Raw genomic sequence first — 144,179 nt, 5'->3', positions numbered from 1 at the left:
GGTTGGTCGGGATCGTAAGACGATAGTCTCTAATTTCTTGCGTGATTCGATACTCACTGAGAATGAATCAGTTCATAGGCTCTTGTTGTTTAGGCAGCTACATTGCTCCGTCGGCGTCACTACGCTCGTTGTACAAAGCGCTCCTCTGGCTGTTCGGTGCAAGGTTTCCACAACTCCCTCGACGAGCCCTCAGTGACGATGTCGACGTCACCGGAGTCAGCCACTCACAGCGCGGCTTCGTAGAGCAGGGAAGTACGACTCTTGGTCTGCTTCAGGCCTCCGGGTCGCGGCAAGGCACGTGCCGATGAGCACGTTGGTCTTCTTGATGCGGCAACCGGTGTCAGGCCCGGATCAGCGCGGTACTCTCCAGCAAGGCAGAGAGCAGCCAGCCCACTTCACCGGCAGATGTTGAGAAGCTTGGTAGAACAGTCCACGATCCCTGCAGCACACAGCAGCGCAGGGGGGACACAGCAGAGTCTTGGGTTCGGGGCAACCTTTCTATCCCTGGGTTGCGAAACAGGAGGCCAGCTCTTCTCAGGCCCTTGGAGATTCGGTTTAAGACACAGCACACAGCAAAGTCTTGTTTGGTCAAGTGGGTAGAGTCAGCACACAGCAAGACCCCTTCTCCTACTCAGCTTCAGTTGAACAGCAGAACAGGTCAGCCCTTAGAGCACACAGCAAGGCAATCTTCCTTTAGTTCTTCAGCGGTCCGTCTTTCAGCAGAGGTTCCTCTTGATGGTAGAATCTAAAAATCTGTTGTCAGGGGTCTTGTACTTATACCCCTAAAAGTCTTTGAAGTCTTTGTGCAAGTGGGTACTGAGCCCGGTCTGATCCAGTTCTGGGTGTTGCTGGAGCACTTTGTTTTCCTGGCTTCTACTTTCTTTTCAGAGTGAGGGGCAACCTCTCCTAAAAGATGTGTTATTAAATGCTGAGCTCAGGGATATCAAACACTCATGTCTTATCTTGTTCCTATGAGAAGATAGGCGGATAGCCATTGGCACCAGCCTCCCCCATGTTAGCCTATGGAGCAAGATAACCTTGCAGCAGTGAACACACAAAATGGCTGTTGTTCACTACCAGAACATGTTACCTGCACTAGTACATGCTCTACCTTTTACATACACTGCACCCTGCCCAGGGGGGTACCTTGGGCCTTCCATAGGGATGACTGACGTGTATAAAAAGGGAAGGGTTAGGCCTGGTCAGTGTGGACACTGGCCAGGGGGACATGGCAGTCCGGGGACTGCAGGCAGGCCTGCGGTGGCAGGCCTGAGACACCATTCTAGGGCTACACCGGTGGGTGGCGCAATCAGCGCTGCAGACCCACTAGTAGCATCTGTCATCACCAGCCCTGGCACACACAGTGCACTTTACTAGGGACTTCATGGTGGTACAGATATGCCAATCAGGTATATCCAATCAATATGATTTTTTACACAGGGAGCACTTACACTCTGGCACTGGTTAGCAGTGGCAGAGTGTCCAAAGTATCTAAACCAGCGAAAACGAAATCCATCACAGCATCAAAAATCCAGGAAGCAGAGGCAAAAGATAGGGGAAAAACTCACGCCAAGGATGTCAGGTCTAACACGTGTCCCCTCCAGCTGAAAGTGGGGAGAACTACCCACCCTCTTGGGAGTTCTCATCACTAAGGCAGAAAAACCTGGACAGACCATCAGCATTGGCGTGCTCTGTACTGGGATGGTGTTCCACCGTAAAGTCCATTCCATGTAGGGAGATGGACCACCTCAACAGTTTTGGATTCTCACCCCTCATCTGCATTAACCATCTGAGGGGCCTGTGGTCGGTCTGAACACGGAAGTGAGTCCCAAACAGGTAGGGCCTCAGCTTCTTCAGGGCCCAGACCACAGCAAATGCTTCCCTTTCAATAGCGCTCCACCTCTGTTCCTTGGGGAGTAGCCTCCTACTAATGAAAGCTACAGGCTGGTCCCCGCCCTCGCCGTCCATCTGTGAGAGTACTGCTCCCACACCTTGCTCTGAAGCATCTGTTTGCACTACGAACTCACTCGAAAAGTCAGGCGCCTTAAGCACCGGTGCTGTGCACATTGCAGTTTTCAGGGCATCAAAAGCAGTTTGACAGGCCTCGGTCCAATTAACTTTCCTGGGCTGATTTCTAGAGGTTAGTTCTGTCAAGGGGGCAACAATGGTGCCGTATCCCTTGATGAACCGTCTGTAATACCCGGTGAGTCCTAGAAAGGCTCTCACCTCTGTCTGCGTCTTGGGGGGTTCCCAAGCCAGAATGGTATCAATCTTCGCCTGTAGGGGCGCCACCTGGCCGCTCCCTACCTGGTGTCCCAAATACACCACTGATCCCTGCCCTATCTGGCACTTACTGGCCTTGATAGTGAGGCCTGCCTTTTGCAGAGCCCTCAACACTTCACAGAGGTGTTGCAAGTGTTCCTCCCAAGTGGAGCAGAACACAGCAATGTCATCCAAGTATGCGGCGCTGAATTGCTCCAGCCCGGTCAGTACCCGGTTGACCAGTCTCTGGAAGGTGGCAGGGGCATTTTTCAATCCAAAGGGCATGACGCGAAACTGGAAGTGCCCCTCCGGTGTGGAAAATGCCGACCTCTCCTTTGCCCCTTCAGTTAAGGCAATCTGCCAGTACCCCGAAGACAAATCGAAGGTGCTGAGGTACCTGGCAGCTCCCAACCGATCCACAAGCTCATCAGCTCTGGGGATGGGGTGCGCGTCAGTCTTGGTGACCGCATTGAGCCCACGGTAGTCCACGCAAAACCGAAGTTCTGACGGGCCACCGGGTGTAGCAGATTTCTTGGGAACGAGGACCACTGGGCTAGCCCAGGGACTGCTAGAGGGCTCAATTACCCCTAACGCCAACATCTTGGAAACTTCTTCCTTGATGCTGGCCCTGACCTTGTCAGCTACTCTGTAAAACTTCTGTTTCACAGGTAGACTATCTCCAGTGTCCACATCATGGACGCACCAATTGGTGACACCTGGGGTCAGGGAGAACAGGGAGGCAAACTGACCCAACACCTGGCGACAGTCCCTCTGCTGTTCTGGGGTCAGGGTGGGCGAGAGGACCACACCATCCACTGACCCGTCTTGCTCCTTGGTTGCCAGGAGGTCAGGGAGAGGATCACTATCCTCCTCCGCACTGTCATCGGTAGCCATGAGCATCGTCACTTCAGACCTCTCGAACTGGGGTTTGAGGCGGTTCACATGCAAGACTCTAAGGGGCTGCCTAGGAGTCTTCATGTTGATCAGGTAGGTCACCTCACTCTTGCGCTCTACCACCTCGTATGGCCCGGTCCACTTGTCACGGAGCGCACAAGGCTCCACCGGCGCCATTACCCACACTTTCTGCCCAGGATGAAATTCAACCAGAGTGGTATTCTGGTCGTACCATCTTTTCATCTCCTCCTGGCTGGCTTCTAGGTTCTCCTGAGTGAGCTTCCTAAAGCGCTGCGTCTGGTTGCGGATGGCCAGCACATAGCTGAACACATCCTGGGGGGTTTTCCCACGGGACTTTTCCCACCCCTCCTTCACCAGTGTGAGAGGTCCTCTAACAGGGTGGCCATACAGCAGTTCAAAGGGGCTGAACCCTAAGGACTTCTGAGGCACCTCCCTGTAGGCAAACAACAGGCATGGTAACAAGACGTCCCACTTCCGTCTCATGGGCTCTGCTAGGCCCATAATCATACCTTTCAGGGTGCGGTTGAACCTTTCAACCAACCCATTTCCTTGTGGGTGGTAAGGAGTGGTGAACTTATAAGTTACCCCACACTCCTCCCACAGAGACTTCATATACCTAGAGATGAAGTTGGTACCCCGGTCGGAGACCACCTCTCTGGGGAACCCCACACGGGAAAAGATCCCCATCAATGCACGGCCCACCACGGGTGCTGTGATTGTCCTGAGAGGGACTGCTTCCGGGTACCGAGTGGCGTGATCCACCAAGACCAGGATAAACCTGTTGCCTAAGGCGGTCTTGGGATCCAGGGGCCCTACGATATCAATGCCCACCCGCTCGAAAGGGGTGCTCACTACAGGAAATGGCTGGAGGGGCGCCACGCACTTCCCTCCGCTCTTACCGCTGGCTTGACAGGTTTGGCAAGACTTACAAAAGGTACCGACGTGCTTCTTCATCTGGGGCCAGTAGAAGTGGGTGACAAGCCTGTGATAGGTATTGTCTTGCCCCAGATGTCCTGCGAGAGGCACGTCATGAGCCAGACCCAGTAAGAAGTTCCTGAAGCGCTCTGGTACGACCAGCACACGGGCTGCACCGGGCTCAGCAAACTTAGGCTCACTATAAAGTAAGTCATCCTCCCAGTAAATCAAATGTTCCTTGGACCCTAGGCCCGCTGCCTGGTCTGCAGCCTGCTGCCGCACACCAAGGAGAGAAGGGCACTCTTTCTGAGCCTGGCAGAATTCCTCCCTGGAGGGACCACCCTCTTGCTGCCAATGGGTCAGCTCAGGCAATTCCCCCAGTTCGGCCACCTGTTCCCCTGTAGGTTCCAGGGCATCCCCCTCAGGTTCTGCTTCCTCTGGGACCGTGGGAACAGTGGGGGCCGGTCTCCCGCGCCCTCTGCCCTTTCCTCTCCTGACAGGTTCCTGGGCCATTGTTCCAGGCTCCGGTTCTACTAATCCACCCTTACTGGCTGTCATGGCACGTGTGGATACACAGATCCACGCTGGCAGTCCTAACATCTCCAAGTGAGTTCTGTGCTCTACGTCCTTCCATGGAGAACTCTCCAGGTCGTTACCCAACAGACAATCTACTGGCAAGGCATCACTGACACAGACTTCCAAGGTACCAGAGACTCCCCCCATGTAAAGGGAACACGCGCCATCTTGCAGAGGCGCACTGAAGTGTCAGCTGCCACTACTGGGCGGAGCACATTGGGAATGACTTGCTCTTCAGACACCCACTGACACCTGACAGATGTCACACTAGCCCCGGTGTCTCTCAGAGCCTCTATCTCCCTCCCATTGATGGTCACCTTTTGCCCGTATTTCTTAGTGTTAGCGGGTATCAAGGTATCCTGGACCATCTCTTGGTCTCCTAAAGAGACAAGGGTCATCATAGCTAATCCCTCCTCCCCACTGGAAATCAAATCCCCTCCCAAAGCTACACTAGCTAACCCTGGGACGGGAGCAGCAGCTGGTGCTGGGGGTTTCTTGGGACAGTTAGGGGCTATGTGGCCCACTGCCCTACAAGCAGAGCAAGTAGGCGGTGGTCTGTTGCCCTTAGGGGGCCAAGACCTCTTAGGCTTGGGGACTTGGGACTCCTTCTCCTGGGAACTGTTTTGGGGCCCTTTAGAGAACTCCTTACTGTTACCCTTGTCCTCCCCACCTTTCTGCTGGGGACCCTGTCCACCCTTGGCTGGCATACTTACCACCCCTTTGTTGACCCTGGTGCTAGTCCAGCGGTCTGCCTCTTTAGCAAGCTCACTGGGATCAGTTAACTTGCTGTCTAAAAGATGCTGGCGCAGCTCTGGAACACATAGACTACTCAAGTGCTCCCAACTAATCAAGTGACACAACCCCACATAATCAGTTACTTTGCTGCCCTTTATCCAACCTTCCAGTGCATGCGTGTACATACTCACACACTCCACCCAAGTACTCGAATCAAGTTTCTTGAAGTTCCTGAACTTCTGGCGGTACTGTTCTGGTGTAAGCCCATACCTGAGGCATAAGGCCTCCTTCATCGTGGGGTAGGTTAAGGTCCCTGCTGCTTCTAAGGGTGCTAAGACATCCCTCCCAGAGGCCTCAAAATGCTTCCACAACCCTGCTCCCCAACTCTTCTCAGGCACTTCATTCATCTTCAAGGCAAGCTCATAGGATCTAAACCATGCATAGATATCCTCACCCCTCTGATAATTCTGTACCAAATCTTTCGGTATGTATACTTTACCCGCCTGTACTGGTTGTGCGCTGCCACCATTCGGGCTGGACTCCACTTGTTTGGCTTTAATGTCCAGCTCCCTCATGCTCAACTCATGAGCCAACTGGAGTTTTCTCTCTTCCAAAGCAAGAGCATTCCTCCTCTCCTCCGCCTCTTTCTCACTGTCAAGGCGCAGTTTCCTTTCTTCCGCTTGAGCTTTGAGCTTAAAAAGTTCAATCTCATGGGCCCTAATCCTCTGATTTTCCTCCAGCTCCTCTGGAGAAAGGCTCCTACTGGAATGGGTGCTGCCAGCCCTAGACGCTGGCCTATTCACTGGCAGATCATCGGATCCAAATCCGTGCTCTGGTGTGCCATCCCCTCCAGTAGTTTCCTCGGTTGCGCCATTCTTGGCCTCCCACCAGGCCCTTAGAGCTTTCTGTAGCTCCGTCTTGTTGGTGCCGCCCTTCACTGGGCATCCAAGCTGCTTGCAGAATTGCTTTAGTTGCTCCTTCTTATATTCGAGCAACTTTTTCACTTCGAATTGCAATTCCGACTCCTCACCTACTCCATTCAGCGACATGATGCTTCGTCGATCCTCCAAGAATAGTCTTCGCAAAAACTTCGTGCAATGCAACTGCTTACTAGATTAGTGATGTACGAAGAATTACTGCAGGTCAAGTGCAAATACTGGTTCTAATCCGCACCGCTGACCACCAATGTTAGATCTGGGGGTCTCTAGTTGGCAGAGGTATGCACCTTAGACCAAATAGGGACCCTTGCTTCTAGTCAGGGTACAGGGACACACACGGTAGATAACCCCTGCTCACCCTCTAGGTAGCTTGGCTCGAGCAGACAGGCTTATCCCCAAGGCAATGTGTAAGGTATTTGCACGTAGACACCACAATGATCCCCCCTCCGCACACCACAAACTTAAACCACACAGGTGAGTTATATCAAAAATAATATATCTTTATCTAGTTTCCGCAGTTGAAATCAAGCATCACAGGTTTACACCATATTCGCTTTCTTGGTTGGTCGGGATCGTAAGACGATAGTCTCTAATTTCTTGTGTGATTCGATACTCACTGAGAATGAATCAGTTCGTAGGCTCTTGTTGTTTAGGCAGCTACGTTGCTCCGTCGGCGTCACTGCGCTCGTTGTACAAAGCGCTCCTCTGGCTGTTCGGTGCAAGGTTTCCACAACTCCCTCGACGAGCCCTCGGTGACGATGTCGACGTCACCGGAGTCAGCCACTCACAGCGCGGCTTCGTAGAGCAGGAAAGTACGACTCTTGGTCTGCTTCAGGCCTCCGGGTCGCGGCAAGGCACGTTCCGATGAGCACGTCGGTCTTCTTGATGCGGCAACCGGTGTCAGGCCCGGATCAGCGCGGTACTCTCCAGCAAGGCAGAGAGCAGCCAGCCCACTTCACCGGCAGATGTTGAGAAGCTTGGTAGAACAGTCCACGGTCCCTGCAGCACACAGCAGCACAGGGGGGACACAGCAGAGTCTTGGGTTCGGGGCAACCTTTCTATCCCTGGGTTGCGAAACAGGAGGCCAGCTCTTCTCAGGCCCTTGGAGATTCGGTTTAAGACACAGCACACAGCAAAGTCTTGTTTGGTCAAGTGGGTAGAGTCAGCACACAGCAAGACCCCTTCTCCTCCTCAGCTTCAGTTGTACAGCAGAACAGGTCAGCCCTTAGAGCACACAGCAAGGCAATCTTCCTTTAATTCTTCAGCGGTCCGTCTTTCAGCAGAGGTTCCTCTTGATGGTAGAATCTAAAAATCTGTTGTCAGGGGTCTTGTACTTATACCCCTAAAAGTCTTTGAAGTCTTTGTGCAAGTGGGTCCTGAGCCCGGTCTGATCCAGTTCTGGGTGTTGCTGGAGCACTTTGTTTTCCTGGCTTCTACTTTCTTTTCAGAGTGAGGGGCAGAGTCATCAGCCGCCCAGCAGGAGGTGGAGCCAGCAGTGTGGCAGGCAGGCACAGCCCTATTCACCCCCAGGTGCTATCTCCTCCCTCCACTCTCCTTGCAAATGTCACCATTCAGCAGAGGGCTGACTCAGCCAACCTCCCAGGGGATCCCCAGCCCCTGTCACTCTCAAGCCAGACAGTCAATCCACAAGCATGCCCAGGCACACGGAAGGGTCAGACAAGAGAACAGCTACTCTCTAAAAAGTACTATTCTCCAACTCAGGATTGAAAAACAACCTCTCCTAAAAGATGTGTAATTAAAGGCTGAGCTCAGGGATATCAAACACTCATGTCTTATCTTGTTCCTATGAGAAGATAGGCGGATAGCCATTGGCACCAGCCTTCCCCATGTTAGCCTATGAAGCAAGATAACCTTGCAGCAGTGAACACACAAAATGGCCGTTGTTCACTACCAGAACATGTTACCTGCACTAGTACATGCTCTACCTTTTACATACACTGCACCCTGCCCAGGGGGGTACCTTGGGCCTTCCATAGGGATGACTGACGTGTATAAAAAGGGAAGGGTTCTGGTGGTCGGATGTAGGGTCCCCCTGCTGTAGTCTGACGCCCACTTCATGTCACTACGCCTCGCCTTTTGTTTTTAGTTGTTATTTATGGTAAACGTATGTATCCTGATTCCCTTAGGAGTATCCGGAGCTTCTGCAATGGGCTGGGGACCTTGGGTCGGTTGATGACTTTAACACTGTGTGATCCTTTTTGATTCTAGCGGCCGGCCCTGGTGGTTGTAGGCCCATGCTTGTATCCTTTTTTCTGTTCAATAAAAACCTTTTACAAAAAAAAAAAATAACAGCCAGTATCAGCCTCTCAAAAAAAAAAAAAAAAAAAAAAAAAAAAAAAAAAGGGAAGGGTTAGGCCTGGTCAGTGTGGACACTGGCCAGGGGGACATGGCAGTCCGGGGACTGCAGGCAGGCCTGCGGTGGCAGGCCTGAGACACCATTCTAGGGCTACACCGGTGGGTGGCGCAATCAGCGCTGCAGACCCACTAGTAGCATCTGTCATCACCAGCCCTGGCACACACAGTGCACTTTACTAGGGACTTCATGGTGGTACAGATATGCCAATCAGGTATATCCAATCAATATGATTTTTTACACAGGGAGCACTTACACTCTGGCACTGGTTAGCAGTGGCAGAGTGTCCAAAGCATCTAAACCAGCGAAAGCAAAATCCATCACAGCGTCAAAAATCCAGGTAGCAGAGGCAAAAGATAGGGGAAAAACTCACGCCAAGGATGTCAGGTCTAACAGTGTATATAAGTGAGTATATGTGAGAGTGAGAGATTGAAAGAGTTCCTGTATGAATAAGTATGTGTTTCTATAAGTGATTGTTTAAAAGACTAAGTATGTGTAAGTTTCCGTAGAAGTAAGTGTGGTGGTGTGTGTATAACTGTATATGCAAGTAAATGTATGTTTGATTCTTTATTAGCATGAGTGACTATGTGTGTGAGTAACTCTATGGATGAGTGGCATTGTGTAACAGGATGTATAGGTGTATGAGTACATATGATGAGTGAGTACATGTATGAGTGACTGTATAGGACTGTTGGTGAATGAGTGAATGTGTATGTGGATCTTAGAATTACTGAAGAGGTTGTTGTAACTCGTATTGGTATGTCCATTGTTTTGAAAATTTTAGTCTCTATTTTTGAATGTGTGTATCAAAGGTTATATTAGGGTGAGTGGAGGTCTGCCACTCTATCACAAGGATGATGTCATCAGTGATGTCATCAGTGATGTCATTTGAGATGTCATCATTGATGTCATGAGTGATGTCACTGACCATGTCATGAGTGATGTAATATGTGACGTCATCAGCAGTGCATTGCGGGCGCGCGAGTTATAGTTAGCTGAACTAACTATAACGGGGGAATTTCAATGGTTTTGTACAAGTGAAAAGTCCAGCTAACTATAACACCCCTGAAACCTAAGGTTTTTTCAGTGAATTTCTGAGGTTTTTTAAATGCAAATTCCTAACTATAACGTGCCTGAAACCTATGGTTTATTCTGTGAATTTCAAAGGTTTTTAAATGCTAATTTCTAACTATGCCTACAGAGATAGGACATGTGAAGAAAGAAGAAAAAATGCACAGAAAGAAAAAAAAGAAGTGCAGAAAGAAGCAACAGAAGTCCTCAAAGACGAAGAAAAGTGCAGGAAGAAGGATAACGTGCAGAAAGAACAAAAAGAAGAGCAGAAAGAATCCTTGTTGCAAAATCATCCTGTACCCTCAACTTTTTCAGACGGATACTGGTGGTAACTGAGTCTGACTAACCAGTCCTAGAGCCAGTGCTATGTTAAAAGACACTTATAATACAGTGAAAACACCTACATACACTAGGGAACATTATGCGTTGGGGTCCCCCTGTGATTAGCATGAACTCCTCTGTAAGCCCCTAGTATATAATAGGGCAGGGGGATTAAAATTACCTCTTAAAACAGGCCACAGGGCATTTTTGCACACGTTAACTCAGGCCCCATCCCCTCCCTTCACCACTCTGTAAACACGCCCTGTGTCCGTTTTTATTTGGGAGATTAAGTTCATTTGAATCCTGAGAGTCCCTAGGGTCCAACTAGCCCACTACCTCCAGTAAGTGCCACAGAGCTGCGTTGCAGAGAGGTGTAAAAAGTGGCACGGCCTGGACCACCTCTCTGCAATGCAGCTCAGTGGCGCTTACTGGAAGCACTTGGTGGGCTAGTTAGCACCCAGGGGCCCTCAGTATTGAAGGGAAATTATATCCCCAATTAAAAATGTGCCATAGTGCGTGTTTGCACACGTCACCTCAGGCCCCGTCCCCTCCCTTCACCACTGTGTAAACGCGCCCTGTGGCTGTTCTAAGTTGAGAGATTAAGTCCCCTTGAATCCTAAGGGTCCCTAGGGTCAACCTAGACCACTAGCTACCTCCAGTAAGCGCCACAGAGCTGCGTTGCAGAGAGGTGTAAAAAGGGGCTTGGCCTCAGAACACCTGTCTGCAGCACAGCTCCCTGGTGCATACTGGAGATGCCTGTTGGGCTAGTTGGCCCTCAGGGACCCTCAGTATTGAGGAGGAATTAATTCCCCAACTTACAACTCACCAGGGGGCGCGTTTGCAGAGTGCTGCAAGGAGGGGGTGTGGCCTCCGGCACGATGCCAGTCTTTTATTTATTTTAATTTTTTAAGAAGGGGGGCTGTGTGGTTCCCCTTCTTATTCTAATTAGATGGCCCTGATGACCCCATCCCCCAGGGCCTGTCTCCTAATTATATTTTTTTGACCCCAATCCCCAGGGCCGGCCACTGTTTTTTATTATTTTTAAAAAATATATATTTATAGACACACCTAGGACATGCTGGACAAACCGTACGTACCTATCCCCATGACGATTTGCGTGATATTCATTAAAAGGCAACTATGCATACAATGAATCCACGTGGAATGTATTTACACCACTAGTGAAGCTCTGACATGTCTGATGCCCTACCGTGCCTAATCCCGGTAGACACCCTTGTCGTTTATTTATACAAACATGGGTAGCTATTGACGGGCACATTTAATAAACATGCACACCAAGCCATTCAAAGGGGATTTGACAAAAATTCGACCAAAACTATGCAAGAAACCCCCCTCACGGTTAATAAAACACACATCCACTGCCGGATGTGTAATACTTTTTATTTTACTCTCTGGAAAGGGGACGAACATCACTTGATAGTCACAGCGCGCTCCTGGCAGAGCTCAATGCTGTGTTACACCCACCTTTGCGTGCCGAGTGCCACACACCTCTGTGTTGTATTCCACCAGCTAGTGCATATGCTATGACACTCTCTAGCCCATGAGCACTGTAACACCACCCCGTGAATATGTCATGCCACACTTGTCTTCGCACGGGTTATATTGCACCATCTAACGTGCCTTCCTCCATGCCTATGTTATAACGCACAGTGCTATGCCATACATATTACAATCTGGGATCCATATCTTTGTCACAGTGCATATGCAACGTTACACTCCCCAGCACATATTTTATATTACAACTTTAGAGACTAGTTAGGTTACACAACACTGCCCGGTGCATATTACACTCCAAGGCGCATATCGCATAGCACTCGCTAGTGCCTGTGCTATCTCGTGCTCTCCAATGAATCTGTCATTGCGCACAATGTATTGCATATTATATTTCACGCCCGCTTCATCTTATATCACACTTTTTGGTGCATAGTTTATACCATACACTATATCTAGTTTTCATTTTCAATCGTGCTCTCAGGACTATGTTCTATATAACACTGTGTTCACCTACCCTTTTCACGGGCATTACATTTTGCGATAGGGGGTGGAGGGTCAGGGGGTGTTTCTGCCAAGTGAGCCCGGAGTCACAGTCACAAACGTCCTCTTCTTCCTGAATAAAAGTGAGATTATGCTCCATACTTGTTCATATTTTAAGAAGTTTGCACAGACACACGTTTTAAAAACAATAAAGTTCCTAATACCCGCCTTCTCTGAACAGTTAGCTTGCTGCCCCATCCCCCTCCTCCCTATCCGCTGTTGTGTGAATCCAATGTCTAAGAGAATATAAATTGCTATATACACATCTGATCCTATTTCCTTATTGCAAATCTTTAGATTAAATCTTGTATGAAATACAATCATGGGACTCATATAGCTGTTCTTCACGTAATATAGCTGATACAGTGTTTTGGACATGTAATTAGCCTAAACACATGTGTAGGTCTTCTGTAATGTTAAGACCTGATGGGGACTTTGTATCAAGTTGTACAATATAACGTGTCTCAAGTCTACGTAAGCAAGACTCTCTGTCCCCACCCCTCCTGCTGGGCACAATGGTGTCAATGACATAATATCTAAGACCCTGATGTCACTTTTGTGGGCTTCTCTGAAGTGTCTGGCAACAGGGTAGGTGTTATCCTGATTGGAAATTGCACGTAAATGTTGCAGTATACGCTTGTGTGCAGCTAATTTCGTACTGCCTACATAACTGAGATTGCAGGGACAGGTGAGGACGTAGACAGCATATTCGGTTTTACACGTCAACAATTTAGTAATTTTGTGCTGTCTACTGCTAAAAGGATCAGTATATGTTTTAGTGTTGATCCCATGGGCACATGCCTTACAGGTCTTGCATTTGTAGAAGCCACTGTTAAGTTGCAACCAAGAAGTTTTTTCAATCAACTCTGGATTTGTATTGACCAAGGCATCTCTCATAGTGGGGGCCCTACTGTAAGTTATCAAGGCCCGCTGGGGGAGCATTGGACCGATGATGGGGTCACTACGTACAATAGGCCAATTCCTATTGATAATTCTACGTAGATCAGCCTGTTGTCGACTGTAGCCCATGATAATCCTAAAGGCATTGAGGGGATTTTTTACATTTTCCACTCTGTTGTCCTGTGTTGCTGCTATCCTAGATATATTGGTGGTAGGTTGTAGTAGTTGCTCTCGATTGAGGTTATTTGTTCTTGTAATGGCACTATCGATAATTTTAATAGAATAACCTCTTTCTCTGAACCTTTGTTTACTCGAGGTCTGTGCCATTTTTAGATCGATATCATTGCTACACACTCTTCCTAGACGCAGCATTTCACCATAGGGTATGCTTCTAATGAGATGGGGTGGATGAGCGCTGGTTGCATGCAGTGTAGAGTTACCAGCAGTCGGTTTGCGGTACAGTCTAGTCTCAATGTTACCTGCATGTATATAGACTTCTGTGTCTAAAAATGTGATATTAGTTTGGCTACATGATGCTGTAAAATGAAGATTAAGATTATTTACATTTAAAACATCAATAAAATTAGTTGCCTCTTCCAATGTGCCGTTCCATATCACAAATAAGTCGTCAATAAATCGTAACCAGACAATTACATTCTCTTTCAGATATTTGGCATGACCATTCTTAAATACCATCTCTTCCCAAAAACCCATATGGAGACAGGCGTAGCTAGGGGAAAAACTAGCTCCCATAGCTACGCCTCTCAACTGGCGATATAAAAGATTGTTGTACATAAAATTGTTATTGAGAAGGCAATATTCCAACATCTCAATTAGCATCTCGTTATGATCTTTGAACTGTACTGGTTTGAGTGAAAGATAATACTTTGTGGCCTGGATGCCTTCACCATGCCTAATACTAGTATATAATGACGTCACATCCAGTGCCAACATCCAGTAACCAGTTTCCCATTTGGTTTTGCTAATTTTGCGTAAAAAATCCCCAGTATCCTGTACATAAGAGTCTAGAGATTTAACAAAGTCCTGTAAAAAGAAGTCAATGTACTGTGAAGTTTTCTCATACATCCCATTACGGGCAGATATAATCGGTCTGCCTGGAGGCCTGTTGTAATCCTTATAAACCTTCGGGATAAAATATAAGGTGGGAAGGACCGGGTTGTCCATCTTCAAAAAATCATACTCGGCCTCAGAAATTAATTTTTGTCTCTTCCAACCAGCCAATTTGCAATAGAATTCATTATTAGATGCTTGGATAGCTGCTGCAGTAGTGTGAGCATAGCAGTCTCTATCATTTAATTGTGAATACGCTTCTTGATCATATTGTTCTTTTGTCAACAGTACAATGTTTCCACCCTTATCACTTTGGCGAATAATGATATATATATATATATATATATATATTACCTACTGGCGGTCGCCAGTAGGTAGTTATAGTTAGGACCCTGTTTCCAAAGGAAATCCGCAATATTCTATTTGGAATAACTTTGGCGCCGGTCGACGAATCCTCGCGAAATTTTCAAAATAGGTGGGGCGCTACGCTCCGCTCCTACCCTGAAAGTCTCGGGGGGATTCGTCAAGCGGGGGCTGAGAAAAAAGGGGGGTCCCAAAACGCGTTTTTCCCATGCATTTTTCCATAGGACCTTTAGACACAGCTACAGCCCGAACGGCTGAACAGAGTTACTTGAAATTTGGCAGAGAGGTAGTCTACAGGTCAAGGAAGTGCCTTTTGTAGGTTTGGTGTAAATCTGTTCAGTAGATCCTGAGAAAATAGCATTTAAATCAATATATATATCTGTGGCAGCTTACGGTGCGCTTACCGTGCGCTTACGGTAAGCTTACCGTACGCGTACGGTGCCGTGCGCGAGCGCGATTCTGATTGGCTGTTAGATCTTAGTAAACATTCGAATCGGTCGAAACCAGGAAGCGGCGGCCGCCATTTTCTCTCTCGCACTCTGAGGGGGGAGGAAAAACAAAGGCAAAAAACATGTAAAGGGGCTGTTTAGACAGTTCCTAACCACCTAGCCTTGATGAAGGTGTCCCCAAAGAACCCCCAAGGCCAAAAATTCTATTTTTTTTTTTTTTTTTAAATCGCCGATTACGCTTACCGTACGCGTACGGTAAAAATAATTTAAAAAAAAAAAATTATCCACACTCTCCGCACCCCGTGTGCAAATGGTGCCCGAAGGGCACCATTTTTTTGCATGGCATAATATATTTGCGAGAAATATAAAAGAAATTCCTTTCTGAACGAAGCGCATAATATGTCCTCCATGTGCGCACGGTGCGCGAAGCGCATCGTGCGTACATGGCCCATCCAGCGTAACGTGGGCACGCGGTGCACGTAGCGCACCGCGTGCCCACTGTGCGTGCACGGCACTAACTGCGTAAAGTGGGCGCGCGGTGCGCGAAGCGCACCGCGTGCTCACTGTGCACGCACGGTGCGCGAAGCGCACTGTGCGCGCACGGAACGAACTGCGTTAAGTGGGCGCGCACGCCACGAATGGCGTAAAGTAACTTAGCATTTAAAAAAACGTACAAATTCACTGAAAAAACCATAGGTTTCACACACGTTATAGTTAGGAATTAGCATTTAAAAAACCTTGCAAATTCACTGAAAAAACCATAGGTTTCACACATGTTATAGTTATCTGGACATTTTACTGATAAAAAACCAATGAAATTCCCCCGTTATAGTTAGTGCAGGCAACTATAACTCACGCGACCGCAATCCTCTGCTGATGACATATGTGTCTTTATGAAAAAAAAATATTTGTAATATATGTATAGCTAAAATTTAATGGAAGAAGACATGGGCAAATAAGTGTCTAAATACAGTATTAGCATCAGCAGAGGATTGCGGTCGCGTGAGTTATAGTTGCCTGCACTAAGTATAACGGGGGAAATTCATTGGTTTTTTTATCAGTAAAATGTCCAGCTAACTATAACATGTGTGAAACCTATGGTTTTTTCAGTGAATATATATATTATCTACTGGCGGTCGCCAGTAGATAGTTATAGTTAGGACCCTGTTTCCATAGGAAATCCGCAACATTCTATTTGGAATAACTTTGGCGCCGGTCGATGAATCCTCGCGAAATTTTCAAAATAGGTGGGGCGCTACGCTCCGCTCCTACCCTGAAAGTCTCGGGGGGATTCGTCAAGCGGGGGCTGAGAAAAAAGGGGGGTCCCAAAACGCGTTTTTCCCATGCATTTTTCCATAGGACCTTTAGACACAGCTACAGCCCGAACGGCTGAACAGAGTTACTTGAAATTTGGCAGAGAGGTAGTCCTCAGGTCAAGGAAGTGCCTTTTGTAGGTCTGGTGTAAATCTGTTCAGTAGTTCCTGAGAAAATAGCATTTAAATCAATATATATATGTGGGCGGAGCCTAACCACACATCTCATTCTGAGATCTGATTGGCTGTCAGCACTTCATCCAAGAAGTGTTGGCAGCCATCTTGGGACCAATATACATGATAGCACCTCATTAAAAAGCATTGCAGTTAATAGAAGATTTTAAGACTTTAGTTACATTATAAATCATTTGTTGATGGTACCATACTCATTTTAGGAATTGTGGTATGTTCTAAGGTGATTTCACCATGTGAAAAAGCCTTCTGCTGGGATATCATGATTGAGAGAAAAATATTTTCTCATGCTTTTACCACAGAGGTTTGGAAGGTGATCTATAAGCTAAACTGAGAGCTTATTTTCTGTAAATTCACATTATCTTTCTCAGTCATGTGAGAATGAAGTCTGACATTCTCAGTAAAACATGTACATCCAACAAGGGCAGAGACTGTCAGTTGATTCCTTTGTGTTCTACTGCAGCTTTCCAGAGTGTTCCAAAGAACTACTAGAGCGCTAACCGTCCTACTTATGATAAATGTATGGCACACCTGAAGCCATCTTGCTTGGATTAAAGTGGTAACTCTTAAAACATTTAATTTAAAAAGGAACAAAATGAGGTGGTTCATTTTTCCATAAAAAGTATGATTAGTGCTGCATAAAGAAAAATTAGGGCACATTTTGAGTGACTTCTCAAATCCTGGCATGCAGACTGAAACATGCACTTTCAATACCAGCAGCAGTTTTCCCTGGTGAGCAGTAGCTTTACTACAGTGATCTAATGAGCAAAAAGAGTGCTAACATTCTGATTTTATGGCAAATGTGTGACACATTTGAATGCCTTCTTGATGGAATCAAAGTAAAAAACTGAAAGTATTTCCTACTGAGGAGACTGCAGTAAATGAGGAAATTAGGAAACTTCATAACAAATAAGTCTCCCAAGATGGCCACCAGAGACAAAAGAGCCCAAATGTAGCCCAAATATCACCCAGATGTAGCCCAAGTATAGCCCAATGACAGAATGTCCAAGAATGTTCTTAAAAACAACTAGAGCACTTACTGTCTTCATTATGACAAAAGTATGGCACACCTGAAGCCATCTTGATTGGAATAAACTGGTAACACTTAAAACATTTAATTTAAAAAGGAACACAATGAGGGGGTTCATTTTGCCATAGAAATTATGATTAATGCTGAAGAAAGAAAATGAGGGCACATTTTGAGTGACTTCTCAAATCCTCTTCTATTTCATTAAAAAATTCTGACATGCAGACTGAAACATGCACTTTTAATACCAGGAGCAGACTTCCATGGTGAGCAGTAGTTTTACTACAGTGATCTAATGAGCAACTAGAGTGCTAACATTCAGAATTCATGGCAAATGTGTGACATATCTGAATACCTTCATGATGGAATCAAAGTAAAAAACTGAAAGCATTTCCGACTGAGGAGACTGCAGTACATGAGGAAATTAGGAAACTTCATAACAAATAAATCTCCCAAGATGGCCACCGGAGACAAAAGAGCCCAAATGTAGCCCAAAATCACCCAGATATAGCCCAAATATAGCCCAATGACAGAAGTGTGCAAAACACTTATTATTTTGTGTTTTTGCAGTGTTATATAGTGCAGACTTGTCAGGTATTGGAGTGCTTTACATGAGCATTGGTTACATCACACAAGAACAAATTCATTTTGGTTGTAGACATGGGGAGACTAAGTGATTTGACCAGAATCACAGAATGTCGAGCTGAAGCAGAAACTTCAACCTGGTTCCCCAGTTGCAAAGTCTGCAGTTCTGGAAGTAACACCACATCCTCTCCCCTAAGTGCAACATTTAATCAAGTTGTCAACTAGATAAAAAAACATAAAGATAACAAATAATTTAAAAGTGCTTTGTCGCTATTTGAAAACTCAGAAAATATGTCCTTATTTTAGTCTTTTAGAGCACTAACCATAATTTTGATGCCAATAAGACCCTCTCATATATGTAATTTCTAAAGGAATGCTCTAGGTATTACAGTTTTGATTACATCAAGATGATGTCAGGCGCTCCACACTTTTGTAATAAATATAGAATGTTAGCAATCTAGTTGTTCATTAGGATACTGTTGAGAGGCAGAGGCCAGGGGCACGGACTCTGAAAATTGAAGGCAGGTAGGAGGGTGCAAAGGCAACAATTTAACCACACTGAGCAGGCAGGAAGGGCCGTGGAAGCACAACAGACTATGGAGGGCAGTGGAAAGGGGGGCAGGGGCAACAAACCAACAATACAGGACTTGCAAGAGAGGCTGTTGGAGGGAAGATCTATTACGGGTCAAGGAAGCTAGGGGCGGTCCCCAGAGCCCCAGGAGCCACCACAGAACTGAGCAGGAGAGTGAGTCAGGGACAAAAGGGGCACCTTAATTTGAGCCGGGGTGCCTAGGAACGCTTGCTCCAAAAATGAAGAAAACAGACATATGAGACATGGAATTGGAGGCAGAATACAATGGCAGTTTAATGAGAAGATGCAACTTCAAAGAAACCGCAGAATAGAGACCTAAAGTACAAAATACAGAATCCAGATAATCATACAGCTGTCATGATATTCTCTGTATCTCAATTAATGGACTGACAGAGAGAGAGAGAAAACACATCTATAAATGCATCATGAGAAACAAGTTACACCAAGGAAAATGTTACCTAGGGACACTCACATTTACTCTTAGAGCAAGCATTCCTGCAATTACAATACAACATCTTTTAAATGCAAAAGTAAAGAGAACAATGGTTAAACATAACATGACATTTCATATAGGTAAAATAGAATAAGATACTTCAAGCAAAGCCGAGCAAGACATTTTAAGCAAAGGAAGACAAGAGCTCCCAGTTCTTGGGGAAAACCTGCACAGCCTGTTAACCTACATACAGACGGCGAGGTTGTCCGTCGATATCTGTGGGTGCTCCCTTTTTATATCATTTTGTGGGCTCCTTTGCACGCTACATCTACCTACGTATGCTACCCAAAAGCTTCGTCTGCAGATTTTACAAGACATTTCGTCATTTACCCACTTAATGCTGACAATGGACTGGGTGAAAAGGTCAGTCTCTCAGGCCAATCGCTTATCGTAAGTTCCATAGAGCAAGCAGAAAATAATGGGTATTGTACAGGAATTCAATATATTCATGTATAAAATCTCCTCAGTTCTCCTAACTTGACGCTCTGCGGTTGCCACTTCCTTAAAGGCGGGAAACCTGCCCAGGAAGCAAGTACCAGTCCAGGATGCAGCCTACTGTATGTCGACAGCTTCAGGGGGATGTTGAACTTTGATACCGAGCACGGAGCACTCGGGTAGGGTGGGGGCTACTAGTTTGGAGCAGAAGGCCTCGCAGACCTGCCTTCAGACTGCTATACACTAAAATTGCAGAGCTATGGTCAATTTAACAAAGAGGCCTACATATTGAACAGAAGGGCCTACACAGGGGTTTTATGCTGGCTGAGTGGTAAGGATGTCTCAGGATAATTATATAGCAACACAGGACCCGCTGGTCAATTTAATACGGCCTACAAATGCGGCTGGCAGGGCAAGGACAAGGGTCTCATACTTCAGGTGTGGACAGAACGGGCCAGGGGCCCCCTGTGATACAAAATCTACCCTCCTTCAAGGCTGTGGCAATGTAATAGACCATTGTGGGCAGAAGGAAGAGGCAATGGTAGTACAACCATACATGCCAACAGACCCGATTCAGCCAGGAAACGTCCAATGTTTTTAAGCTCAAATGGGCTTTATTTGATCTGTCTCCTGTCTACAATATCCTCTTTTTCAATGTAACTCAAAGGGGAAAATCAATACCCCAGTTTTTTTTCAAAATCTCCCTCTTACCAAGTTCAAAATGTTCGCAAGTATGGTACATTGGATCATGGAAGGAAATGGGATAGGGACATGGACTTGGATAACAGAGGACAGGAGAGACATGGAGAGGTGCACCAAACTGACCCTGCAGGGCAGGCATCAGGGTTTGCAGCAGCACAATACACCACACAGGGCATGCAGGACGGGAGTACAGCACAACAATCCATAGAAAGCAAGAGGGAGGGGACAGGACCATGCACATGGACAACAGAGAACAGAGGGGCAAGAGGCAATGGTAGCTAGCTGACCATAATGGACAGACAGGAGAGAAGGCTGCAGCATAACAGACCATAAAGGGCAGGAGGGACGGATCAGGGGCATTACAATGGAACAGACAAGCCAGGAGGGAGGGAGTAGGGGTCTGCACATGTAAACAGAGGGCTGGGGGCAAGGGGGCAGGGCAGGAGCAGCAAGATGGCCATGGAGGTCAGGCAGGATGGGCACTAGAAGCAAGACACAACATGAAGAGCAACAGTGAGACTGTGATGGCATACACACAGACCATGGAGGGAAGGTGGGAGGGGGTCAGGGGCAGCTAACTGACCACACAGGGAAGGTGGGAGGGGCCATGGCAGCACAGAAGACCATGCATGGCAAGTGGGAGGGTTAGTGGCAGCACAATGGCTATGATGGGCAAGAAGGAGGGTGCAGGGGCATGCACAAAGGACGATGGAGGATAGAAGGGAGGGTCAGGACCTGTGCACAGACAAGAAAGTTCAGGGGAAGGGGCCTCACAACAGACCACACGGGGCAGGCAGGAGGAGCAGTTGCAGCACAACAGACCAGGGAGGGCAGAAGGGTGTGGCAGTACAATGGACCATGTAGGACAGGAGGAAGAGGATAGAGGCATGGCATGTGGACCGGCAGGGTGGAGGTGGCAGGGACAGGTTACAGTCATCTGACAATGCTAGGCAGGTGGGAGGGGAGTGGCAGCTCAACAGAACACTTAGAGTAGATAGGAGTGGCAGGTCCATGGGACATGGTGGGCAAAAAGGATGGAGCAGGGGCATGCACAAAGACATCGGAGGGCAGGGGGAAGGAGAATAGGGGCAGCAAGCTAAGCACAGAGTTTAAGCAGGAGGTCAATGATGGGGCATAGAATTGGGCAATGGAGGGCAGGAGGAGTGGACTGGTACATCATACTAAATTGAGGGCAGTGGCAGCACATCAGACCATGCATGGCAGGAGGGAGGAGGCTTCACACAACAGAGGATAGGGAGGAGGGGGATGGGGCAGCAAGCTAACTGTTCAGAGAAGGCGGGTATTAGAAACTTTATTGTTTTTAAAACATTTTGTCTGTGCAAACTACTTAAAATATGAACAAGTATGCAGCATAATCTCACTTTTATTCAGGAAGAAGAAGACGTTAGTGACTGTGACTCCGGGCTCACTTGGCAAAAACACCCCCTGACCCTCCACCCCCTATCGCAAAATGTAATGCCCGTGAAAAGGGTAGGTGAACACAGTGTTATATAGAACATAGTCCTGAGAGCACGATTGAAAATGAAAACTAGATATAGTGTATGGTATAAACTATGCACCAAAAAGTGTGATATAAGATGAACCATGCGTGAAATATAATATGCAATACATTGTGCGCAATGACAGATTCATTGGAGAGCGCGAGATAGCACAGGCACTAGCGTGTGCTATGCGATATGCGCCTTGGAGTGTAATATGCACAGGGCAGTGTTGTGTAACCTAACTAGTCTCTAAAGGTGTAATATAAAATATGTGCTGGGGAGTGTAACGTTGCATATGCACTGTGACAAAGATATGGATCCCAAATTGTAATATGTATGGCATAGCACTGTGCGTTATAACATAGGCATCGAGGAAGGCACGTTAGATGGGGCAATATAACCCGTGCGAAGACAAGTGTGGCATGACATTTTCACGGGGTGGTGTTACAGTGCACATGGGCTAGAGAGTGTCATAGCATATGCACTAGCTAGTGGAATACAATACAGAGGTGTGTGGCACTCGGCAGGCAATGGTGGGTGTAACACAGCATTGGGCTCTGTCAGGAGCGCGCTGTGACTCGCAAGTGATGTTCGTCCCCTTTCCAGAGAGTAAAATAAAAAGTATTACACATCCGGCAGTGGATGTGTGTTTTATTAACTGTGAGGGGGGTTTCTTGCATAGTTTTGGTCGAATTTTTGTCGAATCCCCTTTGAATGGCTTGGTGTGCATGTGTATTAAATGTGCCCGTCAATAGCTACCCATGTTTGTATAAATAAACGACAAGGGTGTCTACCGGGATTAGGCACGGTAGAGCATCAGACATGTCAGAGCTTCACTAGTGGTGTAAATACATTCCACGTGGATTAATTGCATGCATAGTCGCCTTTTAATGAATATCACGCAAATCGTCATGGTGATAGGTACGTACGGTTTGTCCAGCATGTCCTAGGTGTGTCTATAAATATATATTTTTTAAAAATAATAAAAAACAGTGGCCGGCCCTGGGGATTGGGGTCAAAAAAATATAATTAGGAGACAGGCCCTGGGGGATGGGGTCATCAGGGCCAATAAATTAGAATAAGAAGGGGAACCACACAGCTTCTTTAAGAAGTCCCCCTTCTTAAAAAAATAAAATAAATAAAAGACTGGCATCGTGCCGGAGGCCATGCCCCCTCCATGCAGCACTCTGCAAACGCGCCCCCAACAGGCATCTCCAGTATGCGCCAGGGAGCTGCGCTGCAGACAGGTGTTCTGAGGCCAAGCCCCTTTTTACACCTCTCTGCAACGCAGCTCTGTGGCGCTTACTGGAGGTACCTAGTGGGCTAGTTGGACCCTAGGGACCCTCAGGACTCAAATGAACTTAATCTCCCAACTAAAAACGGACACAGGGCGTGTTTACACAATGGTGAAAGGAGGGGACGGGGCCTGAGTTAACGTGTGCAAAAACGCCCTGTGGCCTGTTTTAAGAGGTAGTTTTAATCCCCATGCCCTATTATATACTAGGGGCTTATAGAGGAGGTAAGGCTAATCACAGGGGGACCCCAACGCATAATGTTCCCTAGTGTATGTAGGTGTTTTCACTGTATTCTAAGTGTCTTTTAACATAGCACTGGCTCTAGGACTGGTTAGTCAGACTCAGTTACCACCAGTATCCGTCTGAAAAAGTTGAGGGTACAGGATGATTTTGCAACAAGGCTTCTTTCTGCTCTTCTTTTTGTTCTTTCTGCACGTTATCCTTCTTCCTGCACTTATCTTCGTATTTGAGGACTTCTGTTGCTTCTTTCTGCACTTCTTTTGTTTCTTTCTGTGCATTTTTTCTTCTTTCTTCACATGTCCTATCTCTGTAGGCATAGTTAGAAATTAGCATTTAAAAAACCTTTGAAATTAACAGAAAAAACCATAGGTTTCAGGCACGTTATAGTTAGGAATTAGCATTTAAAAAACCTCAGAAATTCACTGAAAAAACCATAGGTTTCAGGGGTGTTATAGTTAGCTGGACTTTTCACTTGTACAAAACCATTGAAATTCCCCCGTTATAGTTAGTTCAGCTAACTATAACTCGCGCGCCCGCAATGCACTGCTGATGACGTCACATATTACATCACTCATGACATGGTCAGTGACATCACTCATGACATCACTGATGACATCTCAAATGACATCACTGATGACATCACTGATGACATCATCCTTGTGATAGAGTGGCAGACCTCCTCTCACCCTAATATAACCTTTGATACACACATTCAAAAATAGAGACTAAAATTTTCAAAACAATGGACATACCAATACCAGTTACAACAACCTCTTCAGTAATTCTAAGATCCACATACACATCCACTCATTCACCAACAGTCCAATACAGTCACTCATACATGTACTCACTCATCATATGTACTCATACACCTATACATCCTGTTACACAATGCCACTCATCCATAGTTACTCACACACATAGTCACTCATGCTAATAAAGAATCAAACATACATTTACTTGCATATACAGTTATACACACACCACCACACTTACTTCTACGGAAACTTACACATACTTAGTCTTTTAAACAATCACTTATAGAAACACATACTTATTCATACAGGAACTCTTTCAATCTCTCACTCTCACATATACTCACATATATACACCAATAGTCACATATACTAGTTTAAAACATATGTAGTTACTCATAAAGACACTATTGAGACAGTCATTCACTCACTAACACACCCATACACACACTCATCCACCCATACAGTCCTGCACACATACTGTGTTCAACACATACAAACAGTGAGTCACTCATTCATGCACCTATGCACTACGTAATACCCCCACCGAACCATGCAGACACTCAGACTGATACTCAAAAAACCAACTAATAACCTATATAGACACCCATGTAGCTACTCACCAACCCATGCAGCCACTTATACACAAAGTGAGAGACTGATACAGATATTTACATATTTAAACATTACTCACTAAGCCATGTATTCACTATGATACACTTAATCAGTCAGTTACACAATCAATTTTTCAAAAACAAATCATCCATTTAGACACTTATATACCCATTTATTCTTCCATCGACCTTGAGATATACATATATAAAACATATTTAATTTTCAGAATAACACACATTCACTGGATGATGTCATCAGTGATGTCATCAGTGATGTCATTTGAGATGTCATCAGTGATGTCATGAGTGATGTCACTGACCATGTCATGAGTGATGTAATATGTGACGTCATCAGCAGTGCATTGCGGGCGCGCGAGTTATAGTTAGCTGAACTAACTATAACGGGGGAATTTCAATGGTTTTGTACAAGTGAAAAGTCCAGCTAACTATAACACCCCTGAAACCTATGGTTTTTTCAGTGAATATATATATACATACATACACATGCATAACCAGTAAAGGCATAAACAAATAGCAACAGATCAAGCATTTCTCACTATTAAAACTTAAGCATGATTAAGACATATTAAAAACATTCATGACAAACAGTAAAAGCATCTTTTTGGTAGAAACAGGTGGGCAACGGTGTGGTAGGTGGGACAGTGAGCAATCCACAGGCGGATACTGTAGCTACCAGAAAAAGCGTTATCGAAGATAAGTAACTTGCTCTTCTGATGGATACTTCTGCCTGTTGATTCCTCACCTTTTGATTAGAATCCTCAAGCCGTAAATCACCCGGAGGAGAGTGTCCACCTGACTAGACCACAAAAAATCTTGCAAAACAGGTCGAGCAAAATGGCCACCCTTCCTAACCTCAGCATCCAATAATAATCGAATAATCTTTAGTCAAAATTATATTGGAAATAATACTTTAAAAATACTTTTATTAATAAATCTAAACAAACACTTAAAGGAAAACTTTTATTTATAATTAATTTAAAGATATTTCATACTTTACAAATTACCCTGAAGCCGCGACCCCAGCGTGACTTTTCAAAATGGCTACTGGAATGCGCACAGCAATTGTGTAGAATGCGCGAAGAGTGCACAACTTTTGTCATGAGTATAGTTTTCCTAACTAAAAATATTCACATTTTCTTAAAACATATTTATGTGTATATATATATATAATATTTTTCAACAACTCGCAATGGAGGCTCCCTAAAAGGGAATCACGGGCGCAGACCTCTTTGAGTGCCAAACAGTTTATTCAGTAATTAACCCCAGAAAAGATGTCAGGACGCGTTTCGGCCGTCACAGCGGCCTTGATCACCTGACCACGCATTAGTGCAGGCCCACTATTTAAAGTGCAAGTGCAGACAAATTTACAATGGACATAGAAAACATATTGGGACATCAGGAAATTCTTTAAACAGACAATGCGTTAAAACAAAAAATCAATTTTTTGCAGTTTCATATATTCAATCACATTGTAACTGACAAATGCAAGCCTAAATGCCTATGACGTTATCAGTAGGAAATATTTCATATATATCTATTTCCCTGGCGTCAAGAAACCTGATGTCTTAAGCCCTATTGTTATTTATGTAGAGTGCTCACCGTGTTATAAAGTATAAACAAAAAACCCTTCATAGGGGAAAAATTAACAATAACCTTCACAATTGTCCAACAAAGATAATCATATATAGAAATGCATAAATGCTAATATAATTCGAGGACAAAAAGTGACTAGTGCTATTTGCTGCAGAGACAAAGCGATCATACTACTACAATAGTCCAACTCTATGTTTTGAATATAAAATCAAAATAAAGTGCAAAAATGCAACAGTACTTGATAACATAAAGTGACAAATGCTACTAGTGCTGGTCCAACTTTAGAACTCTATATTCAGAGTATAGTATCAGATAAAGTGCATAATGCAACAGTACTAGAAAACCTAAAGTGACAGATGCTGTTGGTACTAGTCCAACTCTAGAACTCTATATTCTAGATATAGTATCAGATAAAGTGCATAATGCAATAGTACTAGATAACCTAAGGTGACAAATGCTACTAGTGCAAGAAGACATGGACCATCAATTGATGGAGACTAAACATGAGAAGTATAAAACAATCCTGTTATATAAATGTATAAAAAGAGAAAAGATATTTGCATACGGCAAAACAGTAGGTTACAGTCATATTCGTCATAAGTGGCAGATAAAAATGGAGAATATATATTAGAAAAGAACCAGTGACATAATTAAAATGATCAATAAAAGGAACTGGGTATAAACAATTAAATAAAACGTATCCTTAAAACCAATCATTAAAATCAGCACAGAGAGTCCCAAAATATATATTACCTGTATTGCTAAGAGTAAAAGTTGAAAAAAGGGTAATATCAACAGTTGAGAGAATGGTTACCGATATTTATATGAAGTTTAGAGAAAGGTATAAAGATCCTCCGTGGCATTGAGGCCACCCGGCCATTTGGAATCGAACTCTAAGATATATTGGGTTTCCAAACGGCGAACTGTTGCCTCCCTATTGCCACCTCGTTTCCTCAAGGGTACTGATTCGATAGCAAAATATTTGAGGCATTTGGGGTCACTGTTGTGTACCTTTTCAAAATGCCTAGCCACGGGATAATTCTGATCCTTATTGATGATGGCTCTAATATGCTGCAAAATGCGTTTATGCATAATATATATATATATATATTATCTACTGGCGGTCGCCAGTAGATAGTTATAGTTAGGACCGAGTTCCCATAGGAAATCTGAAAATTCTATTTTGGATAACTTTGGCGCCGGTTGACTTATCTTCGTAAAATTTTCATAACGAATGGGGCGCTCCGCTCAGCTCCTACCCTGAAAGTCTCGGGGTGATTCGTCAAGCGGGGGCTGAGAAAAAAGGGTTGTCCCAAAACGCGTTTCCCCATGCATTTTCCCATTGGACCTTTAGTCGAAGGTACAGCCCGAACGGCTGAACAGAATTACTTGAACTTTGGCAACGAGGTAGTCCTCAGGTCAGGCATGTGCCTTTTGCTTAAATGGTGTAAATCCGTTCAGTAGTTCCTGAGAAAATCAAAAGTAAAATCACATATATATCTGGGTGGAGCCTAACCACACATCTCATCGTGAGATCTGATTGGCTGTCAGCACTTCATCCAAGAAGTGTTGGCAGCCATCTTGGGACCAATATACATGATAGCACATCATTAAAAAGCATTGCAGTTAATAGAAGGTTTTAAGACTTTAGTTACATTATAAATCATTTGTTGATGGTACCATACTCATTTTAGGAATTGTGGTATGTTCTAAGGGGATTTTACCATGTGAAAAAGCCTTCTGCTGTGATATCATGAATCATGTTTGAGAGAAAACTATTTTCTCATGCTTTTCCCACAGAGGTTTGGAAGGTGATCTATAAGCTAACTGAGAGCATATTTTCTGTAAATTCACATTATCTTTCACAGTCATGGGAGAATTACATGTCTGACATTCTCAGTAAAACATGTACATCCAACAAGGGCAGAGACTGTCAGTTGATTCCTTTGTGTACTACTGCAGCTTCCCAGAGTGTTCTAAAGAACAACTAGAGCACTAACAGTCCTACTTATGACAAACTTATGGCACACCTGAAGCCATCTTGGTTGGAATAAAGTGGTAATTCTTAAAACATTTAATTTAAAAAGGAACAAAATGAGGGGGTTCATTTTGCCATAGAAAGTATGATTAGTGCTGCAGAAAGAAAAATTAGGGCACATTTTGAGTGACTTCTCAAATCCTCTTCTATTTCATTAAAAAATTCTGACATGCAGACTGAAACATGCACTTTCAATACCAGCAGCAGACTTCCCTGGTGAGCAGTAGCTTTACTACAGTGATCTAATAAGCAACTAGAGTGCTAACATTCTGAATTTATGGCAAATTTGTGACACATCTGAATGCCTTCTTGATGAAATCAAAGAAAAAAACTGAAAGTATGTCCTACTGAGGAGACTGTAGTAAATGAGGAAATTAGGAAACATCATAACAAATAAGTATCCAAAAATGGCCACCAGAGACAAAAGAGCCCAAATATAGCCCAAATATCACCCAGATGTAGCCAAAGTATAGCCCAATGACAGAATGTCCCAGAGTGTTCTAACGAACAACTAGAGCGCTAACAGTCTTACTTATGACAAAAGTATGGCACACCTGAAGCCATCTTGATTGGAATAAAGTGGTAACACTTAAAACATTTAATTCACAAAGGAACAAAATGAGGGGGTTCATTTTGCCATAGAAATTATGATTAGTTCTGCAGAAAGAAAAATTAGGGCACATTTTGACTTCTCAAATCCTCTTCTATTTAATAAACAAATTCTGACATGCAGACTGAAACATGCACTTTGAATACCAGCAGCAGACTTCCCTGGTGAGCAGTAGTTTTACTACAGTGATCTAATGAGCAACTAGAGTGCTAACATTCAGAATTTATGGCAAATGTGTGACACATCTGAATGCCTTCTTGATGGAACCATAATAAAAAACTGAAAGTATTTCCACTGAGGAGACTGCAGTAAATGAGGAAATTAGGAAACATTATAACAAATAAATCTCCCAAGATGGCCACCAGAGACAAAAGAGCCCAAATGTAGCCCAAATATCACCCAGATGTAGCCCAAGTATAGCCTAATGACAGAATGTCCCAGAGTGTTCTTAAGAACAACTAGAGAGCTTACTGTCTTACTTATGACAAAAGTATGGCACACCTGAAGCCATCTTGATTGGAATAAACTGGTAACACTTAAAACATTTAATTTAAAAAGGAACACAATGAGGGGGTTCATTTTGCCATAGAAATTATGATTAGTGCTGAAGAAAGAAAGATTAGGGCACATTTGGAGTGACTTCTTAAATCCTCTTCTATTCCATTAAAAAATTCTGATATGCAGACTGAAACATGCACTTTTAATTCCAGCAGCAGACTTCCGTGGTGAGCAGTAGCTTTACTACAGTGATCTAATGAGCAACTAGAGTGCTAACATTCAGAATTTATGGCAAATGTGTGACATATTCTGAATACCTTCTTGATGGAATCAAAGTAAAAAACTGAAAGCATTTCCTACTGAGGAGACTGCAGTAAATGAGGAAATTAGGAAACTTCATAACAAACAAATCTCCCAAGATGGCCACCAGACACAAGAGAGCCTAAATGCAGCACAACTATCACCCAGATGTAGCCCACATGTAGCCCAATGACAGAAGTGTGCAAAACACTTATTTTTTGTGTATTTGCAGTTTTATATAGTGCAGACTTGTCAGGTATTGGAATGCTTTACATGAGCATTGGTTACATCACACAAGATCAAATTCATTTTGGTTGTAGACTTGGGGAGATTAAGTGATTTGACCACAATCACAGAATGTTGAGCTGAAGCAGAAACTCCAACCTGGTTCCCCAGTTGCAAAGCCTGAAGCTCTGGAATAACACCAGATCCTCTCGCCAAGGTGCAACATTTAATCAAGTGGTCAACTGGATAAAAAAACATAAAGATTACAAATAATTTAAAAGTTCTTTGTCGCTATTTGAAAACTCAGAAAATATGTCCTCATTTTAGTTTTTTAGAGCACTAACCATAATTTTGATGCAAATAAGACCCTCTCATATATGTAATTTCTAAAGGAAATAGTCTAGGTATTACAGTTTTGATTACATCAAGATGACATCAGGCGTTCCACACTTTTGTAATAAATATAGAATGTTAGCAATCTAGTTGTTCATTGGGATACTTTTGAGAGGCAGAGGCCAGGGGCACGGACTCTGAAAATTGAAGGCAGGTAGGAGAGTGCAGAGGCAACAATTTGACCACACTGGGCAGGCAGGAAGGGCAGTGGCAGCACAACAGACTATGGAGGGCGGTGGAAAGGGGGGCAGGGGCAACAAACCAACAATACAGGACTGGCAAGAGAGGCTGTGGCAATATAATAGACCATTGTGGGCAGAAGGAAGAGGCAGTGGAAGTACAACCATACATGCCAACAGACCCGTTTCAGCCAGGAAACGTCCAATGTTTTTAAGCTCAAATGGGCTTTATTTGATCTGTCTCCTGTCTACAATCTCCTCTTTTTCAATGTAACTCAAAGGGGAAAATCAATACCCCAGTTTCTTTTCAAAATCTCCCTCTTACCAAGTTCAAAATGTTCGCAAGTATGGTACATTGAATCATGGTAGGCAGGAGGAATTGGGGTAGGGACATGGACTCGGATAACAGAGGACAGGAGGGACATGGAGAGGTGCACCAAACTGACCCTACAGGGCAGGCATCAGGGTGTGCAGCAGCACAATACACCACACAGCGCATGCGGGACGGGAGTGCAGCACAACAATCCATAGAAAGCAATAGGGAGGGGACAGGACCATGCACATGGACAACAGAGAACAGATGGGAAAGAGGCAATGGTAGCTAGCTGACCATAATGGACAGACAGGAGAGAAAGCTGCAGCATAACAGACCATAAAGGGCAGGAGGGACGGATCAGGGGCATTACAATGGAACAGACAAGCCAGGAGGGAGGGAATAGGGGGTCTGCACATGGAAACAGAGGGCTGGGGGCAAGGTGGCAGGGCAGGAGCAGCAAGATGACCATGGAGGTCAGGCAGGATGGGCACTAAAACAAGACACACCATGGAGAGCAACAATGAGACTATGGTGGCATACACACAGACCATGGAGGGAAGGTGGGAGGGGGTCAGGGGCAGCTAGCTGACCACACAGAGAAGGTGGGAGGGACCATGGAAGCACAGAAGACCATGCATGGCAAGCGGGAGGGTTAGTGGCAGCACAATGGCTATGATGGGCAAGAAGGAGGGTGCAGGGGCATGCACAAAGGACCATGGAGCATAGAAGGGAGGGTCAGGACCTTGGCACAGACAAGAGAGTTCAGAGGAAGGGGCCTCACAACAGACCGCGCGGGCAGGCAGGAGGTCAGTTGCAGCACAACAGATCAGGGAGGGCAGAAGGGTGTGGCAGTAAAATGGACCATGGAGGACAGGAGGAATGGGATAGGGGCATGGCATGTGGACAGGCAGGGTGGAGGTGGCAGGGACAGGTTACAGTCATCTGACAATGCTAGGCAGGTGGGAGGGGAGTGGCAACTCAACAGAACACTCAGAGTAGATAGGAGTGGCAGGTCCATGGAACATAGTGGGCAAAAAGGATGGAGCAGGGCCATGCACAAAGACATCGGAGGGCAGGGGGAAGGAGAATAGGGGCAGCAAGCTAAGCACAGAGGCTAAGCAGGAGGTCAATGATGGGCCATAGAATTGGGCAATGGAGGGCAGAAGGAGTGGACTGGTACATCATGCTAAATGGAGGGCAGTGGCAGCACATCAGACCATGCATGGCAGGAGGGAGGAGGCTAGTCCATGAATTCAGACAACAGAGGATAGGGAGGAGGTGGATGGGGCAGCAAGCTAACTGTTCAGAGAAGGTGGGTATTAGGAAATGTATTGTTTTTAAAATGTGTGTCTGTGCGAACTACTTAAAATATGAACAAGTATGCAGCATAATCTCACTTTTATTCAGGAAGAAGAGGACGTTTGTGACTGTGAATCCGGGCTCACTTGGCAGAAACACCCCCTGACCCTCCACCCCCATCGCAAAATGTAATGCCCGTGAAAAGGGTAGGTGGACGCAGTGTTATATAGACCATAGTCCTGAGAGCACGATTGAAAATGAAAACTAGATGTAGTATGTGGTATAAACTATGCACCAAAAAGTGTGATATAAGATGAACCGGGGCGTGAAATATAATATGCAATACATTGTGCGTAATGACAGATTCATTGGAGAGCGCGAAATAGCACAGGCACTAGCGCGTGCTATGCGATATGCGCCTTGGAGTGTAATATGCACAGGGCAGTGTTGTGTAACATAACTAGTCTCTAAAGTGGTAATATAAAATATGTGCTGGGGAGTGTAACGTTGCATATGCACTGTGACAAAGATATGGATCCCAGATTGTAATATGTATGGCATAGCGCTGTGCGTTATAACATACACATCGAGGAAGGCACGTTAGATGGGGCAATATAACCCGTGCGAAGGCAAGTGTGGCATGACATATTCACGGGGTGGTGTTACAGTGCACATGGGCTAGAGAGTGTCATAGCATACGCACTAGCTGGTGGAATACAACACAGAGCTGTGAGGCAATCGGCGGGCACTGGTGGGTGTAACACAGCATTGGGCTCAGCCAGGAGCACGCTGTGACTCTCAAGTGAGGTTCGTCTCCTTTCCAGAGAGTAAAATAAAAAGTATTACACATCTGGCAGTGGATGTGTTTTTTATTAACCGTGAGGGGGGTTTCTTGCATAGTTTGGTCGAATTTTTGTCGAATCCCCTTTGAATGGCTTGGTGTGCATGTATATTAAATGTGCCCGTCAATAGCTACCCATGTTTGTATAAATATACGACAAGGGTGTCTACTTGGAGAGTACCCACCGGTGGGGGCGCCGGGATTAGGCACGGTAGTGCGTCAGACACATCAGAGCTTCACTAGCGGTGTAAAACAATTCCATGTGGATTCATTCTATGCATAGTCGCCTTTTAATGAATATCACGCAAATCGTCATGGTGATAGGTACATACGGTTTGTCCAGCATGTCCTAGGTGTTTCTATAAATATATATATTTTTAAAATAATAAAAAACAAAGGCCGGCCCCGGGGGATGGGGTCCCTGGCGCCATAAGTGGCCTGAGGAGCGGGGCAACGCAGCCCCCTCCTAAAGAATTTAAATTAAAAAAAAGGCCATGACCCGGGGGGTGGGGTCCCCGGGGCCGATTAAGGCCTTGGGAGGGCCAAATTAATTTTTTGCAACAAAAAAATTAGGGTGCAGGCCCTGGGCGATGGGGTCCCCAGGGCCAGTAAATTAGAAAAAGAAGGGGGGCCACACAGCCCTCCTTCTTAAAAAAATAAAATAAATAAAAGACCGGCATCGCGCTGGAGGCCATGCCCCCTCCTTGCAGCACTCTGCAAACGCGCCCCCTGGCCAGTTGTAAGTTGGGGAATTAATTCCCCTTCAATACTGGGGGTCCCTGAGGGCCAACTAGCCCAACAGGTATCTCCAGTGTGCGCCAGGGAGCTGCGTGGCAGACAGGTGTTCTGAGGCCATGCCCCTTTTTACACCTCTATGCAACGCAGCTCTGTGGCGCTTACTGGAGGTACCTAGTGGGCTAGTTTGACCCTAGGGATGCTTAGGATTCAAGGGGACTTAATCTCTCAACTTAGAACGGCCACAGGGCGCGTTTACACAGTGGTGAAGGGAGGGGATGGGGCCTGAGGTGACGTGTGCAAACACGCCCTGTGGCGCGTTTTAAGTTGGGGAAATAATTCCCTTTCAATCCCGAGGGACCCTGGGGGCCAACTAGCCCACCAGGTGCTTCCAGTAAGTGCCACTGCTCTGCGTTGCAGAGAGGTGGTGCAGGCCGTGCCCCTTTTTACACCTCTCTGCAATGGCGCTTACTGGACCTACCTAGTGGGCTATTTTGCCCCTAGGGATCCTCAGGATTCAAGGGGACTTAATCTCCCAACTTAAAAAACGGCCACAGGGCATGTTTACACAGCGGGGAAGGAAGGGGACGGGGCCTTAGGTGACGTGTGCAAACACTCCCTATGGCGCGTTTTAAGTTGGGGAAATAATTCCCCTTCAATCCTGAGGGCCCCTGGGGGCTAACTAGTAGGCCTGGGTGGTAAATTCCGTTCCGCTCGCGGTATTTGTGGAATTTGGGTAATTTTGCGTTCCGCGGAGAACGTGAAATTGCCGAAAAACCTGCTTTCCGCAACTTCGCGAAATTTTTTGCTTGTTCGCGTTCTCAGAAGGCGTGTTTGTGAGATATTTCTCCCCGAGCACGCAAAGAGCGATTGTGAACAGGAAAAAAGCATCGCCAACAAGCAATTCCGTGTACTCGCGGAATTTCTGCGTGTTCGCGGAGATTTTTTACCATTTCGCGGAGATTTGGTAACGCGATTACGCAAATTCCGCCCACCCCTACTAACTAGCCCACCAGGTGCTTCCAGTAAGCGCCACTGAGCTGCGTTGCAGAGAGGTGGTCCAGGCCGTGCCACTTTTTACACCTCTCTGCAACGCAGCTCTGTGGCGCATACTGGAGGTACCTAGTGGGCTATTTGGACCCTAGGGACCCTCAGGATTCAAATTAACTTAATCTCCCAACTAAAAACGGCCACAGGGCTTGTTTACACAGTGGTGAAGGGTGGGGACGGGACCTGAGTTAACGTGTGCAAACAAGCCCTGTGGTGCGTTTTAAGTTGGGGAAATAGTTCCCCTTCAATCCTGAGGGCCCCTGGGGGCTAACTAGCCCACCAGGTGCTTCCAGTAGGCGCCACTGAGCTGCGTTGCAGAGAGGTGGTCCAGGCCGTGCCACTTTTTACACCTCTCTGCAAACGCAGCTCTGTGGCGCATACTGGAGGTACCTAGTGGGCTAGTTGGACCGTAGGGACCCTCAGGATTCAAATGAACTTAATCTCCCAACTAAAAACGGCCACATGGCGTGTTTACACAGTGGTGAAGGGAGGGGACGGGGCCTGAGTTAACGTGTGCAAACAATCCCTGTGGCGCGTTTTAAGTTGGGGAAATAATTCCCCTTCAATCCTGAGGGACCCTGGGGGCCAACTAGCCCACCAGGTGCTTCCAGTAAGCACCACTCCGCTGCATTGCAGAGAGGTGGTCTAGGCCGTGCCCCTTTTTACATCTCTCTGTAACGCAGCTCTGTGGCGCTTACTGGAGGTACCTAGTGGTCTAGTTGGACCCTAGGGACCCTCAGGATTCAAGGGGACTTAATCTCCCGACTTAAAATGGCCACAGGGCGTGTTTACAAAGTGGGGAAGTGAGGGGACGGGGTTTTTTAAGTGAATTTCTAAGGTTTTTTAAATGCTAATTCCTAACTATAACGTGCCTGAAACCTATGGTTTTTTCAGTGAATATATATATATATATATATATATTATATATAATAAAAAAACATAGGATTGAGGTACATTAGACTTACACATTTTCATTTAAAAACCTTTGAAATTCAATGAAAAAACCATTGGATTCAGGCACGTTATAGTTAGAAATTAGCATTTAAAAAACCATAGAAATTCACTGAAAAAACTATAGGTATCAGGCACGTTATAGTTAGAAATTAGCATTTAAACAACCATAGAAATTGACTGTAATAACCATAGGTTTCAGGAACGTTATAGTAAGTTGGACATTTCTCTCGTACAAATCCAGAGAAATTCCAGCATTATAGTTAGTTCAGCTAAATATAACTCGCGCCACCGCAATACACTGCTGATGACGTCACATATTACATCATTCATGACATGGTCAGTGACATCACTGATGACATCACTGATGACATCTCAAATTACATCACTGATGACATCACTGATTACATCATCCACGTGAAAATCTGATGCACCTCCTCACAACTGAATATAACCTTTGATACACCCACTCTAAAATACAGACTACCATTTTTGAAAAAATAGACACATCAATACCAGTTACTAAATATGCACTGACTGATTCCTACGCCTACACACACATCCAATCATTCACCAATACAGTCACTCATACATGTAGTCACTCATCAATACAACACTATCATATGCACGCATACACATATACAGACACTCACACACTGCCACATATCAAGCATTACTCACACACTTAGTCAGTCATGCAAAGAATCAATCATATTTCCATTTACTCACCTATACAGTTATACAGACACAACCTCACTTATTCATACAGATACTAACACATAATTACTCTCTTATAGAATCACTGATACAAATACACACTCATCCATGCAGCCACTCTCACAATTACTGAATCTCACATATAGTTATTTATATACACCATCACTCACATATACTGCCTTTTACATGTGTAGTTACTTGCACATGTACCACTGAGACATCCATTCACTCACCAACACACCCATACACACACTCACCCACCCATACAGCTGTTTCCACATGCACTCTTGAACCCATACACCCAGTGAATCAACCACTCACAAATCTATGCACAGCGTCACACACCTCCCACCCACCCACACACACACTCAGGCAGCCATACAAATACTCAGGCAAGGAATCAATAACCCATATAGACACTCATGCAGCTACTCACCAACCCATGCAGCAGCTTACACAACAACAGACAGACTGATACAGACTTTCACGCAGTTTAGTCACTAACCCATGCATTCAGTAAGACACGTTTAATCACTCACTTATACAGTCAGTCACATACCTACTAATTCCTCCATACAGATACTTATACACCCACTCATTCTTAAATACAGTTTGGCATATATAAAACAAAATTAAACTTTACAGAAACACACAGTCACTGGATGATGTCATCAGTGATGTCATCAGTGATGTCATTTGAGATGTCATCAGTGATGTCATCAGTGATGTCACTGACCATGTCATGAAAGATGTAATGTGACGTCATCAGCAGTGCATTGAGGGGCCGCAAATTATAGTTAGCTGAACTAACTATAACGCCGGAATTTCTATGGTTTTGTACGAGTGAAATGTCCAACTACCTATAACGTTCCTGAAACCTATGGTTTTTTCAGTTAATTTCTATGGTTTTTTAAATGCTAATTTCGAACTATAACGTGCCTGAAACCTATGTTTTTTTCAGTGAATATATATATATATATATATATATATATATATAAATATATATATATATTTATATATATATATATGCAGCTCCAAGCACATGCGAAAATCAGCTCACACAGACACTCTCGGGGATTACTAACACCTTTTATTAGCAGACACGTTATAGCAACAGCTTTCCTCAGTGATGATACCAAATGCACGGCGTTACGTTTGAAACAGAGAAATGTCCCTCCTGATTGGCACTTGCTAAATTGTGATGAGTGAGAAAATGAACTGTACTCTCAAAAGAGGGGAGTCGCCATGGGAGCTTGCTTCTCCCCCAGTTACGCCTGCTTGCATGTTGGCTGGTGGGAGGAGCAGGTTCTCATGGGAACCCATGCTAAGGTGTTTGGATCCAAGATTGTAGAGTGGTACAGATACATTGACGATGTTTTTATGGTTTGGAAAGGTGATCGTGAAAGTGTGATTGATTTTATAGAGGTTTTAAATGAAAACGCTTTTAATCTCAAATTCACTTTTAAGGTGGACAGAGCATCAGTTGAATTTTTAGACACAACTGTCACGATTGTTGATAACCATGTAGAAACATGTCTGTATAGGAAATCCACCGCTGGCAACTCCATCCTACACGCCAGCAGTGCCCATCCATCACACCTTATCAAAAGCATCCCCTACGGGGAACTCCTCCGTATTAAACGTATTTGTAGTATACCGGAGGAGAGGGTTCAATGTTCAGAAGAAGCAATGAACAGGATGAGGCAAAGGGGTTATTCTGAGGGGATCCTTAGGGAAGCCTACAAAAAAGTTGAATCCACTCCCAGGAACTCCCTACTCCTAGACAAATCAGTCAATACGAGTGAACATAGCACAGTGGATACTTCTGACAACGCAAACTCCAATGTACCACGTCTGATCACAACTTTTAACAAACAGCACCGGAAGATCAGAGCCATGGTAAATAAAAACTGGCCAATTGTATTGACTGATGGTGTCCTGGCCCCCATGTTACCTTCTAAACCTGTATTGACGTTTAGAAGGGCCAGAACCATGAGAGAGGAGCTCACGAGACCAAGCAATCTAACCCCGACTAGCGGTTCGTGGCTAAAACCTAGAAGAGGTTTTTTCAAATGCACCAGTTGTAGAGCATGTAAATTTGGTCAGAATACCACTCAGTATTCAGTCGCGTTCAGTGACAACCCCAGACAAATCAAGGGCCACTTTACATGTAGATCTGAATTTGTGGTGTATGTCCTTTCCTGTACATGCGGTTTGAATTACATTGGGAGCACCAAGTTACAAGCCCATGTCAGAATTCTACAACATTTAAGGGCAATTGTAAATAATGACTCCAGCTACCCTGTAGCACGGCATTTCAGAAAACTACATAACAATGAACTTAGTTGCCTGAAATACTTCATTGTCGATGGTGTCCCCGTACAGCGAAGAGGGGGCAACAGGGAAAAAGCCCTTAGACAACTCGAAACAAAATACATACTCGAGTTCGATAGCAAAGCACCCACGGGCTTAAACACCACTGAAGACCTACATAACTTTATATGAGTAGTGACAAAACACACAGGATTGTTCTTGCTCTCCTTTTTAGACTTGCTTTTATCATACTTGATGGATATCTGCACTGTATATAGTATCAATTTTTCATGTCCAAAGCTATTTTACTGATCGACTTATCTTGTTTGTTTCACTTGTATCCTTACCAATTTTATGAATATCATTCTCTAATTGTATTGCGATCAGTACTGTTAACTAGTCACTTGGACTAATTTGTTCCTTCTACATCTTCCCTATTTTTTTGTCTTTTGATTCCAAAGGAGTAAGGCCAAAGACAAGAGAACAATGAATATCAAACGCTTTCTCTATATAATGGTGTGTTCCATTTCTCCAGATGTGAGGATACTCTCAGCCAAGTTCCCTCTTATCCCTAGGTATATCACAATCTAGGTGCAAGCAGCCTTGGGGACCCGCTAGAACTTTGGACCCATTGTTTGCCAAAGATCATGTGCTTGGTTGTCTTTATGTATTTGTTAATATGGAACCCTATATAGGTGAATAGTATTTTGGAGTGTTCCTCCTATCCCCTACCTCGCTTGATCCCCGCTGTATTTTTATCATTATTTCACTATTTGCACTTTACTCACTTCTTGATTGGTTTTAGGATCTTTTACATAGGCTATTGGTTTTAACAGCAATGTCGGGTCGCTCATATAGTTTTTATCATTGGATACTATTTTTAACATACGTTGAAATGTTACAACGAATTCTGATTGTGCATTATTTAAGGACATCAATTATGGTCACCATGTGTATTATTATGCATTTGTTTGCACTTTACACTATCATTGCGTATTTTGCACATTTGCATTTTGTTGCACCTTGATGGCACTTGTTGCACTTTAGTTAGCAGAATTTGCACTCACAATTTGCGTATTTGCACAACCTACCATTGCACCTTAAACCTTTGCATACCACCATGCATCTACAAGGTCGGGATATTTCCATCAACTAAGAAAGGTATTCAAAAGCTGAAATTTCCAATGATACAACTATATAATATCTCAGACCCATGCTGTTATAAGTACTAATGTATATGTATTTGTTACATGTTTTTCATCACTAAAAAATTATCTTTAGACCAATGAATTTTTTCCATGTCTATGGACACAAGCATCACGAGATTACAGAGTGCTCTTGAACTAGAAAAGCCAAATGAATCAGCAGTTACTTCATGTGATCAAGGCCATCTGGTGGCCGAAACGCGTAATGGCGTGCTGTGTGGGTGCTGATTGACATTAAATACCTGTGAAGCACGAGTTGGTTTCCGTGTGCTTCTTCCTCGCCGGTCGGAGGTGGGAGACAGCTTGTTGGATTTTCATATATAAATATATATATATATGCAGCTCCAAGCACATGCGAAAATCAGCACATGCAGACACTCTCGGGGATTACTAACACCTTTTATTAGCAGACATGTTATAGCAACAGCTTTCCTCAGTGCTAAAAGATGATGATACCAAATGCACGGCGTTACGTTTGAAACAGAGAAATGTCCCTCCTGATTGGCACTTGCTAAATTGTGATGAGTGAGATAGGACTCACTGAATCTGGCCGCCATAAGTGCAAGGTAAATACTCAATGTTGTCTTGTTGCCATATCGACTTGCAAATAAATTCATATTGAATAGTCATTTGAAAGTTCTTTCGAAGGCAAGCCATGCAACAGTTTAGTCCATTCCAAAGTTTATCAACCATACACTCACTGTGCAATGTAATCCCCTCGCCAAGCCTCTATTAAAACGCTGCGCGTTCGTGCAGTGGGTGCGTGCAACGGGTGTGCCACCGGCACATTGAAGGTGCACCAAAGGCAAGCCCATCTGTGCCCGTCCGCGACCCGACCGTGGCCAGCACCAGAAACCCTGGACCTCCCATTACCCATTACCCATTGCTACGACACCACCACCCTCTTCACACTCAACACCGGAAGACTTAGAGAATGCCAACAGGCCTTGCCGAACACGACCCACGGCCAGTTCTCCTGCCTCCACTGCCACCAGACCCTCACAGCCACCCCGGCCTTCAACACCGCCGACGCTAGCACCGGCGACACCCTAAAATTCATCCTCCTCAACCTACTCTCCGTACATAAGCACGCCATGGAAATCTGGAACCTACTCGACTATTCCTCGCCCGACATCGCCTTCTTCACAGAGACCTGGACCAATGCATCCTCCGCCCCCAACATCAGCACCGCCATCCCAGATGGATACGAGAACCAGAGGAAAGACCGCCCCAACCACCCAGGAGGGGACTCGTCATTGCCCACAAGATCACCCTCCATCTCACCACCTCCAGTGAAACTTTCCCCTCTGCCAAACACCTGCACTTCCAGATCCAGACCACCCCCAAAGTCACACTCAGAGAAACCCTCGTCTACAGACCCCTTGGCCCCCGAACACCCTTCGCCACCACCATCACCAACTTCATCGCACCCCACGCCATCGCCTCAACAAACTGCAAACTCATTGGAGGCCTGAACTTCCACCTTGACAACCCCAGCACCCCAACTCCACTATCCTTCATGACAACCTCACCAGCATCGGACTTAAACAACTCATCAACACACTGACCCACGGAGCAGGACACACCCTCGACCCCATCTTCTCAGCAGGAAACAGTGTCCATTTCAGCCACACAATGCAGCCGGCATGGACTGACCACCACTGTGTACACTTTGCCATCAACAAACCAGAGGCACCCAAACCAGCCCCACGCCCACCATGAAGGAACTGGAGCAAGATTACTTAACTCCACCCTCCCCCGAGACAATCACGCCTGAACACCCGACGCAAACGGCAAAACCAGTGAACTTCACACCTGGATCTCCAACTGTACAGACGAGCTTACCCGCTACACAACCCTGACAGACAATGGCCCAGGAAAGCTGCGTGGTTCACCACCACTCTCCAAGAAGCCAGACACACCTGCAGATGCCTGGAGAAGAACTGGAGAAACACCAAGACAACCCAAAACCACACGACGTAGAAGGACGCCATGACAGACTACCACAACCAGATCAGAGCCACCAAGAGTAACTTCATCCAAAACAAAATCCTGGCTAACTCCACCAACTCCAAGGAACTTTTCAGTGTCATTCAAGAACTCACCAACCCACGCAGCAAAGCCACAGACATCACCCCATCCCAAGACCTCTGCAAAAAGCTTGGAACCTATTTCCACCTCAAGATCAAAAACCTCTACGACAACTTCATCGACCATCGACCAGGTGCCACAGATGGCCCCACGCCCCCCAGAAACACCAGCAAGCCCACCATCTCCAACTGGACACAGATCACAACCGAAGACACTGCCTTGACCATGAAAAGCATCCACTCAGGGGCCCCCACCGACCCCTGCCCCATCACATCTACCACAGAGCCACGGCCGCCATCACACCCAAACTACAACACACCATCAACACCACCTTCAAAACTGGCACCTTCCCAGATGACTGGAAGCATGCAGAAGTCAGACCCCTGCTCAAGAAGCCCACAGCTGACCCCACCGACCTCAAGAACTATCGACCCATCTCGGTCCTCCCCTTTGTAGCCAAAGTTGCAGAGAAAACATCCAACAGGAAACTGACACGATTCATTGAAGAGAACGCCATCCTCGACCCATCCCAATCCGGATTCCAAAGCAACCACAGCACAGAGACTGCCCTACTCACAGCCACAGATGAAATCCGCATCCTCCTGGACCAAGGCCACTCCTCATCCTACTCTACCTATCAGCGGCATTTGACACCATCTCCCACCGCACACTAGTCACCATACAACATGACACAGGCATACAAGGAACAGTCCTAGACTGGATCTGATTATTCCTCACCGAAAGAAGCCAAAGGATCAGACTCCCATCCTTCCTCTCCGACCCCACAAAAATCACCTGCAGAGTCTCACAGGGTTCATCACTGAGCCCCACCCTCTTTAACATCTAAATGGCCCCTCTATCAACCATCGTCCAACAACACGGCCTCAACATCGTATCCTACGCCCATGATACCCAGCTCATCCTCTCCCTCACCAAAGACCCCACCACTGCCAAACTCAACTTCCAGAAAGGAATGCAAGACATCACAGTCTGGATGACCAACAGCTGCCTGAAGCTCAACGCCGAGAAGACAGAAGTCCTCGTCCTCGGTACAACACCTTCTGCATGGGACAGTACCTGGTGGCTGACCACTCTCGGAAGCCCACCTACCCCCTCAGACCACGCCAAGAACCTCAGCATCGTACTCGACTCATCATTTGCCATGAACCGACAGGTCAACGCCATCACCTCCAGCTGCTTCAACACCCTCCGCATCCTCCGCAAGACCTTCACATGGATCCCCCTTGAGTCAAGGAAGACAGTCACCCAAGCACTCATCATCAGCAGACTGGACTATGGAAATGCACTCTATGCTGGAATCAACAAGTCCCTACTCCACAAACTCCAGACAATACAGAACACCGCCTCCAGACTCGTCCTTGGCATCCCCCAACACAAACACATCAGCCAACACCTACGAACTCTCCACTGGCTCCCCGTGGAGAAAAGAGTCCCTTTCAAAATCCTCACTCACGCCTACAAAGGCCACACAACAACGCACCCAAATACCTCAATGACAGAATCAATTTCCGCGCACCCAAAAGAAATCTACGATCTTCCAACCTCGCAGTGGCTGAAATCCCATGCACCCATAGAGCCAGAGCAGGAGGAAGATCCTTCTCTCACATTGCAGCCACGAACTGGAACGAGCCACCGGCAGACATCAGACGCACCCCCTCCCTGAATACCTTCAGGAAGACCCTCAAGACCTGGCTCTTTGGCTAAACAGATCTGCGGACCCCCCCCCCCCCCTTCAGTGCCTTGAGACTCTCCCGGGTGAGTAGTACGCTTACAATTCCCTGATTGATTGATTGATTGATAGATTGATTGTGCACTGTGCTGGCACTTATTTTCAGAGTTGCGCTTTGGACATGACTCCAGAGTCGTTTGGTGGTACTAAAGCACATATATAGAGACTTTAATTGTTTATTTTAAGGTAAGAAGTTTACTATTAGGACATGAAAAGTAGTCTAATAATGGAGGAAAAACATTCTAAAGTTTGTTTTAATAGGTTTTGGGAAGTCGCGAAGCAGTCATGCACTGCGCTGGCACATGTTTCCAGAGCCACACTTGGGACTTGACTTTGGCGTATCTTTGGCAGTACTAAAACAAGTATGTAAACATTTAAAAGGTTTACTTTCAGGAAACAGGTTTACTAATAGAGTACGAAAAGAAGCTTAATTATAGAGGAAATACATTTTAAATGTTGTTTTAATGTATTTTCTGAATTTGCGAAGGCACCAGGACGGCGGCACGCATCCCAGGTGACACAGAAACAAATGAATTTGATAGGTTAAACACCTTTCTATCATTAATGCAGGATGGGCCAACCCCGTTCCTCCATTTTTTAGGAGTGGCTGAGATTTCTCACACTTTTTCATTGTCACTGACCATTTTGTGTTTCTTTTGTGTTTTACTTTGTGTTCTTTTACTGTCAATTGAACATGGCTTCTGCTCCTCAAGATCATCCAGAGGAACATGAGAACTCTTAACTGGAAGAAGATGAAGTATGGCCAAAGAAGGAAAGCATAGTCTGGCAATTTTTCTCAATCCCACCCAGAAGAGAAGTAAAAACAAAGAAAGTGACCTGTAATGCCAGCCAGAAGATTCTTTCTCGGGGTACTGACAGGAAGTACTCATGCAGTACTTCAAACATGTTCAAACATATGTGGGCAATGCATTCTACCCATTTGGCAAGAGCACAAAGCAAGAGAGACACTATATAGAAAGGTACATCTGCTGTTGGAGAAGCACAACCAGGAACGTCATCTACTTGAGAACATATTCCGGACATCCTGTCAACTGTTCAGGAACTTTCCAAGATTGGACAATTTTGTCGAAAATGCAAGAAAGTTCCCAGTGTATGAGAATAATCAATGCTTTCTCTGATATAGATCATTAATGACACACGTGCTAATTTTTTTTGTAGTACTACAGCACTTGTTGTCTGTTTTTTCTTCCCAACCATTGTTTCTAGTTTTTTGTCAGAAACAAAAAAACACAAATTTGTAAAACAAAACACACAACCTAAAAATTTTACAATAAATCTGTTCTTGTTAGAACCACCCAATCCAGCTTGAGAACGATAATGTAAATGTTAAATGTATGTTTGCAACAGTGCAAATATGTCATGTTATGTCTACAACTATGTTACTAAGCTTATGGATGAGTGTGTGCCTGTGTAAGTGACTCAATGTGTGAGTGAGTGTATGTACTAGTTGCTGTATGAGTAAGTGAGTGGTTGTATTAGTGTCTGTAACAAGGATTGACTCAGTGGAACGGTGTGTCAGTGGAGTATTGGTGTGAGTGGGTGTGTCAATGGCTGTATGGGTAAGTGAGTCAGTGTGTCAGTGATGTATGGGTAAGTGAGTGAGTGCATGTGTGATTTAATGGATGCATGTGTGTCTGTACAGGTTATTTAATTGGGGCATGACTACCTGTATGGATGAGTGAGTGTGTATGTTCCTGTATGGGTGTGTTATGTAGGTGTGTGTGTCTTTGAGTGCCTGTGTGAATGTCTGTATGGAGGAATGCCTGTGTAAGTGCTTATATGGGAAAGTAAGTGGGTGCATGTGTGACTGTATGGGTGAGTGAATGGATTCATCAGTGGTGTATGTGTGGGTGAGTGGGTGTGTGAGCAGCTCTATGGGAGAGTGAGTGGGTGTGTGACTAGCTGTATGGATAAATTACTGAGCATTTGAGCAGTTGTAGGGGTGACTGGGTGTGTGTGTTAGTGGCTACATGGGTGAGCCAGAGTATTTGTTAGTGACTGTATGGTGTGTCAGTAGCTGTATGGGGGAGTGAGTGCATGAAATGGATATAGATGAGTGTGTGTGTGAGTAGCTCTATAGGTGAGAGAGTGGGTTTGTGAGTAGCTCTATGGGTTAGAGTGTGACTCCATCAGTAGTTGGAAGGGTAAGTGAGTGGGTGTCTGTGTACCTGTCTGGATGGCTGAGTGGATGTGTGAGTGTCTCTATGTGTGGGTGAGAGAGTGGGTATATTTGAGTTACAGTGTGAGTGAATGAGTACATGTGTGAGTAACCTAGGGGTTTTTGAATGGGTACATGAGTGCCTTTACTGGTTAATGAATGGGCTCATGACTGGCTGTGTAAGTGACTAATTTGGTGTGTCAGTGCTTCTATGGATGAGGGATTGCCAATGTATGACCCACTATGGATTTGTGAGTGGGTGTGTGAGTTGTTGAATAGGTGAGTTAGTTCTTGTATGAGTGACTGAATGGCTGAATGTGTAAATGTGTTATTGGTTAAGTGGGTGAGTGAGGGGGTGTGGGTGGCTGAATGAGTAAGTGAATGTATATGTAAGAGGCTGTATGGGTGAGTGAGTGGGTGCATAAGTGGTATATACCTGAGCAAGTATCTCTGTGAGTGTGTGAGTGAGTAACAGGGTGAATGGGTAGACTATAGGTGACTGTGTATGTGTGTCAATGGCTGTATGGATGAGTAAGTGGTTGTGTGAATGTATGGATTAGTGTGTGAGATTACGAGTAGCTGTATAGATGGGTGAGTGTCTGTATGTATGAGTGAGTGAATGAGTGTATAAGTTTCTTTATGGATGAGTGAGTGCATGTATGGGTGACTGTATGTATGAGTGAGAGGATGCATGAGTGGGTGTGTGAGTAGCTATATGGATAATTGAGTGGATTTTTGAGTAGCAATATGGATGAGTTAGGTTCAGTTGCCTCTGCAGAGTAAAGCAACAATCGATTGCATGGGAGTATTTTAGCATCCCCATCTGGCAAAATAAAGTGGTGGCAATATATATCAAGTGCTCTTTATGCATGCAGACTCTTTCCACGAGTATATCAAACAAGTATTTTTGTGACACTACAAGTAGGTTGACACATCTAAAGGTGTATTAGTACAAACATTGCTGTAAAGAAAAAAAATAGGCATATGTTAGTATTTGATTTATAACTTTCTATAAACATTACAGTACACGTTCCTTATTCTTAACAGTATATCACAAAACATTCAAACATTTCCTTTCCTCTTTTTACTGTTCTCAGCTTTCATACTTCTTTACTATAAATGATGTGCTTATGCAGCTTCATCCTTGAACAGTAAGGAAAACACAATCATATGGATTGTGGAAAAAAAACATGAACAGTATATCACTATAAATAAGTGACACTATGCATTGCACTCACTACAATTCGCTAATCAGTTGTTCTACCTACACTTACTACACTAATGTAAACAAATATATTTTAAAACATGTTCCATTATTATTATACCTGGTACACTACTACAAATAAATGTAAACCACACTTGAATTTTTGGAGATCCTTTTCAAAACATCACCCCTAGTTGGCCAAATGATGTTTAAAACAATTAGGACCCATGTAGATGAAATCCAATACTTTTTTCCCCAGAAAAAGTACATATAAATTTGGTTGAAGAAACATAAGGTAACTATTTTGTAGTTTGAAAAGCAGTTTTGGTTTCAATTCAAGGTGGCTGTGATTGCATTTTATGAATCCAGTTTCACTCTTTAATTAGACAATGTAGTATCCAGATGTTATATTAACTCCTTTGTGGAACTTTAAATTACTCTTGAATTTTTGGGAAGTGTTTAAAGACATCACCCCTGATCGGCCAAATAATGTCTAAAACATTGACATTCCACATAAAATAAACAGCGTTAATTACTTTCTTTCCAGAAATACTGCTTAGAACTTTGGCTAAAGAAACAAGAGGGCAAAATTTAGCACTTCGATAGGTAGTTTTGGTTTTAATTTAAGTTTGCTGTCATTGTATTCCATCCACCCATTTTCACTCTTTAAATACACAGGGTAGTGTTCAGACAGAGCATTAATTCCTTTGTAAATTGCTATATTATCATAAGTTCTTCCAGAAATTGATTTTTGCCTAGCTTTGAAGTTTGTAATTTTGGTTTCCAGTTTAATCCACCTGCTCTGCATCATTGTGACATTATTATAAAATATTTCCCAGCACTTTGTAGATGCAAAGTTGGCATGACATCTGATCTACAATTTGGGCAGGACATATTTTGGTTTGTGTTTTTAATCGATCTGTAAAAAGGCACACTTTTTCAATCTAGTCCTGTTAAGTGCAGCAATCACTCCGAATTTATTGAGTGGTGTATGCAAAAGATCAATCTTGACAGTCCGGGTTCCATTTCTGAATCAGTCTAAATAAGTAATCAATATCCACGTCTTCTTCTAGAGCTCCAAGCATGACCATTATAAATTATTGTGGGTCTTGTTGAGTGTTGAGAGTAAATATTAGTGATCCGTCATATTTCTAAAATGTCTTGAATGACTGAAGCAGAATGTATTAAAGTTCTGTCACTGAGTAAACATTGGAGCAAATGATTTTAAGTAATCAGACAATAAAACGAACTTGACTTGACTTGATACAGTGCAGAACAGAATCTTTTATCTAGTTTTTGTTGAATTTGATTTACAAGATTTAGTAAAAGAAACAGTAGATTGAGAACAATATTTAGATAGCAGTTGTCATCTGAACTGTTTTTCAACTGGAATTCTACAAAATCTACTTCATCTTCTATTTTTTTCTTTTTAACACCTTCTAGTTTGTCCTGTTTTCCTTTCTTTTCTTGAACATCAGTCAACTCTTTTGTAAGCCTCTGTTTTGGACAGATTACCCATTTCTCAAAAATAGGGTACAGACTCAAAAGAGAATCATGTACACTTCTTAATAATTGCACAGCTTGCATCAGCACTAACTTTCCTATCTTCAAATTCAGTTAAAAACAAACCGAACAAAGTTCTATCTCGGGCTCATGCTACATACAACATACCTTCTTTAAGTACTATATTCCAATATTAATACAATCTGTCTCTCTGCTTAATCCTTGAGATTAATGGATACTTACAGCATATGCTAGAAACACTGGAAACTGTTGCTGCCACACATGTAAGTCCTTTACAAGCAAAAAACGTACAATACATTGGCCAATCTGCATCGTGCCATCAATTTGATCAAACTGTATTTGCTAAGTACTCAACCTCAAGCTTATTTGGAAAATAATAAAATCAATGACTTTTATCCATAGTACAATGTACCAACCCTCCTCCAATTTTGTACACGTGTGAACACGTTTCTATTCCTGCAGTCCTCGACACAGACTTCTTCAAAGAATACAATTTTGCTTGTAATTTCTCAGTTAGTTATATTGTTACTCCATGGTGTTCCAGTTTATCGATAGTGGAAACAGCCACTACAATGCAGGCACCACATCGCGATGCCATTACAACACAGTTGTTACAACGACCGCGTTGTTACTATGCAATGCCATTACTACACAAGTCATTATATCGACTTGCGGCACATGGCGTGCTAACATTGGAAATAGTATAGTTTAGTATTCCAACACCTTCCCTACTGTTACGTAGGCTGGAGTTGGAATAGTAAATTATAAATTTCGAATGTCAGCGCGCCATCTACTGCAAGTCGATGTAAAGACTTGCATAGTAATGGCTTTGCGTGATAACAAAGCGGTCGTTGTAACGACCGCATTGTATTGGCACGCTTGTGATGACTCGCGTTGTAACAAGTCATATTCATCGATAGTTGTATTTTCCATAATATCTTCCTTCTCCAGCTTTAAGAATTGTTTGTTGAAGTTGGAGCACTCTCTGCATTACACAGACCACAGATTTGTCTTTTTCAATGAAATTGTACATTAGATGTGCTACTGCGCTGTCAGATGAAAATATTTTCCTGGTAATTTGTCTTTCCAAAGCACTTTTCACCTCTTTTGTCAGAACACCTATTATAATGTCCTTCAGGATATCTCCATATTAAGAATTTTATATATAATTTCTTGTTTCATTATGGAGAAATGTCTTGAAAACAGGCTGTCCTTTCATGGGGTAAGTTGCAGTAGGTCACCAAAGACAGTTAAATTATTTCCTCCTTCAGCTCGTCATACTCTGTTTTTAAAACCGACTTAATACTTAAGTGAACAAAGGCAAGCATTACGTTCAAATCCATGCTCACCTCATCGGTGATGAAAAGTGTCAGTTTCTTCAATACTCTTCACACCTCATGACAAGCTTCACCAGATAAATGCTGGTATTCCAGTATACTGTCTTGTTCAACAGGTTGCAGTTGTGACTTGAGTTGCAGCTATGTACCCTTTCCTTAGTTGCACCTTCCCTGCTGCTCAGTTGGGAGGAGTGATGGAGTGCTTGCTGATGTAGTAGAATGCTAGAGTGCTTGGTGATGTAATTGTATACTTCCTTACTATGCATGGATCTAAAACTTGCAAAATCGCAATTTTCTGTTTCAGACTTTTGAATGGAAAGTTACATAGAAAACTTCTCAATATATCAATAGATTCCTGCTGAATGCAAAAAATACTGCAACAGGTCCAATTGTATACAAGTGCCTGTCTACGTACAAGAGTAGTTCAAGGCCTAACTAGGGATTTAAATCCCATCCCAGTTAACATGGCAGTAAAACTGCACACACAGGCTCTGGAGTAACAGGGCCAAGAAATGTGTAAAGGGCTAATTGTTTGGATGGATGACTTGTTAGTGTCAGTTCTTCAGTACATATCTGATAGAGCGTCTCAGTCCTCATGTGGTTATGTCATTGGACATGTAAATAAGTATGCTGGTATATGTCTGAGTTTGAGTTACTCTATGGATCTCTCAATGTATACGTAACAAGTTGCATGGATTGCTTACTGGCTGCGTTAGTGAGTTTTGGTATATTTAACTGTGTCTTTAACTGCCTCCATAACTGCTCAATACATAAAAGGTATATGTGTGTGTGTGAGTGAATGTGTGGGTGTCTCTGTGTGGCTAGATGTATTAGTGGCTCTATCCATTTATACATAGGTATTTGAATTCCAGTATGGGTTTGAGACTGGATCTGTAACTGGACATATGGGTCTGCAAATGTGCATGTAACTCAATCAAACTTGGAACAACATGTTGTATCTTTTAAGCTGATACCTCCCTGCCCTATGTCCTACCTACAGCCTTTCACATGAGTGACCTATGTGTAGTAGAAGAGGTATTTAAGGCTTACCAACATGTGCAGAGTGTCAACTCAGCTTTGAAGGAAAACGGCAAATACATTCTCTACAGTAGCAGGTCTGACACATTTAAAGGCCTATTTGTGTGGATGGATTAGTTGCTAGTGTCAGTTCTTCAGTACATACCTAAATGACTGTCTCAGTGCTTATGTGGATATGTCATTTAATATGTAAGTAAGTGTGTTGATAAATGTCTGGGTCTCTTAACTACTCTATGGGACTCTCAATCTGTATGTAAGGAGCTCCATTGCTTGCTTGCTGGCTGTTAGTGAGAATAAGGTTATTTAACTGTGTGTGCAGCTGCCTCCATTACTGCTGGATACATAAGAGGAGTATGTGAGTGTGTGTGAGTTAATGTTTAAGTGCCCCTGTCACTGTCTGTCTAGGTGTATTAGTGTCTCTATCCTTATATACAGATGTATGTAAGTTCCAGTATGGGTAGGAGACTGGATCTAAACTGGACAGATGCTTCAGCAAGTGCACATGTAACTCAATCAAACTGGAAAAAAACATGTCTTATCTTTTAAGCTGATAACTCCCTGTCCAATTGGCATACCTACAGCCTATCGTAGGAGTGACATATATGTAGTAGAAGATGAATTTAAGGCTTAGCAACATGTTTTGAATGTGAGCTCAGTCTAGCTGGAAAACTCCACACACAATCTACAGTACCAGGCTTGAAGCATATTTAAAGGCCCACTTGTCTTGATGGATGACTTATTAGTGCCAATTCTTTAGTACCTATCTAAATGAGAGTCTCAGTAGCTATGTGCATAGGTCATTGGATATGTAAGTAAGTATGGTGGTATAAGTCTGAGTCTTTTAGTTTCTTTATGGGTCTCTCAATGTGTATGTAAGGAGCTACATGGTTTGCGGGCTAGTTTTGCTGGTGAATCTTGCGGTATTTAACTGTGTGTGCCACTGCCTCCATCACTGCTGGAAACATAAGAGCTGTATGAGTATGTGAGTGAATGTTTAAGTACCTGTGTAACTGTCTGACTGAGTGCATTAGTGTCTCTAACCTTATATACATGGGTATGTGAGTTCCAGTATGGGTAGAAGAGCGGATCTATAACTGGACAAATGGTTCTACAAGTGCGTATGTAACTCAATCAAACTAGAAACAACACGTTTTATCTTTTAAGATAATAGCTCCCTGCCCTATGGCCTATCTACAGCCTATCTCAGGAGTGACTTATAAGTAGGGGTGGGCGGAATTTGCGAAATTCACTTTTGCAAATTATCGCAAAAATTTCAAAAATCTCCGCAAACACGTGGAAATATCGCGAAGATGCGGAAGTTTTTTTCCCGCCCGTTCGCAGTATTTTCTGCGTGATCGCGGCTCGCCAACTTACCCATGCGGTTGCTCGCGGGCGCGGCCATCTTGTTTTCACTTGTCTCGCGGTGCATGATCGCGAGAAGAAAGACGCGATCGCGCGACGAATGACATTACTGCGGGCGCGAACTGTTGTGAGACAGCGCAAATTGCTACCAACAATCCAACATCTCATGGAGAACGCGACCGGATCGGGAAAACTTGTCGGCGAACGCGGGGATTCAGGTAAGGCAATCGCGCGCACGCGAGAATGTATTATTTTACAGCGCATGCAAGTAAAACATTTCCGGTAAAATGCGGATTGTGGAAATTTTGACATTTTCACGCTCTCCGCGGAATGCGAAAATGTCAAATTATCGCAATTTCTGCGAGCGGAACATAATATTAGCCCAGGCCTACTTATAAGTAGTAGAAGATACGTTTAAGGCTTACCAACATGAATTGAATGTCAACTAGGCCCAGCAGGAAAACTGCATATACATGCTCTTCAGTTGCAGGTCATAAATATTTCTAAACACCTACTTGGGTGGATGGATGAAACAACATGTCTTATCTTGAAACAACATGTCTTATCTTTGAAACTGATAGCTCCCTGCCCGATAGCCTGCCTACAGTCTACCTCAGGAGTGACTTTTATGCAGTAAAAGAGGAGCTTAAGGCTTATGAAAATGTGTTCTGAATGTCAAATCGGCCTAGCAGGAAAACTGTGACTGTATGGATTGCCTACTGGCTCTGTTAGTGACTTTTGGAATGTGTAACTATATGTGCAAAGAGCTTTATTACCACTAGGTGCATAAGTGCTTTATGGGTGGGTAGGTGGGTGTATAAATGGTTCTGTCTTTGTGATACTGGTTGTATGAATGGCCCAATCCTTTCCTATATTATTATCTAACTTGCAGTATGGGAGAGTACACTGAATGTTTATCTACACACATCGGTCTGAGAGTGCACATATGAATAACTAAATGTTCAAAGTGCATGTTTTACCTTCCAAGCACAATGCACTCTGCCCTACAGCATACGTATATCCCAACTTAGGTGTCATTTATATTTAGTAGAAAGCTAATTTGAAGCTTGGCAAGCACTTTAAAATGCCAACTCTACATGGCAGTAATGCACACACAAGCTGTGCAGTAGCAAGCCTGAGACATATTTAAACGGCAACGTGTTCGCATGGGTCCCTTGCTTCTGCCACTATTTGAGTACATACTATTTCCTGTGTGCATGTCTCACTGGAAATGTAAGTAACTGTTTCACTATAAGCCTTGTTTTTTTACAAACTGTTTGCATCTCTCAATGTGTATGCAAGTAGCTGTATGAATTGCTTACTACCTCTGTTGGTGACTTATGGGGTTTATTACTGTGTAAGCAAGTGGCTCTGTTACTGCTCGATACATAAGTACTTTGACAGTCTGTGAATGAATGTGTAAGTGCCTCTGTCACTGTAAGACCACATGTATGAATGGCTGTATAGTTTTCTAAATAGGTATGTTAGTGAGTGCATAGATAGATAAGTAGATGTATGACTAGGTATTTTGCTCTCCAAGAATCTTTCTAATTTACTAAAAATTAACGGTGCATATTTTGCCATTCAAACACATATCTTCCTATCCTAATACCTACCTATCACTTATAGTAGGGGTGATCTATATTTAATAAATGAAAAGTTTAAGACTTTGGAAGGCATTCTAAATGTGAATTCAACATAGCAGTGTAAAGAGATTTGCAATCACTTCTTCTTTGTATTGCACAATCAGACATGCAATATATCTTCTATTATATAATTTATGAATCCTAGCATACTTATAGCACTTAAGCTACAGCATTACAAATAAATTAAATATACTAATTGTGGATAAGGTAACAAAATTGTATGTAGGACAGAAAAATATTCACTTGGTAAAAACATATATTCACTACTTTATTATTTTTGTATTGTGGCTAGGCATCATGACCCAATTCCAATTCCAACTACATGACTCAGTACATAACTTTAATTGTTAGTGACTGTTTCATTATCTCGAAATCTATATGTTAGACTGTTGTGAACTTGATTGGCTGGAGGACAGGAGGACTAGAAAGGAAACCTGATTCGGAAAACAGAATGAATGCTGATTGGTGGAAGTAGATTTTGATCAGCAAAATGCAAACTAGGCTGAAATTAGCGGGAATTGAGTGAATGGAAGATTGACCCTCGTTAGTAACAAGGTTACAGATTGGTTAAAAGATGTGTGGACCAGAAAGGGAGCACACTAGAGACTTTGAATGAACCCTAATTGGTGGAAGTGGAGTATAAAAGAGTGGGTTAAAAACCAGTTTGAAGATAAAAGTGTACTAAAGAAGGACAGTGTTGGAGATGCGCTAGAAGGAAGCGTGGAAAGTAATTGATGAGTGCACAGGTTTTTTTTTTAGGAAACTTTCATAGAGACAGAGGGCAAAAATAGAGATGAATTGACATTGGACAGTGCAAAAAGAAGGAGTTATTTAGTATCATTCTACTGATCTTGAGGACTATTAACAGGTAGTGAATGGTGGTTATGGGGTCTCAGGGTTGTCTTACATAGCAGACTTGGACTAACATAACATATACTGAAGCAACTTGCTGTTTTCTCTCCTATTCTAGACATTTGCAATTAACAAAGATTGCTACCAGAAAAAGGATGGGCGCACGACATGCAATTTAAAGTCATTTGATTATCATGATATTAGAAGGTAACACATTATTATTCATTGTTGGGTGCAGAATTGAAGAAATGTAGTAATGTAGAGCGTCTAAAACATATACTTTGTATATGATGTAAAATCGACAAAGCAGTTATAATGGTCAACATGGGGACACTGAGTTCTATGTTTTGGAACTATAAACTGTTGTGCTTTAAGCTCATGAATGAGCATGTCTTTTTGTGTATTAGATTGGATATAGGTAGGGAATCTGAACTAACTTATTCATAGTGCCTGATTTTAAATTTATGTTATGGTGAAGTGTGAATATGTATGTGAAAAAATGATTATTGACTGTCTTGTTTTCAATTTACAGCCCTCATAATATGCGCGTAGGACGAAAAGCGTTGGCTGGATAAACTGGATAATGTACCTTTGTGTTGAAAAATTGGATTGAATAATAAATTCGGAATTGGCTTTTCAATTAAACAAGACTCCCTTGAGACTTTCTTGATTGGATACACAGAGAATGGACGATATATGAGCCCACTGCTTGGAACGCTATCCTTATTTGAATGAATCTCACACGCCTTTTGTATAGATTGTAGAAATCAATAAATTGGGTCGCCCAATCAAATTCGAGCTTCATATTCAAGTCACAATGGTGCATATAGCCTCCAAAAGGTAAAGGCATGCAGGGAGTTTTGAAAGCTGGATGTACCTGTTAGACGGCGACCTCAGAGGAGCCCGGAAAGGGGTCCTGACTTCCCTGAGTCCCACCCGTGTTGTATTGTAACCGGGCGCTGGCGAGAGATTCCCCAGGGGGAGGAATCTCGCAACTAGGATCGTACTTCTGGCACCACACGACACAGAGAGACCACACTGGGTATTCTCAGAAACAAGCTTTATCAAATAGGTATCACTGCAAATATGTACAAGATGAGCACGGGCTCAAGAGTCTCGGAAAGGTAGGGGGTAGCGGGACTGTCTCTGGTAATGGTTCAAAGCAGGGACGTATCCGGCGCACAGCTCACAATCCTCGAGCTGGGGGATACGTGGTCGGAGTCGGGGTCCGGCGGGACCGTGAGAGTCTGGGGGAGCCGCGAGTCACTCAGCCGGGCTCAGGTACAAGTTCGGAGGTCTTACGATCTTCAGGGAGCTGCGAGTCACTCAGCAGGGCTCAGGTACAAGTTCGGAGGTCTTACGATCTTCAGGGAGCCGCGAGTCACTCAGCAGGGCTCAGGTACAAGTTCGGAGGTCTTACGATCTTCAGGGAGCCGCGAGTCACTCAGCAGGGCTCAGGTACAAGTTCGGAGGTCTTACGATCTTCAGGGAGCCGCGAGTCACTCAGCAGGGCTCAGGTGGGTTCCAGTTCCAGGAGCTGCGACCACGTCAGCAGGCTCTCGTTGTTCCAGCGTCGAATCTGCCGGACAGTCTCAGAGCACCCCTTCTTATAGGTCGACCCCGCTTTGATGTCCGGAGTCTGCGCAGGCAGGGGTCTTGTCACCTGGGGGCCGCTTGTCGGGGTTTCCTGCCATTGTCTTTTGATCCTTTCAGGGCCGGGTCGGGAGGAGTCCCAGACACCCAGCAGGCACGGAGCCAGCCCGCAGGGAGGCCGGAGGGCCGATCGAAACCCATCGTCCCAGGGGAGTTCAGAGGTGCGATAGAAACTGCTCCTCCCTCTCTCATCCCCTGGAAGCGTGATGTCCTCCAGCCGGAGTGGCGCCTCGAGGCCCGGGTCGCGCTGGAGCCGGGCGGCCATCTTGTTGCAGGGAGTGGGCACGCGGGCCCGGGGTGGCCGAAAGGAGAGAGGCCATGGACGGGGATGTCCGGGGTTGGTGCAGGTGTCCTGGTGGGAAAGGTCGGCTGGGCCGCGTGCTTGGGCTGCAGGCACCAGGTTTCGGTGGTGCGGGGGCACGGAGGGCCATTCTACGAGGCCGGGTCCAACACGCGTCCCCCCCAGCTGAAAGCCGGAGAGAACTGCCCATCACCTTGGGGGGTTCTCTTCGCTGAGGCAGAAGAACCGGGAGAGGCCGTCAGCGTTGGCGTGGTCCGTACCAGGGCGGTGTTCTACGGTGAAATCCATTCCCTGGAGGGAGATTGACCACCGCAGTAGCTTGGGGTTTTCTCCTCGCATCTGCATGAGCCATCGCAAGGGCCGATGGTCAGTTTGGACCCTGAAATGAGTGCCGAACAGGTAGGGTCGTAGTTTTTTGAGTGCCCAGACCACGGCAAAGGCTTCGCGCTCTATGGTGCTCCACTTCTGTTCTCGGGGTAGCAGCCGCCGACTGAGGAAGGCGACGGGCTGGTCTAGGCCTTGATCATTCACTTGGGACAGGACGGCCCCAATGCCATGCTCGGAGGCATCGGTCTGGACTATGAACTCCTTGGTGTAGTCGGGAGCCTGGAGGACGGGGGCCTTTTTTAGAGCATCGAAAGCTTCCTGGCAGGCAGCCGTCCATTGCACCTTCTTTGGCTGTTTTTTAGACGTGAGTTCCGTGAGAGGGCCGACCAGGCTGCCATACCCCTGAATGAATCGGCGGTAGTAGCCCGTGAGTCCCAGAAAGGCTCGGACTTCCGTTTGGGTGATGGGTGGGTCCCAGGCCAGGATGGCGTCGATCTTTGGCTGTAGGGGAGCGACCTGGCCACTCCCGACTTGGTGCCCCAGGTAGACTACGGATCCTTGCCCGATCTGGCACTTGCTGGCTTTTATGGTGAGGCCTGCCTGGCGCAGGGCGGTTAGCACTCTCCGGAGGTGCTGGAGGTGCTCACTCCACTCTGAACTGAAGACAGCGATGTCGTCCAGATAGGCCGCGCTGAACTGTTCTAGCCCGGCCAGGACCCTATTTACCAGTCTCTGGAAAGTGGCCGGGGCATTTTTCATCCCGAAGGGCATCACGCGGAAGCGGTAGTGCCCATCGGGGGTGGAGAAAGCAGACCTCTCCTTGGCCCCTTCGGTGAGCGCAATCTGCCAGTAGCCGCAGGTGAGGTCGAAAGTGCTGAGGAACCGGGCGGCCCCTAGTCGGTCAATGAGCTCGTCGGCTCGTGGAATGGGGTGGGCATCGGCTCGGGTAACGTCATTGAGCCCCCGGTAATCCACGCAGAACCGGAGCTCGGGGGCGACACCGGGGGCTGCTGCCTTCGGAACCAGGACCACGGGGCTGGCTCAGGGACTGTCAGAGGGCTCGATCACCCCCAGGGTCAACATCTTCGAGACTTCGGCTTGAATACAGGACCGGACCCGGTCAGGAACCCGGTAGGCTCGGTGTCTCACCGGCGGGCTGTCCCCGGTGTCTACATCGTGAACACACCAGTTGGTGACCCGGGGGGTCAGGGAGAAGAGGTCAGAAAATTGTCTGAGGAGCTGGCGGCAGTCCGCTTGTTGCTGGGCAGTGAGGGCTGGGGAGAGGTTCACTCCCTCCACGGAGCCATCCTGCTCCTTGACACACAGGAGGTCCGGGAGGGGATCCGACTCATCTTCGGCCCCGTCATCGGTGGCCAGCAGGAGGCTCAGTTCTGTCCGCACGAAGTGAGGCTTGAGGCGGTTCACGTGCAGGACCCGGAGGGGATCCCGAGGCGACTGGACGTCCACCAAGTAGGTGACTTGGCTCTTCCTCTCAACCACTTTGTAGGGCCCAGTCCATCGGTCCTGGAGAGCGCCAGGCTTCACGGGGGCCATGACCCACACCTGCTGGCCCGGCTGGAACTCGACCAGAGTAGCATTCTGGTCGTACCAGCGCTTCATTTCTTCTTGACTCGCCTCCAGGTTGGCCTCGGCCAGTTCTCGGAACCTCCTGGTCTGGTTCCGGAGGGCCAGGACATATTGGAACACATCTCGGGGGGTGGTTTGGGGTGCTGCCTCCCACCCTTCCTTAACCAAACTGAGGGGACCTCGGACGGGGTGCCCATAGAGTAATTCAAACGGGCTGAACCCTAAGGACTTCTGGGGGACCTCCCGGTAAGCGAACAAGAGGCAGGGGAGCAGGACGTCCCACTTACGCCGGAGGGGCTCTTCTAGGCCAGCGATCATCCCTTTCAAAGTCCTATTAAACCTCTCTACTAGGCCGTTCCCTTGGGGATGGTACGGGGTGGTGAACTTATAGGACACCCCACATTGTTGCCACAGGGACGTCATATACCTTGATATAAAATTAGTGCCGCGATCGCTCACGACCTCGCGGGGGAAACCCACCCTGGAAAAGATCCCCATCAGGGCCCGGCCCACCACGGGGGCCGTAATGGTGCGCAGGGGAATAGCCTCTGGATAGCGGGTGGCGTGGTCTACTAGGACCAAGATGAAACGGTGACCTTGGGAGGTGGGGGGGTCCAGTGGCCCCACGATGTCGATTCCGACTCGTTCGAAGGGGGTACTGATGACCGGGAAGGGTTGGAGGGGAGCCTTGCGCTTCCCCCCACTCTTCCCACTGGCTTGGCATGTGGGGCAGGACTTGCACTGTGCCTCTACCGCTGCTTTCATCTTAGGCCAATAAAAATGGGTCACGAGACGGCTGTAGGTCTTGTCCTGACCCAGGTGACCGGCGAGGGGGACATCGTGGGCTAAGCCCAGGAGGAAATCCCGGAAGCGGAGGGGTACCACCAGTACCCTCCGGATCCCAGCTCCACTGATTTCTGCTCACTATACAGGATGTTATTTTCCCAATAGATTCGGTGCGTTCCGGTCTGGTCACCTGCGGCTTGGCCCTCGGCCTGGCGCCGCAGCCCGACCAGGGAAGGACAGGTGGCTTGCTCCCGGCAAAATTCTTCCCGGGTGGGCCCGCCCTCGTGGCGCCAATGGGCCAACTCGGGTAGATCCCCCAACTCGGGGACCGGGGCGGGGTCGGATGGTGCGGGTTCGTCGCTGGCGACGGACCCTTCCGATGGGGGAACGGGAGGACCCTCGGAGGGGACGGTACGGGCTTCTTCGACCGGGGTGCTCTCGACTTCTCTCCGGGGAGTGAGTCGGGCTGTCATAGATCGGGTGGTGGCACACACCCACTCGGGGAGTCCCATCATTCCTAGGTGGGCCTTGCGCTCTACGTGCTTCCAGGGAGAACTCTTCAGGTCGTTCCCTAAGAGGCAGTCGACCGGCTGGGAGGTTCTTACGGCCACCTTGAGTTTACCTATCACCCCTCCCCACTCAAATGGCACCAGGGCTACCTGACACATACTTTCCCTATTGTCTGCAGAGATTACGGGGCAAAAGATATTGGGGAGGATCTGCTCCTCGGGAACTAGGTGCCGGAGGACACCGGTGATACTAGCCCCGGTGTCCCGCAGGGCCTCTACCTGGTGGCCATTGATCTTGACGAGCTGCCCATATTTCTGTGTGTTGGACGGTAGGAGGCTACCAGGGATCATTTCCCTATCTTCCAGGGATACTAGGGCCATAGCGGCGGGTTCCCACTCCTCGGCTTCCTCAACCTCCTCCCCCAGGGCTACGTTGGCTATCTGTCTTGCAGGGGTGACTTGGGTGGCCATGGGGCACTCTGGGTCATTGGCGTAGTGCCCGGGTTTCTGGCAACGAAAACAGGTTACGGTCACCCGGTGTCCTCGTCTCCCAGGGGGCCCTGTTACTGGTGGGGGGGGCGCCGGGAAAGGTGGAGGTGGTGTCTTCGGGGGGCTAGGCTGGGACTCTCTCGGCCCTCCCTGGTTCCCTCCTCCTCTCTGGCGGGGTGGTCCCTGACTGGTTCGGGGGTACTCTCCTACCATGCCCCGGGAGACCCGGGTGTTGGTCCAGCGGTCGGCCTCCACAGCCAGCTTCCGGGGATCTGTGAGCTTGCTATCCAGCAGATGTTGACGTAGCTCTACGAAGCAGTTCGCAGCCAGATGTTCCCATAACATGAGGTCAGTGAGTTCGGCAAGGGTGGTGACCTTGCTGCCCTTGACCCACCCATCGAAGGCCCGACTAAAAAAGTTTACATACTCCACCCAGGTGGTGCCCGGGATCTTCCTGCAGTCCCGGAACCGTTGGCGGTACATTTCTGGGGTGAGGCCGTATCTTGTGAGGAGAGCCTCTTTCATGTGGCTGTAGGAGGTCTGCAGGGAGAGGGGTAGGTCGAGCAGGGTGTCCCTTCCTTCGCTCAGAAACCGCCCCCACAACCCCGCCCCCCAGTCCTTCTGTGGAATCCGATGGGAGGTCATGGCGACCTCGTAGGCCCGAAACCATTGCTGAATGTCATCGTTTTTATAATATTCTTTGACCACATCCTTGGGGATGTGGACCTTCTGTTCCGCTGGGGGGGCCGTCTCTCGGTTCCCCGAGGGCCTCCCGTCCTCATTTCGGGCCTTGAGCTCGAGTTCTTTTAAGCTGCGTTCGTGCTCTAGTTGGAGCTTTCTTCCTTCGTGCTCCCGTTGGAGCTTCTTTTCTTCCAGTTCGCCTTGTACGCGCATTTGCTCTACCGCTAGCTTTTTCTCCGCTAACTTCAATTCGCCCTCGATTTTGAGTTTGGCTAACTCGAGTTCATGACTGCGGCTTCTCTCTCTGTCCACGAGTTCTCCCGGGGATAGGCCCCCGTCTGGTACAATGCCTTGCACCTGATTGTCGCTGCTTTCACTTGGAGGGGGTTCGGCTTCGTCGGGGCGCTCCCCCGTGCCTTCCGGGCGGGATGCCCCGGTCTCCACCCAAGTTTTCAGTGCTTTCTGCAAGTCTTCCTTAGTGTTGAGGCCAGTGGTAGCTATTTTAAGTTCTTTGCAAAATTGTTTTAGCTCTTTGTGTGTGTATTCTTCCAGATGCTCCACCTGGAACACTCTGTTGGCGTTGGTTTCTGCGGAGCTCATGGCGCTTCCTTCTGCCATCTTTGTTGGTCGTGCGTCCGTTGTTCACTGTACGATCTCTAGGTGATGGGCCCGAATCCCGTCGCTTGCCACCAATGTTAGACGGCGACCTCAGAGGAGCCCGGAAAGGGGTCCTGACTTCCCTGAGTCCCACCCGTGTTGTATTGTAGCCGGGCGCTGGCAAGAGATTCCCCAGGGGGAGGAATCTCGCAACTAGGATCGTACTTCTGGCACCACACGACACAGAGAGACCACACTGGGTATTCTCAGAAACAAGCTTTATCAAATAGGTATCACTGCAAATATGTACAAGATGAGCACGGGCTCAAGAGTCTCGGAAAGGTAGGGGGTAGCGGGACTGTCTCTGGTAATGGTTCAAAGCAGGGACGTATCCGGCGCACAGCTCACAATCCTCGAGCTGGGGGATACGTGGTCGGAGTCGGGGTCCGGCGGGACCGTGAGAGTCTGGGGGAGCCGCGAGTCACTCAGCCGGGCTCAGGTACAAGTTCGGAGGTCTTACGATCTTCAGGGAGCCGCGAGTCACTCAGCAGGGCTCAGGTACAAGTTCGGAGGTCTTACGATCTTCAGGGAGCCGCGAGTCACTCAGCAGGGCTCAGGTACAAGTTCGGAGGTCTTACGATCTTCAGGGAGCCGCGAGTCACTCAGCAGGGCTCAGGTGGGTTCCAGTTCCAGGAGCCGCGACCACGTCAGCAGGCTCTCGTTGTTCCAGCGTCGAATCTGCCGGACAGTCTCAGAGCACCCCTTGTTATAGGTCGACCCCGCTTTGATGTCCGGAGTCTGCGCAGGCAGGGGTCTTGTCACCTGGGGGCCGCTTGTCGGGGTTTCCTGCCATTGTCTTTTGATCCTTTCAGGGCCGGGTCGGGAGGAGTCCCAGACACCCAGCAGGCACGGAGCCAGCCCGCAGGGAGGCCGGAGGGCCGATCGAAACCCATCGTCCCAGGGGAGTTCAGAGGTGCGATAGAAACTGCTCCTCCCTCTCTCATCCCCTGGAAGCGTGATGTCCTCCAGCCGGAGTGGCGCCTCGAGGCCCGGGTCGTGCTGGAGCCGGGCGGCCATCTTGTTGCAGGGAGTGGGCACGCGGGCCCGGGGTGGCCGAAAGGAGAGAGGCCATGGACGGGGATGTCCGGGGTTGGTGCAGGTGTCCTGGTGGGAAAGGTCGGCTGGGCCGCGTGCTTGGGCTGCAGGCACCAGGTTTCGGTGGTGCGGGGGCACGGAGGGCCATTCTACAAGGCCGGGTCCAACAGTACCTAAACTGGCTGAGTCTCAACTGCTCCAAGACTGACATATTGCCCCTTGACTCAGACAATGCTCATGTGTTCCATTTTAATGGGCCTACTTCTATGTGCCACCCACCCATTCCCACCCACTGTGTAAGTAACCAATGGGGTATTTTTTATGCAATCATGCAATTGTTCCTTGAAAAGAACAATGAATTAAACACACTTCTATCCACTGATGTGTGCTCACGTCCGTCCTCTTTTGCGCCTGCTTTACAGCAGGTCATTATGCTGCATTACTAGAATACAAGCTATTGACACTCCCTACAATAGCATGGGAAATGCAGTTTGGAACAGAGGAAGTGCTGCTATGATTAGATCATTGGCACCACCCTCCTAAAAGGTGGTGGAACGAAGGGGATTAGGTCTAACTGCTGATCAGTGAGGGAGTGATGAGGGAGAAGCTTGCATGACACATGTCCAAACATATAAAGCACCTATAATGTCTGAACTGTCTCCCACATCCAAGGAGTGGTGTAACTGTACAACTATAGATACTAAAAATCACATCCATGTTGCCCCTGGTCCTCGCTGATGACATTTGCACCATCAAGGATGACCTTCTTTGCCTACATACAGGCTACTGAGTCCTGCACAGTAGAGTGGAATACATAGTTTTGAACCCAAGAAATGGGACCTATGATGGGACCACCTATGCCTTCCCAGCCTCCCTAAACTATGGGGAAGGAAGTTGTAAGGGTTGGAGCAATTTTTATTGATTATTCCCCATACCTTTTCTCATCTCAAACAAATGGCAAATGCCACATATGTTATTTGATTAGTGTTGCACTACCTAATTAGGAATCAGTAACTTTCTGTATATAGCAATGTGGTTGACATAGAAATTTTGGGCCAGATTTACTATAGTCTTGCACTGCCCTTGCATGATGGAAGTCATCACAAGGCAACGCAAGTCCTTTAGTAGAATTTACTAAGCCACGCAAATTTACCTTGCCTGGCTCTGCTTGGTTTAGTAACTCCAATGTAATGCAAGGCAGCACAAATCATTGCCTTCTGTTACTTTGTGGTAAAGAGGTGTTCCAGTGGTGGTGTATGGGTGTTCCCACAAATCCACTGATGGTTTTTGACACAACCCCAGATTAACGAAGATCTGTAAACCTGAGGTTGCACCAAGATGGTTCTCCTCCACAATCTAGGAGAAACGTGGAGAAAGTTTTTGTATTTCCCCTTGTTACACAGTGACGGCCGCCACAAAGAAAAAGCAGGGGGAGGTGTGCGGGGGGAGCATGGGAGGGGGAGCGAGTTGCATATTAATAAATTCGAAAAAAGCAAATCTTAGCTGCAACTGCTGGCCGCCTCCTGCTTCGTGTCTTGGTCTTACTGGTTCCAGCAGCAGACACTACGACTACATCACAGGCTCCCTGTGCAATCCCTGCATGCTCTCATGCTATGGGAGCAGCTCGGGAATTGACCTGACTGGGCTGAAAAGATGCTCCACTAAGGTCAGAGAGTCTGTGGGGTTTCTCCAGTGCAGCTGTTCAATGCAGCCGGGCTGGAGAAACCTAAGTGCGCATGTGTGTTTGGCCAGCCTGAGACGGCCGGCCAAACACACACGTGCAATCCTTCTATTCCCTCCCAGGGGCGCGTCTCGCCCCTCCCTACTGCACACTGGCTCAGCTAGCAACTGAAAAATAAAACAATGTAATTATATCATTGTATTTTTCAGGTTCTGTTTCTTAGCCAGTGGGGCGACGCTCCTCCACAATTGTGGACGAGCAGCCCCTGTTGTTACTACTTCTTTGTATGCGTCCTGCATTCTACAGGACAGACGCAAAGACGCTGAAGTGTTTAAGAATTGTTTCTGTGCAGGAAGGGGTATCTTCCTGCGCAAAACAATCCTGCCCATAACACAGGCACCATTTCACCACTGCCCAAGGGAGCCTATATTGGCCCTAGTCAACCACAAGTGTGCCAGGGCTGGGGAACAGCAGAAATTAGCCACATCTTTGTAAATAATGCACATTTCTGCTCTCTCCCTTTCACACAATGCAAGGCAGCAAGATGGCTTGCTGCGTTGCATTGCTTGAAAGTATCGTAATTTTACCCATAAGTCCGAGAAAGTGGCGGAATGATTAGGCTGAGGTTACAAAAGATGGTTGGCACCTATGGTTACATGCAAAGAAAATCGTAGGAAGGGGCACTTACCAGCACTGGGGAAAAGGAGACATTTGTCGTATGTAGTCATTAGATTTGAAGTGAAACATTGCATATTCACACAGCACAAAATTATAAAACCTGGAAGGGTAAATGATTTAAGAATGCAATATTTTGGAAACAAATATTATAAAACAGTCAAATAAAAAGCAACATTAATGTCGTCCAATTCACACCTTTAACATTTTCTAAATTCAAGCAAGTGTTCGTCAAGTTATGCATCCTCTTTTAACACCAAGAACCTGTACGTGAAATTATTATTTTACACACAGTTCTTTTCTTTTAAAACAATCATTTATGTGGATAGTGTGGTAAGAGATGCGTTCTAATCTCACCAGCAGAGACCTGCTCTAATATATAAATGATTAAAAAAAAAAACAATTTAATTCACTTCCATCAAACGGATGAGTTGAGAAACGGCGCGCTGTTCAAAATGTTCAACTTTGCAGTGTTCACAGCTTCTGCACTGTTAATTTCAAATGTGGAAAACGTAGTGGAGGTGGGAAGCTACATGCATCAATTATAAATGAATGATTTTCGAGTTTACACAACACCAAAATCGAAATTGAACAGTCTGAGCTGCAAGATTATTCCTCATTAAAGCTTGTGGAAGGTTATCTCCCTTTCAATTACAGATAACTTAAAGACATTTATCAGGCAAGTCAACCATCCTGAGCAAGAAAGGAAAATACGATTGCTCTGTCTTCGGTTCTTGCTGTTGCCCTCGCTGCATATGTCTGCCAACCAAGTGAGCGACTGTGCAAGTGACACAAGATGGATGTCACACTGGTACTAAGAGAGAACGCGGAATGAAACGGGACTATTGATTTGGGATATTGCAAAATTCACAATTTAGCTCCCTAGGGTATGCTGGGGAGGACGTCTCTTCTTAGAAAAGGGCCACTAATGACAATATTGCTGTTTGTACTTATCATTGAAACAGTTGAAACTATAAAAAGTAGTCACTGAAGATAAACAAATAAACACAATTTTTTCTCAATAAATAAGTTACTGGTAAAAAAATATATTCACTACTTTTTTATTTTTGTATTGTGGCTAGGCATCCTGACACAATTGAACATTGCCTGTAATTAATCATGGCCCTTTCTCACCTTCAGCTATGCTGGCAAATAAATTACAGCTCTGTGTCTCTGTAATTATCCTTAGCTCAGTTTTCACTTAAGAGCTATTTTTTGTGTGGCTAATAACATTGGTGAGGTTTAAGGTATCGGCATGAATTTTCCTAAAACAAAGATTATTTGATATAGCAAGTTTTGTGTAGATTCATCTAGGAGGAAAAACAAAGGGAGGGTCAAAACATCAGTGTTTTCCCTTGAATTTACAGAACTTCACTCATAAGACTGACTACGCTGAGTTTAATGAAAATCCATCAAGGAGTATTTTTGGAGAAATTAGCAATTTAAAAAACAAATGATGGGCTTTAAGGTTTAAACGTTGAAATTATCCCAAGTGACTCGGTGCCCCTTCCAATGGCACACAAGTTCAAGAAAATACTTTGATTAATAATGATCTCAATGCTATCGGCCACAAAATATCACATATTAAATAGAAAAGACTACTAACGATTTCCTGAAATGGACAAAACTTCAACCCTGTGTATGGCGTGGGGTACAAACAAATTCAATGAAATTGGTGGTGCCACCACAATTGAAGTATAGCTTCAAAATTCTTCAATTGAACTATCCAAACGCATTGCTTCAATATGTAAATGAGTTTTATTGGACTGCATGTGAGACCTTCACAAGCAATTTCTATACATTTCAAAATTGCAAGCTGCCATGACTTCAGTTTTCTCCAGTCCCCCCAAATAAACCTGTACCATTGAGTGTATCACCTAGCACATTTGGTATACTTATCTGCAGACATAGCACCATGTTTATGAAAGGTTTATATCGCTTTTGCACCCTCCAATGGGGTGCATGCGTGATGCAATCCTTGAATGCGGTTTATCAAGCCACGCAAGACCACCTTGCATGGCCCTGATTGGCTTGATAAATCCAGAGTAACGCAGCACATTTCACTGTGTATTGTTACTCTGCCCAGGTAGGATTTCCATGAGTGGTGCGTGGGTATTTCCATGTCCATGGATTTTGTTGCATTCCCAGAGTTATCAAAAGTGGAGTCAAAGCTGCCACAACGTGCAGCACACATAGAAAGAAGAAAATGCCTCAGGGGATTGATTTTGTGCAGGTGCCCTTTACTGCACAAAACAATTCTACCTACAACACAGGCACCCTTGAGCCATGAAGCAAGAGCACCTGCATGTATGTTAAAAACTTCACATTCCTGCCCTTTTCCTTTCCCTGTCACGCTGCACAGCTATGTGACTTGCAGTGCGGCTTGACATATTGGTAAATATGGCCCCTAGAGACCCCACAGTGGCTCAGCATAAATGTTTCTTGAGAGGCAACATCATGAATCCAGCATGGATGTTTGCACTGAAGAATCTGTGTCTTTCGAACCTTCAAATTCCCCATTCAAAGAAACTGAGCATATTAGGCAAAAGCAAAGAAATATTGGCCAATTATTGGGTTCTTACATGGGCTATCACCAACTTTTAATAACACCTTTTATATCTGAGGACAAATAATATACTGGAAAGATGGGTCTGCTGCAGGGATTAACCAAATGATTGCCTGCTGGGTGGTGATGACATCAAATCCTTTAAGGTGCTGCAAGTGAATTTTCAGCTATTCATGACCGTGGCTGGCAGGCAGCCAGAATGAAATTCAGGCCCAGATTTACTAGACAATCATTCAGCACAGTGTAGCAGCCATAAATGCTGTGCTTTGAGAGAAGGACAGAGCAGGAGAATGCCAAATTTACAGCACTGGTGAAGAAATGTACTGCTGTGAACCACAAACATGCCTGTGCACCATAGTGCACCGGTGTCTCAGTGAGTCTAGCATAAGTTTTATATTGGAAAAATACCCATTCAGTACAAACTAATATGCTTAGACTAACTTTAAACCTTACCCTTCTTTGTGTGTGCTGAACAGTGCAGCACACATGCAAATTCTGAAAAGAAAGGAGAAATTAAAGCATTTCTCCTTCATAGTGCCTATTTGAAATGGACGCAGTTTTTTGCCCAAAAAACCCTGTCTACTTTTTTAAGTAAATAGGGTTTTACGCCAGAAATTTTGGGAGGTTGCATGGGAACGCCTATGAACCACCCATGGAATGCCCCCTTCTTTCTAAGTAATGCAAAGCAGTGCTCGGACCTGCTGTGGGTTACTTTTAAGCGATTTTATGGCACGACACGGAGGCCAACATTATGCAATAATTCCTTTATTGCTACCACCCAGCAGATAGAAAAACAAACATCATGTTCTTAGAATAAAGAATACAGAATCTCTAAGAAAATTCCAATACAAACAAAACTCTTCAACATCATCTGCTCTCCATTCTTGTATTGCTGCTGCTCAAAGAGATAAGTATAAATTAATTTGATAAATTAATTGAAGGAATTTTAAAAAATATAAGAGGCTTGGAGAATGTTGATTAATGATAGAAATTAATAATATAATACTAAATGGGTTTTAGTTTGATCAGAATGTGTGTTGAGAAATTCATTTAAAATGTATTTAATAAGTTTGATAAGACTTTGAAAAGAAATGAAATAATTATGTAAAAATGATATTAGGAAAATTATTTGTGAGGAAAACGATCGTATAAGAGGTATAATTTTGTTTATTTAATTTAGTGAGGTTGGACGTTCTGGGATCGCAATTGGTACTTGCGCAATTATAAATGTAAATTTATGAGCTTAAACAAAATTAAAATGCTCGCGATCGCGTAGAAGATTGAGGTTAAGGAGCATATTTAAATAATTAACAAGGTTTAAATGTCGCTAACAATTTTGGTTGATGTGCGCGTTTTTCAAATGGAGTAATTGGCTCGCGCTTACCGGAACGTTGAAGACTGTTTTCAGACGCGTGTAGACTGAAAGAAGCGCGCATTGGTCTGTTTTAAAGACGCGCTTGACTTGTTGAATGGAAATGTCCCTTTGAAGCTTTCGTACTGACGCCGGTTGCCTAGCAACGACGTTTAACAAGGGAGAGATGGATTTTTTTACCTGACAAGACGATCGAGAGGAGCTTTTTAATGAGAGTGAAGAGAGTTTTAACCAGTTAATAGAAATTTTTGAAATAAAATAGGAATAGGATTTATTTAAATAATAAAAATAATAGTTTAAAAGAAGAGAAATAAAAATAATAATTTTGGATTTTTTGTTTTGGAGTGTAAAGGTTTCAAATGTGACATTATGGAACAAGGGGAAGGAACTCTAGAAGAGAAATTGAATAAGGCAATAGAAAAAATAACAACAGAAGTTTCAATAAGAATGGAAAAGAAATTAGAGTTGTTAGCCATGTCAAAATCAAATAGACAGGAGGAGGAAAGATTTTGGTCAGCACCTGAGAATGAAGGGGCGCATTGTAGTGGTAAGAAGGCTTCAAGGAAAAGGAAGCATGTTTCTACAAAAGAAGATCATAATAAAAAATCAAAATCTACTATAATAGAAAATGAATGCTGTTCAGACAGGCAAATTGCAAAAGCCTCTGGCATAAATGAAGGGCAAGTTAGAGGCCCAAGTGATGAAGCAAAAAAAGGTAGGCGCAGACATAAATATGTGGTGTGTGACGATTCTTCCGAGAGTGCAGAGATAGAACTGAGTTGCAGTGATGATTTTGACTCTGATGATGAAATACAAGTTAAAAAAGCAAAAAAGGATGAAAGCTCGAGAGCAGAGAGTAAAATAATTAAAGATGCTTTGGGAGATAATATGTTTGACCCATTACTTATCAAACATCCTTTTTCCCCTGAGTGGTCAACATCTGATCATGTTTCTGAGTATTTAGAATACTGGATGAGAAGGGAAATTCCAAAAGAGGTGAGAGTAAGACTAAGATCCGAGTGTCCTCGACCAATTGTAAATAATGAGGTGTTGATGACACCAGAACTTGACCCGAAAATGTTTGCATTTATTGTGAAAGGGGGTCGTGATCCTAGGAAAGGAATTAATCGTGGATTAAAATCCTGTCAAGACAGGTTATTAGATGTGGTTGGTCCAGTGTCAAAAATATTTGATATGGCGGAGGAGGCCTATGCTGGAAAAAACTATATTGATGTACAAGAACTCCGTGAATGGGTTCAAAGAGTTGAATGTTTATTAGGAGATGCGAACACAGCCTTATCTATAGAGAGAAGGAAGGGTCTATTACTAAGAATTGACCCAAAATTGGTAGACCTTGCGACCAAGGAGGAAGGACCTTTGGCTAAGGGTCTGCTTTTTGGTGATGAATTTATAAAAGAATTATCAAGATATGGTGGGTCGTTAAGCAGCCTACAAAAATCTCAAAGAGAGATTAAGAAGGTGTTTAATAAACGTGTTTTTGATTCAGCCGGGAGAACGCGGAGACGGTTCCTAGGCCGAGGACAAGGAATTACAAGAGGCTCCTTCATTCGTGGATTTGGAAGAGGCTACCAGGGTCCACAATTTTTTCATGGTGGAGGATTTTTTCCACAAAGACAATGACCGAGAGGAAGATTTAATAGAGGGGAGAGATGAGGCAGAGGTTCGATCGGTAAGTCAAGACCCATCTGTTTTCCACTTAAAATTGGGCGGCAGACTTGCCCAATTTTTAGAGAATTGGTGGTCAATAACAAAGGACTCTTGGGTGTTGGAAACGGTACAAGGTTTCAAAATAGAATTTATAGGAAAACCAGTTCAAAGTATGGTTCCGAATCGTATGATTTTCAAAAAAGATCAAATGAAGTTGATAGACTTAGAGGTAGAAGAATTAATAAAGAAAGGAGCAATAGAAAAAGAGAGAGAAAATGTAGAAGGTTTCATAAGCAATATTTTTCTGGTGGAAAAGAAAGACAAAGGGGGAATGCGCCCTGTGATAAACTTACGTCAATTGAACGATTGGGTGATATATCACCATTTCAAAATGGAGGGAATACATTTGTTGAAAGATGTGTTATTGAGAGGGGATTGGATGACAAGATTAGATTTGAAAGATGCTTATCTGACAATACCAATATGGAAAGAGCATCAGAGGTATTTGAGATTTATATGGAGAGGCAGATGTGGAAATTTGTGTGCCTACCTTTCGGCCTGTTATCCGCTCCGTGGTGTTTCACAAAGGTTTTACAACCGGTGGCTGCTTCTCTGAGAGAGAAGGGTGTTCGAATGGTAATTTATTTAGACGACATTTTGATAATGGATCAGGACAAGAATACTCTTATGTCTCATATGAAGTTGGCGATAGAGTTTCTAGAGTCTTTGGGTTTTGTAGTGAACAGGATAAAATCTCAATGTGTTCCCAGTCAACAGACTCAGTTTTGGGGATTTGTAGTAGATACGGTGCAAGCAGTTTTGAAATTTCCGAAAGAAAAATTAAAGAGGATTCGAAAAGAATTGAAAAATGTTTTGAAAATGAACAGCATCTTTTAAGAATGTTGGCCCGCATAGTAGGTCTACTGTCTTCGACAATTCAGGCTGTCTTTCCAGGTCCTTTACATTACAGGGCATTACAGAGGTTGAAGGGTTTCCATTTAAGGAATGGTTTGAGATATTCAGAGAGTGTATGTCTCTCTAAGGAGGCAAGACAGGAGTTGATTTGGTGGCTGAGGAATATGGAAGCTTGGAATGGGCGAGCAATTTTTGGAGAGAATGCAGATCTGATTGTGGAATCAGATGCAAGCTTGGAAGGCTGGGGTGCAAGATGTGGATTGTTAAGTACTGGAGGACGATGGACAAGTCAGGAAAGGAATCTACATATAAATTGCTTATAAAAATGTTTTGGGAAACAAAATGTTCTGTCATTTTAAGGATGGTCAATGTTTCTGCAGTTCGATATGTAAACAGGATGGGTGGACCAAGATCAAAAGGCCTAGCAGATTTAGCGAGAGCTTTTTGGGAGTATTGTTTGGAGAGGAATATTCATGTTCAAGCAGAGCATATCCCTGGGAATTCAAATTCTGTGGCAGATTGGATTAGAGGAATTTTTACGACTCCAGCGATTGGATGTTAGACAGATTAGTATTTGCGAAGTTGAACGAATTTTGGGGTCCATTTCAGACAAACCTTTTTGCGAACAGAATAAACACTCAACTAGAGAGGTTTTTCAGTTGGCATCCGGACCCAGAGTCAATGGGAATAGATGCTTTTCTGCAAGATTGGAGAGGTCTTCATCCACATGCATTTCCTCCGTTTTCAATGATAAGCAGAGTGACAGGGATGATTCGGAAGTGGAAAGAAACAGTGGTGTTGGTCACTCCATTTTGGAGCTCACAAACTTGGTACCCTATGTTATTGGAGATGAGTGTGGATTTTCCAATTCTAATTCCTATGTTTCAAAAGATCTTGCGGGGCCCTCTGGGGGAGGTTCACAGTTTGGTGGGCTCAGGTCAACTTCATCTGTTGGCATGGAGACTTTCAGGAGAGTCTGGAGTAAGCCAGGTCTTTCATCAGAAGCTTCAAAACTCATTGAGCAATCTTGGGCACACGGAACAAGGAAGGTATATAAGTCTGCATGGAATAAGTGGAATGGTTGGTGTGTGGAAAGGAATATGGATCCCGTGTCAGCAGATGTACTTCATGTTTTGAATTTCCTGACTGATTTATATAAAAGAGGTTTCGCATATAGGTCAGTGAATTTGTATAGATCTGCAATATCTGCAGGACATATTTTAGTGAATGGAATTTCTGTTGGTCAAGACATTATGGTCAGGAGATTATTGAGAAGTATCAGGTTGGCTAAACCACCTGGTCCTAGGTATACTTCTCTTTGGGATGTGTCTATAGTATTACGTTTGTTCAAATCATGGGATGATAATAGTCTCTTGGACCATAAAGATTTATCTTTCAAACTCACGATGTTGTTATGTCTTCTTTCTTTGAGAAGAGTTTCTGATGTACGTGCGTTAGAAATAACAAGCAGATGCTTTCCTCCCGAGGGTATTTGTTTTTATATTAAACAAAGAACGAAAACAAACTCAAATGTTATTTTTTATCCATACTTTCAGGATAAGGAGAAACTTTGTGTGGTTCGTTGTGAAAAGGAATATGAATATAGAACACGGCCTATAAGACCTGCTGGGTATTTTGTATTTGTATTGACTCAAGATTTTTTTGGTGTGTGCCATTTGTTGTACGAGATAATGTGTTTGTGTGTAACACATACAGAGTGTGTGCTAGATGATGGTCACTGTGCTCAAAGCACATGACTATAGATGTGCCAATATAATAACATATGTTACGATGTTTTGTACCTTTGGCACTGCTTACATACACCTTACAATCTCAAAGATTTTACTCTGTGATCAGTCCTATATAATCTGTGGGCATGAACTTTTCTGATTCACAGACTGACAACTCATAAATAGTAGCTCAGTGTTACCTCACACCACACATCACAATTCAACATTTCCACACAGAGAACACACAGACCTCAAAATGATACATACATGTGCTAATAACACTTATTGGTGGCAATGGGGTCCTGGAAGAATTCCACCTCTCCCATTGTGAAAAGAAGATGTCCACCTAAGAGACATGAATGAAGCCGTATCATTGTAATTATTGCTTTCACATGTATTTACAATTTTAAAATACAAGCTATGATATCCCAGTATTTCAGAACTACACATCAGTTTAAGCACACATGTGGCAATATGCCTAGCTTGCTGCATGCATCTAGTCCACTTGCAGGCCTGACCTGTCTCGATACTCATGGAGTTAATGAAGCACGGTATGCATTTAAGAGCTGTTAGCTGATTCATCCATTCAGAGATGACAGGAGAGTGGTTAGGTGGGGTGATTAAAAGAACTTCAGTTTTCAGAGCATTCATTTTGAGTTGGTTTAAAGTTAACCAGTTTTGGGCTGTCAGTAGGGTAGTGTTGAGGGTGCTAATATCATCTGGGCAAGAGACTTTGAGGTACCAGAAGGTACAATTATACCTCCTGGTAACACATTTCTGCTGTGTAACCAGCCTTTCTCACAAAAAGAGTGCCATTTTGCCAGCAGCATTTATCCATTGATGTGTTTTCAAAAGTGACGTGATTTACAATGAATATATAGACTAGCTATATATATATATATTCACTGAAAAAACCATAGGTTTCACACATGTTATAGTTAGCTGTACATTTCACTCGTAAAAAACCAATGAAATTCCCGCGTTATAGTTAGTGCAGGCAACTATAACTCACGCGACCGCAATCCTCTGCTGATGCTAATACTGTATTTCGACACTTATTTGCCCATGTCTTCTTCCATTAAATTTTAGCTATACATATATTACAAATATTTTTTTTTCATAAAGACACATATGTCATCAGCAGAAGATTGCGGTCGCGTGAGTTATAGTTGCCTGCACTAACTATAACGCGGGAATTTCATTGGTTTTTTACGAGTGAAATGTACAGCTAACTATAACATGTGTGAAACCTATGGTTTTTTCAGTGAATTTGCAAGGTTTTTTAAATGCTAATTCCTAACTATAACGTGTGTGAAACCTATGGTTTTTTCAGTGAATTTGTACGGTTTTTTAAATGCTAAGTTACTTTACGCCATTCGTGGCGTGCGCGCCCAGTTAACGCAGTTTGTTCCGTGCGCGCACGGTGCACTTCGCGCACCGTGCGCGCACAGTGAGCACGCGGTGCGCTTCGCGCACCGCGCGACCACTTTACGCAGTTAGTGCCGTGCACGCATGGTGGTCAGGCGGTGCACTGCGCGCACCGCGTGCCCACGTTATGCGGGATGGGCCATGTACGCACGATGCGCTTCGCGCACCGTGCGCACATGGGGGACATATTAGGCGCATCTTTGTGAAATGTTTTCTTTGATAATTTCCTATATGTCAGATGCCATGCACAAATGGTGCCCTTCAGGCACCATTTTCACACGGGGTGGGGAGAATGTGGATAATTTTTTTTTTTTTTAATTTGTCCCGTACGCGTACGGTAAGCGTAATCCCCGATTTTCCGGGAAAAAAAAAAATTGGTTTTTGGGGCTTGGGGGTTGTTTGGGGACCCCTATATCAATGCTGGGTGGTTAGGATCTCACGAAAATGCCTCTTTAGACATTATTTGGCTTCGTTTCTGCTGCCCTACTCAGAGAGCGAGAGAGAAAATGGCGGCCGCCGCTTCCTGGTTTCGACCGATTCGAATGTTTACTAAGATCTAAGAGCCAATCAAAATCGCGCTCGCGCACGCCACCGTACGCGTACGGTAAGCTTACGGTAAGCGCACCGTAAGCGCACCGTAAGCTGTCACAGATATATATATTGATTTAAAGGCTATTTTCTCAGAATCTACTGAACAGATTTACACCAAACCTACAAAAGGCACTTCCTTGACCTGAGGACTACCTCTCTGCCAAATTTCAAGTAATTCTGTTCAGCCGTTCGGGCTGTAGCTGTGTCTAAAGGTCCTATGGAAAAATGCATGGGAAAAACGCGTTTTGGGACCCCCCTTTTATCTCAGCCCCCGCTTGACGAATCCCCCCGAGACTTTCAGGGTAGGAGCGGAGCGTAGCGCCCCACCTATTTTGAAAAATTCGCGAGGATTCGTCGACCGGCGCGAAAGTTATTCAAAATAGAATGTTGTGGATTTCCTATGGAAACGTGGTCCTAACTATAACTACCTACTGGCGACCGCCAGTAGGTAATATATACATATATATATATATATATATATATATATATATAGATATATATATATATATTACCTACTGGCGGTTGCCATTAGGTAGTTGTAGTTAGGACCTATAATCCGTAGGAAATCCGCAACATTCTATTTGGAATAACTTTGGCGCCGGTTGACGAATCTTCGCGAAATTTTCAAAACTTGTGGCCCTTTCTGGTCCTATCCTGAAAGTCTAGGTGTGATTCGTCAAGCGGGGGCCGAGAAAAAAGGGGGGTCCCAAAACTAGTTTTCCCCATTCAATTTTCCATAGGGACCTTTAGTCACAGCTACAGCCCGAACTGCTGAACGGAATTACACCAAATTTGTCAGAAAGGTACACCTTGGTTCAAAGTCTTGCCTTTTGCTTAAATGGTGTAAATCCGTTGAGTAGTTCCTGAGAAGATCAAAATCACATATATATCTGGGCGGAGCCTAACCACACATCTCATCGTGAGATCTGATTGGCTGTCAGCACTTCATCCAAGAAGTGTTGGCAGCCATCTTGGGACCAATATACATAATAGCACCTCATTAAAAAGCATTGCAGTTAATAGAAGGTTTTAATACTTCAGTTACGTTATAAATCATTTGTTGATGGTACCATACTCATTTTAGGAATTGTGGTGTGTTCTAAGGTGATTTTACTATGTGAAAAAGCCTTCTGCTGGGATATCATGAATCATGTTTGAGAGAAAAATATTTTCTCATGCTTTTCCCACAGAGGTTTGGAAGGTGATATAAGCTAAATGGAGAGCATATTTTCTGTAAATTCACATTATCTTTCTCAGTCATGGGAGAATGAAGTCTGACATTCTCAGTAAAACATGTACATCCAACAAGGGCAGAGATTGTCAGTTGATTCCTTTGTGTTCTACTGCAGCTTCCCAGACTGTTCTAAAGAACAACTAGAGCGCTAACAGTCCTACTTATGACAAACGTTTGGTACACCTGAAGCCATCTTGATTGGAATAAAGTGGTAACTCTTAAAACATTTAATTTAAAAAGTAACAAAATGAGGGGGTTCATTTTGCCATAGAAAGTATGATTAGTGCTGCAGAAAGAAAAATTAGGGCAAATTTTGAGTGACTTCTCAAATCCTCTTCTATTTCATTAACAAATTCTGACATGCAGACTGAAACATGCACTTTCAATACCAGAAGCAGACTTCCCTGGTGAGCAGTAGCTTTACTATAGTGATCTAATGAGCAACTACAGTGCTAACATTCTGAATTTATGGCAAATGTGTGACACAACTGAATGCCTTCTTGATGGAATCAAAGTAAAAAAATGAAAGTGTTCCTACTGAGGAGACTGTAGTAAATGAGGAAATTAGGAAACTTCATAACAAATAAGTCTCCCAAGATGGCCACCAGAGACAAAAGATCCCAAATGTAGCACAAATATCACCCAGATGTAGCCCAAGTATAGCCCAATGACAGAATGTCCCAGAGTGTTCTAAAGAACAACTAGAGCGCTAACAGTCTTACTTATTACAAAAGTATGGCACACCTGAAGCCATCTTGATTGGAATAAAGTGGTAACACTTAAAACATTTAATTTGCAAAGGAACAAAAAGAGGGGGTTCATTTTGCCATAGAAATTATGATTAGTGCTGCAAAAAAGAAAAATTAGGGCACATTTTGACTTCTCAAATTCTCTTCGATTTCATTAACAAATTCTGACATGCAGACTGAAACATGCACTTAGAAAACCAGCAGCAGACTTCCCTGGTGAGCAGTAGCTTTACTACAGTGATCTAATGAGCAACTAGAGTGCTAACATTCCAAGTTTATGGCAAATGTGTGACACATGTGAATGCCTTCTGGATGGAACCAAAGTGAACAAGCATTGTAAATGCAATAGGTCTCGCCATCGTTTAAGTTAAAGCAATTCTGTTTGTAATTAGGTGGCTTTTTAGCTTTGCTTTTATTAGTGTTTTTTAAACTTTCATGTACATAAAATGCATATGTATGCATATATGTATATGTATGCATGCATTTATATTTGTATTTATATAGATATGCAGATTATATATATGTTTATATATGTATGTATATATATACACACACATACATATGTATAACTGCATATGCATATATATGCATATATATATGTGCATATGTGTGCGTGTAGAGAGAGGCAGAGAGAGGTAGAGAGGTAGAGGTGTAGTGGTAGAGAGGTAGAGGTAGAGAGGTAGAGGTAGAGAGGTAGAGAGGTAGAGGTAGAGAGGTAGAGATTAGTACAGAGAGAGGTAGAGAGAAGTAGAGAGGTAGAGAGTAGAGGATGAGTAATAGAGAGTAGAGAGTAGAGAGTGAGTAGTAGAGAGTAGTAGAGAGAATAGCAGAGTGTGTAGTAGACAGTAATAGAGTGAGCAGTAGAGAGTGAGTAGTAGTGAGTAGTAGAGAGTGAGTAGTAGAGAGTGGATAGTAGAGAGTGAGTAGTAGAGTATGTAGTAGAGAGTAGTAGAGAGTGAGTAGCAGAGAGAGAGTAGTAGAGAGTGACTAGTAGAGTGAGTAGTATAGAGTAGTAGAGAGAGAGTAGTAGAGAATTAGTAGTAGAGAGAGAGAGTAGTAGGGAGTAGTAGAGAGTGAGTAGTAGAGAGTGAGAAGTAGAGTGAGTAGTAGAGAGTAGTAGAGAGAGAGTAGTAGAGAGTGAGTAGTAGCGAGTAGTAGAGAGTGAGTAGTAGAGAGTGAGTAGTAGAGAGTGAGTAGTAGAGGGTAGTGGAGTAGTGGAGAGTGAGTAGTAGAGAGTAGTAGAGAGTGAGTAGTAGAGTGAGAAGTAGGGAGTAGTTGAGAGTGAGTAGTAGAGAGTGAGTTGTAGAGAGAGAGTAGTAGAGAGTGAGTAGTAGAGAGAGAGTAGTAGGGAGTAGTAGAGTATTAGAGAGTGAGTAGTAGAGAGTGAGTAGTAGAGGGTAGTAGAGTAGTAGAGAGTAGTAGAGAGTGAGTAGTAGAGTGAGTAGTAGGGAGTAGTAGACAGAGAGTTGTAGAGTGAGTAGTAGAGAGTAGTAGAGAGCATGTAGTAGAGAGAAAGTAGTAGAGAGTGTGCAGTAGAGAGTGAGTAGTAGAGAGTAGTAGAGAGTGAATAGTAGAGTAGTAGAGATTAGTAGAGAAGTAGAGACTGAGTAGTAGAGTGAGTAGTAGAGAGTAGTAGAGAGTGAGTAGTAGAGACTGAGTAGTGGAGAGTGAGTAGTAGAGAGAAGAAGAGAGCGAGTAGTAGAGAGTGAGTAGTAGAGAGTAGTAGAGAGTGATAGAGAGTAGTAGAGAGTGAGTAGTAGAGACTGAGTAGTGGAGAGTGAGTAGTAGAGAGTAGTAGAGAGCGAGTAGTAGAGAGTGAGTAGTAGAGAGTAAGTAGTAGAGAGTAGTAGAGAGTGAGTAGTAGAGAGTAGTAGAGTGAGTAGTAGAGAGTGAGTAGTAGAGAGAGAGTAGTATAGAGGGAGTAGTAGAGTAGTAGAGAGTGAGTGGTAGAGAGTAGTAGAGTGAGTAGTAGAGAGTAGTAGAGTAGTAGAGAGTGAGTAGTAGAGAGTGAGTAGTAGAGAGAGTAGAAGAGAGTAGTAGAGTAGTAGAGAGGGAGTAGTAGAGAGTGAGTAGTGGAGAGTGAGTAGTAGAGAGTAGTAGAGAGTGAGTAGTAGAGTGAGTAGTAGAGAGTGAATTGTAGAGAGTGAGTAGTAGAGAGAGAGTAGTAGCGAGTGAGTAGTAGAGTGTAGTAGAGGGTGAGCAGTAGATTAGTAGAGAGTCAGTGGTAGAGAGTAGTAGAGTGAGTAGTAGAGAGTAATAGAGAGTGAGTAGTAGAGAGTGAGTAGTAGACAGTAGTAGTAGAGAGTAGTAGTAGAGAGTGAGTAGTAGAGAGTCAGTAGGTTAATTTAAAAGGAACACAATGAGGGGGTTCATTTTGCCATAGAATTATGATTAGTGGTGAAAAAAGTTAAATTAGGGCACATTTTGATTGACTTCTCAAATCCTCTTTTATTTCATTAAAAAATTCTGACATGCTGACTGAAACATGCACTTTCAATACCAGCAGCCGACTTCCCTGGTGAGCAGTAGCTTTACTACAGTGATCTAATAAGTAACTAGAGTGCTAACATTCCGAATTTTTTGGCAAATGTGTGACACATCCGAATGCCTTCTTGATGGAATCAAAGTAAAAAACTGAAAGTATTTCCTCCTAAGGGGACTGCAGTAAATAGGGAAGTTAGGAAACTTCATAACAAATAAGTCTCCCAAGATGGCCACCAGAGACAAAAGAGCCCAAATGTAGCACAAATATCACCCAGATGTAGCCCAAGTATAGCTCAATGACAGAATGTCCCAGAGTGTTCTAAAGAAAAACTAGAGCGCTAACAGTCTTAATTATGAAAAAAGTATGGCACATCTGAAGCCATTTTGTTTGGAATAAAGTGGTAAAACTTAAAACATCTAATTTGCAAAGGAAAAAAATGAGGAGGTTCAGTAGTAGAGAGTAGTAGAGAGTGAGTAGTAGAGTGAGTAGTAGAGAGTAGTAGAGTGAGTAGTAGAGAGTAGTGGAGAGCGAGTAGTAGAGAGTAAGTAGCAGAGAGTGTGTAGTAGAGCGTGAGTAGTAGGAGAGTAGTAGAGAGTGAGAAGTAGAGAGAGTAGTAGAGAGTAGTAGAGTAGTAGAGAGTGAGAAATAGAGTGAGTAGTAGAGAGTAGATGAGAGCGAGTAGTAGAGAGTGAGTAGTGGAGAGTGAGCAGTAGAGAGTAGTAGAGAGCGAGTAGTAGAGAATGAGTAGTACAGAGTGAGTAGTAGAGAGTGAGTAGTAGAGAGTAGTAGAGTGAGTACTAGAGAGTGAGTAGTAGAGAGTGAGTAGTAGAGTAGTAGAAAGAGTAGTAGAGAGTAGTAGAGAGTGAGCAGTAGAGAGAGTAGTAGAGCATAGTAGAGTAGTAGAGAGAATAGTAGAGAGTGAGAAGTAGAGAGTAGTAGAGAGTAGTAGAGAGTGAGTATTAGAGAGTAGTAGAGAGCGAGCAGCAGAGAGTGAATAGTGGAGAGTGAGTAGTAGAGAGTAGTAGAGAGCGAGTACTAGAGAGTGAGTAGTAGTGAGTGAGTAGTAGAGGGTGAATAGTAGAGAGTGAGTAGTAGAGAGTGAGTAGTAAAGAGTAGTAGAGTGAGTAGTAGAGAGTGAGTAGTAGAGGGTAGTGGAGTAGTAGAGAGTGAGTGTTAGAGAGTAGTAGAGAGTGAGTAGTAGGGAATAGTAGAGAGTGAGCAGTAGAGAGTAGTAGAGTGAGTAGTACAGAGTAGTGGAGAGCGAGTAGTAGAGAGTAAGTAGTAGAATTGTGTAGTAGAGAGTGAGTATTAGGAGAGTAGTAGAGAGTGAGAAGTAGAGAGAGTACTAGAGAGTAGTAGAATAGTAGAGAGTGAGTATTAGAGTGAGTAGTAGAGAGTAGTTGAGAGCGAGTAGTAGAGAGTGAGTAGTGGAGAGTGAGCAGTAGAGAGTAGTAGAGACCGAGTATTAGAGAATGAGTAGTATAGAGTGAGTAGTAGAGAGTAGTGGAGAGCGAGTAGTAGAGAGTAAGTAGTAGAGAGTGTGTAGTAGAGAGTGAGTATTAGGAGAGTAGTTGTCAGGACCAGCAGACCATATACAACAGCGATCCCCAAGCGATATAAAGTAAGACTGGGATCTAAGATGGCCGCCGCAATTGGAACGCTTGAGCAGCAGGTTAGCGCTCTAGCGTCCCATGGTAATCAGTAGGATCCAGGTGTCAGCCCGGTGGAGAGGTGCACTTCACCGGAGTCGTGAGGAGAGAAAGTCATCGTTTTGTGCCGCGCGTCTGTGAGGAGAGTTTGTCGTCAAGTAGAGAGAAAAAATCGAGTCCAAGTATCAGATCACTAAGTAAGACTGTTCCGTTGTTCAGCACGAAGTTATTTTTTGGAAGAGTTATCTTTTCCCTCAGAAAACGAACTTGTAAGCGAAGGAAGGCAAAGGCTTGCTTTTCTCGCTTTTCTTGAATTATTGTATAAGCACCAGTATGTCACAGAAGCGAAGTTAATGAGGAGAATCTTCAGTGATAAAAAATTACTCAAGGCGTCACGTTTGAAAACTCCAGTCAGTCAGTCTGTGTAGTGAGCCCGACTCCTAGAATCGTGAGTAGTAGAGAGTGAGTAGTAGAGAGAGAGTAGTATAGAGTGAGTAGTAGAGTAGTAGAGAGTGAGTGGTAGAGAGTAGTAGAGTGAGTAGTAGAGAGTAGTAGAGTAGTAGAGAGTGAGTAGTAGAGAGTGAGTAGTAGAGAGAGTAGAAGAGAGTAGTAGAGTAGTAGAGAGGGAGTAGTAGAGAGTGAGTAGTGGAGAGTGAGTAGTAGAGAGTAGTAGAGAGTGAGTAGTAGAGTGAGTAGTAGAGAGTGAATTGTAGAGAGTGAGTAGTAGAGAGAGAGTAGTAGCGAGTGAGTAGTAGAGTGTAGTAGAGGGTGAGCAGTAGATTAGTAGAGAGTCAGTGGTAGAGAGTAGTAGAGTGAGTAGTAGAGAGTAATAGAGAGTGAGTAGTAGAGAGTGAGTAGTAGACAGTAGTAGTAGAGAGTAGTAGTAGAGAGTGAGTAGTAGAGAGTCAGTAGGTTAATTTAAAAGGAACACAATGAGGGGGTTCATTTTGCCATAGAATTATGATTAGTGGTGAAAAAAGTTAAATTAGGGCACATTTTGATTGACTTCTCAAATCCTCTTTTATTTCATTAAAAAATTCTGACATGCTGACTGAAACATGCACTTTCAATACCAGCAGCCGACTTCCCTGGTGAGCAGTAGCTTTACTACAGTGATCTAATAAGTAACTAGAGTGCTAACATTCCGAATTTATGGCAAATGTGTGACACATCCGAATGCCTTCTTGATGGAATCAAAGTAAAAAACTGAAAGTATTTCCTCCTAAGAGGACTGCAGTAAATAGGGAAGTTAGGAAACTTCATAACAAATAAGTCTCCCAAGATGGCCACCAGAGACAAAAGAGCCCAAATGTAGCACAAATATCACCCAGATGTAGCCCAAGTATAGCTCAATGACAGAATGTCCCAGAGTGTTCTAAAGAAAAACTAGAGCGCTAACAGTCTTAATTATGAAAAAAGTATGGCACATCTGAAGCCATTTTGTTTGGAATAAAGTGGTAAAACTTAAAACATCTAATTTGCAAAGGAAAAAAATGAGGAGGTTCAGTAGTAGAGAGTAGTAGAGAGTGAGTAGTAGAGTGAGTAGTAGAGAGTAGTAGAGTGAGTAGTAGAGAGTAGTGGAGAGCGAGTAGTAGAGAGTAAGTAGCAGAGAGTGTGTAGTAGAGCGTGAGTAGTAGGAGAGTAGTAGAGAGTGAGAAGTAGAGAGAGTAGTAGAGAGTAGTAGAGTAGTAGAGAGTGAGAAATAGAGTGAGTAGTAGAGAGTAGATGAGAGCGAGTAGTAGAGAGTGAGTAGTGGAGAGTGAGCAGTAGAGAGTAGTAGAGAGCGAGTAGTAGAGAATGAGTAGTACAGAGTGAGTAGTAGAGAGTGAGTAGTAGAGAGTAGTAGAGTGAGTACTAGAGAGTGAGTAGTAGAGAGTGAGTAGTAGAGTAGTAGAAAGAGTAGTAGAGAGTAGTAGAGAGTGAGCAGTAGAGAGAGTAGAAGAGCATAGTAGAGTAGTAGAGAGAATAGTAGAGAGTGAGAAGTAGAGAGTAGTAGAGAGTAGTAGAGAGTGAGTATTAGAGAGTAGTAGAGAGCGAGCAGCAGAGAGTGAATAGTGGAGAGTGAGTAGTAGAGAGTAGTAGAGAGCGAGTACTAGAGAGTGAGTAGTAGTGAGTGAGTAGTAGAGGGTGAATAGTAGAGAGTGAGTAGTAGAGAGTGAGTAGTAAAGAGTAGTAGAGTGAGTAGTAGAGAGTGAGTAGTAGAGGGTAGTGGAGTAGTAGAGAGTGAGTGTTAGAGAGTAGTAGAGAGTGAGTAGTAGGGAATAGTAGAGAGTGAGCATTAGAGAGTAGTAGAGTGAGTAGTACAGAGTAGTGGAGAGCGAGTAGTAGAGAGTAAGTAGTAGAATTGTGTAGTAGAGAGTGAGTATTAGGAGAGTAGTAGAGAGTGAGAAGTAGAGAGAGTACTAGAGAGTAGTAGAATAGTAGAGAGTGAGTATTAGAGTGAGTAGTAGAGAGTAGTTGAGAGCGAGTAGTAGAGAGTGAGTAGTGGAGAGTGAGCAGTAGAGAGTAGTAGAGACCGAGTATTAGAGAATGAGTAGTATAGAGTGAGTAGTAGAGAGTAGTGGAGAGCGAGTAGTAGAGAGTAAGTAGTAGAGAGTGTGTAGTAGAGAGTGAGTATTAGGAGAGTAGTTGTCAGGACCAGCAGACCATATACAACAGCGATCCCCAAGCGATATAAAGTAAGACTGGGATCTAAGATGGCCGCCGCAATTGGAACGCTTGAGCAGCAGGTTAGCGCTCTAGCGTCCCATGGTAATCAGTAGGATCCAGGTGTCAGCCCGGTGGAGAGGCGCACTTCACCGGAGTCGTGAGGAGAGAAAGTCATCGTTTTGTGCCGCGCGTCTGTGAGGAGAGTTTGTCGTCAAGTAGAGAGAAAAAATCGAGTCCAAGTATCAGATCACTAAGTAAGACTGTTCCGTTGTTCAGCACGAAGTTATTTTTTGGAAGAGTTATCTTTTCCCTCAGAAAACGAACTTGTAAGCGAAGGAAGGCAAAGGCTTGCTTTTCTCGCTTTTCTTGAATTATTGTATAAGCACCAGTATGTCACAGAAGCGAAGTTAATGAGGAGAATCTTCAGTGATAAAAAATTACTCAAGGCGTCACGTTTGAAAACTCCAGTCAGTCAGTCTGTGTAGTGAGCCCGACTCCTAGAATCACAGCGGAGAGTTCTATGGCACAGATATTACCACAGGGTAGCGTATTTATAGGACAGTACGCAGTATTGACCCCTTGGGGAATATAACCCTCGAGTGTAGCGGTAAGGGGGAACACCCAGGAAACCTCCTTAGGAAGCATTACAGTAGTGCAGAGTAATGACAGATTAGACACAAGGAAGATGAGGAAAAAAGACACGGTAGCAGTACTCTAGAAGTTAGAAGAAGAGGTACTCACCAACCAGAATCCAGTAAAGGCTCCATCAGTGGTATCTTGGGTAAGCGAACCTATAGAAGGGAAAAGACACAAGAGAACATAAGTTAAGTGGAGGGAGAGAGTAAAGACAAAACCTAAAAGAAATTATTTGTCATTACAGTAACTACACCCCAAGACAACACCACCACACAACAGAAGAGGAGCATCGGTCACTAAAGTTAGGGTGGGTATTAAAAAGGAAAGGTTACTCAGAGCACAGAGGAGTAGAGTGTAAATAGAGCGCTTATTAAATGTGATTATTTCTTTACAGTATATCCACTACTATCACCGCAGTGGAAGATAAAAGAGCGACAACACTCAAGAAAGAAAAAGACGTAGTGACTGTCTCTTCTCTGTCCAATTCCCCTTTCCCCCCCCTGGTTTTCTTGGGCCAACTCGTATTATAGGCGTGTGGCCCGGAGAGCTGGGAAGGGGCATTGGGAACAGCGACGTTCTGCTCCCAAGCGATTCAGAAGAGCACTGATCCTGACAGAGTGAAGTGCCCACGTGTTTTAGTCGCTCTTGAGCAGAATGGCTGAAGGTTTGGACTTGAAAAAATTAGGAGAAGTTTTAGAAGGAATCCAAAGAGAATTAATTTCCGTTAGAGAGGAGAATAGGGAATTGAGAAAGGAAACCACAGATTTAAACTAGTGGCATAGTTTCTGATCCAAGTTTTAGGTTCCCAGTTAATTCAGAAGGAGCTGCCAGTGAGTCTTCAGTCACTCAGCCTAAATTAACGACACAAGTAATTCATTCCTTGTCACCTGTAATTCCTTTGGCGCCCCCAGAGCGTTTTAGTGGTGATCCCCAAAAGGCTCAGGTGTTCTTGACCCAATGCACACTACATTTTATGTGTCGTCCGGCATTATTTCCCGATGCGCAGTCTAGAGTGGCATTCATATTGTCGTACTTAAGTGGAGATGCGGCGTCGTGGTCTATGCCTCTGGTCACCAGTAATGCTTCATTATTATATGATTTGGATGAATTCAAGAAGGAATTCCTTCGTATCTTCGACAGAAGAAGAGTATCCCAGGCCACAGACAATGAACTATTGGAAATAAAACAGGGAAGCAGAGACTTAGTAGCTTACTTGGCTCAATTCAATAAGTTGGTGGTAGAAACTGAATGGCCAGAGAACAAAAGAGCTACTGTGTTTTATCGAGGCTTAAAAGATGAGTTGAAAGATGCACTAGCACAAGTACCCAATCGACCTACGGAGATATCAGCCTTGATCGATCTAGTTTTAGAAATTGACTTTCGTCAAGGAGAGAGAAGAGGAGAAAGGAAGCGAGATTATCGTCCAAGTGTGGCTCGGTTTGATCGGGCGAGAACAGAAGGCAGCAAGGAAGGTGACGTTGCCCGTGGGGGTGAGCCCATGCAGATTGGGACGATTCGAGGTCCACTATCCAAAGAGGAGAAGGAAAGAAGGAGGTTGAACAAGCAATGTTTATATTGTGGAGGAACTGGGCATTTTGTTCGGGATTGTCAGAAGAAGCCCAAGCAGAAGCCGTCGGGAAACGCCTTGCACCACCAGTAAGTGGAGTTGGACTGGTGGTTGCAGATGAAGAAACAGCTCCAGATGCTCATACCCTGGCGAATACCTTGCAGTCTGCGGCTCCGCATTTGATCTTAATGATGACGCTGCGTTACCGAGAACAAATATTAAGGCGAGTCACAGTGATGTTAGATTCGGGAGCAACCGGCAATTTCTGTGATCGAAAATTCGCAGAAAAGATTGGGTTAAGGGCCATCAAGAAGGAAAGAAGTGAGGCAGTTCGAGCAGTAGATGGCACGAATCTTTCATCTGGACCCATAGTGAGTCACACTGAAATAGTGGAGTTGGAATCTGAAGAAGGTCATCGAGAAGATCTCCAATTCAATTTGATTGACGCTCCACAATTCCAATTAATATTGGGGTTGCCATGGCTCACCGAACACAACCCTACAATAGATTGGGGAGCCCGTACCGTGACCTTGAACTCAGATTATTGTAAGGAGCATTGTTTTTTTTTTTTTTTTTTTTTTTTTGAAAATCCTTTATTACAGTTTCAGAGACATACAAGTATGGGCCTACAACCAACAGGCCGGCCGCTAATGCACAGTATAAGCATAGGCACATCTTAACAACCACATCGGTGAAGCAATGAGAGAGCTACTGGAGTGCTAATCAACTCGGCCAGCCGCAGCCGCAGTCCATAGACAAGCAAAGAAAGGTTTCATATTTTTAAAGAAAACGAAAAACATCACACACCCAAGGCAGAGGAGGTCAATAGTAGTAACATGTGCTCCCCGTATCGAAGGGGTAAACAAACCCAGGGAGAAAAATGGGGGGGGCAGGCAGAAGAAACCAAATGCACATGTCGCAGGAGCATAGAGGAATGCGCGGGCTAGGGAGACAGAGCAGTATCCATCTCTCGCGTCTGGGGCGGGGCGCAAGTACCTCCACCGTAGGAGTTCCAGGGACCCCACACCTTAATCCACTTCCCAGGCTTGCCTCTCGCCACATACACCGTTTTCTCTCTGAACATACACCAGTCCATGTGTTCCTTCTACGCTGAGACCGTTGGTGGCCTCTGGGAGCCCCACAGTTGTGCAATGTCACGCTTCGCTACCATATAGCCCAGAGTCACCCACTGCGTCTGCATCACATTGTAATCAGTCGGCTCCCAGATATTCAGCAAACATCTCCGTGCCTCCGGCAACAAGGCAACATGCGTGACTTCTTCTAACACCGCATGCACTCTACACCAAAACCGAGTCACCTCCGGACACTCCCACAGGATATGGAGGAAAGTCCCCAGTAGTCCACAGCCTCGCTTACACAGACCATCCACCGAATACCCCATACGCATCAAACCGGGCCCCGTGACGTACACTCTATGAAGTATCTTAAGCTGGACGAAACGCAAGCGGGCCGGGATAGCCACCTCTTTCGGGGAGGCCACCGCTGACACCCAATCCTCGTCGTCAAGTTCCAAACCGTCGGCAATCCATGTCTCCCGCAATGAGGTCAGCAAACCCATTCGATCATTGATAAGCTTCTTATAAATCAGCGAAATGGTGCTATCCGGCACATATCCGTCCAATACTCTATCTTCCAACGGGGAGGACTCCGGAATAGCCGCAACGTCCGGGAATACAGAACACAAGGCGTGATGATCCTGAGCATACCGAAAGTATTCCCTATCGTTCAACTGATATTCGGTTTTCAGCATGTCGAACGTCTTAAATTTCCCTTTCGTCCAGAGATCCCCTACCTTGCTGATACCAATCATATCCCATTTCTCAAAGCCTTTCGTAGTACACAGATAACCCAAACGCCGGGAAGCGTACAATGGCGTTGCCCGAGTCAAGCGATCTCTCCACCCCATCGCCGCATTGGCTGCATGCCACACCTGCACCGCGACCCGCGTAGGGCCTGTCAATCGCGCATCAAGGGACCCCGAGTATAGTGCTCGATTATAATCCCCGTTTGGCAATAACAATTTGTCCATCTCAAAAGCCGGGTTCAAAGCAGGCCCATACATCCCGTGATTGACAGCAGCCAACTGGGAGGCCCAATAATATCGTTTAATATCAGGGAGACCGACCCCCCCATCGTACCACGGTAGGGTTAGTTTGGCGAGAGCGATCCGCGGCCGCCCATCCCAAAACAATTGACGCTGAAGACACTCCACCTCCCGAAAATAGCGGGCCGGCACTACGTCCACAGTGTTCTGTAGGGCGTACAAAAAGCGTGGCAGCGACATCATTTTGAACAATGCCGCCCGGCCGAGCGGCGAGAGCGGCAGCCGCCGCCAACCCGCCACATCCGCCCTTAGGCGCTGAAGGGGGGGGAGAAGATTTCGCTCATACCGGGCCACCGGGTCTAGGGTTATAAAGATTCCCAAATACTTAAATCCCGACTGCGCAACCTGGATAGGGCACCCCCGCGGAAGGGGGGGGCCTCCCCGGAGAGAACGTACACACAAGACTTAGCCCAGTTAATGACCAATCCGGAATTGCGACCAAAGGAGCTCAACACATCCACCAATACAATGAGCGATTTGCGCGGAGATGCAAGATACAAGAGGATATCGTCCACATAGAGGGAGACACGGTCCTCGTACTCCGGCATCCATCTAAGGCCACGCATCGAAGGGTGCCACCGCAGCCACTCTGCAAGGGGCTCCAATCAAAGCGCAAAGAGAAGAGGCGACAACGGACATCCCTGTCGCGTGCCCCTACCCGAAACAAAAGGAGCCGACACCCGTCCGTTGACCACCACCTGTGCCAGTGGGTTATCATAAAGCAATTTCACCCAACCGATGAACCCCGGGCCAAACCCAAACTTCGCCAATGCTGCCCAAATATACGGCCATTCCAAGGTGTCAAACGCCATGGTAGCGTCCAGGGACGCCAAAATGGCCGGCTCACGCATGAATGGCGCTCTAGCGAGGACGCCATGCAGTCACCGCAGGTTCAAAGCGGTATGTAAGGAGCATTGTTATGTGGAAGGGCACAGACATCAAGAAAAAACTCAGGCCCATCTTTTAAGCGAAGGGAAATCCACGATCTGTGTGATCAGCACCATAGAACTACCTGAAGAATATGCAGAGTACCTAGATGTTTTTAGTGAAGTGGAAGCGGAAAGGCTACCTCCGCATCGAGACTTCGATTGCAAAATAGAATTGGAACCCGGATCCAATCTCCCATGTAGTAGAATCTATGCTCTGACAGAGAAAGAGGATGAGCATCTGAAGGAGTATCTGCACAAATATCTGGAGAACGGGGTTATAAGACCGTCACAGTCCCCGGTGTCCTCGCCACTTTTTTTTATTCCAAAAAAGAGTGGAGAATTAAGAACCTGCATTGACTACAGGGCAATAAATAGAATAACCGTTAAGAATCGGTATCCCTTGCCCTTGATTTCCGTATTATTGGACCAGGTGAAGGAAGCCAAGGTCTATACAAAACTGGACTTGAGAGGGGCCTACCACCTGGTCCGAATTCGGGAAGGAGATGAATGGAAGACGGCATTTCGGACTAAACATGGCCTATTTGAATATCAAGTAATGCCGTATGGCCTATGTAATGCCCCAGCAGCTTTTCAGCACTTCATCAATGATGTTTTGAAGGAGTTTATCGATCAGCATGCATTGGTGTATATCGACGACATACTCATTTATTCGAACAACGTGGAAGAACATGAAGAGCATGTCAAGAAGGTGTTGCAGAAATTGCGAGAGCACAGTCTTTATGTCAAATTGGAGAAATGTGCTTTTAGTGTATCATCCGTGGAATTCTTGGGTTTTGTGCTCGCTCCCAGTGGTGTAACTATGGACGAAAGCAACATCAAAGCAGTACTGGAGTGGGAATCTCCGAAATCCGTGAAGGAAATCCAAAGTTTCATCGGATTTGCTAATTTTTACTGGAGGTTCATTAATAATTTCTCTCAGAAACTAATTCCAATGACAAGGCTACTAAGGAAAGGCGTCAAATTTGAGTGGTCAGAGGAAGCAGAAGAGTCATTTAAGCAGTTGAAAAAGGATTTTACTTCCGCCCCAATTCTATTGCATCCAGATCCATCTGAGCCATTTTTTGTAGAAACGGATGCCTCCAATTGGGCCTTAGGAGGAGTGCTATCGCAAAGACACAAGTCAACTGGTCAACTGCACCCAGTGGCCTATCGCTCTAGGAAATTGACTGCACCGGAAATTAACTATACCATCACTGAGAAGGAGCTGTTAGCAATTAAGGACGCCTTCAAGGACTGGAGACACTACCTAATGGGGGCCAGACATATGGTAACAGTCTACACAGATCATCGAAATTTGAAATTCCTGAAGTCTGCAAGAACTTTGACACCAAGACAGTTAAGATGGTCATTATATTTTGCGGACTATGACTTCATAATTACTTATCGTCCAGGTGCACAAAATGGTAAGGCGGATGCCTTATCTAGGAGAGGGACAGAAGAAGAAGTTATGGAGGAGGTTAAGGTCCAGACCATCATCCCTTCGGAGAAAATAATTGGAGCAGTTTTGCGAGAATCACAGGAAACGAAGAAGTTGTTCTCTATGTCCGAAAAAGAATTGGAAGAATGGGTAAGAGAAGATTCGGGTCAAGAGATTCGGGAAGGTTTACCATATCATCATGGAGTCCTTTACTTGCCGACAGCAGAAATGCAGCAAAAGGCCTTGAAGGAAAGTCACGATGATCTTTTGGCAGGCCATAAGGGAATAACAAAGACCGAAGATCTAGTGAGGCGACTTTTTTGGTGGCCCAGCTTGGCAAAGGATGTGCGACAATATGTGGCCACTTGTGACATTTGCGCTAGGGGAAAGCCGGAAAGACAAGCTCCGCAAGGGTTACTACAACCTTTGCCTACACCACCACACCCATGGCACACAATAACCTTGGATTTAATAGTAGATTTACCATCCAGCAAGGGTTATGATACGATTTTGGTGTGTGTGGATGCATTCACTAAGATGGCACATTTTGTACCATTGAAGGGAGTTCCCACGGCGGAAATTCTGGCGCATGCCTTTAGTCAACACATAGTTCGAACCCATGGAATACCCAAGGTTGTAATATCAGACAGGGGGTCCCAATTTTTATCCCATTTCTGGAAGGCCTTCACTAAGAAACTAAGTATTGACTCCAGGTACACGACTAGTTATCACCCAGAGACAGATGGCCAAACTGAGCACACAAATCAAGAGTTAGAGCAGTACCTAAGACTATGCTTATTAGAACAGGAAGGAGATTGGCCCGATTATCTGTGGGCAGCAGAATTTGCCCACAATAATGCAAAAAACATGTCCACAGGTTATTCCCCATTTTATTTAAACACAGGAAGACATCCCCATCAAGCTGTAGATTTTCAAGAGGTAGATGTTCCAGCAGTAACAAACTTAGTTGATCACATGACGAGAGTGCATTCAATAGCCACAGACAATTTAACCAAGGCAAAGGCGACTTACAAATATTATTCTGATAAAAGAAGAAGGAAGGAACCAGACTTACTAGTTGGAGATAAGGTTTGGCTAAACACAAAGCACCTTAGACTTAAGGAGGTTAGGAAGTTTCAACCAAGATTTGTAGGGCCATATGAGATTGAGAAAAAACTAAGTGCCGTGAATTATCAGTTGAAGTTGCCCAAAGGATTGCGTGTGCATCCGGTCTTTCATGTCTCTTTATTGAAAAAGGTTTCAAGAGATCTACGAGTTAAAATACCCCCAAAACCAATCCGAACTGAATTAGGAGAAGAATTTGAGGTACAGCGAGTCTTGGACTCCAAGATACGAAATGGGCAGATGTACTATTTGTTGGATTGGAAAGGTTATGGGCCCGAAGAAAGAGCTTGGGAAGTTTCTTCAAACATTCATGCTCCTCGATTAATTAGGGAATTTCACAAGAGATTTCCTAATAAGCCCAGAGCGGGAGGACGTCCTTTGAGAGGGGGTACTGTCAGGACCAGCAGACCATATACAACAGCCATCCCCAAACGATATAAAGTAAGACTGGGATCTAAGATGGCCGCCGCAATTGGAACGCTTGAGCAGCAGGTTAGCGCTCTAGCGTCCCATGGTAATCAGTAGGATCCAGGTGTCAGCCCGGTGGAGAGGCGCACTTCACCGGAGTCGTGAGGAGAGAAAGTCATCGTTTTGTGCCACGCGTCTGTGAGGAGAGTTTGTCGTCAAGTAGAGAGAAAAAATCGAGTCCAAGTATCAGATCACTAAGTAAGACTGTTCCGTTGTTCAGCACGGAGTTATTTTTTGGAAGAGTTATCTTTTCCCTCAGAAAACGAACTTGTAAGCGAAGGAAGGCAAAGGCTTGCTTTTCTCGCTTTTCTTGAATTATTGTATAAGCACCAGTATGTCACAGAAGCGAAGTTAATGAGGAGAATCTTCAGTGATAAAAAATTACTCAAGGCGTCACGTTTGAAAACTCCAGTCAGTCAGTCTGTGTAGTGAGCCCGACTCCTAGAATCACAGCGGAGAGTTCTATGGCACAGATATTACCACAGGGTAGCGTATTTATAGGACAGTACGCAGTATTGACCCCTTGGGGAATATAACTCTCGAGTGTAGCGGTAAGGGGGAACACCCAGGAAACCTTCTTAGGAAGCATTACAGTAGTGCAGAGTAATGACAGATTAGACACAAGGAAGACGAGGAAAAAAGACACGGTAGCAGTACTCTAGAAGTTAGAAGAAGAGGTACTCACCAACCAGAATCCAGTAAAGGCTCCATCAGTGGTATCTTGGGTAAGCGAACCTATAGAAGGGAAAAGACACAAGAGAACATAAGTTAAGTGGAGGGAGAGAGTAAAGACAAAACCTAAAAGAAATTATTTGTCATTACAGTAACTACACCCCAAGACAACACCACCACACAACAGAAGAGGAGCATCGGTCACTAAAGTTAGGGTGGGTATTAAAAAGGAAAGGTTACTCAGAGCACAGAGGAGTAGAGTGTAAATAGAGCGCTTATTAAATGGGAATATTTCTTTACAGTATATCCACTACTATCACCGCAGTGGAAGATAAAAGAGCGACAACACTCAAGAAAGAAAAAGACGTAGTGACTGTCTCTTCTCTGTCCAATTCCCCTTTTCCCCCCCTGGTTTTCTTGGGCCAACTCGTATCATAGGCGTGTGGCCCGGAGAGCTGGGAAGGGGCGTTGGGAACAGCGACGTTCTGCTCCCGAGCGATTCAGAAGAGCACTGATCCTGACAGTAGTAGAGAGTGAGAAGTAGAGAGAGTAGTAGAGAGTAGTAGAATAGTAGAGAGTGAGTAATAGAGTGAGTAGTAGAGAGTAGTGGAGAGCGAGTAGTAGAGAGTGAGTAGTGGAGAGTGAGCAGTAGAGAGTAGTAGAGAGCGAGTATTAGAGAATGAGTAGTATAGAGTGAGTAGTAGAGAGTAGTGGAGAGCGAGTAGTAGAGAGTAAGTAGCAGAGAGTGTGTAGTAGAGCGTGAGTAGTAGGAGAGTAGTAGAGAGTGAGAAGTAGAGAGAGTAGTAGAGAGTAGTAGAGTAGTAGAGAGTGAGAAATAGAGTGAGTAGTAGAGAGTAGATAAGAGCGAGTAGTAGAGAGTGAGTAGTGGAGAGTGAGCAGTAGAGAGTAGTAGAGAGCGAGTAGTAGAGAATGAGTAGTACAGAGTGAGTAGTAGAGAGTGAGTAGTAGAGAGTAGTAGAGTGAATACTAGAGAGTGAGTAGTAGAGAGTGAGTAGTAGAGTAGTAGAAAGAGTAGTAGAGAGTAGTAGAGAGAGTAGTAGAGCATAGTAGAGTAGTAGAGAGAATAGTAGAGAGTGAGAAGTAGAGAGTATTAGAGAGTAGTAGAGAGTGAGTATTAGAGAGTAGTAGAAAGCGAGCAGCAGAGAGTAAATAGTGGAGAGTGAGTAGTAGAGAGTAGTAGAGAGCGAGTAGTAGAGAGTGAGTAGTAGTGAGTGAGTAGTAGAGGGTGAATAGTAGAGAGTGAGTAGTAGAGAGTGAGTAGTAAAGAGTAGTAGAGTGAGTAGTAGAGAGTGAGTAGTAGAGAGTAGTGGAGTAGTAGAGAGTGAGTGTTAGAGAGTAGTAGAGAGTGAGTAGTAGGGAATAGTAGAGAGTGAGCAGTAGAGAGTAGTAGAGTGAGTAGTACAGAGTAGTGGAGAGCGAGTAGTAAAGTGTAAGTAGTAGAAAGTGTGTAGTAGAGAGTGAGTATTAGGAGAGTAGTAGAGAGTGAGAAGTAGACAGAGTACTAGAGAGTAGTAGAATAGTAGAGAGTGAGTAATAGAGTGAGTAGTAGAGAGTAGTTGATAGCGAGTAGTAGAGAGTGAGTAGAGGAGAGTGAGCAGTAGAGAGTAGTAGAGAGCGAGTATTAGAGAATGAGTAGTATAGAGTGAGTAGTAGAGAGTAGTGGAGAGCGAGTAGTAGAGAGTAAGTAGTAGAGAGTGTGTAGTAGAGAGTGAGTATTAGGAGAGTAGTAGAGAGTGAGAAGTAGAGAGAGTAGTAGAGAGTAGTAGAATAGTAGAGAGTGAGTAATAGAGTGAGTAGTAGAGAGTAGTTGAGAGTGAGTAGTAGAGAGTGAGTAGTGGAGAGTGAGCAGTAGAGAGTAGTAGAAAGCGAGTATTAGAGAATGAGTAGTATAGAGTGAGTAGTAGAGAGTGAGTAGTAGAGAGTAGTAGAGAGTGCGTAGTAGAGAGTAGTAGAGTGAGTAGTAGAGAGTCAGTAGTAGAGAGTGAGTAGTAGAGTAGTAGAGAGAGTAGTGGAGAGTAGTAGAGAGTGAGTAGTAGACAGAGTAGTAGCGTGTAATAGAGTAGTAGAGAGTGAATAGTAGAGAGTGAGTAGTAGAGAGTGAGAAGTAGAGAGTAGTAGAGAGTGAGTAGTAGGGAGTGAGTATTAGAGAGTAGTAGAGAGCGAGAAGCAGAGAGTGAGTAGTGGAGAGTAAGTAGTAGAGAGTAGTAGAGAGCGAGTAGTAGAGAGTTAGTAGTGGAGAGTGAGTAGTAGAGGGTGAATAGTAGAGAGTGAGTAGTAGAGAGTGAGTAGTAAAGAGAAGTAGAGAGAGTAGTAGAGAGTGAGTAGTAGATAGAGAGTAGTAGAGAGTAGTAGAGAGCGAGTAGTAGAGTGAGTAGTAGAGAGTGAGTAGTAGAGAGTGAATAGTAGAGAGTGAGTAGTAAAGAGTGAGTAGTAGAGAGTAGTAGAGTGAGTAGTAGAAAGTGAGTAGTAGAGAGAGAGTAGTAGAGAGGAGCAGAGAGTGAGTAGTTGAGTAGTAGAGAGTGAGTGGTAGAGAGTAATAGAGTGAGTAGTAGAGAGTAGTAGAGAGTGAGTAGTAGAGAGTGAGTAGTAGAGAGTAGTAGTGAGTAGTAGAGAGTGAGTAGTAGAGTGAGTAGTAGAGAGTAGTAGAGAGAGTAGTAGAGAGTGAGTAGTAGAGAGTAGTAGAGAGAGTAGTAGAGAGTGAGTAGTAGAGTAGTAGAGAGTGAGGAGTAGAGTGAGGAGTAGAGTGAATAGTAGAGAGTGAGTAGTAGAGAGTGAGTGGTAGAGAGTAGTAGAGTGAATAGTAGAGAGTGAGTAGTAGAGAGAGAGTAGTAGAGAGTAGTAGCGAGCAAGTAGTAGAGTGAGTAGTAGAGAATGAGTAGTAGAGAGTGAATAGTAGAGAGTGAGTAGTAGAGAGTGAGTAGTAGATAGTAGTAGAGTGAGTAGTAGAAGATGAGTAGTAGAGAGAGAGTAGTAGAGAGTAGTAGAGAGTGAGTAGTTGAGTAGTAGAGAGTAGTAGAGTGAGTAGTAGATAGTAGTAGAGAGTGAGTAGTAGAGTGTGAGTAGTAGAGAGTATTAGTAGATAGTAGGAGTGAGTAGTAGAGAGTACTAGAGAGTGAGTAGTAGAGAGTGAGTAGTAGAGACTAGTAGCCAGTGAGTAGTAGAGAGTGAGTACTAGAGAGATTAGTAGAGAGTGAGTAGTAGAGAGTGAATAGTAGAGAGTAGTAGAGAGTGAGTTGTAGAGAATGAGTAGTTGAGAGTAGTAGAGTAGTAGAGAGTGAGTAGTAGAGAGTGAGTAATAGAGAGTGAGTAGTAGAGAGAGAGTAGTAGAGAGTAGTAGAGAGTGAGTAGTAGAGTAGTAGAGAGTAGTCAGTCAGTGTCAGTCAGTGTCAGTCAGTCAGTGTCAGTCAGTGTGAGTGAGTCAGTGTCAGTGTCAGTCATTGTCAGTGTCAGTCAGTCAGTGTCAGTCAGTCAGTCAGTGTCAGTCAATCAGTGTCAGTGCCAGTCAGTGTCAGTCAGTCAGAGTCAGTGAATCAGTGTCCGTCAGTGTCAGTCAGTCAGTCAGTCAATCAGTGTCAGTCAATCAGTGTCAGTCATTGTCAGTCAGTCAGTGTCAGTCAATCCGTGTCTGTCAGTGTCATTGTCAGTCAGTGTCAGTGTCAGTCAATCAGTGTCAGTCAGTGTCAATCTGTCAGTGTCAGTCAGTCAGTGTCAGTCAGTCAGTGTCAGCTAGAGCAGCTCTGTTGACCTGGTTCTCTGGCTCTAAAGCAGCTCTGCTGACCTGGTTCTCTTCCTCTAAAGCATCTCTGCTGCCCTGGTTTCTCTGGCTCTACAGCAGGTCTGCTGACCTGGTTCTCTGGATCTAGAGCAGCTCTGCTGACCTAGTTCTTAGGCTACAGAGCAGCTCTGCTGATCTGGTTCTCTGGCTCTACAACAGCTCTGCTGACCTGGTTCTCTGGCTCTAAAGCAGCTCTGCTGACCCGGTTCTATGGCTCTAAAGTAGTTCTGCTGACATGGTTCTCTGGCTCTAGAGCAGCTCTGCTGACCTGGTTCTCTCCCTCTAGAGCAGCTCTGCTGACCTGGTTCTCTCCCTCTAAAGCAGCTCTACTGACCTGGTTTATCTGGCTCTACAGCAGCTCTGCTGACCTGGTTCTCTGGCTCTAGAGCACCTCTGCTGACCTGGTTCTTAGGCTCTAGAGCAGCTCTGCTGACCTGGTTCTCTGGCTCTAAAGCAGCTCCGCTGACCTGGTTCTATGGCTCTAAAACAGCTCTGCTGACCTGGTCCTCTCCCTCTAAAGCAGCTCGCTGACCTGGTTGTCTCACTCTAAAGCAGCTCTACTGACCTGCTTTCTCTGGCTCTACAGCAGCTCTGCTGACCTGGTTCTCTGGCTCTAGAGCAGCTCTGCTGACCTGGTTTTCTGGCTCTAAAGCAGCTCTGCTGACCTGGTTCTATGGCTCTAAAGCAGCTCTGCTGACCTGGTTCTCTGGCTCTAGAGCAGCTTTGCTGACCTGGTTCTCTCCCTCTAAATCAGCTCTGCTGACCTGGTTCTCTGCCTCTAGAGCAGCTCTGCTGACCTTGTTCTCTGGCTCTAAAGCAGCTCTGCTGACCTGGTTCTCTGGCTCTAGAGTTGCTCTGCTGACCTGGTTCTCTGGCTCTAAAGCAGCTCAGCTGACCTGGTTCTCTGGCTCTAAAGCAGTTCTGCTGACCTGGTTCTCTCCCTCTAAAGAGCTCTGCTGACCTGGTTCTATGGCTCTAAAGCAGCTCTGCTGACCTGGTTCTCTCCCTCTAAAGAGCTCTGCTGACCTGGTTCTATGACTCTAAAGCAGCTCTGCTGACCTGGTTCTCTGGCTCTAGAGCAGCTCTACTGACCTGGTTCTCTGGCTCTAAAGCAGTTCTGCTGACCTGGTTCTCTCCCTCTAAAGCACCTCTTCTGACCTGGTTTCTCTGGCTCTACAGCAGCTCTGCTGACCTGGTTCTCGGCCTCTAGTGCAGCTCTGCTGACCTGGGTCTCTGGTTCTAGATCAGCTCTGCTGACCTGCTTCTTAGGCTCTAGAGCAGCTCTGCTGACCTGGTTCTCTGGCTCTACAACGGCTCTGCTGACCTGGTTTCTCTGGCTCTACAGCATCTCTGCTGACCTGGTTCTCTGCACTCACGATGCACACGCCCGACTTCGCGAAAATATACTTAAAAATAATATAAGTTTATTATAAGTACAAATATTTTATTTTTATGACTATCTAAGATAATCTCTTGCCCTAATATGTATATTAAAGACACATACATATCATTTTGGAACATGATTTTTTTTGCGGGAGTCGCGCACCCAGCTCGCCCCAGTGCGTATATGACGTCACACGGGACCCGCCACTGCGCAACCATCTCGTACCATAATGTGCATGTGTCGCGAATGCGCAGGAGTCGCAGACTGGTCGCATACCAATCGCGCACATCACGTAATATTAAATGTATATGATGTAACTGAAAAACACGCAGCCGTCGCACACCATTCGCAGATCCTTCACGATTTTTCTAAAATAGCGGCTAGAATCCGCGTACCCACTGTGATGTGTACGCTTTGAGTGCGCGACTCTGGAAAAAATTGGATTTTTTTTTAAAGTATATAATATAAATATATTAAAATGAAAAATGAAAACAAAAAAATTTATCGATATTTCAGTTTGAATTTTTTTTGTGTGCAATTTTCAGAAAAATACATAATGTTATTTAATAAATAAAATATTTATAAATGAACAGTTAAAAACTGTAGAAAATCAGTACAAACAAATAGGTATAACTACTATCACACTTAAAAATTAGCCTTTAAAAACCTTTGAAATTCACTGACAAAAAACGTAGGTTTCAGAGACGTTATAGTTAGAAATTAGCATTTAAAAACTCTTTGAAATTCACTGAAAAAAACATAGGTTTCAGAGACATTATAGTTAGAAATTAGCATTTAAAAAACCTTTGAAATGCACGGAAAAAATATAGGTTTCAGGGGTGTTATCGTTAGCTGGCCATTCCACTCGTACAAAACCATAGAAATTCCTCCGTTATAGTTTGTTATGCTAACTATAACTCGCGCGCCCAAAATGCACTGCTGAAGATGTCAGATATTACATCATTCATGACATTGTCAGTGACATCACTGATGACATCACTGATGAAATCTCAAATGAAATCAGTGATGACATCACTGATGATATCATCCACGTGACAATCTGATACACCTCATCATACACTAGTATAACCTTTCATCACTCACTGTAAAATACAGAGTACCATATTTGAAACCATTGACACACCAATACCAGTTACTACATACCCACTCACTGATTCCTAAGTCTACACACACAACTACTCATTCAACAACAGAATCATTTATATATGCAGTCACTAATTAATAGAACGCTATCAAATGCACTTATACACATATATAGACATTGACACATCAGCAGTCATCTTAGTCAGTTATGCAGTCATCCTACTCACTCATGAAAAAAATTAATCACACTTACATTTACTCACTTACACAATTATCCAACAACAGCCCATTTATTCAAACACATAGTAACTCATAGTTAATATGTTAAAAAATCACCATTACAAATATACACTCATTCATATAGTTACTCTCACAGGGCCCGATTCACAGAACTAACTTAAGACAAAATCCTAAACTTACTACCATTTTGGTATTCACAGAAGCCACTTACTCATTTTGGTATTCACAGAAGGCACTTACTCATTTCAGTATTCACAGAAGTTAGGAGTCCTAACTTTAGGACTCCTAAATGCCTTCTGTGAATACCGAAAGTCTTAAAATTAGGATTTTTCTCAGTTTAGTAGTAGTATAGTTAGGACTCCTGACTTTAGGACTCCTAAATGCCTTCTGTGAATACCGAAAGTCTTAAAATTAGGATTTTTCTCAATTTAGTAGTCCTAAGTCTAAACTTAGGACTACTAAATTGAGAAAAATCCTAATTTTAAGACTTTCGGTATTCACAGAAGGCATTTAGGAGTCCTAAAGTTAGGACTCCTAACTTCTGTGAATACCGAAATGAGTAAGTGCCTTCTGTGAATACCAAAATGAGTAAGTGCCTTCTGTGAATACCAAAATGGTAGTAAGTTTAGGATTTTGTCTTAAGTTAGTTCTGTGAATCGGGCCCACAATCACTGACTCTTACACATACTTATTTATATACACCAACTCTCACATACAATGCCTTTTATTTTTTTACTTTGTTGAAGATGTACAACTGAAACATATATTCGCTCATCAACACACAAATAAATACACTCAGTCACCCTGACAACTGTTTCCACATGTACTCTTAAACCTATACACCTAGTCAATCAACCATTCACACATCTATGCATAGAGTTACACACACCGCATCCAACCACACACAAACTCAGTGTCCCATACAAATACTCACCCAACTAATCAATAACTAATATACACACTCATGTAGTTAGTGACCAATTGAAGCAGCATATTATACAACAACAGAGACAGTGATGCACACATTCACATAGTTTAGTTACTAATCCATGTATTAAGTGAGACACTTTTAATTACTCACTTAAACAGACAGTCAGAAGCTACTAAATCCTCCATCCAGACAGTTATATATCCACTCAATCTTCAATACAGATTGGTATATATATAATACATATTTAAATTTCAAACTAAACTACAGTCACTGGATGATGCCATCAGTGATGTCATCAGTGATGTCATCAGTGATGTCATCAATGATGTCACTGACCATGTCAAGAATGATGCAATATGTAACATCATCAGCAGTGAATTGCGGGCGCGCGAGTTATAGTTAGCAGAACTAACTATAACGGAGGAATTTCTATGGTTTTGTGCAAGTGAAATGGCCAGCTAACTATAACACCCCTGAAACCTGTGTTTTTTTTCTGTGAATTTCTAAGGTTTTTTAAATGCTAATTTCTAACTATAACGTCTCTGAAACCTATGTTTTTTTTCAGTGAATATATATATATATATATATATATATATATATATATATATATATTTCCAAATGTGCTCCCCACGAAACCCCGGGAAGCATTAGGTGGCACGCCCAAACTGGAAAACATCTCCTTTAATAATTTCAGCAGCAAGAAACATGAATTGCCTCCCAACGCGTTTCGACAATAAGTCTTGTTCACGGGCATGGCAGAGTCAACGGCTACTGTGCATCTCACAGGTGACTTCACTTTAATATGTTGCAGAGAATTAAGTAATCACGCAATGCATCCTGGTCACAGTAGTTCCTGAAAAACAATCAAAACCCACCATTAGGTAAAATATTGTACGTTTGATGCCCTGAATAAAAACAATCAAAGAGTCCAGTTTGTCCCGTCTTAAGCTCACAATCACCAATGGCTCGGACAGGCCCCAAACGCGGAAATCCGTGTTGACTCGGACCACCCATTTGAGAATTCCGTAGGCAGCCCGAAGTCCTTTTACGGGTGGTGCGCTCCTCTGCCGGCACTGGGCTGTGCCGTGTAATATATTTCCAAATGTGCTCCCCACGAAACCCCGGGAAGCATTAGGTGGCACGCCCAAACTGGAAAACATCTCCTTTAATAATTTCAGCAGCAAGAAACATGAATTGCCTCCCAACGCGTTTCGACAATAAGTCTTGTTCACGGGCATGGCAGAGTCAACGGCTACTGTGCATCTCACAGGTGACTTCACTTTAATATGTTGCAGAGAATTAAGTAATCACGCAATGCATCCTGGTCACAGTAGTTCCTGAAAAACAATCAAAACCCACCATTAGGTAAAATATTGTACGTTTGATGCCCTGAATAAAAACAATCAAAGAGTCCAGTTTGTCTCGTCTTAAGCTCACAATCACCAATGGCTCGGACAGGCCCCAAACGCGGAAATCCGTGGTGACTCGGACCACCCATTTGAGAATTCCGTAGGCAGCCCGAAGTCCTTTTACGGGTGGTGCGCTCCTCTGCCGGCACTGGGCTGTGCCATGTAATATATTTCCAAATGTGCTCCCCACGAAACCCCGGGAAGCATTAGGTGGCACGCCCAAACTGGAAAACATCTCCTTTAATAATTTCAGCAGCAAGAAACATGAATTGCCTCCCAACGCGTTTCAACAATAAGTCTTGTTCACGGGCATGGCAGAGTCAACGGCTACTGTGCATCTCACAGGTGACTTCACTTTAATATGTTGCAGAGAATTAAGTAATCACGCAATGCATCCTGGTCACAGTAGTTCCTGAAAAACAATCAAAACCCACCATTAGGTAAAATATTGTACGTTTGATGCCCTGAATAAAAACAATCAAAGAGTCCAGTTTGTCCCGTCTTAAGCTCACAATCACCAATGGCTCGGACAGGCCCCAAACGCGGAAATCCGTGGTGACTCGGACCACCCATTTGAGAATTCCGTAGGCAGCCCGAAGTCCTTTTACGGGTGGTGCGCTCCTCTGCCGGCACTGGGCTGTGCCGTGTAATATATTTCCAAATGTGCTCCCCACGAAACCCCGGGAAGCATTAGGTGGCACGCCCAAACTGGAAAACATCTCCTTTAATAATTTCAGCAGCAAGAAACATGAATTGCCTCCCAACGCGTTTCGACAATAAGTCTTGTTCACGGGCATGGCAGAGTCAACGGCTACTGTGCATCTCACAGGTGACTTCACTTTAATATGTTGCAGAGAATTAAGTAATCACGCAATGCATCCTGGTCACAGTAGTTCCTGAAAAACAATCAAAACCCACCATTAGGTAAAATATTGTACGTTTGATGCCTTGAATAAAAACAATCAAAGAGTCCAGTTTGTCCCGTCTTAAGCTCACAATCACCAATGGCTCGGACAGGCCCCAAACGCGGAAATCCGTGGTGACTCGGACCACCCATTTGAGAATTCCGTAGGCAGCCCGAAGTCCTTTTACGGGTGGTGCGCTCCTCTGCCGGCACTGGGCTGTGCCGTGTAATATATTTCCAAATGTGCTCCCCACGAAACCCCGGGAAGCATTAGGTGGCACGCCCAAACTGGAAAACATCTCCTTTAATAATTTCAGCAGCAAGAAACATGAATTGCCTCCCAACGCGTTTCGACAATAAGTCTTGTTCACGGGCATGGCAGGGTCAACGGCTACTGTGCATCTCACAGGTGACTTCACTTTAATATGTTGCAGAGAATTAAGTAATCACGCAATGCATCCTGGTCACAGTAGTTCCTGAAAAACAATCAAAACCCACCATTAGGTAAAATATTGTACGTTTGATGCCCTGAATAAAACATATATATATATTACCTACTGGCGGTCGCCAGTAGGTAGTTATAGTTAGGACCCTCTTACCATAGGAAATCCGCAACATTCTATTTTGAATAACTTTGGCGCCGGTCGACGAATCCTCGCCAAATTTTCAAAATAGGTGGGGCGCTGCGCTCCGCTCCTACCCTGAAAGTCTTGGGGGGAGTCGTCAAGCGGGGGCTGAGATAAAAGGAGGGTCCCAAAACACGTTTTTCCCATGCATTTTTCCATAGGACCTTTAGACACAGCTACAGCCCGAACGGCTGAACAGAGTTCCTTGAAATTTGGCAGAGAGGTAGTCCTCAGGTCAAGGAAGTGCCTTTTGTAGGTTTGGTGTAAATCTGTTCAGTAGATTCTGAGAAAATAGCCTTTAAATTAATATATATATCTGAGCCAGCTTACGGTGCGCTTACGGTGCGCTTACCGTACGCGTACGGTGACGTGCGCGAGCGCGATTCTGATTGGCTGATAGATCTTAGTAAACATTCGAATCGGTCGAAACCAGGAAGCGGCGGCCGCCATTTTCTCTCTCGCACTCTGAGTGGGGATTAAAAAACAAAGGACAAAAACATGTAAAGGGGCTGTTTAGACAGCTCCTAAGCACCTAGCCATGTTGGGGGAGTCCCCAAAGATCCCCCAAGGCCAAAAACGGAATTTTAATTTTTTCGATAATTTCGCCGATTATGCTTACCGTACGCGTACGGTAAAAAGTTTTTTTTAAAAAAAATGATCCATACTCTCCCCACCCCATGTGCAAATGGTGCCCGAAGGGCACCATTTGTGCATGGCATATTACAGATGTGAAAAATTAAAATATTACAGGCAACTATAACTCACGCGACCGCAATCTTCTGCTGATGACATATGTGTCTTTATGAAAAAAAAATATTTGTAATATATGTATAGCTAAAAATTTATGAAGAAGACATGGGCAAATAAGTGTCTAAATACAGTATTAGCATCAGCAGAGGATTGCGGTCGCGTGAGTTATAGTTGCCTGCACTAACTATAACGGGGGAATTTCATTGGTTTTTTATCAGTAAAATTTCCGCTAACTATAACATGTGTGAAACCTATGGTTTTTTCAGTGAATTTGCAAGGTTTTTTAAATGCTAATTCCTAACTATAACGTGTGTGAAACCTATGGTTTTTTCAGTGAATATATATATATATATATATATTACCTACTGGCGGTCGCCAGTAGGTAGTTATAGTTAGGACCAAGCTTCCATAGGAAGAACATTTTTTGTTTTGCTTATATCTTTGGTGTCGTTTGATGAATCTTCATGAAAATTTCCAAATGAATTCTTTGTTCATATCAGCTCCTATGTTGATTTTTGTTTGGGGGTGATTCATCAAGGGGGGGCCGAGAAAAAAGTGTGGTCCCAAAACATGTTTTCTCCATGCAATATCCATAGGAAACTTTAGACAAGGCAACAGGTTGAACGGGTGAATGGAATTACCCTAAATTTGGCAGGTGGAAGGGTCTTGGTCTAGAAAGCACGCTTTTGTTTATTTGGTATAAATCTGTTCAGCAGTTTTGGAGATGTATATCGAAATTTACAGATATCGATATTTGGGAATTCTGCCATTTGATTGGCTGAGGCGTTACGAGCACGAGCATGCTGGTTATTGGTTGTGAACGGTTGCAACTAGGAAGTGTTGGCAGACATTTTGTGATTCCGTTGCAGCGAGTAAGGGGAAAAAAAGGGTGAAATAAAGTAGGAAAGAGGAGGGTAGGAGCGCTGTGAGCTCTGTGGGGTGGTTAGGGTGTGCTATACAGGGAGTGTGAAGTAAAGTATTCACCCCTACTGGTGTGAAAGTGCTGTTTTCCCCAGAGTGAGATGGTGCTGAGGTGAGGTGCTGGTACACGGGGATGAAAACGAGTGCCTAAACCGTGAGCTGATTGCTGTAAACTGTTGTGCTCTGGGCGCTGTGGCATAGCTGTGCAAGTGGTATTAGTATGCTTTAAGACTATAGCAGGAGTGGGAAGTAAACTACTCACTCCTACCGGTCTGAAGACTCGGGGATCAAACCGTGAACCTAAGCCATGAGCTGATTGCTGTAAAGTGATGTGCTGTGGGTGCTGTAGGATACTGGCCACTGTAGAATACCTGTGTAAGTAGTGTTAGTACGCATTTATACTATACAGGGAGTGGGAAGAAAACTACTCACCCCTACAGGTGTGAAGACTCGAATGCAGTGTTTTAGCAAGCAGGTATAAAGAAATAATCGTGAAGAATATAATGCAGAAGGTTGCAATGCCACAGAAGAAAAATGTTGAAATCAGGTGTGTCGAAGAAAGTAGCTGTGTGTTATAAAGCAATGGAGTCTGCAAGTTGTATAAAAAGTGTCTTTATTTAAGTGCCATAAATGGACCCACTGGCGCAAGAGCTAAGGCATCCAGCTGAGGCAAACTCCAACCGCTTCGGCTGTATTCAAACCTAAGCTCCTGAATCAGTGAATTCCACATTACATGTTACAGTTCCATGTGACATAAACAATAGCTATTAGACATGAAGGAGTAAATTCTATAATGAAAATAAAGGTAGAATAAGATTACCAGACTGTGCCAACTAGTTCCTAAACAATGTTGTGCTTTTTTATCTTGATTGCCAGCTTGTGAGCAGAGGCTGAGGATGAGCTAATTTGTGTGAAAGGGCTTTGTGGATAACAGGCAGGCAGAGAGACGTGTTCACAAAGAATAGATATGGTTTCAAAATTGATGTCTGGTTTAGGCTAATTTATCAAGTAAATAGCATATTTGCATAGGCCATACATCACCCATCCCTGGTAAGGCTGGAGACGTAAGGGGCAATAATGAAAGCAGCGGTCAAATGCCTGAGTATATTTAGAAAATTATTATATGAAAATAGTTCAATTGAAGTGTATTAAGAAAATGTATAGGAAAAAGACAAAACAGTTGGAAAAATCAATCCAAGAATAACGTGAATTTCTTACAAGTCTTGGAGATTGCAGTCCGGAAGTTCTTCAGCGGCTTGGGTTGCATAATTTTCCAAGAGGCGATTGTTGCCATCGTGTGGGAAAAGCGAAGCGATCCAATTCGTATCCTCAAAGTGACAGTAATGTTCCTCGAATGTTGGAGCGGCAATTTGACTTGGCAGACAATCTGCGATGTTGTCAAAGGTCGCACGTTGCAGGAGATCTTTCGCGGCTGCGCAGAAATCCCATTCCGCCAGGATACCTTTTTGCGTTGCATCCGCCATTGCTCTACTGTCTGAACAATCAAGGCTATGGTTTTCAAGATACTCCATTACCTGCTGGATATTGGGAGCGATTGTTGGGATGTTGGCAAGGCATAGATCCATTCGCCAGTCGAATGGGCATGTTTTGCAATAAAAAGATGGTTGCACACAGATTGCATATGTGTAAATAAATGTCATGTTGTAGCTGGCTCCGATAATAGAAAGAGGCAGGCAGCCAAAAAGTTTTTCAATTTTTTCACGGTATTGATGTAGCTTTGCGTAGAGGCGTATTCTGTCGGACATGATTGTTACCACAGGGAGCGCAGCCACAAGCAAAAATAGCAGTAGGATGGCTGCAAAGCGAGAATTATGGGCACTGTTCCTGTTATTCCAGAGATGATCGAATGAATAAAGTCTGGTATTATACCAAAAACTGATTGAAAGACTGTGACAATGTCGTAGGAGACAGTGTTAAAAAAATGTGCCAGACCTTGAGTGTCAGATGTGTTGAAAATTGTGTAACAATTCACAAAGTGTAATGGGAGGTTCGTATTTAAAAGGGTCTGTATTTTACTTGAAGTTCGTGCTATCTGCAGTCAATACATTTCTTTTGTAGAAGTGAGGGACACTTCTGTTTGAAACAAAAGCGCTTTCAGTTTGCTCAGTTTAATGAAATCTGTTTTCAAAGTAGGTATTGAAGGCCAAGTTGAACTGTGGGAGTTACTTTGTGTGGGTGGAAATAGACATTGCCATAGGAAGTTACTCGGTTTGAAACAGTAAGGACATACGGTATGTGAGCTCACATTCCGTAGCAGTCCATGTTATTAAGAACCAGATAACTGCTGTTAGAAAGCTGTGTGAATGTTGGTCTGATTGTGGGAGTTGGTGTGCTTATAAGAAAGCAGGCAAGATTGGGGGCTGTAAGCTTAGAAGCGTCGTGCAGTTGGACATTCTTGCATAGTAATGAATGACTGCCATTGTGGTTGCACTTTTCACCTGTGAGAATAACTTGTGTATCCTCTTTAAGACAGCGATATGTAAATGGGAGAAACCACTGCTCATGAATAAATGCGCGACCTTATATAATCACATACAACATGACAAACAACATGTACACCTAACAGACACACCGACACTACGTACTGTGGAAACCGTGGCTAGCCATGTACACAAACCAAACATGGCATGGCACCTCTGCCACACAATGCAGAATGCGGGGAGAGATGGGAGCACAGTATGTGCAAAGGTGGCAAGTTATTCTCGATTATAAAAGTATACAATGCAAAGTGTTGAGGGGATGTGCCGGAGAGACTTGAGTATGCAGAGCACAGACATGTACATGTCAACATACACTGATGGTCTATTGAGTGAAGTGGACAGTGGATGCAACCATGATAGTACAGTCAGTAGGGAAGGTTACGAAAACAAATCTTTAGCGTAGTGGGCTGGCTTGGCGTACGCAAGACTAGCGTATGGGTATGAATAAAAGGCACATTTCTCTAGGTATGGTTCTCTTCCAGAATGGCGAACGTGTCTGCCAGGTCTGCGCTGCTTACACCGCCATGAGGCTGACGCCGAGAGCCAAGGTGGGTGCATGAATGATGCTCTCAGCCTGCTGGTACCCAGAAACCATCATGGCCGCTGCGACACACATATGCCCCACAGTTCACGTTTCGACACCGTCGTATGTGAAAAAGGGCCCACCCAATGCCGGCAGAAGCTCCTGGGCCGAGGTCTCTGAGCTGGGAAGGCTTCTGAGATCAACGCTGGCTATCCTGACAAAGGCACACAGTGCCCAGCCTGAGGCCCAGCACCGTGGAGTGCTCTGTATGCACAGTAGTCCAACAGGTACCAACAGTGGAACGGAGTCTTAATCCCACAATGGACGATGTTAGAACTGCATCTGAAAGTGGAGATGAAGGTACTGCCTTCAACCAGGTGCAACCAACTCTAGGTCCCAACAGTGGAACAGTGTCTTGATCCCACAATGGACAATGTCCAAAATTACCTGCTGCTTGGTTTTCACAGAACTCCCTCCGTTGAGGTGCATCACACTCTGTGCTTCTGTAGCTAACTGCTGCACATGATTATTGGGCTTGGTTGACTGTAGTCGCTGGACTACGCCGCGGTACAGCAGGTCCGAACAGTGAAACACGGTCTTGATTATATGTTTGAGGATGTCAGAAGTTAAAGTCTGTGATGATTTCTGTGTACCCCCTCCGATCAGGTGCAACCAACTCCGTGCTTCCGAATCCACGGCTCGTGGCTGTGAGGTGTTAATGACCACTGCCTCTGGCCTACACCGTGGTCAGCAGGGCTCCCAATTCAGATTGAGTGGTGATTGTTAAATTACGAAATCCAGTAGGCAAATAACTACAACGTCTATTGAAATTAATATCCTTTTAGTATACTTGCTTGAAGAACTTTTTTTAGATGAGTTATAGGTTTAGTACAATGACCAAATTCTTCTTGGTAGTGGAAAAGAACACTGAATTACAGTCTACACTGTGGACAGCAGAGTTTGCAATTCAAATTGTTTTGATTTATTTATTGCAGAGTACGTTACGTTGTTGGATTTTGTGAAGAGGAAGTGATAAAAAGTATTCATGGATGTCTGTGCTGACTACTGCCTTCAATTTACACTGCAGACAGCAGTGTTCACAATTCAGATCGAGCTGCTATTGTAGATGACGCAGTCCTGTAGGCAAAAGACATTGCTCCATTGTGCTCTGTCCATACTACGCATACGCATCATCGCATGCTCCGCATACCCTTTTTGTTGCTTCGTGTACTGCAAACAGGACAGCTCAAGTCAACGCCACATGGCTGTGGGCCCTTGCTGACCGCTCTCTCTGGCCTACACTGTACACAGCAGTGTTCACAATTCAGATTCTGTTGCTATTGCAGATGATGCAGTCCTGTAGGCAACAGACATTGCTCCTAGTACAGCCCGCCCGCAGCACGGATCATCGCTGGCTCTGCACATGCTGAATGCTTTTGATGTGGCTATCTGAGTGCACTAGAACTGATGGACCATTTATGATACAATCTTTTTGTGTATTATTTCAGATCTACTGCCTGTATCTCAGTATACCACAAGTTATGGTTCTTTTACGATGGAATCTTTAGTGTATTATTTCACATCTACTGTCCCTACCTTACTGCTGCACAAACTATTGAGCCTTTTATTATTGAATATCAGTGTGTGATACAATGATTACTGTTGTAGTAGATGCTAGCAGCAACCATTCCCTGAGGGCTGGTTTACACTCACCCCACACGCATTCACATTGACGTCACTGGATATGTGACCATGGTAATAAAAAGGAGTCGAGCGCACGAAAGAGTGAGATACAAGGAAGAGAGAAAGAAACAGTGTGAGAGATAGGAAAAGAGACAAACAGTGTGAGAGAGAGGAAGAGAGAGAGAGAGAAAGTGAGAGAAAGAAAGAATGAGAGAGAGAGGAAGAGACAGAGAAAGAGAGAAGGTGTGAGAGAGAGAGAAAGGAAGAGATGGAGAGGGAGTGTTGACACTGGAGAAAATCTTTGTAGCTCACCTTTGTGTCACTGGTGTGTCTCCAACCACGTGCCAGGACATACTGCACCCTCAAGTTTAGTTTTCTGAAAGATACTATAGAATTAGTAATTGCAGATTACATACAAGTGCACACGCGTAAATCTTTGTTTTGGCTCTGCGCACCCAGGCAGCTGCATCCCATCCACTTCCACTGCCCAGAGGTGTCTAACAGCCGCTGCGCACCCAGTGCCATATTTTCAAGAACGGCAATGACATTATCGCCGCTTTAGCGGCAGGAAACTGCTTCAAAAGTGGCGATAAGGGGCTTGATATTAGGCCCTTGTGTATTCCCATAGAAACCCAGGTTTGATGTCGTTCACACCTAGACCTGGGCTTCTATGGGAATTCTCAAGGGCATATTATCAAGCCACTTATCGTCGCTTTAGTGGCAGTTTCCAGCCGCTAAAGCAGTGATGTTATCGCCGTTCTTGATATTATGTCCCCAGTCTGCTGTAGCCCATACACTTGCACTGCCCAGAGGTGTATAACAGTCGCTGGGCACCCAGGCTGCTGCACCCCATGCACTCCCACTATCCGGAGATGCCGCTGTGCATCCAGGCTGCTGCACCCCATCTACTCCAACTGGCCGGAGGTGAGTGCCCGCTGCTGTGCAAACAGGTCTCTCTGCTCACCTTCCGCCACCGGCGTGTGTCAAAGAAAGTCAACCACATGCTGAAGGAACCTCCTCAGCCTCAGTACAAGCAATCAACTGAGCTCACAATTCAGAATTGGTGTTGATTGCCAGGATGGCCACGCATCATCGCAGGTTCTACACGTGTTCAGCTCTGATGGTGTTGGAGGGCGGGGGGACATCAATTTGTGAATCAGGGTCTGTTAGATAAAAAGCAGGATAAGATTGTGCGTCATGTGTTTATCAAAGGAGAGAGGAAAAAGAGAGAGAGAGAAAGAGTGAGAGAATGACACTGGAGAAAATCTCTGCAGCTCACCTTTGTGTCACCAGTGTGTCTCCAACCACGTGCTGGGACATAGTGCACCCTCAAGCTCCTACATCTGAAAGATAGTACATAATTAGTAATTGTAGGAAAGAGCAGTATGCAGGAATGAAAAGACAGAGAAAGTAATTATGTTGATGTGGTTTAATCCTCAGAACATGTTTTGTAAGCAGCAAGTATTAAGCAAGAATGACTGAACCCCCGTTAACTTCTACCTCCCATCCGTCTCACATTCAAAACATAACATTTCCAAGGTGATGCGAGGCAGCCACGATATGTGAGAGGAATGTCACGCTCGTCTCTGCATGCTTCGATGCTCTCAACACACCTTACCTCTTTATAAAAAAACAGAGAAAGGAAAGTTTGTCAAAATTTGATGGTAAATTTAAGGGTATAAAGTATGAAAAAAGAAATACTCAATAACTTTGCTACAGATGTGGGAGCGACATGCATTTGGCTGACTGTAAAAACTGTCCTGCTATTGGAAAACTTGTTCAAAATGCAATAAGAAAGGGTAATGGCAGGGTATATATGACTGCGTATGCCTAAATTGCTGTGCAGGCTTTCTGCATCTAGGCTGCTGCACCACATGCACTCCTGCTGCCCAGAATGATCTGCCCTCCGCTGTGCACCCTGGCCTCACTGCTCACCTTTTTGTGGTCACGGCACCCTCCACATCATGCAGCTCCATTCTGGAAGGTAATAGGTCTCACATTGGGTACTAAGTCTTGATATGGCCATGGCAGAGGACATACTTGTGCACCTATCATCATCGCAGATTGTATACCCGCTCAGTTGTTGTGGTGCTATTAACCCAGTGAGAAGTGAGGCCATGTATTCTAAACTTTAAAATGACGTAGTGCACATGCGCCCGGTGTTTTATATTAGCAGTGTCACGTGTCCTGTGAAGCCTGTGCTGGATGGGTGTGGTGTGGGTGTATACCATCTGTGAGGGAGTGGCTGTGGCATCAGTGTTGCCAGATTGGGCTAGATCACACACAATTGGGATATATTTTTCCGGTTGTGAGGTAAAAATTTGGTTTGTGTTAGTTACCAGATTATACATATATATACAATGCTCCAGCAAAGTAGAATGTTAAAGCGCTTTATTAGACAAATATTTACTTGGCATACTGCTGCAACATCAATTCCAATGCATTCACCTCCTGCTTAAAGCTGTTCCTGCCCCTACTTCCCAAAAGTAGCAATATTGGGCTACTTTTTGGTTGGCTTTGGGCTATAGAACAATGGATGCGTGTGTCCGTGTTGGAGTGCTACAGTCACTCGGGTTGCAAAAGCCAAAGTGTCACTCTGCGAGCCAAGTCCAACAATATGGCCAACATGGAAGGTACAGGGAATTACTGACCCTATATTCATCCATAGTTCCACACAAGAAAGATGATGGACATGAGACATCTGTGTGGATATGAATGTTTATTGCACATTCAGTGGAGTGTTGCAGCTGTAGCAATACAGGGCCATGGAACGTTGAAGTTTCAGTTTTTGGCACAAGGAGGGCAGCCAATTAGAGACAAGCTTGTTGTCGGAGTTAGGCTGCACCAACATATGTACTTATACAATCACTGTGATGATCCTCAAGTACTTATAAATTCACTATACACTCTGCTTGCAGTATTCTAATGATGCAGTCTCTACGTACGTACTTGTACAATGACCGAGACAAAGTTACATAACTGAAGTTTTCCCCCAATGTCAAAGGTAAGATGGTTGCATACGCTGTACAGAACACTATGTAATGTGGTAGGGCCTAGGGGCAGCATGTTGCATATATAATGAACACAGATAGATAGTGGAATTGGGTATGGACACGTGCGCGCGACTCCTTTTTATTACCAGGGTCACATGTCCAGTGACGTCTGTGGTGGATGCGTGTTGGGTGATTGTAAGCCAACCCTCCGGGAATGGTTGGTGCTGGCAACAATTACAACAGTAATCATTGGATCAGACACAGAGATTTAATTATAAAGGGTCAATGATTTGTGCTGCCGTAAGGGACGGGTACCCGATATGAAATCATACAGAAAAGATTCTATCGTAAAGGGTTCATGACTTGTGATACACTGAGGTAGGACAGCAGATGTGAAATTATACACAAAATATTGTATCAGAAAAGGAGCATGAGTTGTGCTGCACTGAGGTAGGGGCATCAGAAGCATTCAGTGCGTGCTCAGCCAGCAATGATGCTTGGTGTGGGCTGGCCGCACTGGGAGCAATGTCTCTTGCCTACTGGACTGCGTCATCTGCAATCGTGACTTCATCTGAATTGTGAGCCCTGCTGTCCGAAGTGTAGATCAAAGGCAGTAGTCAGCTCAGACATCGAGGAATGCTTTTTATCACTTCCTCCTGACAAAATCAGAGGACATAGAGTAAAGTTCACTCTGCAATTAATAAATCAAAACTGAATTTGAAATATGAGCTCTGCTGTCCGCAGTGTAGACTGATAATTTAGTATTCATTTGGACTTGCAAGATGAATTTGGTCATTGTAGTAAAGCTATAACTGATATAAAAGAAGTTCTTGAAGCAAGGATACTAAAAGGATATTGTGTAGGTTTCAGGGACGCAGTAGTTAGTTGCCTACTGGACTCTTGCGATGATGCGTGGTCCCGGCGAGTGGCACAGGTAGCAATGTCTTTTGTCTAATAAATTCTGCTTGAATAAGGCCATGTGGTATTAACTTGTGGTGCACTGAGTTAGTGGTACCTCTGGCGCTCAGCGTGTACGCAGCCTGCGATGATGAGTGGTCCGAGCGGGCCGCACTGGGAGCAATGTGTCTTGCCTACTGGACTGCGTCATCTGCAATCACCACTCCATCTGAATTGTGATCCCTGCTGTCTGCAGTGTAGATCGAATGCAGTAGTCTCTACAGACATAAGCCTGTGGTGCTGTGCCTCTGTGTTCGCAGGGGGCCTGTGTCAAGGAGGCCCGCAGTCATGGCGGCAGCACTCGTTGGTCTTCACAGTTCACAAGTGAACCACGCCCAGATCCCGGCTTATTTAGTCATACTCCTATGCTGGAGTGGCGTACGTTGGACCAGCCCACTGCACTTCCTCATACAGGGGATGATGACACAGGTACATGACCAAGATCTTCCCCACTGTCTGAGGTAACATGGTTGCGTCCACTGTCTACAACACTACAAGCGCCAGCGGTATCTGTACTGATGGAGAGGTTTATGATCTGTATAGTGAGGTCTGTCCAGCACATCACTGCTACACTTGGTATTGTGTGTATTATTATTATTATTATTGATGGATGATTTGCGTCCTTCACACATATTTGCTTGTCATATCTGCCAACATTCAAGTATTGTGTGGCTGAGGGACCATGCCATTTTTGGAAGGTTTGCTGTCCTGTTCTGCACTGCTTTGGTGGTAGTAGGGAGGGGGGTGGTCCACGGGGACGTCCTGAGGCTCGTGGCAGTTTGAGCTACATAATCAATAACTCTATGACATAAGTTGCACTTCAGATGTGATTCTGGGCTGCGATCCCTTTCACATTGTAGGTAGTCGCCCTGGTTTACACCAGTAAAATGCAGATGTTAGATACCTACTGCAAACGTGGCTTATTCCCAGTTTTTGGATCGCACCCCAGATTTCGCTGCTCGTTGAAAATATCGGGATCTGGTGCTTTTGTGTTAATTTTTGCACAGGGACGTCTACTCTGCATATTATTACCGTTAGTTGTTGTTCTCATTTGTGACCAATTCTTTTTTTTTGGACGTTATTGCTGGAAAACTGGGGATATTGGCTATTTCACTAGGTTGACAATGAAGTGATTATTTAAAATCACTGAAAAAATTATAGGTTTAAAGAAGAAAATAATTACAAATTAGCATTTAAAAAACCTTTGATATTCACTGAAAAAACCATAGGTTTCAGGGACATTATAGTTACAAATTAGCATCTAAAAAACCTTTGAAATTCACTGAAAAAACCATAGGTTTCAGGGACGTTATAGTTACAAATTAGCATTTAAAAAGCCTTTGAAATTCTTTGAAATAAACCATAGGTTTCAGGGACGTTATAGTTAGTTGGACATTTCACTCATACAAAACCATAGAAATTCCGCCGTTATAGTTAGTTGAGCTAACTATAACTCACGCCCCGCAATGCACTGCTGATGACGTCACATATTACATCATTCATGACATAGTCAGTGGCATCACTGATGACATCACTGATGACATCTCAAACCTATGTTTTTTTCAGTGAATTTCAAAAGGTTTTATAAATGCTAATGATGACATCTCAAATGACATCACGGATGACATCACGGATGACATCATCCATGTGACAATCTGATGCATCTCCTCACACTCTAATTTAACCTTTGATACACCCCCTGTAAAATACAGACTACCATTTTCAAAACCATTGACACACCAATACCAGTTATTACAAACACAATCACTGATTCCTAGGTCTACACACACATCCACTCATTCACCCCTACAACCATTCATACATGTAGTCACTGATCAATACAATACTATCATATGCACTCATACACCTATACAGACACTCACACACCACCACTCCTCCTAGTCAGGCATGCACTCATCCTAGTCAGTCATGCAAAGAATCAATCACAGATCCATTTACTCACCTACACAGCTATACACACACCACCTCATTTATTCATACAGATACTAACGCATACTTACTCTCTTAAATAATCACTAAAACAAGTATACACTCCTCCATACAGCCACTCTCACAATCACTGACTCTCACATATAGACATTTATATACTCCAACTCTCACATACACTGCCTTTTACTTTTGTACTTACTTGGACATCTACCACTGAGACATCCAGTCACTCAACAACACATCCATACATACACTCACTCACCCATACAACTGTTTCCACATGCACTCTTAAAGTCATACGCCCAGTCAATTAACCACTCACACATCTATGCACATGCACCCCCATCCAACCACACTCAGTCTCCGATACAATTACTCAGGCAACTCATCAATAACCCATATAGACACCCGTGGAGATACTGACCAACTAATGCAGCAGGTTATACAACAACAGACAGACTGATACAGACATTCACACAGTTTAGTCAATAACCCATGTATTTTGTAAGACACATTTAATCACTCACTGAAACAGTAAGTCACATACCTACTAAATCCTCCATCCAAACACTTATACATCCACTCATTCTTCAAATCAGCTTGGTATATATATAGAGCATATTTAAATTTTAAAGAAAAACACATTCATTGGATGATGTCATCAGTGATGTTATTTGAAATGTTATCAGTGATGTCATCAGTGATGCCACTGACCATGTCATGAATGATGTAATATGTGACGTCATCAGCAGTGCATTGCGGGGACGCCAGTTATAGTTAGCTCAAGTAAGTATAATGGCAGAATTTCTATGGTTTTGTATGAGTGAAATGTCCAACTAACTATAACGTCCCTGAAACCTATGGATTTTTCAGTGAATTTCAAAGGTTTTTTAAATTCTAATTTGTAACTATAACGTCCCTGAAACCTATGGTTTTTTCAGTGAATTTATATATATATATATTCACTGAAAAAACCATAGGTTTTAAAAATATTATAGTTAGAAATTAGCATTTAAAAAACCTTAGAAATTTACTGAAAAAACATAGATATCAGGGACGTTATAGTTAGTTGGACATTTCACTTATATAAAACCAGCGAAATTCGCCCGTTATAATTAGTTGAGCTAAGTATAACTTGTGCCCCCACAATATACTGCTGATGACATCACATATTACATCACTTATGACATGCTCAGTGACATCACTGATTACATCACTGATAACATCTCAAACCTATGTTTTTTTCAGTGAATTTCAAAAGGTTTTATAAATGCTAATTTGTAACTACAATGTTCCTGAAACCTATATTGTTTTTAAGTAAATTTTAAAAAGACGTGCATACTTTTTGCAGTGAAAAACTAACCATAACAGTAGTCTGTTATAAGTTATAATTTAACAATGTTTAAAACTTAATTAGCACTTATTAACATATAAGTGTGGAAAAGTGTGACGCAGCAGCTATGATACCTAACTTCGAACAACAGCGTTCACAGTTCGATTCCCGGCTCCAGCGGCATGTTAGCCCACGGCTATGTCACTGTGGGGAATACCTTGCTTAATCTTCCCGACAGCCCGAGGTGCCGGGATACCCTTCTCGGGGTAGCTGTATGCTTTACAAATGCTGGCATTTTTTAAATTTAAAACCATAGTGATGAGTAATATTCACACGTATTTTTTTTTCTATTCTGAACGATATTTCTTTTTATGTCTTCTATTTAGAATTACGGTAATTAAGAGATGTTTTTAGTCACGAGAAAGGAAATGACACAGTTTGCCGGGTAACAGTTTTTAAGCTCTCCAATGTATGTACATATTAAGGAGCTTATACGTGTGAGGATTGAAATCGAAACCTTTACCGCTTCACATTTTGTAACTTTTCCCAACACGTGCAAAAGTTAAACAGTGAAAATGTGAGCACATGTCAACTGTAAAACATGACATCTAAATGGGCGGAGCCGCATGTTCCTTCCATAGACTACTCAATAACCAAAAAGTATATAAACTACTTCCGTTGATCTATTAGTTTTGTTTTTGCAAGTTATTTATTCGTGTGACCATTCTGTGATGCAGGTTCCGTATTCTTCTTTTGCGATAACAAAACATATTACAGAGTTGTAAGTTGTTTGATTTTGGCATAATAGATATTTATAATACGCAGCTATTTGTGAATATTTAAATATATGTATTTAGAAAAAAGTGTTATCGTTTGTTTTTGCCATTTATATGTAACGTCAGCAGCTTGTATTCAGAAACAGACAGAATAGAGGAAACACTGTTCCTTTTCTGTGTTGGTGACCTGTGGGCGCGAAGACTAAAGATTTATAATTAACATCAGCAGTTTGTGGTTTCCCCCCTGGGATCATATAGTGTGAGTATGTATATTGTAATATTCACAGTCATTATGATCTCAGAGGAGTTTATGACCCGTCGGCGCGAAAACAAAAGATTTCGAAGTCCCGGAGAAAAGAAGCTTTGAACATATTTACCGTTGAAATATATTTTGTTATTGATCTTGTTTTGTGTTCATGACTTTATTTTCCTTTTCCTTTTGTCTGGCATCACTGACACTCTGTATATTGTACTACAGTGTCATATTTTCAGACAACAGACTTGGAGATTTGTGGGTGCCAGGAGTAAACCATCTGAAATATAGCTTACTGACCTTTATAACTTACTTGATCAGATATTATTACAGTGAGAATATTTTTTGTAATTGCTGTTTAAAAAAAGATTGTTTGCATAGATACTTTCTAACTGAATGTCTTTTTATAGACCCTATTTTTCTGAATGTTATTTTGGTATTTCTCTTTTTATCTGTTGTGGTTCCTATTCTCCTTCTCCACATAGAATATATAGGAATAGTAGTGTATATTATACTACTATCCTATATGTTCTTAAAGGAATATGTGATCTGTTACCGGAGCAGTGAGCGACCTCTAAGCACTACAACAGAACTTTCCCGAGTTCTTCAGAATAGAAATTGTAAAAATGTTGATTTTTTTGTTGTGATCCTTATTCTTGTTCTCTTGTGGAATACTAAAAACTCACCCTGTATATTTTAATACTGTGACTTTATAGTAGTTCAAGGGGGTTAGAGATCTATCTGTGCGAGAAATTAACAGCATATACTACAGTTATTTTTGTTGATAACTTACTACCTCACAGTTTGTAGCACTTCTAATGTTTTATAAAATAGTAGTTCCTAAAAAAAATTGTATACATAGTGCTTCATTTAATGTTTTGATGAAGCTTACATTTCTATGTAATAGGATGTCATTTGTGTTTAACTGTTTTTTACTTGCTATTGTTGTTGTGACCTGAGATGATGTAGTGCGTGAGTGTTTCTTGTAGCACTTCTTTTCTACTTTATGTAAAAGTAACTGATGCCCTCTTATATTAACAAGAATATGAGGCAACACTTTTACAAACTCTAGGCGACAAAACAAAGGGAGGGTGTGGCCACGCTTAAGGGATATTTTATGAATTGCGTTTTTATTTGTCACCCCCTGATATATACAGCTACACTTTCCTAAGAAAGTATATTCGTGATTGCTTAATAAAAACAGTTTCAAACCTAGACTGACATTTTTGTGGCACAGCCACACCTACTATTTTGCTGCAAGGAAGTAGCACTCCCCTCGACAGAAGTAGGCACCGCACTATTACTATACATTATAAGTAAACATTGCTCCCGAGAAGTAGCCTACTCAGAACCTTACTTAAATGAAGACCGCAACAGAGCGCTTTGTTTTTGCAACCCCCTCCTCCACATTATAATATTTGCTCCAAAGATATAGCACTCCCCGTCAGAAAACTAAACACCACATTATAAGTAAATAGTGCTCCTGGGAAGTATCCCACCCGCTGACTTAATAAAAAGAAGACCGCAACACACTCTGTTATTTTCCTGCCGTGATGTGTAGGCCTGTGAAAATTATTTAAATTGCCCTCAAAATATATAAAAAAACATTTTTACCTTCACAGTCCCTGTCCACCACCTTGTGACCACTGTACAGAGTTAATAGTATTCCTCCCCTCCACTACTTTTTTTTCCCATACTCCTTTGAAGTGCGTCACAAAATGGCTGACAGCAGTAAACCGTTCGCAGCCAATAAGGAGCAAACTTGTACTCGGAACACTTTAGTCAATAAAATGTCCATGGTGTTCCATAGAGGGGAAGGGAATGGCTGCCAACACTTCTACTTTTAATTCTTCACAGCCAATGAATATTAAGCTTGGGAAGGTCCTGCTTGGAACACGTTACCCAATCAGATGTCCCTGATACTCCGCGGAGGGGGAGGGAACTGCTGACAACACTTCTACTTTCAATGTTTCGCAGCCAATGAACATTAAGCTTGTTGTTGGAACACCTCAGCCAATTAAAAGTTAATTTTGTTCCACGCACAGGGACAGAACACGCCCTCCCACATAATATTACATTTCTGTGATAAAAGTGAACACCGCATTATGAGTAAACATTACTGTGCATTATATTAAAGGAAGGCCACAATACGGTGCATTGTTGTTTTCCCGATATGATTTCCACAGCCTACTGAACATTGCCACAATACCGTGCATCGTTGTTTTGCGGACGTGATTTCCACGGCCTACACAACATTCACACTACCTGTGTGTGCATTATTCACACTGCTTGCCGCAATACGGTGCATTGTTTTTCCGATGGGCTTTCCAGAGCCTATGCAATCTTGCCCCAATACCGCACACCGTTGTTCTGCGGTCGTGCTTTCCACTGCCTACACAGCATTCAAACTCCCTGCCTCTGCACCGTACATACTGCTTAAACTAAGTCCACAGTGCTCCTACTATACCCTCTTATACAATTTTTCTCTTTTATCCCCCTATTCCTTTCAACTGAGCCACAAAATAGCTGCCAACACTTCTTAGTTTCAACCGTTCACAGCCAATGAGCCGCAAGCTCCTGCTCGTAACGCATCAGTCAATCAGATGTCATTATTCTCAAATATCGATATCTGTAAAATTAATATTTCTCAAAAACTACTGAACTGATTTACCCCATTTAAATAAAGCATGCTTTCTAGACCAAGACCTTTCTCCCTGCTAAATTTGGAGTCATTCCGTTCAGCAGTTTGACCTGTAGCTTAGTCTAAAGTTTACTATGGAAATTGCATGGAGAAAACACGTTTTGAGAACCCCTTTTTCTCAGCCCCCCCTTGACGAATCACCCCCAAACTTTCAAGATAGGAGCTGATCTGAAAAATACATTTTTGGTAAAAATTTCATAAAGATTTGTCGAACTACACCAAAATTATAAGCACATCAGAAAATGCTTTTCCAATGGAAACTAGGTCAAAACTATAACTACCTTTTGGCGGCCACCAGTAGGTAATATATATATATATATATATATATATATTCACTGAAAAAACCATAGGTTTCAGGGGTGTTATAGTTAGCTGGACTTTTCACTTGTACGAAACCATTGAAATTCCCCCGTTATAGTTAGTTCAGCTAACTATAACTCGCGCGCCCGCAATGCACTGCTGATGACGTCACATATTACATCACTCATGACATGGTCAGTGACATCACTCATGACATCACTGATGACATCTCAAATGACATCACTGATGACATCATCCAGTGCATGTGTGTTTTTCTGAAAATTAAATATGTTTTATATATGTATATCTCAAGGTCGATGGAAGAATAAATGGGTATATAAGTGTCTAAATGGATGATTTGTTTTTGAAAAATTGATTGTGTAACTGACTGATTAAGTGTATCATAGTGAATACATGGCTTAGTGAGTAATGTTTAAATATGTAAATATCTGTATCAGTCTCTCACTTTGTCTATAAGTGGCTGCATGGGTTGGTGAGTAGCTACATGGGTGTCTATATAGGTTATTAGTTGGTTTTTTGAGTATCAATCTGAGTGTCTGCATGGTTCGGTGGGGGGCATTACGTAGTGCATAGGTGCATGAATGAGTGACTCACTCTTTGTATGTGTTGAAGACAGCATGTGTGCAGGACTGTATGGGTGGATGAGTGTGTGTATGGGTGTGTTAGTGAGTGAATGACTGTCTCAATAGTGTATTTATGAGTAACTACATATGTTTTAAACTAGTATATGTGACTATTGGTGTATATAAGTGAGTATATGTGAGAGTGAGAGATTGAAAGAGTTCCTGTATGAATAAGTATGTGTTTCTATAAGTGATTGTTTAAAAGACTAAGTATGTGTACGTTTCCGTAGAAGCAAGTGTGGTGGTGTGTGTATAACTGTATATGCAAGTAAATGTATGTTTGATTGTTTATTAGCATGAGTGACTATGTGTGTGAGTAACTCTATGGATGAGTGGTAATGTGTAACAGGATGTATAGGTGTATGAGTACATATGATGAGTGAGTACATGTATGAGTGACTGTATAGGACTGTTGGTGAATGAGTGGATGTGTATGTGGATCTTAGAATTACTGAAGAGGTTGTTGTAACTGGTATTGGTATGTCCATTGTTTTGAAAAGTTTAGTCTCTATTTTTGAATGTGTGTATCAAAGGTTATATTAGGGTGAGAGGAGGTCTGCCACTCTATCACAAGGATGATGTCATCAGTGATGTCATCAGTGATGTCATTTGAGATGTCATCAGTGATGTCATGAGTGATGTCACTGACCATGTCATGAGTGATGTAATATGTGACGTCATCAGCAGTGCATTGCGGGCGCGCGAGTTATAGTTAGCTGAACTAACTATAACGGGGGAATTTCAATGGTTTTGTAAAAGTGAAAAGTCCAGCTAACTATAACACCCCTGAAACCTATGGTTTTTTAAGTGAATTTCTGAGGTTTTTTAGATGCTAATTCCTAACTATAACGTACCTGAAACCCATGGTTTTTTCTGTGAATTGCAAAGGTTTTTTAAATGCTAATTTCTAACTATGCCTACAGAGATAGGACATGTGAAGAAAGAAGAAAAAATGCACAGAAAGAAAAAAAAGAAGTGCAGAAAGAAGCAACAGAAGTCCTCAAAGACGAAGAAAAGTGCAGGAAGAAGGATAACGTGCAGAAAGAACAAAAAGAAGAGCAGAAAGAAGCCTTGTTGCAAAATCATCCTGTACCCTCAACTTTTTCAGACGGATACTGGTGGTAACTGAGTCTGACTAACCAGTCCTAGAGCCAGTGCTATGTTAAAAGACACTTAGAATACAGTGAAAACACCTACATACACTAGGGAACATTATGCATTGGGGTCCCCCTGTGATTAGCATGACCTCCTCTGTAAGCCCCTAGTACATAATAGGGCAGGGGGATTAAAACTACCTCTTAAAACAGGCCACAGGGCGTTTTTGCACACGTTAACTCAGGCCCCGTCCCCTCCCTTCACCACTGTGTAAACACGCCCTGTGTCCATTTTTAGTTGGGAGATTAAGTTCATTTGAATCCTGAGGGTCCCTAGGGTCTAACTAGCCCACTAGGTACCTCCAGTAAGTGCCACAGAGCTGCATTGCAGAGAGGTGTAAAAAGTGGCACGGCCTGGACCACCTCTCTGCAATGCAGCTCAGTGGTGCTTACTGGAAGCACTTGGTGGGCTAGTTAGCCCCCAGGGGCCCTCAGTATTGAAGGAAAATTATATCCCCAATTTAAAACGTGCCATAGTGCGTGTTTGCACATGTCACCTCAGGCCCCGTCCCCTCCCTTCAACACTGTGAAAACGCGCCCTGTGGCTGTTCTAAGTTGAGAGATTAAGTCCCCTTGAATCCTAAGGGTTCCTAGGGCCAAACTAGACCACTAGGTACCTCCAGTAAGCGACACAGAGCTGCGTTGCAGAGAGGTGTAAAAAGGGGCTTGGCCTCAGAACACCTGTCTGCAGCGCAGCTCCCTGGCGCATACTGGAGATGCCTGTTGGGCTAGTTGGCCCCCAGGGACCCTCAGTATTGAAGAGGAATTAATTCCCCAACTTACAACTCGCCAGGGGGCGCGTTTGCAGAGTGCTGCAAGGAGGGGGCGTGGCCTCCGGCACGATGCCAGTCTTTTATTTATTTTAATTTTTTAAGAAGGGGGGCTGTGTGGTTCCCCTTCTTATTCTAATTTATTGGCCCTGATGACCCCATCCCCCAGGGCCTGTCTCCTAATTATATTTTTTTGACCCCAATCTCCAGGGCCGGCCACTGTTTTTTATTATTTTTAAAAAATATATATGTATAGACACACCTAGGACATGCTGGACAAACCGTACGTACCTATCACCATGACGATTTGCGTGATATTCATTAAAAGGCGACTATGCATACAATGAATCCACGTGGAATGTATTTACACCACTAGTGAAGCTCTGACATGTCTGATGCCCTACCGTGCCTAATCCCGGTAGACACCCTTGTCGTTTATTTATACAAACATGGGTAGCTATTGACGGGCACATTTAATACACATGCACACCAAGCCATTCAAAGGAGATTCGACAAAAATTCGACCAAAACTATGCAAGAAACCCCCCTCACGGTTAATAAAACACACATCCACTGCCGGATGTGTAATACTTTTTATTTTACTCTCTGGAAAGGGGACGAACATCACTTGAGAGTCACAGCGCGCTCCAGGCAGAGCCCAGTGCTGTGTTACACCCACCATTGCCTGCTGAGTGCCACACACCTCTGTGTCGTATTCCACTAGCTAGTGCATATGCTATGACACTCTCTAGCCCATGTGCACTGTAACACCACCCCGTGAATATGTCATGCCACACTTGTCTTCGCACGGGTTATATTGCCCCATCTAACGTGCCTTCCTCGATGCCTATGTTATAACGCACAGTGCTATGCCATACATATTACAATCTGGGATCCATATCTTTGTCACAGTGCATATACAACTTTACACTCCCCAGCACATATTTCATATTACAACTTTAGAGACCAGTTAGGTTACACAACACTGCCCTGTGCATATTACACTCCAAGGCGCATATCGCATAGCACGCGCTAGTGCCTGTGCTATCTCGCGCTCTCCAATGAATCTGTCATTGCGCACAATGTATTGCATATTATATATCACGCCCGGTTCATCTTATATCACACTTTTTGGTGCATAGTTTATACCATACACTATATCTAGTTTTCATTTTCAATCGTGCTCTCAGGACTATGTTCTATATAAAACTGTGTTCACCTACCCTTTTAACGGGCATTACATTTTGCGATAGGGGGTGGAGGGTCAGGGGGTGTATCTGCCAAGTGAGCCCGGAGTCACAGTCACAAACGTCCTCTTCTTCCTGAATAAAAGTGAGATTATGCTGCATACTTGTTCATATTTTAAGTAGTTCGCACAGACACACGTTTTAAAAACAATAAAGTTCCTAATACCCGCCTTCTCTGAACAGTTAGCTTGCTGCCCCACCCCCCTCCTCCCTATCCTCTGTTGTGTGAATCCATGGACTAGCCTCCTCCCTCCCGCCATGCATGGTCTGATGTGCTGCCACTGCCCTCCATTTAGTATGATGTACCAGTCCACTCCTCCTGCCCTCCATTGCCCAATTCTATGCCCCATCATTGACCTCCTGCTTAAACTCTGTGCTTAGCTTGCTGCCCCTATTCTCCTTCCTCCTGCCCTCCGATGTCTTTGTGCATGCCCCTGCTCCATCCTTTTTACCCACCATGTTCCATGGACCTGCCACTCCTATCTACTCTGAGTGTTCTGTTGAGCTGCCACTCCCCTCCCACCTGCCTAGCATTGTCAGATGACTGTAACCTGTCCCTGCCACCTCCACCCTGCCTGTCCACATGCCATGCCCCTATCCTCTTCCTCCTGTCCTACATGGTCCATTGTACTGCCACACCCTTCTGCCCTCCCTAGTCTGTTGTGCTGCAACTGCTCCTCCTGCCTGCCCCGTGCGGTCTGTTGTGAGGCCCCTTCCCCTGAACTTTCTTGTCTGTGCACAGGTCCCGACCCTCCCTTCTATCCTCCATCGTCCTTTGTGCATGCCCCTGCACCCTCCTTCTTGCCCATCATAGCCATTGTGCTGCCACTAACCCTCCCACTAGCCATGCATGGTCTTCTGTGCTGCCATGGCCCCTCCCACCTTCCGTGTGTGGTCAGTTAGCTGTTCCTGAACCCCTCCCACCTTCTCTCCATGGTCTGTGTGTATGCCATCACAGTCTCACTGTTGCTCTTCATGGTGTGTCTTGCTTCTAGTGCCCATCCTGCCTGACCTCCATGGCTATCTTGCTGCTCCTGCCATGCCCCCTTGCCCCCAGCCTTCTGTTTACATGTGCAGACCCCTACTCCCTCCCTCCTGGCTTGTCTGTTCCATTGTAATGCCCCTGATCCGTCCCTCCTGCCCTTTATGGTCTGTTATGCTGCAGCTTTCTCTCCTGTCTGTCCATTATGGTCAGCTAGCTACCATTGCCTCTTGCCCCTCTGTTCTCTGTTGTCCATGTGCATGGTCCTGTCCCCTCCCTCTTGCTTTCTATGGATTGTTGTGCTGCACTCCCGTCCCGCATGCCCTGTGTGGTGTATCGTGCTGCTGCAAACCCCGATGCCTGCCCTGCAGGGTCAGTTTGGTGCACCTCTCCATGTCCCTCCTGTCCTCTGTTATCCAAGTCCATGTCCCTACCCCATCTCCTTCCATGATCCAATGTACCATACTTGCGAACATTTTGAACTTGGTAAGAGGGAGATTTTGAAAAAAAACTGGGGTATTGATTTTCCCCTTTGAGTTACATTGAAAAAGACGAGATTGTAGACAGGAGACAGATCAAATAAAGCCCATTTGAGCTTAAAAACATTGGAAGTTTCCTGGCTGAATCGGGTCTGTTGGTATGTATGGTTGTGCTACCATTGCCTCTTCCTTCTGCCCACAATGGTCTATTACATTGCCACAGCCTCTCTTGCAAGATCTGTATTGTTGGTTTGTTGCCCCTGCCCCCCTTTCCACTGCCCTCCATAGTCTGTTGTGCTGCCACGGCCCTTCCTGCCTGCTCAGTGTGGTTAAATTGTTGCCTTTGCACCCTCCTACCTGCCTTCAATTTTCAGAGTCCGTGCCCCTGGCCTCTGCCTCTCAACAGTATCCTAATGAACAACTAGATTGCTAACATTCTATATTTATTACAAAAGTGTGGAACGCCTGACGTCATCTTGATGTAGTCAAAACTGCAATACCTAGAGCATTTCCTTTAGAAATTACATATATGAGAGGGTCTTATTGGCATCAAAATTATGGTTAGTGCTCTAAAAGACTAAAATAAGGACATATTTTCTGAGTTTTCAAATAGCGACAAAGCACTTTTAAATTATTTGTTACCTTTATGTTTTTTTATCCAGTTGACCACTTGATTAAATGTTGCACTTAGGGGAGAGGATGTGGTGTTACTTCCAGAACTGCAGACTTTGCAACTGGGGAACCAGGTTGGAGTTTCTGCTTCAGCTCGACATTCTGTGATTCTGGTCAAATCACTTAGTCTCCCCATGTCTACAACCAAAATGAATTTGTTCTTGTGTGATGTAACCAATGCTCATGTAAAGCACTCCAATACCTGACAAGTCTGCACTATATAACACTGCAAAAACACAAAATAATAAGTGGTTTGCACACTTCTGTCATTGGGCTATATTTGGGCTACATCTGGGTGATTTTGGGCTACATTTGGGCTCTTTTGTCTCCAGTGGCCATCTTGGGAGATTTATTTGTTATGAAGTTTCCTAATTTCCTCATGTACTGCAGTCTCCTCAGTAGGAAATGCTTTTGGTTTTTTACTTTGATTCCATCATGAAGGTATTCAGATATGTCACATATTTGCCATAAATTCTGAATGTTAGCACTCTAGTTGCTCATTAGATCGCTGTAGTAAAACTACTGTTCACCATGGAAGTCTGCTCCTGGTATTAAAAGTGCATGTTTCAGTCTGCATGTCAGAATATTTTAATGAAATAGAAGAGGTTTTGAGAAGTCACTCAAAATGTGCCCTCATTTTCTTTCTTCAGCATTAATCATGGCAAAATGAACCCCCTCATTGTGTTCCTTTTTAAATTAAATGTTTTAAGTGTTACCAGTTTATTCCAATCAAGATGGCTTCAGGTGTGCCATACTTTTGTCATAATGAAGACAGTAAGCGCTCTAGTTGTTTTTAAGAACACTCTGGGACATTCTGTCATTGGGCTATACTTGGGCTACATCTGGGTGATATGTGGGCTACATTTGGGCTCTTTTGTCTCTGGTGGCCATCTTGGGAGACTTATTTGTTATGAAGTTTCCTAATCTCCTCATTTACTGCAGTCTCCTCAGTAGGAAATACTTTCAGTTTTTTACTTTGATTCCATTAAGAAGGCATTCAGATGTGTCACACATTTGCCATAAATTCAGAATGTTAGCACTCTTTTTGCTCATTAGATCACTGTAGTAAAGCTACTGCTCACCAGGATAAACTGCTGCTGGTATTGAAAGTGCATGTTTCAGTCTGCATGTCAGAATTTTTTAATGAAATAGAAGAGGATTTGAGAGGTCACTCAAAATGTGCCCTAATTTTTCTTTCTGCAGCACTAATCATACTTTTTATGGAAAAATGAACCCCCTCATTTTTTCCTTTTTAAATTAAATGTTTTAAGAGTTACCACTTTAATCCAAGCAAGATGGCTTCAGGTGTGCCATACGTTTATCATAAGTAGGACTGTTAGCGCTCTAGTTGTTCTTTGGAACACTCTGGGAACCTGCAGTAGAACACAAAGGAATCAACTGACAGTCTCTGCCCTTGTTGGATGTACATTTTTTACTGAGAATGTCAGACTTCATTCTCACATGACTGAGAAACATAATGTGAATTTACAGAAAATAAGCTCTCAGTTTAGCTTATAGATCACGTTCCAAACCTCTGTGGGAAAAGCATGAGAAAATATTTTTCTCTCAATCATGATATCCCAGCAGAAGGCTTTTTCACATGGTGAAATCACCTTAGAACATACCACAATTCCTAAAATGAGTATGGTACCATCAACAAATGATTTATAATGTAACTAAAGTCTTAAAACCTTCTATTAACTGCAATGCTTTTAAATGAGGTGCTATCATGTATATTGGTCCCAAGATGGATGCCAACACTTCTTGGATGAAGTGCTGACAGCCAATCAGATCTCAGGATGAGATGTGTGGTTAGGCTCCGCCCACATATATATATGATTTTACTTTTGATTTTCTCAGGAACTACCGAACAGATTGACACCAGACCTGCAAAAGGCACATCCCTGACCTCAGGACTACCTCTCTGCCAAATTTCAAGTAATTCTGTTCAGCCGTTCGGGCTGTACCTTGGACTAAAGGTCCCTAAGGAAAATTGCATGGGGAAAACGCGTTTTGGGACCCCCCTTTTTTCTCAGCCCCTGCTTGACGAATCCCCCCGAGACTTTCAGGATAGGAGCGGAGCGGAGCGCCCCACTTATTTTGAAACTTTCGCGAGGATTCATCAACCGGCGCCAAAGTTATTCCAAATAGAATGTTGCGGATTTCCTATGGAAACACGGTCCTAACTATAACTATCTACTGGCGACCGCCAGTAGATAATATATATATATATATATATATATATATATATATATATATATATATATATATATATATATATTCAACTCATGCTGATTTTCCCGTTCATGAGAAACCAAGACAGCAACCACGGACACTTTCGATCAAAATGCGCTGTTTAATTGTGCAAAACAATGGCCACTCGACGCGTTTCGGGACAGATCCCTTGATCACGAGTGTGGCAGTCCTCTCATCATATTGTTTAAATAAAGTACATTGAATACAAACGTGTAAACACAAAAAACAGACTGTGTGAGTTAGAGTTGACTCACTCCCTATTTTTACAGTCGCCATCTTGGAATGGTCAAGGAGTGTGGCTAAAAGCCTAAACACGGTAATTCTCCTGAATATGCTGTCATTATACGAATCACTAACGACCCAGCATTAAAAACCCTCACATGTATTAAAGAAAATACAGCGTTATCTACAGCCTCATTCATAGCACATTTACGTGCTGAAAATACTGATGAATTGTACCCAAGTGGGTATAAAGTTAAATGCTGCAATGATACTGTATTTTGATACTGTAAAGTTATCAGGTATCTTATGCATGTCACGAAACAATTTTTCTAGAGATCCAGCGTCACCCTCGACGTAAAATCATTGCAGCATTTAACTTTATACCCACTTGGGTACAATTCATCAGTATTTTCAGCACGTAAATGTGCTATGAATGAGGCTGTAGATAACGCTGTATTTTCTTTAATACATGTGAGGGTTTTTAATGCTGGGTCGTTAGTGATTCGTATAATGACAGCATATTCAGGAGAATTACCGTGTTTAGGCTTTTAGCCACACTCCTTGACCATTCCAAGATGGCGACTGTAAAAATAGGGAGTGAGTCAACTCTAACTCACACAGTCTGTTTTTTGTGTTTACACGTTTGTATTCAATGTACTTTATTTAAACAATATGATGAGAGGACTGCCACACTCGTGATCAAGGGATCTGTCCCGAAACGCGTCGAGTGGCCATTGTTTTGCACAATTAAACAGCGCATTTTGATCGAAAGTGTCCGTGGTTGCTGTCTTGGTTTCTCATGAACGGGAAAATCAGCATGAGTTGAATGTTTTGAGGTTCGCTTCCTCTCCACGGACCACCATCGCAAGAGGCAAGGGAAAGGCGATTGTTTGGTTGCTTTCAGCACCGACTTGTGAGATTTTGATATATATATATATATATATATATATATAAAATATATATATAGTTAGGACCTAGTTACTATAGGAAAATGGCAACATTCTATTCGCAATAACTTTGGCGCCGATTGATGAATCTTTGTGAAATTTTCAAAACTAATTCTTTGTTGTGATCAGCTCCTATGTTGAAAGCTTGGGGGTGATTCGTCAAGGGGGGCCAAGAAAAAAGGGGGTCCCAAAACGTGTTTTTTCAATGTTAATTTCCATAAAAAACTTTAGACAAGGCTACAGGTTGAACGGGTGAACGGAATTACCCCAAATTTGGCAGGGAGAAGGGTCTTGGTCTAGAACGATGCTTTTGTTTATTTGGTGTAAATTCGTTCAGTAGTGTTTGAGAAATATCGAAATTTACAGATATCGATATTTGGGAATCCTGCCATCTGATTGGCTGCGGCGTTACAAGCACTAGATTGCCGCTGATTGGCTGTGAGCGTTTCCAACTAGGAAGTGTTGGCCGCCATTTTGTGATTCCGTTGTAGCGAGTAAGGGGGGAAAAGGGCAAAAAATGTGAGAAAGAGGAGGGTAGGAGCACTGTAACCTCTGTGGGGTGTTTAGGGTGTGCTATAGAGGGGGTGCGAAGTGAACTACTCATACCTACCAGTCTGAAAGTGCTGCGTACGGAAATTAAGTGAGGTATTGCGTAGTCTGATGCTGCTAAGGTGAGCTGCTGTGGGAGTCGGGGATGAAAGCATGAGCCTAAACTGTGTGTCTTATGGTGTGAAGTCATGTGCCCTGGCCGCTGCAGCACACCTGTGGAAGTAGTGTCAGCATGTTTATACCTACTAGGACGAACTACTGACTCCTACTGGTTTGAAAGTCCTGGGGTAGGGAAAATATGTGAGGTATTGTCTGGAATCTCATGGAGCTAAGCTGAGGTGCTGCAGCAGTTGGGGATGAAAGCGTGAGTCCAAACTGTGTGTCATATGCTGTGAAGTCATGTGCTCTGGCCGCTGTGCCACATCTGTCAAGTAGTGTCAACAGGGAGTGCGAAGGTAAATTTGTGCGTATAAAATCAATACGGTATTTGTAAAGTGCAAACTACTCACCCCTATGGGTCTGAAGGCCCTCGAGGCCGGCGTGGAAATTATGTGAGCTATTAAGTGAGCTATTGCCCAGAGTCACATGGTGCTGAGCTGAGGTGTCCTTCATAAGCATTTCCAAACCTACCTCAGTCAATGTGCCTAGGTCATTTCCACCACAATGCACAATTATGAGGTCAGGCTGTGGAAGATGCAAAGAGGTTTTAACCAAAGGTAGCAATTGGTGCAACTTCAATCTTCTCTGTGTAAACCATTTATTGTCCACATTTTGTAAACCTAGGTCTAAGTCAATACGTCTGTGTTCTGCATACCTCTTGCGCCTGAAATTATAGCTATGTCCTACGATCCACACTAGCATTTTGAAGGTATGGTTGGAAGGTATGGAAAGATGTCTGTAGCTCATGAAGTTGCTTGGTAGAATAAGAGATATGTTTAAAGATGGGGAAGTACTTTTTTTTGCCATACAAAACGATACATGATTGGGAGTTGAAAAGCATTCTCTTTTAAAAGCAGGGTGCACATTTGTTTTGTGGAAAAGCATCTTTGCGATTGATTAAGAAAAAGCAGTTTCAACATGAGGTACATTTCATAGGATAAAATTTGCTCAACTGAACCACAGCTGCTACTTGCATTTGGAAGGCACTGTTCGAACTTAAAACAATCGTGAACTTTTAACCTGCACGTGCCGTTAACTGTTTGAGAAAATGTTGCAAAAAAAATCGATAAGTTTAAAAAAATTGATGAACTTTTAACCTGCACGTGTTGAAGAATGTTCTAGAAAGTGTGTTGATAGAATACGTTGCACTTCTGACTTCTATGTGTTGTTGAATAATAAAAAAAATGGTTTATATGGAAAATTCAAAAGAAACCAATAGAGAGAAATTTTGAAACCTAAAAGAATCAAGGAACTATTCTAATTTGTTCTTTACATATGTTTATGTGTGGAGCAACACAATTATAGACACAACAGCACCAGGAAGAGGAAGAAGCAGGGAGTGGGGGGACGGGGGAGATTGGCAGAATGGCACACATGCACAATTAAGTACAGCACAAGTATAGACAAACAATGGCCAAAATGAAACACACCAACAAGGAGCACAAGTCACACAACCAGCCAACATCACAACACTGAACGAGCATAGAAGTGAAAACCACGCTGCATTCATACAGAATGTGTACAAAGGCCAGTTGTTGGTGTTGTGGGATGTCTGTGACCGTGGTTATAATGGATGAGAGGCCCAGCAAGTGGCACATGGGTGAGTTATCTGTGTGTTACATTGCCAAACAGCTGCTTCTCCCTCCCATGAGCCCCCCGCACTTTTCTACAGTGCGCTGTTGTATCTCATGCACTCATACTCACACCATTGTAATGGCTATTCGCGCATGTCCTGCTACATTCATACTACACCATCACAGTGCCGTTTGGAGGTGGTGCATGGCACTTTACAACATCGAGTGCTGCCGCCTTTGTGGCAGGCCACACCATAAGACAGAGACACACTTACTGCACTTTCCGTACACGGACATGTCTGAGACACCCTGTTCCCTTTGCCGGATTGGCACACCCCTGCGCTGATCTGTGTACTCCAGACCAGCACATGCCAGTTGTGCATGCAGGAGGATGCGTGAGTAGCTACATGTCCAGGCTCACTGCCAACGCTGAGGTGACAGCACACTGTGATGTTGCAGGGCTCATGCCTATCATGCTGAGACAATGACCACAGGGACACACTTGCTCAGATGTGGGTTTGGGGGGCGTTGGCGGTCCGGGAGTTGTTGCAATGAGTCTTGTGGCCCTCATTGGTATCCATGCATCATGCTCATTGATTCTAAGGCACCTGTGGGTATTTTGGTGTGGCTCTTGGCTGTGTTCCGTTTCATGGTGCAGGTAGTCGTCCTTCTTAACACCAGCAGAAAGCAGGTGTAAAATACCTGGTGCTAACGTGGCTTATCGCCAAAATTTGTTTCGCATTGCAGTTGGTGTGCAAGTTGTGATGGGATTTTTTTCGTGTACAGAACAATATACGAACTGAGCAGAGTATCTCGTCAAGATCCAGCACTTGACGCACTATTCCCAATCAATATAAATACAATGAGAGTTCTTAATTGATTTTGTGTGTACACTGTAAGTTCAGCAACTACCTCAGTGCAATTCAATACAGGATTTTAGTATTTAGAATAAATCGCAAAGGTGCACCTCGTGTCTTTTTGTACGTGAACGGCTAGTCTGCATTTAATTATCAGCACTTTAATGGAAGTTAAGTTGAGATAAATCTAATACACTATTCAGTAGTTGGTGTAAACTGCAGACATCACCAGTATTCCCACGATAAGTGCCCCAAAATTTAGCACCATGGTGGACTCCATCAAATAACAGTAATAAGAACAAGAAAGAGTCACACAACAGTGAAGAAAACAACCAAAAATTGTATTAATTATTTTTTTTAAACTTTATTTTTTCATAAATATATATGTAAACGATAAACGAAAAACTATTTGCAAAATTCATTTTTTTAGTAACGTATATATAAATGATAATCTAATAAACAAAATGTAACAAAAATAATAGAAAACAAGAAGGCGGAACACTCCTGTGGAGACCATGGATATCGATGACAGAGCCTGTAAAATAAAGCCCAAAAGAAGGACGTGTGTAATGGGCATATCAAAGGAGAGAGGCACAGAGAAACAGAAAAGGAAAAAAAAGCCAGAGAGAAAAAGAAAGGGAAAGAGATAAAGGGAGTGAGAAAGGGAGAAGGAAGAGAGAGAGTTAGAGAGATAGAAGGAAAAGAAGGAAGAGAGAGAGAGAGAGAGAGAGAGAGAGAGAGAGAGACACTGCCGCCTCTGCGCATCCATGAGCAAATATTTACCTGGTGCCACCAGAGTGTGCAGCAGTGGGCACTCCACATGCCCGTCAAATCTTTGCGCATCCCAAATATGTCGCGCATCCCAGATATGTCGCTGAGTCCTGAGTCATGAATGCGGAGACAACTTCAGCTTCTCCGCGGATCTCACAAATGTCGCGGAGTCCTAAGTCATGAATGGCGGAGACCACATCATCTTCTCCAAGTCCCGGCAGATCTCACACATGTCTCTGAGTCCTGAGTCATCAATGGCGGAGACCACATCAGCTTCTCCGCGGCCCGGCAGATCTTACACATGTCGCTGAGTCCTGAGTCATCGATGGCGGAGACCACATCAGCTTTTGGGGCCGCTAAGCCTGTGGAACTCAAGTGTTTGCACGTGGTGGTAGGCCCCTGATGGCCATATGAGGTTTGGGTGGTACTAAGTACTAACCCTGTGCATCTGAAGTTTGCGCCAAGGGGGTGGAAGGCCACTGATGGCTGTACAGATCAGGGTGTGACTAACCTTCTGCGCAACTTTTCAAAGACTCTTTATGGTTGAGACACGTGGAGCGTCCGCCATCTAGTCAGCACCGGCAATAAAGGATGTGACGTTGTCGATCTATTAGATTTGCGTGGTCACATGGCCTGTGACGCATGTGCCGGATGGGTGTGGTGTGTGTCCAAACCTGCCCTGAGGGAGTGGCCGTAGGATGTTGAGAATTAGACCACTGACCTGCACACCAACAGTGAGTACGCCTGCGACAGGTAGCTATGTGGGGCCAACATCAGAATGTCATCGCAGTGGCATGGTGTGGCGTGGCATGGTGTGGTGTATAACGGAACAGAGCAGGGATAGCTACAATAACGAGGACGGCTCAAAGTACTGCGTCTGTGAGTTGAGCGGAGGGCCGCAGCTGTCCCTCTTCTAGCCTGGGTGCGAACTGTTTATAACTCACACTACATAAGCATTGAAAAACCATTTTGTGATTCAGTCTGTCAGCTGGCATTTGTCCGAGGCATTTGTGAAAACATATTGGAGTTCTTTCTCTGATAGATACCCCTTTGACGCTGCCTCTCCCCACAACAGCAGGTAATGCACCCTCTTCCCACATTACCATCATACCCTCAACAACGTTCTTGGGCCCGGAAGTGTCCCTGTGTGGTTGGACAAAGAAGAATCTTAGTCATGTATAGATTTTCATATAAAAAAAATTATTAAAAGAAAAGAACAACAAATAAGACTGAAGGGAGTCTGGTGCTGTGGCCACTGCCACGAAGCTGGGGTCACTGCCATTCAGGACTCAGGACACAGTTACACATGTGAGATCGGCTTGTGTTAAAGAGGGTTAGTGGCACCAGAAATATTGAGACTGTATGAGCCTGTGATGATGCTTGGTGTGGACGGGCCGCACTGAGAGCAATGTGTCTTGGGTACTGGACTGCGTCATGTAGAATCAGGACTCTAACTGAATTGTGAGGCGTGCTGACCATAGTGTAGGCCAGAGGTAGCGGTGAGCAAGGGCCCACAGCCACATGCATACGTTGGTGGCCCCACCGGCCTCCGTAGTGGAGGTTCAGTGGCACCACGTGTCGCCGGCCTTCCATATGCAAATACCCCTCACTAATCAAAGGGAATGTGGTGCTGTGGTCGCTGTTACGAAGTTCAGGTCACTGAAGTTTAGGACTCAGGACACAGTTACAAATGTGGGATCGTTTTGTGTTGAACAGGGTTAGTGGCACCACGTGCTGTTGTACTTGCATATGGAAGTATACGTCACTGATGAGAAGGAGTCTGGTGCTGTGGTCACTGCCATGGACTTGGGGGGGACTGCTATTCAGGACTCAGGACTCAGTTACACATGTGGGATCGGCTTGTGTTAAAGAGGGTTAGTGGAACTACGTGTCGCCGGCCTTGCATATGGAAATATGCCTCACTGATCAGAGGGAGTCTGGTGCTGTGGTCGCTGCCACGGACTTGGGGTGACTGCTATTCAGGACTCAGGACACAGTTACACATGTGGGATCAGCTTGTGTTAAAGAGGGTTAGTGGGACTACGTGCCGATGGCCTTGCATATGGAAATATGTCTAACTGATCAAAGAGTATGCTGCTGTGGTCGCTGCCACGGACTTGGGGTCACTGCCATTCAGGACTCAGGACGCAGTTACACATGTGGGATCGGCTTGTGGGTTAGTGGGACTACGTGTCGCCGGCCTTGCATATCGAAATATGCCTCACCGATGGAAGGGAGTCTGGTGCTGTGGTCGCTGCAATGGACTTGGGGTCACAGCCATTCAGGACTCAGGATACAGTTACACGTGTGGGATCGGCTTTTGTTGGACAGTGTTAGTTGGCACCACGTGCCCAAATTTCTAATTGTGAGGTCTGCGGCCCGCAGTGTAGACTGCTGAGTGTTCATTTGTACTTGAAAATGAATTTGGTCATTGTACTAAAGCTATAATTGATATAAAAAATGTTCAAGAAGAAAGGACACTAAAAGGATATTATGTAGATTTGAGGCCTGTAATAGTTACTTGCCTAGTAGACGCAGTAGTTAATGAATGAAGAAATAATTTTCATTGTGAGCCCTACTGAGTGCAGTGTAGGCGTATGATGAAAAGATGAAATAAGTATAGAATACATTGACGACGTTTTGTATTTTCTGAGTACAATCTTGTTGTTAGAAATTAGCATTTATGATTGGAATTGCGGGCTGTACTGCCTGTAGTGTAGACTGCTATTCCATGTTAGTTTGCATTTGGTCATTGTAGTAAAGCTATAAATTATATAAAAAAAAAATCTTGAAGCGAGGATACAAAAAGGATAATATGTAGGGTGCAGCGACGGCCCGTATAGGGCGTGTTACCGGGGCGGTGACGTGGGGCAGAGGAGGGGCAGGGTGGGGGATTGCAAAATGCAGCATACGGCCGATTGCAGGTAAGTTACGAAAAAATAAATAAAATGAATTTCGTAACTTACCTGCAATCGGCCGTATGCCGCATTTTGCAACCCCCCACCCTGCCCCTCCTCTGCCCCACATCACCGCCCCGGTAACACACCCTATACGGGCCGTCGCTGGTAGGGTGTAGGACTGTGATAGTTAGTTGCCTACTGGAGTCTGTAGTTGCATATGGAAATACCCCTCACTAATCAAAGGGAGTGTGGTGCTGTGGTCGCTGCCACAAACTTGGGGTGACTGCTATTCAGGACACAGGACACAGTTACATATGTGGGATCGGCTTGTGTTAAAGAGGGTTAGTGGGACTACGTGGTGCCGGCCTTGCATATCGAAATATGCTTCACTGTTCGAAGGGAGTGTGGTGCTGTGGTCGCTGCCACAGACTTGGGGTGACTGCCATTCAGGACTCAGGACACAGTTACACATGTGGGATCGGCTTGTGTTGAACAGAGTTATTGGCACCATGTGTCGCCGCCGTTGCATATGGAAATATGCCTAACTAATTAGAGGGAGTATGCCGCTGTGGTCACTGCCATGGACTTGGGGTGACTGCCATTCAGGACTCAGGATACAGTTCCACATGTAGGATTGTTCAACTTGTGTTGAACAGAGTTATTAGTAACCCCGGGCGTAGCACTACGCTTCGCCCACGTAGTGTACGTAGCGCTGCCTGCTTCGCACTTTCCGAAGTAGGCGAAGCAGGGCAGCGCTACGCACACGCCGAGGGCGAAGCGTAGCTGCCTGCCACCCGCCACCCACCTCCCGCCTGCCCTCCTTTTAAATAATATCAGCAATGAAAAATAAATTAAAGTAAAGCGACTTACCATAAGCACGGCGTCTCCGGGGCTCCCTCTTTCTCGTTTCTAATTTCTTCTGGCAAATGCGCATGCGCGGACACCCGCGCATGCGCATTTCTTGCGAGAAATGCGCATGCGCGGGCGTCCGCGCATGCGCATTTGTCAGAAGAAATTAGAAACGAAGAAGAGGGAGCCCCGGAGACGCCGCGCTTAAGGTAAGTCTCTTTACTTTAATTTATTTTACATTGCTGATATTATTTAAAAGGAGGGCGGGCGGAAGGTGGGTGGCACGTAGTGGGGCTACGCGAAGCGCGTAGTGTGCGTAGATTTGGGCACACTACGTGCTGCTTCACGTAGCCCCACTACGCCCACTACGCCCACCCTTAGTTATTAGCACCACGTGTCGCTGCCGTTGCATATGGAAATATGCCTAACTAATCAGAGGGAGTATGCTGCTGTGGTCGCTGCCATGGACTTGGGGTCACTGCCATTCAGGACTCAGGACACAGTTCCACATGTGGGATTGTTCGGCTTGTGTTGAACCTAGTTATTGATACCACGTGTCGCCGCCGCTGCATATGGAAATATGCCTCACTGATCGAAGGGAGTCTGGTAATGTGGTTGTCTCACAGAGTTAAGGTCACTACCATTTAGGACTTAGTACACAGTTCCACATGTGGGATAGGCTTGTGTTGAAGACGGTTAGTGGCACCATTTGTCGCCGGTCTTCCACAGTGTTGGACAGAGGTAGCGGTGAGCAAAGGCCCACAGCCATGTGCATACATTGGTGGCCCCACCGGCCTGCGTAGTGCAGGGTCAGTGGCACCACGTGTCACCGGCCTTCCATATGGAAATACCCCTCACTGATCGAAGGGAGTCTGGTGCTGTGGTCGCTGCAATTCAGGCCTCAGGGCACACTTACACATGTGGGATCGGCTTGTGTTACAGGGTTAGTTGGCACCACGTGTTGTCGGTCTTCCACAGTGTAGGCCGGACGCAGCGGTCAGCAAAGGCCCACAGGCAGGTGACATTGACTTGAGCTGCACAGATTGGGAGCATGTGTTCTTCTTAACCCATTATAATTTGCGTCGCTACTAATCTTGAATTGTGAACCGTGTAACCCCAGTGTAGGGCAGAGGCAGCGGTCAGGATGGGCGCACAGCTACGTGGCGATTATTTATGGTGCAGTGAGTTAGTAGCACCTGAAGCACACAGCGTGTGTGCACCGTGCGATGATGCGTGGTCTGGGAGGGCCGCACTGGAAGCAAAGTGTCTTGCGAACTAGACTGGACTGCGGACAGTGATGTCATCAGTGATGTAATTTGAGATGTCATCAGTGATGTCATCAGTGATGTCAATAACCATGTAATGAATGATGTAATATGTGACGTCATCAGCATGACATTGCAGGGGCGCGAGTTATAGTTAGCTCAACGAACTATTACAGGGGAATTTCTTTGGTTTTCTATGAGTGAAATGTCCCACTAACTATAACATCCCTGAAACCTATGGTTTTTTCAGTGAATTTCAAAGGTTTTTTAAATGCTAATTTCTAACTATAAAGTGCCTGAAACCTACGTTTTTTTCAGTGAATATATATATATATATATATTTATTTATATCTGATATTGCTGATAATCATTGAAGGCCTAAAACCTTTATCCACTGTGTAGGTTCTCCTATATCATTCATATGGCAGCCAGAGGTATAATTAAAATATGTCATTTATACCTTTGCTTGGGAAATTGTTGGAGGATTGATTCAAAGTTATTTACCACTTATTTTCCAAAATCTGACTGAATAATGATATTGCACATTTTAACTTTAGTAGAAGAGTAACTTTAGTGTGCCTGGCCTAAAACCAGTTCTGCCACTCATCATTCAGAAATAATGTGGTAATCTGCGGCCCGTGCTGAGTGGGTAATTATATGTTACTCCTCTAAACTTCATAGGTGTTGGAGTTTTCCACTGTAGAGAAAGTCACAGTATGCACAGAGTCTGAGTTCAGCTAGGTGTGAGGCTTCACAGCTGTGACACTTGCACTATGCAAAATACAATAGTCAGCTCAAGACAAACTGCATGTCCCATAGTGCCACAGGAATCTCATGAGACTTGCAATAGTGGTGGGCACATTAGATGTACAGAGTATAACTTCCTCATGTTTGAGAGTGCTTTTTGATATGCAAATAATAAACTTAATCAATGCATCCAGCACCTCATTGCCAGGAGATTTTAATAGATTATGCTTTTTTACTGAATATAAAAGATTACTCTGGATAATGCAAAAGATCAAGGATTTAGACTTTGATTAGCACCTGAGTAATAGAGCCATCCTTCAAAAGATTATAAACTGTACTGATGTTATTTTACGTGAGATGCAAGAGGTATACTCAACTTGTACAGGCCTTTGTTTAGTAATTTCACTCACCTATGGTATTATGCTATTGCCAACGGTCGGGATGCACACATATATATTACCAGTACTAAAAATACAACACTAGTGTGTATTCACTATGTTACAGTTGAAGGATTTGTTTCAAATATGAATCATTCAGATTACAGACTTGACTTACAATTCCCCTATGTTAGTTATTTATATAAAAATACAGTTCAGGTTATTTCATACTTGTATTGGTTTCATTGATTGTTCAGCTCTAAGGAAATCAGACAGTTTTTACTAACTATAGCGAGAGGGTTATACAGAGACTGCACAAGCATAGCATGTGCAATGATAGAAACGTTTATTGTAAAGGTCAAAATAGTAGGATATGTAAAATTCACCTAATTTGCTTTTGTGTAAAATTACATGAAATTACAAGTAATTATGTGAAATGCAAATTCGCCATTTAGCACTATACTCTGGCAGTAAATGAGTCCTTGCATCATTTTACACTAAAAATAAGGCCAAAAAAAGCACCACGAACAGCCGTGCTCATTCAGTTGTTCCTGTTCATTGGTGGTTAATGTTTATTGCAAAAGGTGCATTCTCTGTAACAATTTGCTACAAATGGCAAGTAATTATGCCAATGAGCTTAATGATATAATTTTGGGAGATTCATGTAACAATAGTAACATGGAATTCAAGTCATTATGTGAACTACGCTTACTCCCACAAAAATCCAAAAGATTTATTTCTTGCTGTAGATATCAATGCATCTGCAGTGCAGGTTGAGCCCAGCAGTAACAACAATAAGAGTGAAAATACCCGGTGTCTTAGTTTCTCCCTCCCTTGTCTGACTCTACTTTCTCGCTATCTACTGCTGACTAGCATACATATTCTTTGCATTATCATCAGTAGTTTCATGTAATTGGGGATATAAGCATGGCTCATGTTTCATTCAGATTGCCAGGTTGAGTTCAGCAGTAAAAATAAATAAAATTAAAATATCCTGTGTCTCTGTTTCTCACTCCCTTGTCTGATTGTACTTTCTCACTATCTACTACTGATCAGCCTAAATATCATTTGCATTATCATCAGTGGGTTCATGTAATTGTGGACATAATCATTGTTCCTGCTTTAATCAGATTATCAGGTTTGTGCAACCTTGACCAATACAAGCCTGCAAGACTCAGCCTGTCAGAAAAAATAGCTTGTCTTCTGGGCTGAACAAGGCAGAGTGTTGTCAGCAACTGGCCACTTAGTGGTGATTCCTCACATGAGAGCAGCACAGGAAAACTAACAGAACAAAGAACCATTTTAGAACTTATTATTTTGACTTGTTGATTGTTAGACCTGTCATCCTTATGGTGGTCTGCCCTAAAATGTTGGCCTGCTTACCTAAACTTTTTGCTGTATCTTTTTGTTGGCCTTAGTACTCTGAGTACTTTACCACTGCTAACCAGTGTTAAGAGCATGAGTATCTCCCCTAAACAGGGCGGCATTGGTATATACCTGATTGACATATTTAGTAGGCCTGGGTAGAGCTCGCAGAGCATCACTCCTTGGAATTCCGCAGAGTTACCGAAAAACTCCTCCAAATTCTGCAGTGTTCTGTGAGTGGTTGGAATATTGCTCAGCCACACCTAATGAAGTCCCCTTGGCTGTTGGTTGTTGGGGGCCAAGAACCCCTATTCTTGCCACAAGTAAGTCCCCCACTGTGCGATTACTGAAACTTCGTCAGATGCCCCGCCTCCTTTCTCAACCAGTCTACAAAGGGGACTCCTGGTGCACTAATGTTTGGGGGACTCCTGGCACACTATTGGTTGAGGGATGACCTCTACTTGGCTACTAAGGGTTGTTGGGGGCCAAGTACCCATATTGTTGTCACAAGTAAGTCCCCAACAGTGAGATTGCTGAGACATCATTGGAGGTCTGCCCCCTTTCTACACCACTCTGCAAAGAAGCCTCCTGGCACACTACTGCTTGGGGGATGAAGTTCACTTGGCTGCTAAGGAACGTTGGGGGCCAAGACCCCCCATTGTTGCCAGATGTAAGTCCCCAACAGCGAGATTGCTGAGACATCATCAGTGGTCCGCCCCCTTTCTCAACCAATCTGCAAAGGGGACTCCTGGTGCACTAATGTTTGGGGATAAAATCCACTTGGCTGCCACAAGTAAGTCCCCCACAGCGGGATTGTAGAGACATCATTGGAGGAACACCCCCTTTCTCAACCATTCTGCGAAGGGGCATCCTGGTGCAATACTGTTTGGGGGATGAAGTTCCTTTAGCTGCTGAGGGTCATTAGGGTCCAAGAACCTCTATTGTTGCTACAAATAAGTCTCCCACAGTGAGATTACGGAGACATTGTCGGCGGTCCAACCCCATTTCTCAACCCATCTGCAAAGGGGCCTCCTGGTGCACTTCTGGTTGGGGGATGAATCCCCTTGGCTGCTGAGGGTAATTGGGGTGCAAGAACCCCTATTGTTGCCACAATTAAGTCATCCACAGGGGTATTGCTGAGACAAGGGATGAGCAAGCCAGTAAACTCTGTTCTGCCAGCGTGTTGGTGTCGTTTTTGATGAACTCAGCACTTCAAAACTCCGCAAACTCCATCAGCGGATCGGAGTGTACCGCCCATCCCTAATATTTAGTTCAGTTGTATGTCCCTTGATAGTGATATACCATATATCCAGGCTATGTAATCTAAATGCTACTAGTGGACCTCCAGCACTGATTGTCCACCCACATAAGTAGCCCTTCAGAGCCGTCTCGGGCCTGCCATAGAATGCACTGTGTGTGCAGTCTACTGCGATTTAGAATTGGTATTTAAAACCACTTGTCCAGCCTTAAACTCCCCTTGTATTACTTATAAGTCACCGCTAACATAGGCCCTAGGTAACCCTAAAGGCATGATTCTGTGTAACTAAAAGGTAGGACATGTACATTTAAGTTTTACATGTCCTGGAAGTGCCAAATAGCTAAATTTCCTCTCATAGGTTAGCATTTGGCATGCCTTAAAACACCTTTTAGCTGTAACTCCCGATTAGAAAGGAGTACCTAAGTCATGTTTAATATCTTTGGAAGGGTGATGATAAATCCTCTTTAATGGTACAGCTGGATTTAACATCACTATTTTAGAAAAAGCCACTTTCAGAAATTGGTACAAAAGGGGGTGGTGATGGACGGAGCATCAGAACCAATCAAACACTCACACCCAGTCAACAGATCTGGGTTTGATCCATCACCGTTCTTTAGCCCACTCTGCCACCCCAGTTTAGACATGGCCATATGCAAATCAGTCTGACCCTGTGCATCATGGGAACAGTCCAGCCCGAACTGCCAAGCCATGCCTTCCCTGGACCAGAAACAAGCTTCCTAGGACCGGTTTCTGGCATTTCAGCCGT

The sequence above is a fragment of the Triturus cristatus genome, chromosome 6 (genome assembly GCF_964204655.1).
Source record: "Triturus cristatus chromosome 6, aTriCri1.1, whole genome shotgun sequence".
Taxonomy (NCBI): domain Eukaryota; kingdom Metazoa; phylum Chordata; class Amphibia; order Caudata; family Salamandridae; genus Triturus; species Triturus cristatus.
Note: the sequence above shows the minus strand (reverse complement) of the source record.